The 133812-nt window shown below is 37.8% G+C and overlaps 25 protein-coding genes across 32 annotated transcripts in view; 14 read left to right on the top strand and 11 right to left on the bottom strand.

The window, feature by feature from the left end:
- The first annotated feature begins 1096 nt into the window (after positions 1-1096).
- Positions 1097-10068, top strand: LOC126798048 (uncharacterized). Its single transcript, XM_050524869.1, has 16 exons — positions 1097-1587; positions 1960-2651; positions 3541-4581; positions 4878-5504; positions 5598-5669; positions 5797-5877; positions 6005-6036; positions 6141-6228; positions 6311-6451; positions 7691-7882; positions 7963-8042; positions 8161-8233; positions 8301-8402; positions 8574-8679; positions 8790-8877; positions 9488-10068. Exons 1-16 carry the CDS (start codon positions 1209-1211, stop codon positions 9666-9668), a joined length of 3975 nt encoding a protein of 1324 aa, XP_050380826.1. The 5' UTR covers positions 1097-1208; the 3' UTR covers positions 9669-10068.
- Positions 10069-13377: 3309 nt separating this feature from the next.
- LOC126798147 (zinc finger protein CONSTANS-LIKE 9-like) lies at positions 13378-17436 on the top strand. Of its 3 annotated transcripts, none has more exons than XM_050524999.1 (6): positions 13378-13608; positions 14319-15059; positions 15404-15613; positions 16013-16320; positions 16640-16775; positions 16866-17436. In XM_050524999.1, exons 2-5 carry the CDS (start codon positions 14463-14465, stop codon positions 16773-16775), a joined length of 1251 nt encoding a protein of 416 aa, XP_050380956.1. In that variant the 5' UTR covers positions 13378-13608; positions 14319-14462; the 3' UTR covers positions 16866-17436. The 3 variants fall into 3 exon arrangements, with proteins under 3 accessions (XP_050380956.1, XP_050380958.1, XP_050380957.1); XM_050525001.1 differs by having other exon boundaries at positions 16871-17436; XM_050525000.1 differs by having other exon boundaries at positions 14326-15059.
- A 215-nt stretch (positions 17437-17651) lies between these two features.
- On the bottom strand, positions 17652-20478 carry LOC126798915 (uncharacterized). The gene is made up of 8 exons (XM_050526001.1): positions 19976-20478; positions 19372-19470; positions 19135-19216; positions 19011-19030; positions 18835-18895; positions 18214-18275; positions 17950-18057; positions 17652-17852 (listed from the first exon to the last, which is right to left on the bottom strand). Exons 1-8 carry the CDS (start codon positions 20384-20386, stop codon positions 17793-17795), a joined length of 903 nt encoding a protein of 300 aa, XP_050381958.1. The 5' UTR covers positions 20387-20478; the 3' UTR covers positions 17652-17792.
- A 5172-nt stretch (positions 20479-25650) lies between these two features.
- Positions 25651-27347, top strand: LOC126801246 (probable E3 ubiquitin-protein ligase XERICO). The gene is made up of 2 exons (XM_050528740.1): positions 25651-25765; positions 26508-27347. The coding sequence occupies exon 2, from the start codon at positions 26649-26651 to the stop codon at positions 27111-27113; it is 465 nt and encodes a 154-aa protein (XP_050384697.1). The 5' UTR covers positions 25651-25765; positions 26508-26648; the 3' UTR covers positions 27114-27347.
- Positions 27348-28444: 1097 nt separating this feature from the next.
- Positions 28445-36396, top strand: LOC126801244 (ribonuclease E/G-like protein, chloroplastic). 2 transcript variants are annotated; one of them, XM_050528737.1, is made up of 14 exons: positions 28445-28692; positions 29246-29349; positions 29977-30158; positions 30505-30748; positions 30835-31997; positions 32098-32415; positions 32556-32597; positions 32712-32836; positions 33489-33636; positions 34096-34168; positions 34774-34886; positions 35161-35280; positions 35531-35686; positions 36009-36396. In XM_050528737.1, the coding sequence occupies exons 1-14, from the start codon at positions 28592-28594 to the stop codon at positions 36189-36191; spliced, it is 3072 nt and encodes a 1023-aa protein (XP_050384694.1). In that variant the 5' UTR covers positions 28445-28591; the 3' UTR covers positions 36192-36396. The 2 variants fall into 2 exon arrangements, with proteins under 2 accessions (XP_050384694.1, XP_050384695.1); XM_050528738.1 differs by lacking the exons at positions 28445-28692; positions 29246-29349; positions 29977-30158 and having other exon boundaries at positions 30511-30748; positions 30824-31997.
- Positions 36397-37896: 1500 nt separating this feature from the next.
- LOC126801245 (uncharacterized) lies at positions 37897-40348 on the bottom strand. The gene has a single exon (XM_050528739.1). It carries the CDS (start codon positions 39902-39904, stop codon positions 38192-38194), a length of 1713 nt encoding a protein of 570 aa, XP_050384696.1. The 5' UTR covers positions 39905-40348; the 3' UTR covers positions 37897-38191.
- Positions 40349-40676: 328 nt separating this feature from the next.
- Positions 40677-43140, bottom strand: LOC126798789 (U-box domain-containing protein 3). Its single transcript, XM_050525845.1, has 2 exons — positions 42761-43140; positions 40677-41703 (listed from the first exon to the last, which is right to left on the bottom strand). The coding sequence occupies exons 1-2, from the start codon at positions 43120-43122 to the stop codon at positions 40881-40883; spliced, it is 1185 nt and encodes a 394-aa protein (XP_050381802.1). The 5' UTR covers positions 43123-43140; the 3' UTR covers positions 40677-40880.
- A 3583-nt stretch (positions 43141-46723) lies between these two features.
- On the bottom strand, positions 46724-54232 carry LOC126799040 (GBF-interacting protein 1-like). Of its 3 annotated transcripts, none has more exons than XM_050526152.1 (11): positions 53819-54232; positions 52674-52717; positions 52396-52501; positions 52066-52195; positions 51605-51954; positions 51273-51449; positions 50104-50503; positions 49534-49834; positions 49135-49293; positions 47910-48398; positions 46724-47715 (listed from the first exon to the last, which is right to left on the bottom strand). In XM_050526152.1, the coding sequence occupies exons 1-11, from the start codon at positions 53982-53984 to the stop codon at positions 47419-47421; spliced, it is 2619 nt and encodes an 872-aa protein (XP_050382109.1). In that variant the 5' UTR covers positions 53985-54232; the 3' UTR covers positions 46724-47418. The 3 variants fall into 3 exon arrangements, with proteins under 3 accessions (XP_050382109.1, XP_050382108.1, XP_050382106.1); XM_050526151.1 differs by having other exon boundaries at positions 50104-50500; positions 51273-51452; XM_050526149.1 differs by having other exon boundaries at positions 51273-51452.
- Positions 54233-57210: 2978 nt separating this feature from the next.
- On the top strand, positions 57211-60112 carry LOC126801181 (heterogeneous nuclear ribonucleoprotein 1-like). The gene is made up of 6 exons (XM_050528649.1): positions 57211-57324; positions 57417-57457; positions 57568-57731; positions 57830-57929; positions 58024-58193; positions 58461-60112. The coding sequence occupies exons 1-6, from the start codon at positions 57269-57271 to the stop codon at positions 58983-58985; spliced, it is 1056 nt and encodes a 351-aa protein (XP_050384606.1). The 5' UTR covers positions 57211-57268; the 3' UTR covers positions 58986-60112.
- Positions 60113-60470: 358 nt separating this feature from the next.
- On the top strand, positions 60471-64744 carry LOC126801179 (long chain acyl-CoA synthetase 8). Its single transcript, XM_050528648.1, has 12 exons — positions 60471-60635; positions 60819-61372; positions 61453-61533; positions 61692-61961; positions 62142-62273; positions 62350-62523; positions 62631-62860; positions 63086-63203; positions 63590-63721; positions 63795-63929; positions 64028-64234; positions 64329-64744. Exons 2-12 carry the CDS (start codon positions 60821-60823, stop codon positions 64491-64493), a joined length of 2196 nt encoding a protein of 731 aa, XP_050384605.1. The 5' UTR covers positions 60471-60635; positions 60819-60820; the 3' UTR covers positions 64494-64744.
- Positions 64745-65395: 651 nt separating this feature from the next.
- LOC126799783 (uncharacterized) lies at positions 65396-67933 on the bottom strand. Its single transcript, XM_050527048.1, has 6 exons — positions 67521-67933; positions 66820-66965; positions 66449-66617; positions 66100-66198; positions 65875-65957; positions 65396-65795 (listed from the first exon to the last, which is right to left on the bottom strand). The coding sequence occupies exons 1-6, from the start codon at positions 67893-67895 to the stop codon at positions 65669-65671; spliced, it is 999 nt and encodes a 332-aa protein (XP_050383005.1). The 5' UTR covers positions 67896-67933; the 3' UTR covers positions 65396-65668.
- A 187-nt stretch (positions 67934-68120) lies between these two features.
- Positions 68121-71810, top strand: LOC126799161 (ribulose-1,5 bisphosphate carboxylase/oxygenase large subunit N-methyltransferase, chloroplastic). The gene is made up of 12 exons (XM_050526293.1): positions 68121-68492; positions 68619-68782; positions 68872-68955; positions 69043-69100; positions 69437-69490; positions 69844-69915; positions 70017-70097; positions 70344-70516; positions 70787-70889; positions 70959-71090; positions 71214-71336; positions 71536-71810. The coding sequence occupies exons 1-12, from the start codon at positions 68121-68123 to the stop codon at positions 71620-71622; spliced, it is 1503 nt and encodes a 500-aa protein (XP_050382250.1). The 3' UTR covers positions 71623-71810.
- A 668-nt stretch (positions 71811-72478) lies between these two features.
- On the top strand, positions 72479-75013 carry LOC126798888 (indole-3-glycerol phosphate synthase, chloroplastic-like). The gene is made up of 8 exons (XM_050525968.1): positions 72479-72618; positions 72723-72962; positions 73148-73324; positions 73461-73535; positions 73627-73671; positions 73762-73926; positions 74237-74315; positions 74583-75013. The coding sequence occupies exons 1-8, from the start codon at positions 72493-72495 to the stop codon at positions 74816-74818; spliced, it is 1143 nt and encodes a 380-aa protein (XP_050381925.1). The 5' UTR covers positions 72479-72492; the 3' UTR covers positions 74819-75013.
- A 294-nt stretch (positions 75014-75307) lies between these two features.
- LOC126799909 (uncharacterized) lies at positions 75308-77352 on the top strand. Its single transcript, XM_050527170.1, has 4 exons — positions 75308-75419; positions 75871-76151; positions 76331-76409; positions 76983-77352. The coding sequence occupies exons 2-4, from the start codon at positions 75871-75873 to the stop codon at positions 77172-77174; spliced, it is 552 nt and encodes a 183-aa protein (XP_050383127.1). The 5' UTR covers positions 75308-75419; the 3' UTR covers positions 77175-77352.
- Positions 77353-78632: 1280 nt separating this feature from the next.
- On the top strand, positions 78633-82102 carry LOC126797269 (uncharacterized). Its single transcript, XM_050523922.1, has 7 exons — positions 78633-78941; positions 79029-79321; positions 79578-79662; positions 80617-80674; positions 80802-81087; positions 81318-81396; positions 81647-82102. The coding sequence occupies exons 1-7, from the start codon at positions 78636-78638 to the stop codon at positions 81824-81826; spliced, it is 1287 nt and encodes a 428-aa protein (XP_050379879.1). The 5' UTR covers positions 78633-78635; the 3' UTR covers positions 81827-82102.
- Positions 82103-82466: 364 nt separating this feature from the next.
- LOC126801168 (transmembrane emp24 domain-containing protein p24beta2-like) lies at positions 82467-84087 on the top strand. 2 transcript variants are annotated; one of them, XM_050528636.1, is made up of 5 exons: positions 82467-82590; positions 82702-82902; positions 83221-83407; positions 83494-83601; positions 83775-84087. In XM_050528636.1, the coding sequence occupies exons 2-5, from the start codon at positions 82702-82704 to the stop codon at positions 83906-83908; spliced, it is 630 nt and encodes a 209-aa protein (XP_050384593.1). In that variant the 5' UTR covers positions 82467-82590; the 3' UTR covers positions 83909-84087. The 2 variants fall into 2 exon arrangements, with proteins under 2 accessions (XP_050384593.1, XP_050384592.1); XM_050528635.1 differs by having other exon boundaries at positions 82469-82590; positions 82699-82902.
- A 1019-nt stretch (positions 84088-85106) lies between these two features.
- LOC126801170 (protein NOI4) lies at positions 85107-88245 on the bottom strand. Its single transcript, XM_050528637.1, has 3 exons — positions 88088-88245; positions 86212-86394; positions 85107-85449 (listed from the first exon to the last, which is right to left on the bottom strand). The coding sequence occupies exons 1-3, from the start codon at positions 88091-88093 to the stop codon at positions 85414-85416; spliced, it is 225 nt and encodes a 74-aa protein (XP_050384594.1). The 5' UTR covers positions 88094-88245; the 3' UTR covers positions 85107-85413.
- A 3255-nt stretch (positions 88246-91500) lies between these two features.
- LOC126801167 (acetyl-CoA acetyltransferase, cytosolic 1) lies at positions 91501-94822 on the bottom strand. Its single transcript, XM_050528634.1, has 10 exons — positions 94735-94822; positions 94127-94195; positions 93813-93911; positions 93550-93723; positions 93337-93442; positions 93115-93253; positions 92866-93009; positions 92531-92616; positions 92216-92315; positions 91501-92087 (listed from the first exon to the last, which is right to left on the bottom strand). Exons 2-10 carry the CDS (start codon positions 94173-94175, stop codon positions 91758-91760), a joined length of 1227 nt encoding a protein of 408 aa, XP_050384591.1. The 5' UTR covers positions 94176-94195; positions 94735-94822; the 3' UTR covers positions 91501-91757.
- Positions 94823-97303: 2481 nt separating this feature from the next.
- On the bottom strand, positions 97304-102571 carry LOC126798169 (protein ACTIVITY OF BC1 COMPLEX KINASE 7, chloroplastic). 2 transcript variants are annotated; one of them, XM_050525032.1, is made up of 18 exons: positions 102299-102571; positions 101266-101875; positions 100986-101129; positions 100689-100814; positions 100504-100591; positions 100254-100347; positions 99998-100091; positions 99826-99880; positions 99622-99713; positions 99318-99488; positions 99046-99102; positions 98868-98951; positions 98532-98616; positions 98313-98374; positions 98122-98196; positions 97911-98015; positions 97660-97801; positions 97304-97564 (listed from the first exon to the last, which is right to left on the bottom strand). In XM_050525032.1, the coding sequence occupies exons 2-18, from the start codon at positions 101857-101859 to the stop codon at positions 97491-97493; spliced, it is 2142 nt and encodes a 713-aa protein (XP_050380989.1). In that variant the 5' UTR covers positions 101860-101875; positions 102299-102571; the 3' UTR covers positions 97304-97490. The 2 variants fall into 2 exon arrangements, with proteins under 2 accessions (XP_050380989.1, XP_050380990.1); XM_050525033.1 differs by lacking the exon at positions 102299-102571 and adding an exon at positions 102042-102222.
- Positions 102572-106877: 4306 nt separating this feature from the next.
- Positions 106878-109912, top strand: LOC126798717 (nudix hydrolase 2-like). Its single transcript, XM_050525757.1, has 8 exons — positions 106878-107190; positions 107338-107403; positions 107702-107839; positions 108611-108688; positions 108762-108812; positions 108900-108934; positions 109107-109215; positions 109399-109912. Exons 1-8 carry the CDS (start codon positions 106927-106929, stop codon positions 109606-109608), a joined length of 951 nt encoding a protein of 316 aa, XP_050381714.1. The 5' UTR covers positions 106878-106926; the 3' UTR covers positions 109609-109912.
- Positions 109913-111269: 1357 nt separating this feature from the next.
- On the top strand, positions 111270-113534 carry LOC126798749 (nitrile-specifier protein 5). Its single transcript, XM_050525795.1, has 2 exons — positions 111270-111392; positions 112293-113534. Exons 1-2 carry the CDS (start codon positions 111363-111365, stop codon positions 113247-113249), a joined length of 987 nt encoding a protein of 328 aa, XP_050381752.1. The 5' UTR covers positions 111270-111362; the 3' UTR covers positions 113250-113534.
- A 3704-nt stretch (positions 113535-117238) lies between these two features.
- LOC126797890 (glucose-6-phosphate 1-dehydrogenase, chloroplastic-like) lies at positions 117239-120621 on the top strand. Its single transcript, XM_050524647.1, has 10 exons — positions 117239-117579; positions 117904-118097; positions 118199-118293; positions 118374-118488; positions 118699-118904; positions 119004-119153; positions 119250-119370; positions 119463-119692; positions 119787-119987; positions 120127-120621. Exons 1-10 carry the CDS (start codon positions 117390-117392, stop codon positions 120374-120376), a joined length of 1752 nt encoding a protein of 583 aa, XP_050380604.1. The 5' UTR covers positions 117239-117389; the 3' UTR covers positions 120377-120621.
- A 1420-nt stretch (positions 120622-122041) lies between these two features.
- LOC126797619 (fasciclin-like arabinogalactan protein 2) lies at positions 122042-124254 on the bottom strand. The gene is made up of 2 exons (XM_050524286.1): positions 123596-124254; positions 122042-122993 (listed from the first exon to the last, which is right to left on the bottom strand). The coding sequence occupies exons 1-2, from the start codon at positions 124118-124120 to the stop codon at positions 122292-122294; spliced, it is 1227 nt and encodes a 408-aa protein (XP_050380243.1). The 5' UTR covers positions 124121-124254; the 3' UTR covers positions 122042-122291.
- Positions 124255-129333: 5079 nt separating this feature from the next.
- Positions 129334-130251, bottom strand: LOC126798908 (nuclear transcription factor Y subunit B-3-like). The gene has a single exon (XM_050525993.1). The coding sequence runs from the start codon at positions 130176-130178 to the stop codon at positions 129549-129551; it is 630 nt and encodes a 209-aa protein (XP_050381950.1). The 5' UTR covers positions 130179-130251; the 3' UTR covers positions 129334-129548.
- Positions 130252-131728: 1477 nt separating this feature from the next.
- Positions 131729-133812, bottom strand: part of LOC126798907 (uncharacterized) — a 2238-nt gene continuing 154 nt past the window's right edge. The window contains exons 1-2 of the mRNA XM_050525992.1: positions 133496-133812; positions 131729-132694 (exon numbers count right to left, since the gene is read on the bottom strand). The exon at positions 133496-133812 is cut by the window's right edge and continues 154 nt beyond it. Of these exons, the coding sequence (XP_050381949.1) occupies positions 131974-132678 (705 nt within the window). The 5' untranslated portion in view covers positions 132679-132694; positions 133496-133812 and the 3' untranslated portion in view covers positions 131729-131973. The remainder of the gene's footprint in view (positions 132695-133495) is intronic.

The following is a 133812-nucleotide window of genomic DNA, read 5'->3' on the forward strand; positions in this document are numbered from 1 at the left end:
CTTTTTTTTCTCTCTCTTTTCCTCGATATATAAAATCAGCCTAAAACAATTAGAATCAATGGCTCAGATTGCACTGTAACAATTCATGATTTTCCAAGTATTTTTTTTATATTTATGAACTTTAGAAAATCATATAAAATAACTTGGGAACTCATAAAATTCCCAAATATTCTTAGACGTACTCATTGTAACGCATATGACTTTTAATTCACGAGAGTCACTTATCTGAAAAATATTCTCAAACATTTAATTTAATTAATCACTGAGATCGTAAAATAGTCACTAATGATCTTAAGTTAGCTCATTAATATTTCCGGAGGCTCACATTGAACCTCTTATATAATATTTAATTTTCTCTTTCTCTTTTACTATTTTACTATTTTAACCCTCCAATATATATTATTTTAATGAATCATTTTCTCAAATATAGATATTTTTTACAGATCCATTTTTTAGTGAAGTTGTGGACACTAAAAAAGACTTATAATTAGTAGTGGAGATTCCGATGAATATAAATACATACACTTGGAATTAAAGAAAAAACATGCAACAACCAACTTTATATTCAAGTGTTGTATCTCACTGGTCATCAGTGAAGATCTTCACGCAATATTGTGGAACTATGCGTAAGAATAAATTCACATCTTAAATCAATGTCAGGCGAACTTGTTTTTATCAAATTTAAATCTTATATACATCACTTGATTTTATCATTAGTGAATATCTTCACGCAAAATTGTGGAGCTAACATAAGAATAAACTCGCATCTTAGAGAGAAAACGATTATCAAATTTAAATCTCACGTATATCACTTGTTTTTACTTTTGCGTACTCATGAATGATATTTTTATGGATGCTTTGAATATTTCTAACCATGGTTTTTAAAGTATTAATCATTCGAATTAGCTATCAATCTGTCATGCACGATCCAACTATAGACCTCGAAATAGACCTCAAAATAGCGCCTAGGCGGGATAGGCGAGATTTTGAAAAACAATACAAAATTTAAACCTTAATAAGTCGCAGATAAATACGACATTTTGAAAAGAAAAAAAAGAAAATCAAAGAAAATTTCCCTCCACTCTCTGTCTCTCTGTCTCTCCTTCTCCTGCTCCAGTCTGACAGTCACTGCTTGGTGCTCAAATCCCAAATTGCAAACCCTAAATCGCCCAACCTCTCTCTCTCTCTCTCTCTCTCCCCCATTTCCGATGGCCTCCAAGATCCCCGACGAGCCTTGCACCTCCGAGACCGACCCGGAGACACTCGCGATGCGAATTAAGAGGAAGCGCTCCCGGCGCGTGAGCTTCGCCGACACCGAGATCACTTCCGTCCACATATTCAAACGCGACGACGACGAGGAGTCCGACAACGCTCCCGACTCCGAATCCCAGTCTAGCTCCATAACCGGCTCCGCTGAGCCGGAGAAGGGCGGCGCGGTAGGGTTTTTCAAGGACGTCGGCGGCGAAAGCGACGATTTCAAGTCCGATGAAGAGGACGACGACGACGGGAGTAAGTTGTCGTTTCTGAGACCGATTGGTTCGCCTTCTCCGATGAGTAGTGCTCCTGGCTCTGCTTCCTCCAACATTGGTAACGCTATTTTTTCTTGTTTTCTTTTTTAATTTAATAAGTTATTAGTTTATTGTGCATTGTGCTTCGGTTTGCTCTAATAAGGATATGCCTGTGAATTGAATTATTGATTGGCTTGTTGTTGATCAATGTGGGGATTTCATTGGCATATGTTGTTTAGGAGATGAAACTTCTGAAGTATGTTAGTTATGCTAACACATCTGATTTATATTCACAAAGTTCTATTGTAATATTGAGTTTTCAGTGATCAAAGGAAGGAAATTGTAGCATTTTGTTGTTTACAGGTGTTTGTATGGTTATATTGTTGTTAGCAGTGCTTAGTTTTTTTTGGTTATCTCAGTATCTGGTGTTGGTCGTGTGTTCTTTTTGCAGAAGATGATTTCTTTGGTCCTGTATCGTCGGATTTCATTAGACCTGGACTCTGTGATTCTGCCGCATCAGATGACTTTCATGAAACTACTATGGACACTACTGCATTTTCATTGCATTACCGTAGTATTGCAAGGTCAGAATCTGGAGCATTGAAGACTCCGACGTCTTTTCGCCTTCCCTTTGAAGAGCAGACACCGACCCAAAGTCCCAGTGATTCAGGAAGCCTTATGTCTCTAGAGAAACCAAAGAATCTAACTCCTCGATCTTTGGTATCTGTTGATAAGGCAAGAGGCGAGGAAGATTCAAATGATATGAGTATTATAGAAGAAAACCCACATAAGTATGATTATGGAAAATTATCTGCCACATTAGATGCAATTCTGGCAGAAGGTAGCAAGGATCTCCATGACTCTGTTCCGGCCTCTATTAGTATAATGCCATCTAAGGGTCCTGAGGTTGCTGTAGTGGAAAATAGTGGAATCGCCCACATGGATCTAAGAAATGGCAGGAGTACTGAAATGGGTAATATTAGCAGTCATGAAATGTCCACTGACCCAGAATCGACTTCTCATATTAAATTAGGTGAAACAAATGGTCTGATTGCTTCTGATGTCTCGTCTAACAGAAGTTATCATCCATCTGCTGCTGACTCCATTGACGACCAAATCCAGACTCCAAATCAGTTAATCAAGGTGAGAAGGTCTCTTTTTTATTAAGATATGATATGATGTTGTTATTTCTGATAGTATGATGTTATTTAACATGTCTACTTGCTGGAACTAGGATAGTGCTTGGTGTTGTTAGTGGAAAGAAAGTTTCATGCCTCAATGTTATTGGTTCTTGTGCATTTGGTTTATATACCTAAAGAATTGAGCTCTCCAAGTGGTTTAAACGGAATATGATTGTAGCTCATGTGAACTGTTTCCATTTTATTGTTGCTGTTCTTGTTTATTGAAAATGATTGACTGTTCTGTTGCTGTTATAAACATATGCTTAAAAATTTTGTGTATGGTTTATCTGGGACATGTTGGGGCTGTAATAATATCTGTTTATTATGCCAGAATGAATACATTGTTGTAGAGGTTGATGAAATTTGGCTGGTTTGATGGTAACATTACCCTTTTATAAATCAGAGTTATTTTTTTTGAAAGGATAAATCAGAGCTATGAAGGAAAGAATTCAACCAAATTCTGAAATTTTATACTTTCAGCTATAATTATGTTTGCCACATATTTTTCTATTAGTGTAGTATAATCACTATTTGATGTTTCACTATCAAAACAGTCTGCATCCCTTTATTTTTTCTTCATTTTCGGTTCTAAAAAATGTAAAGAATTTCTGGTTCTATAGTTACTATAAAATTCCTTTTTTTTTTTGCTTAAAATCAGAAAAAGATTTCCTTTTTATTGTACAGTACAAGACTTTTAAATCTCATGGATAGTTGAATATTCAGTCTATCACACTCACCTCTTCTACAAAAAAACCAATAAATACACTATGAAGTGCTGTAAGATATTCATGTTTCTTTATGGGTGACTGAGGCACATATTTGTGTGCATTTTCTACTGTTTTTATTTGTAGATCAGTAACGAACTCACTGAAGATAAATTTCAAAAGGGTGTCAAAAGTTTGGAGGTACCTGCTGTGAATGGCGACCTCCTTGCAAATCTCAATAGCACAGCAACTAAATCTCTTCAGTTTGATGCGTTTCTGCTGCATAATCCTGTTTCTCAACATTCAGACCCGGGATTGGGAAAAGAAAATTCTCCTATGGTCAGAAGATATGCTTCTGATATCGATCCTCATTCTGATAAGGAGGGGTCCATATTAATGTTATCTGCTAGAGAGCATCAGTCAATTATCAATACTCCCAAGTTAGCAAGACATTCAGGGACAAAGACTCCATCCTCAAAACATGAAGAGTGGTATCCATCAATTCAGAAAAGTATTTCCCGTTTTAGAATTCCAGACCCTTCTCCGCGTGCTTCTAGTCTCAAAGATAACATCGAGAAATTAAAATGTAGATTGTCAAGTTACCCATCCCCAAATGCTCCTTTAAGTACTGTTTTGGCTGGCATTAGCAAAGATCTCCAATGTGATTTTAACAAATCTCCTACTTTTTTGGAGAAGCAAGCAGGTGATCTGGAGAAGAGAGGACATATGAGCTTGGTTAACACAGGTACAAATGTCAATGGGAACCCAGTTAAAATTAATATGTTGGGGAAGGATGAAAACTCCTCCGACACTGCAAACAAAGCATCTGTGCGTGACTTGTTCACGGACACTCTTTTAAAGGATAAATTAGATAGACCAGTTGAAGAAGTGACTCCACTGTCTCAGTTGTCAGTATCTGGAAGTAAAAGGACTCAGCATCTCTTGATCTCAGATAATACCGTAAAAGGAACAAAGGTTTCTTCTGATACTGATTGCATTTTAGCAGATGAGCGAGAAGAGATTCTTCCCCATGTGCAACTTCAATCAGAAAATAACTTCCAGACTCCTTTAAGTGGTGCAGGCATGCTGAACATTCAATTGCAAAGTCCAGATAAAAGATTTCAACCTGGACCAGAACCCCAGACAAAACCTTATGTTCGCAGAAGTATGACTGGACTGTCCCTTCAGGTTAGTTGTTGTTTTTTGTTCTTCTATTTCCTATCTCAAACACATAGAGCTTGCACCTATATATGTGCCAAGAATCTGCTTGAGGCTGTCAATGGGCTGATCCAAATTAGTATTCTATACACATTCTGGCCTCTGTAGGCTGGGTGGTAGGTTGAAGTTTATTCTACTCTGACAGTGGCTTTTTACAGTTCTGCATGCATCATATAGCTGCTGTTACATGCAATGTTGCTTTTTCAATTGTTATTAAATTGGGACACCTCATAATGTGACATTCTGTTTGGTAATGATCAACTCAGAGTCCTAAAGACTTAGCTTTGAACAACTCCATGGAAGGGCCATCTCAGAGTCCACCCAGGAAAAAGCAAAGTTCAAGTCCTCCCTTGAGAAATACCCATCAGAGTCCCATCAGGAAAGAGTCAAGCCAGAGTCCCTACAAGAAAGACACAGCTACGAGTCCTTCCAGGAAAAAGCCTAGTGGGAGTCCTGGGAAAGAGCCAATTGGTGACAGTGTTAAAGAGCCAAATCATAGTCTCTTTTCGAAGGAGCTAACACTGAGCCCCTTCAGGCCATCTTATGCAGAACACTTTGATAGCAGGCGACCAGTTGAGAAAGACATGGTATCATCAGAGTTACATCTAATCAATCATCCTAATGAGGATTGTTATCAGGGACTTATTTCACAGAGTCCTCTTACCAAACAAGATGCAGAGAATTCTTTTGGACGTAAACGAAGAAACCTAGAAATAAACAGCGAGGCTGAAGCCTGTACAGATAAGGTCCCCAGCAGCCAGAGAAGTTTCAAAGTTCATAGAAGTGAGAACTATGATCCCCAGTTAATGTTGGGTAGTTCAACTGCACTTCACAATGACAGAGGGAAGTATCGTGGTGAATCGGGTGATATGATACGGCAGAGCTGGACTGATGTGTGTACCTTTTTTTTTTTGTACCATCAGTCTTCTTGAGTAGATACCATATATATATATATTTATATATATTTGACCTGATAGTTCTTGCAGATTCTAGTCAAATTCTCAGGAGATTCAGAACAATTGCTTTCTCCATTGACAAGCAACCTAAATTTAAAAGCGGTATGTTCCATTTTCTATTATATCCTCCCAATGAAAAATCAAACTGCGTTAGCTGATCATCATATACTCAAATTTATTGTCTCTATATTTTCTTGTACTTACATTACTGTTAATCTTTATCATGTAGATTGGGGTGCTGGAAGATATATTGATACATCTAGGGAAGGCTAAAAAGTATGAGATGCTTTATGCTGAAATCCAATCTCAGGTCTGCTTAAATTTATTGTTAATTGCATTTTTGAGGTTCTGTTATAAGCATGGAGCACAATTATATCTTATAACACGCGTAAAACAGCGACACTTCATTTGTCTCTAAGACTGGTGTTTGTGTACAGAAGGTCAACTGCATCAGTGCTGCGCATAAAAGGTGGTGTCTCTTATCCCTAATTGTTCCAAAATCTGTAACTTTGGCTTTAACCTATCCAGGAATCTGGGTTAATCATAAAAAGCAATGGCGATTAAACTTTGCAGGGTAGCTGAAGCAAGGTTGCTTCTTTATAAATTAGCTTATGAAAAGGCTAAGTTGCAGTTAATGCGGTTGAAGCGCCAGAAATTACAGGCAATTTTGTTTTCTGACCCTTCTGATTCTCTAATTATGCATGCAGTTTGTCACCATCCCTAATATTTCTGTTTGACTGCAGAGTACGGCACAGCTCTTACGCTCTGCAGTTCAGGACTCTAATATGCTGAAGTTGAACTTCACCCAGTGTCAGTCTGAAGCTGGTAAACAAGAGACTCTTGTTGACGAGAGACGGTCATGTTTAGTTAATCATGTTGGAGAGGTAACCATTACTCTTAAGATTGGGAGCTCTTTTTCATAAAAAATGGCCTAAATAGTTGTTCCAGACTTCATCTATGTAATCGTCACCTATTAACAGAAGGGGATTTAACCACTTAGAGGATAGGCTTAAGTGTTGCTAGGATCATAAAATATGAATAAAAGTTAGAATAACCTATTCTAACATGGTATATTATGGTCCATAAAAATGCATGAGCTAACAAATGCACTTCGCATAGGAGGCATTTTAAAAATTCTAAACCAACGGCGTGGCATGTTGGGGATACAGCAGACGAAATCTTAACATGTAGAACAGTGGTGCTGTGGCACAGGAGTAACTGATCATTTACTCCAAGACTATAGAAGCATGAACAATATATCCTAATATCAGGCATAATTTAGTAATATCTCCTGTTAGTCCAGGTGTCTTTTGCAAGAGAGTATGCTGTCTAGGATTTATGGTGCATAAACAAATTCCAAGTCTTTAAATAGAGTTTTAATAGTGGAGTTCCCTTCCTTCCCTCCCTTGCTTCCTTATGTTAAATGCCACAACATGGATAATAGAAGAAAGCTCTGATAATATATCCTGTAGCAGGCTCTTAAAACAACAAAATAATGATATGGCTTGATTAGCTTTTAATTTGTGCGTCATCAGAGTTTATTTGATCTATTGTGTCGTTAAGATGAGTAATCAATCTGTGTACCTTGATGATTTCTATCAGTATAGATATAGATGTTTGGAACTAATCATATGAAGATAGTCTTGTGTTCTTAAGTATCTATATATATACAGAATTTCTCAGGTGCGGAGGTCTGGACGGGTTTTCTGTCCGGATTTTCGCCGTTTCTCCACAATCCGGACGCCGGCAACGCCGTTTCTTCTCGTCGGAGTGACACCACACCTCCTAGATGCTGCTGCGAAGAAGAAGGCGAAAGAGATCGGGATCAGAGGTCCACCATGATCGGTGGTGAAGTTCTGAGTGAGGTTGCTGCATAGGTCAGACCCCGATCTCTGTAACCTTCTTCTTCGTCGCAGCATTATCTAGGAGGTGTGGTGTCACTCCGGTGAGAAGAAACGGTGTTGCCGGCGTCCGGATCGTGGAGAAATGGCGAAAATCCGGATGGAAAACCCATCCGGACCTCCGCAGCCGAGAAGCACTGTATATATATATATTTATATATGTTTGGAACTAATCAGATGAAGATATTCTTGTGTTCTTAAGTATCTATATTTATTTGTCAGGCTCCCCAGGATGATGTGAGCGCAATGAGACATGAGTCTAAAGCTTTAGATGGAGAAATAAAGAGTTTAAGCAATTTCTTTCACTCTCGTATGAAGTTGAAAGGGGAACCAAGTTATGGTGACACTTTATCACTAGTTCATGATCATCTGAAGACAAGGACATTCTGCAGGTTACTACGTCGGGAGTTGCAGGTGCATCTTCAGTAAGCCTCTGTGTTTCATGACTAATAAGTAAATGTTTTCTGTCACTGAGACTCTTGCGATTTCAACAGTTATGGGATGTTAGTGAATTTGAGATTAATAATGGTCATTACAACATTCTTCTCAGCTATCATGGTTACATCAGCCAAAGGTATATCATTTTCTATTTCTTTGGCTGTTCTTTTCTTTACTATTGCTGGTCATTTTCTGAACTTCCTTTCATCACAAAATTCAAGTATTATACATGTTTTCATTTTAATGATATTCAGGTTTAGTGTAAATGTGGGTCCAACGTTACGCGTAGTCATCTCAAAAAAGTTGGACAATGTGAAGATCATGAAGGTAATGAAGTCAAGCAGTTGTTTCCATTACTAATTCTTTCATTAATGGTTTAATTTTCTTGTTCCAGGCCTTCCCGAACATATATGCCCTAGTTGCGTTTGATTTTGTGCTAGATGCTGAGGCTACTAAGGAAATTTTCGGTGCAAGCTGTATGGCGCAAGAAACACAAGTATGTTTAAGTGAATGTGATTGTGGGTGGATTAATTATAAGAGATTGTGATTTTGTATTTTATTTAATTTAAAATTGAAAATAAATGAAATGATGGATGTCAAAATGGATATTTTCGACAGTCTCCCCATTATACAGCCCGGTTTCACTGTGGTCTATTTGATTATTCAGGTTACACGTTCACAGCTAAGTAATTTGCTGGACGTGGCTGAGGAAGTGCAGCTGGCTCGATTTGAGATTGTAAATTTGATCCAGACAAGCTTTCATACTGCATCTGGTGATATATATATTCTAACCTTACAGTAGTTGTCACTATTTCTGTCCTCCCTCAGTGTGCATAGTTTTTACCTGTAACATAAGTTCTGCTGTTGTGTTATATTGTTGCAGATGATCAGCTTGATCTGCAGCTTTGTTTCCTTAATTGTAAGAGCAGTAGAAAGATCGCACTGTCTCTCGATATGACATGTTTGAAGAGGTATAATCATGTACAATTCCATTTGTATTGATGATGAAATTTGTTATTGTATATAGTTTCAAAATTATGCCAGAGTTATATGCCTGCTTACTGCTATATAATGGAAAACTTTATCTTGCTGCTACTATAGATCTGCGAATTTGATGTTCCTCTAGGGAGTTGGGCCATTATTGTTTGTCACCTCGTGAATTTCATCACCATGTCCTTTTTTACTTGGCCCAACAAACACAATTGGTTTTTCTATACAACACAGGTGCTGGTTGTAGATGAGATTTTTCTCTGCGACTTTTTGAGTGCCTGATCATGACTAGTTAGAAATGCTACATGATATAGCAAATACAATGATGGACTGGAGTTCAGTCTATGTGTTAACTTTGCACCCTGAAGGTCTCCTGAATGCCTATCTGCGTTATAGGAAATCCATCTTATGTAGGACTGGTCACTGTAGAAACGGGACTGAACACATGATTAAAATGTTGTTAATTGCTTTTGCATTATTGTTTTACAACTGCCAAGTCTTTGTTATGAAACCTCTAAGTGTGCTTTATATGTCGACAGACGTTAGTGTTTTGAGTAACACAGTTACTTGCTTCTCCTTTTTGTTTGGCAGGGGGATTTATCCGTCAGATATTATTCCATATCAGGTACAGGCTTTTGAATCTGCAGCGCAAGTGTTACTTCCACAGTCACTCTTAACTGAAATAAGAGCTGCAGCTGAGGGTCTTGAATCTGGATACTCAAGAATTATGAGGCTCTGTAAATGTATTTCCGAGGTGGTACAATCTTCATAGTTCACACCCAGGATTTTTTCTGGTTTCTTTTTTGGCCAGTTTTGTCACCCATGATTTCCGTAGAGGGTGCCAAAGGTGGCACCAACAAGTCGTCGGACTTTTTTCAATCGCTTTCCCGGCCATCCTTTTCTCTTTCGGTTGTGAGGTGACCTACTTGCTCTCGTATATTTAGCTGAAGATATTTTTATAACCCGGTAGCTGAGTCCTGTCTGTAGTTAGTTCAATCGCCTAAGCTACGTATTAGAATTTCAACCTGGTTCACTCGATGCGAGATCTACCGAATTGTGATATTCCCCTCTTTGTTGTAAGTTGTCCAAATCATGAGTGGCTATTCAATATTTTTATTTATTTTTGTTCTTGTCTGCCATAAGGTTAATATTAACAGTGCAAATTATTATCATTTCCATCGTATTTGTATCAAGCTGATGATAGCAACAAAGAATGTCCAATTGTTTGATAGGTGCACATTACATCGCTTCACTTTCCCTGTAGATATTTGTAGAGATATTTGCCAGGATATTTTGTGAACCTTTTTCCAGTAGGAGATTTAGTTGGTTATTCGGGCGGCTGAGCCTACAATTAGGTTGGGGTCTAAATCCTGTTTCAAAAGGAAAAAAAATATCTTTGGTTATGTTGTTTACTAGAATATCGTCGACCAGATTTTTTGCTGGAAATTTAAATTTCAAAAATAACGACAGGCTTGAGCTGTCTGTATTTGGCTGCCTATCAGGAACTAATTTTTTTCGGCTTTGCCGCTACAAATATCTTCTCTCGGTTTTTGGGTCCATCTTATAAAAATCTTGGTTGAAAGTCAATGGTTTCTTCTAGTCACTTCTTGCTTAGCTTCTTAAAAGTTGCCTTGGTGGACTCATTTAGCCATTTAATTAGGAAATTAGGATTTCTGGGGGAAAGAACTGAAAAGTGTGTTATTGCTTCAAGGGTTGGGTGGAAATTTCCACATAAGCAATAGGCAAGTGTTTTTATTGGATAACTGTTAGACGTTTCGCATTGAGTTCATAATCTCATATACAACTCATTTCCATTTTTGGTCGGTTATAGATTATTCTTTTACACATTCTTTACTACATAGTGAAACCTAGTTGGTATTTTCAACTTTTCATATAAGACTCGACTATATTATCATTAAAATGATAGGATTGCTTTTTGAATAAATTTTAATATAATAGAGATGAACTGGTGATTGATAGATATTTGTAGAAGCCAATAGAGATGGCTCTTCTGGTATCACGTGGAACTCATTAGATGGTCAGCATATATCTTTTTGCTGGACTTCACACTCACGCCGGTGGTTGGTGTTTTCTCATTTATCAAATATGAATGCCCAGACTGGGGGGTAGTTCAGACTTCAGAGATGGATATGGACACGTGGTTTGTTGTGAGGAGGTTGATCATTATAGGGAGAGAAACCACAATTGGGGTAAAAACATATCTGAGTTAGTCCAAGAATAAAGAGTTGCACTTTAGTGAAAGTGGGGTTGGGAACTCACATGTCTTCTCCTTTTCATTGATCCAGTTGGCGTTCTTGATTGATTGCGTTCATGAGTTGAATGCCTCATCTGCTTTGTTCTCTACAAAATTACCATCTTTAGCTACTGCACTCACTCATTCCTCTCCCATATCTAGATCTTCTATATTATATTCTCCACTAGACTATCTGACTAGATAGATTGCCAATCTCATCCAGTTTATGGTGCTAAACTACACCCATTTCAAACAACAATTAACAATTGGAGTGCAAATTTGGGTTGATCTTTGATCTGACTTCTGTTAAATGAGGGCTCTCAATGTATTGGATGTGAATTTTGACCAATGTGGTGGAGTGTTTTACCAAGGGTGTGGTGCAATTCACCAATGAGGATGACTAGTTATGATGTCATATGCTATGCTAAGATATTTAGTTGGGGAATATCATATGCGATGAGGAATTAACTAATGTGCATAAGAAGCAGCTAAACGCTAGAGACATTTTGCATTTTGATACTATATTTAGTTATTTACAAAGCAGCGATGCACAGATTTGGAAATGAAAATAGTAGAAACTGAGGCTGCAGTAGATACTTGTACAATGATTGCCACTGTCCTTGATACTATTTCAACATCTGTGGGGATTTATCCACTCTGATATTTCGGGTTACTGAGAAGAGAGAAACTGTGAGGCACCCTTTTGCATTCGTCACATCATGAATTATGGGAGACTTTATTGCACTTAATCGAAAAGGCCTAAATGTAGTTAACAGCTAGTATTAACTTGTGTAATGGGGTGATAACAGGGAAATATAACTTGTATGCCCTAGGGAGACAGCGAGTTTCTTGATTTGTCAAATGGTCGTTGCCGTCTAGTGGCATGGTTAAGCTAAGTGTCGTCAGATTTATTTTCCAGCGGCAACATAGTGGGAAAAATGTGTTATTAAAAATTATACTTCGCAATAATCAAATTATATTTCTAGTATGTCATCGCTATTTTAAAGCAAATAGAGTAGCCGTTAGTGCACTATTGACCAGTTGGTGCCTAGTTGAGTACAACTTTATAGAGATAACTGATATTATTTCATGTCTTTATAATAAAGAGTTTAAGCTTAATATCCCTTCTTATATTTGTCAATTTCATTAATCAAAGTTCAATGCCACATGCCCTCTTTTCACAAAAAAAAAAAACTTGTGTTTGAGATGGAGTAATGACTTTTGTACAAGATCGATAATCATTGTTTTCTGCCTATAATTGTTGAATGCTTACTCCATAATAACATAGGGGACTTGCACTTTTTGAGTCTACAGTTGATTCCAGTATCTCATGGGCACACATGAGAGGTTTCTAGAGTTTCAAGGATTGGATTGGTAGGATTCACCATTGGAATCGTACGAAAGAATAGAACCTCCATGCATTGGATTGGATGGGCGCTCCAAGCATCAAAATCAAATGGAAAACCAACAAAATCGAAAGGAAGCAGAAATAAAGGATACACTTTTTACAATTCCTATCCAATATTGCAATATGTTGTTTGACTTTCTTGTAGATGGAAAAAAAATTAAGAATAATTGAAAAATATAAAAAATAATCGTAGTAATTGTTTTTTATATTTTTACATATTAGATTATATGATAACTCTTCAATATGCTATAACGTAAATTTGGACAATGATAAATAACTTCTCTCTTAAATTCTTTGTATTCATTCAAAAGTTATTGAATTTTCTTATTATCTATCTATGAAGAGTTGATTTATTTATTTTTAAATGAAACTCCTTTCATTTATAGAAATTAGCAAGTTTATGAAATGAGGTCAAGATAAACCAAGGTACCACCAAGGTCACAGAAAACAGGCCCAGGCACAGGCACACAGCAAAGACCCTGTGGAGCACTTTTTACCAACTTCACCTTTATTATATTTCCCAATACCATCAAAAAAAGGGAAAAGAAATGAGAAAGATGTGAGAGTTAAACAGGTAGCTATGCGGTATTAAAATAATAATAACACATACTGAAGGAGGGACCTAGAAAAGGGAAAGGCCTAACTTTTTCTTTCACTAGGAAAAGGACATGGACCCACACAAGTAATGCACTTTTTATCAACTTTGCTGAAGTCACCATCTTTGCCATCTGACACTGAAATTATGCTTATGTTCCTCACACCCACCTCAACCTCATCACTTCTTCTATCTCACCCAAAAAAAAAAAACCCCCCCCCCCTCTCTCTCTCTCTCAACCCCAACCCAACCCCCTTATCCAGTAGTCTTCCCCATCTCTCTCCTTTTTCCCACATCTAAAACTCTACCAAAGCTCCTTGTTAGGGTTCATTTGGGTTTTGTAAAGTTCCAATCTTTTTTGGTCTTCTCCCAAATTTTGAATTTTTAGTGAAACCCAAAATTCCAAAGCTGTCTGGGATCTTATCCTCCCTCTCCCTCTTTCTCTCTCTCATAAGGTAAATTTTCCTGAATGCTCTCTGTCTGGTTTTTTCTGTTACTGCTTTTCAGGCTTTTTTCTGATTTAAAGTTCCAAGCTTTTCTGGGTGTTTGTAATAGATTTTCTTGGATTTATCTGTTGAGTGCTTGGTCTGATGCTGTTAATGCCAGATATGCTGTTAATGCTAGAAATGGATATGTGTCTTTCAATTTACCCCACTTTTTTTACTGTTTGAAATATGAAGCTTATCTTTGTGATTTATTAGTCTCTGCAATTCTGTTAGCTGTTTTATGTTGTTTTTGATAGCTTGCTAATCTGTTCTTCAAGAAGCTTATCTCCTTTGTGTTTTGGGTGATTCAAAGTTCTTCAATTTAATATATTTTGTCACTTTCTGCTTTCTTTGTTTCTTCCTTGGCTTCTGTCATTTATTCTTCTTCTTGTTTTACAAAGTAAAAATACATCCTTGAAGCCTGGTTTGAGATTACGCTGTAAAGGATCACCCTTTTTTGTTATTTAATCACTAAAACAAAATCTTTCTCCCAGTTTTTTAAGTTACTACATGATTATATGGTGACTTGTGAAGCTGAAATGCATTTGAAGTTTCTATTTTCAATCTGTTTGTTAGAACTGACATGATAAGGTCCTTGTTTTTTGATTACCTTATCCACTAAAACTTCTTCTCCTAAATTTTATCTTATACTAAATCTTTGTTTATGATGTCGATTGAAGGTTGCAGTGAGATATACTCAGCAGAGTTGTGGTCTGTCTGAGAAGCTATTTTCAGTTGGATTCATATACAGATTTGCTGGAGGTTAGGTAATTGATAAGTTTAATTACAAGACAAGAAAAGAGAGATTGTTGAAACTTGAAAGCATGGGTTACATGTGCGATTTCTGTGGGGATCAAAGGTCCATGGTGTATTGCCGGTCTGATGCTGCTTGCTTATGTCTATCTTGTGATCGAAATGTGCACTCTGCTAATGCTTTGTCGAGACGTCACTCGAGAACACTGCTCTGTGAAAGATGCAATTTACAACCAGCATTAGTTAGATGTACAGAAGAGAGAGTGTCGCTTTGTCAGAATTGTGATTGGATGGGCCATGGTGCATCTACTTCAGCTGCATCACACAAGAGGCAAACACTCAATTGTTACTCTGGCTGCCCGTCAGCTTCCGAACTGTCGTCTATCTGGTCATTCGTGCTAGAGTTGCCTTCTGCCGCAGCCATGAGTGAATCTGCTTGCGAGCAGGAAATGGGATTAATGAGCATCGCCGAAAACAGCACTGGAAGTGCTTGGAGCCCCCAAGAAAATAACAACAGAGAGAATGCATCTGAGACATTGGAAGTCAATGACGTCAGTCCCATGGATAAGTCTGATAGTTTAGTTGGTTCCTCTGCAGTGCCTCCAATTAACGCAGCTCCTCCGGCTGTTGGTCAGATGACTGGATCTGCAAATTCAATATTGCCCAAGGTATATTCTGATTTTCAAAATTATTGCCTCGCGGTCTGTGATCGTCACTTGTTATGATTTGCCTTTGAACCTGTCATTGTTAAGGTTTCGTTGACATCCAAATCATGATCATTTGCTGTTACGTGTGCCATACTGTGTCCTGTTTAAGCATCACCATTGGGTTTGCATTCTCTGTCCAACGTCTGCTTACTCTATCAGTCTTTTGTGTAACTGAGTTTGAAAAAGATGTGGTGCCCTAGGATTGGCTACAATAATCTACGTACCTCCACAATGTTTGCATGGCTTTGTTTAGAGTTTCAGTTATTAGTCAATGACCTTTCCAATTTCATGTTGCTAATATGCAGTTAAACTGTCACGGAAGCCCTGGGCTCTGTGACGATGATGACCTTTATGGCGATTTTGATATGGATGAAATGGATCTGAATCTTGAAAATTATGACGAACTATTTGGTGTATCTCTGAATCACTCTGAAGAGCTTTTCAAAAATGGCGGGATTGACAGTTTGTTTGGAGGAAAGTACATGTCCAGGGCTCAAGAATTAATTGCCGCCGAGGTAATTGCATCTCCTTTGTCACTGTATAGCTGGACGCAGTTTGTCCATTTAAGGACCTCTTCTGTTCATAAACTTAATTCTAATCAGTGTTCTTGGAGAGTTGAATTATTTTGAATTATGACTGTTTAAAATGAAGTATGCCGAAACCTTGTATTCTCTGTATGAGAGTTTCAGACGCTCTTCCTTGTATCAAAGTACAGTAGGTTTTGCATTATATGATTAATGTGTATAGAAGCATGATTATTCTGAAGAAAGTCTTATGTCAGTTGCTCTCTTTTTCAATTATTTTAATTTTCATGCACATCTTCCTCTTGCATTCTGGCCATCCACTTCTTTTATTTCTCAATACATACAAGTACGGTATGGTTGGAACTGACATGTCACTGTTCGTTATTCCAGGGATCGTCAATTGGACGAGTAAATGCATTGCAGCAGCCAGCATGCAGTACCGCGGCATCTGCGGATTCTGTAATGAGTACAAAAACTGAACCAATTGTTTCTTTTGTGCCAAAGCAAGCACAATCAAACCTTTCATTTTCGGGTGTCACCGGAGAGAGTAGTCAGGGAGATTGTCAAGATTGTGGGGCTTCCTCGATGCTACTCATGGGAGAGCCTCCATGGTGTCCTCCAGGCCCTGAGAGCTCCTTCCAATCTGCTAACCGAAGTAATGCTGTTATGCGTTACAAAGAAAAGAAGAAAGCGCGCAAGTAAGTATACTATCAGAAATATATACTTTTCCCCACAAAATACTGTTCCTGATCTTTGTGGATTAACATATTTCATTTATTTATCAAGTCAGCAGCATATGTTTACAAGTTTATGACTTTCAACAGTAGTATTACGTCACATCCCTAAAATTTCTCCATCTGTCTTTTCATCTGTGCTTTCTTCTATATGAAGTAGTTAGAATGTTGCATATTCACAAGCAGTCAAACACTCTTATTCGGCCATCAAAGACGTGTGGATGCTCTATTGCTGCTATGGTCTTTCTGGATCTATATTCTTATTGTTGTTTTTTTTGTGTAGGTTTGAGAAAAGAGTGAGGTATGCTTCTCGCAAAGCAAGAGCAGATGTAAGAAAACGTGTGAAAGGGCGGTTTATTAAAGCTGGCGAAGCTTATGATTATGACCCTTTGAACCAGACCAGAACCAGAAGCTACTGAGTACAAATTCAACCATACTCTTATAAATGAATTAAAAAAAATTATTATTACATTAAAATGATGAAACTGATTCATCTTCTGATTGTGCAGACTAGCTATTTGATTGTGTGAAAGGAGCGTCAGCTCATTGGGAAAGAAGGGTGGTTACTAAAAGAACGAAGAAAACAGGTTCAGATGCTTCACCAATATATAAGTTGAGAAGCCTATTTCTGATTCTACATTGCCACCATAAAGGATGGACAGATGATGACATTGTATAGATTGCCCTTGCCTTGAAGCTATGAGATTCATTTCCTTTTATATTAATCTGGGGCAAAGTTCATCTGGCTAAATCATTCTCAGGAGGAAACATATTGGTCTTCCATCATATTACTGTTGATAAAATCCCAGTTGTTATATTTTTTTTGTCCTGCTCTGATGACCTCTTTAAAGTGGCTACCATAGCATTTTCGGTGGCGAACTTGTAGCCTGCTGGTGGGTAGAAAAGCCAGCAATTGTAGACTTTCTTTTTTGTTCATTTGACATGCACAGGATCGTATGTATGAAGTCGAGAGTTATGAGATCGGGCCTAAAAACAGTACTGTGTACTCTGAAGTTGTAAATTTCTCATATGTTCTGTTCATTTCACATAAGCACAATTTATAAATTGTACTTGGTTGTATGAGTGTTATCCTCATCTTCTGTTATCAGTGTTAGTACAACAGAACTTAGCGCTCCATAAAATTGTTTATTCTTCTGTTTGATTGAAGATGTTTGCCTCCGAGAGAATCGTTGCAGTTTGTACTCTCTAAGCTATATTTCCCTACATTTCCATCTTTATTCAAAATAAATTCGACAGCAAGCAATAAAATCTAACATAAGATTAACACCATGCGCCACATCTTCAACCACTCGTTTAAAACAAATAGCAAAATGTTGGGGACAAAATTTTCAGGTTGTAGTGATACTAGGATAACATTCGAGTAGACAAAGTATTTGCCCAACCAAGAATACATCTGTTTGAGAAGTTCCATACCACTAATCATCGGAACTACTATCTTCAGACATCCTTCCAATGTCATCTTTCCCAACTTGCTCCTGTAGGCATATTGCATTGTCAATGGAAGAGTTTAACATCACACTATAGCATAAATTTGGCATTATGTGTGTGAGGGAGGGAAAGAATCATCCTTACCGGCATCTTATCCCAATCCTTCAACTTGGAATTTGTTAGCATGAAATTATCTCGCAATGGAGCCCAGGCAGGCCCTTCATTCTCCACTGAGCCTTTAGATGTCTGAGCCTGCATGGCAATCAAAGAATTTGCAACAAGTTCAGCTACAAGCTTAATTAACGTCAACCTTTGTTATTCTATAGATAACCAAATGGCTGAAAGCCTGAAAGCCCTTCAAAAGCATCAGGTCACAGAAAAAAAGTAGGAGTATACAAGCCCACCCACCTTTGAAGAACTACTTTTCCCCAACTCTGAAAAGAAAGCTTCTTTCCTCCGCTTTCTTATCACTGAAAAGAATGCAAAAACAATGACCAGAATAAACTCATAAGAAAGGAATATAAATAAGTTTCACATTTTAAGCAACCAGTACCATTGGAAATCATTTGAGTGGAATGAAAAATGGAATGATCGAATAACGATCAAATTGTCTCAAAATTAGGCACATTGCCCGGCAAAAGAAATGGCATATCCTAAAAGTGACGATAGGCTAGATTCGTGTAAATCAAGTATCAATATAAAATGATCCAACACAAGAAAATGTCCTGTGCAACGATCATCCCTATAATCGGCATAATTTTTAGAGTCTTCTCATAGGTGCGGTGACTTAGATGATTGAGTGAGTAGCAGCCTTTATAGATGATGTGCCTAAATCTCTTCCAATGAAACAAATATGTTCGAGCATACATGTAACATTTATGGGAACGATAACAGCTCTGTATTGATGTGACCACATACTCAATTTCTGTTTTCAGAAATGTAACACCTTTTTCAAATACAAACTTTATAATCAACACATATCCTTGAATGATGTATGAAACATAAATAAGTAGATTGGGAAGAGCATACCTTTTGCATCTTTAAACCTGGAAGGATCCAGTCCTTTCTGAGCATTTTGTGCCTTGCTGACCTGCATTAAATACCACAAGGAAGTCATGATTACGTATGATGAACAATCTTTTATACAAATATATTTTACAGAGTTTGAAAGCAACTCTGATTAGAATTCTGTTACAGCAACTTACAGCATTGAACAATGTGACCACTGCAAATCCAGCATTCCCATATGCAAATTATACGGAGTCAGTATGAGAAAAAAAATTTGTTGAAGTTAGGACAATTTATACATCATCCAAGATAAAATCTTACCTCCTCTAGTAGCAAGACTGATTAGAAACTTTTCATGCGGGTCATATATGACAGGATTGAGAACATGCCCCTTTTCTATTACCTGTAACATAAAAAATCCATATTAAACCTTAAGCACATAACAATGAACACACCTGTATGTAATAACCAAAGTTGCTTCAAGAAAATGTTTTTTGGTGTGTAACTACGGTCATGGGTGATACTTAATAACCAAACGTAATAGAGAGCACGAATTACCAATTGTTTATCCTTAACGTCTCCCTTGACCTTACGCTCAGCATCCTCTTCAGCAAGCTTTTCTGCAATAAGCTTTTTGTTGCCTGATAATACTGGTCCCTGTGAAGAAATAAGAAACAAAAAGGAAAAGTTTAAAATCCAAATTTCTATACTAAACAATTACCTATGGATTCAATTGTGTTTCTCCCATGCATTTTCACGACTCCAACACATCTCTTAATTCAACAATCTGACATAAAAGTCCAGCTTTTATTGCTCACAAATGATACACCAGACCTTCAACACCGCCCAAAACTAAATTAAACTAGACACAAAAGAGTTCATTTCCATTGCTCAACCACGCATCATCACAACTTCAACACAGCTCTAAACTAAACTAAGGAATCAGACACTAAAGCTCGTTCCCATTTTTCACCAACCAAACATCAGTAATTCAACACAACCCAAAACTAAACAACAGACATAAGAATTCCAATGCTTCATCAGAGCTTCAACACAGCTCAAATCTAAAACAATCAAGCCATCTGCTCAACAATGCAACACTTTTCAAACAATAACACCAAATGTCCAATTTTTAAACACAAATATTCATCCCATTACTCACCAACACATCTTCAGCCACGCTCTTCTTGATAATGCTTTTGAAAGCCGACCTAAACGCATTGCATCCCTCCGAAAGCTTCGTAATTCCGGGCTGAACTTCACCTTCTTCCTCCTCATCCGAGAACTCCCTCATCTCCTTTGCTTCCCTCTCTTCTCCTCCTCCTTCCTCTTCAGACCCATCACTCTCCTTCTCCTCGTCTTCTTCCTCGTCAGAATCGTACTCTCTGGCTCGTTTTCGATAAAGCTTCTTCATTTTGGGGTCAATCTTCTTGGGCTTCATGGCCCTGCTTCCGTCTGAAGCGTGCGGCATCTTCTTCGCTTTCTTTCTGGCTTTGGAGGAGCCCTTGCTCTTCCCTATTCGCCTCTTGTTTGGTCGTCTCGCTGCTTCTGCTAACTGGGTCTCCTCCGCCATGGCTTCTCTGCTATGAAACCGATTCAAGGTCGGACCTTTTCTGCTGGAGCTTGATTGCTTGTGAGAATTGATTTCAGGGTTTAGAGATTGGGGATTCCTCTTGTCCAGGATTAGACTTGCTAGGGTTTTGGCTTGTTGGGAAAAATTGGGCTCACAACCTTAACTTAGCAAAGCCCAATGGTCTTTCTTCACAATGAAGCCCAATGGTAAACTTATGGTCACAATTTGATTAATTTCCCCTCATTCCTTCTAGGGTTTTAGTTGTTTGTTCTTTGTATTTCCCACTTGGATTAGGAGAAGGGATCTAGTAGCCTGAGAGAGTGGAGCCATTTGGTCTGTTTGGCAGGCAGTGAAGCTTTCTGGTCGTAATGTTTCTTTTTGTGGATTGATCACATTGAAGCTGCTAAGCAATCAAGAGAAATTAACGCAGCAATTAACATGGGGGCATGGGGGGCCATCAGTATGTTTCTTCACTAAACATTTTGCCACAAAAAAGTACTATGATTCTTGATTCAGTTTTGGAGGCGACAGTTAATACGTTGAACATATTAACAAGACAAGTCGTATTTCACATATTAACAAAATAACAAAATATTTTCCTTCTATATGTAAGACCATTAGTATTTATTATATCGTTTGTTTACCATCTAATGCCAAGGGTCGTACTAAACTACTAGTTCTTAACCAAATAGGTTGCCACACAAAACTACTCCGTTTCCTAACTCAGTTTTAGAACGAGTGCCAGTTTTTTTTTTTAATTAAAGGTCACTTCATTCACTTGAGAAGAAGTACAACGATTTTGGGACAAAATACAACATAAAAGATTAGTCTGCCAAATTTCAGAAATGAAATCTGTAGACATAATTAAGCTAACAATAACAACAAGAAAATGATAATACAGAGAAAATGACCGGGACACAAGAAAAGAAACATAAACGGACAACAACAATCACAATCATAACTAAGCCGAGTAACTATGCAGATTACATTCGAGCATGTCAGGTAAGCTAACAAAAACAACAAGAAAATGGTAGAACCAATGATCTTTTTGCGCATGAACCTCGGCCACCGCAATTGTCGAAACCAGCTCAGTCAAAAATCCCAAGAAAAACACAAACAACGACTTCCAGAAAAAATAAAGTGGCCCCACCAAGCCAACAAGGAAGCTGAGCACCCACCAAATCCAACCGCTGAAAGTTAACAAAGTAAATCGTGTTAATATTTCATAAAATTCAGACATCAGATCCGGTCCGAAAATTATATTTACTTAACCTAGTTGAACGAATAAACTCATCACCAACTTTACACACACCTTACGTCAGGACTCAGGATAAACATAGCTTCCTTCACACCCATTCCAATCTCACTGAGAACAAGAAATGATCAAAGCCATTTGCCAATAGGCATCGAGAAGCTGGGGTGAGATGAAACTGACATGAATGACATGAGACAGCAGGGAATGAAGCTCAGAATGCAACAAATACAAAACGTAGGGATTCTCCTCTCTGAACTAGTGATTTATATGCCACAAAACAAGACAAGGTAATCGACAAAATTATTAGGTCCCCGGAGAGGAGATGGAATACCACGTGATATTCACCTGAATAACCATATCATCGTCAAACAAGCCACGTGGTTTGAGTAATCACCCAACAATGCACCAATTATATATGTTTCTCTTATCCTCTATTTGTTTTCTTTCAGTTTTGGTGAATTGATGTAGATTTTCATAAATTTTGATAGTCGAAATTAATTATGTTGTTCTTAAAAAAAATTAATTATGATGATAATGAAAATTTGAGTAAAAGTTTATGTGGGATGAGTTTCCCAACTAAAATCAGGAGTAATTATTATGTGTACCCGGAACAACACATAGTAATGTCATGTGGTGTACACTGACAATCATATTATTTCATTATGTGGTAAACAAGCATGTATTGAAAAAGAAAAAAAATTATTTAAATATGAGTAACTAATCATAAACAAACACAGTAAAAATGTATCAATAACATTAAATAATACGTCACGTAAATTATGTACCAAATATATATAATACTTTGTTTTTTCTAAAATCAGTTGCCCAAAGAGTACGCAAACTATGTGATCCAGTTCTAAACCAATCATAATAAAGACAAGAAAATACATTGATATGTGGATTTTTAAAAGCTAAGAGAGTCGCGTTTTAGGATACCACTTAATCTCATTTTACATTGTATTTGGTTTAATATAAACACATAATATTATTTCATAAATCTTTTTGTAATCGATTGTGCTTTATACCGTGTTAGCTATCACATCGTAACATATCGCGATATAAATAATTCACTCCACACACTCGTTTTGGAAGAAGAAAAAATCAAACTTCCTCCTTCGTCTGTATTTCAAATTTTCAATAAGACACTAATCGGTGAACAATGCATGCATCTGGACATATATGTGGTATCAAGGCTTCTTGACTAAAAAAGGTCTTTATTTATTTAATTAGTGCATATTTCCATTTTTAAATTAATTTTCGGTCAAGTTTCTCATCTTCACTGTCTAGTATTTATATAATATTGTGTAGACAATCTCTGAAAATTTTAAGCCAATTTGGTGACAGCTAAGACCCTCAAAATTATATTTTTCTGTTAAAAATATGAACGGTTCATATTTGATAGAATTTAATCCGTTCATTTGTTTTTCAATTTTAAGGGTTTTAACGATCACTAAATTGGCTGAAATTTTGCAGAGATGATCTGCACAATATTATCTAAATACTAGACGGTGGAGATGAGAACATTCGACCGCAAAGTAGTTTGAAAATGAAAATCCGCACCAATTAAATAAATAATGACCAATCTATACGTGGTATATCTTGGAGCACAACATGAAATATTAAAAAAAAAATGATACACATGATACATCATCTGCAGAATATGTGGAAAGATTTCACTCACATGCAAGAGAATCGTTACCCTGCACACATATAGACCTAACTATTACAGCTGATCGATGATGTGCATGTGCATACGTGTGAAGCTCGTAAAAGAGGAGTCATCGATCTGACTAGCTGATTTATAAGATAGACATGGATGCATGTACAGAAGTAGAGAATATATAATCACAGTTTGTTTCTTGGAGGATCTCCGGCCTCCACTCCTTTTTTTTCGATGATATGGAGTCTAAGTTCATCGGTGATATTATCATCAGCAAATTCTCTCTCTCTCTCTCTCTCTCTCTCTCTCTCTCTCTCTCTCTCTCTCTCTCTTCACCGGCGCGGCAAGATTTGACGTATACATTCATTTTCACCGTTTGCGTCGCATAAGTTTCCAGATTTTATCACGATATGGAACACTGCAAAGAGTGCATGCAAGGGCATGTGATAGCCTATGTCCATTTCTGCAGCAGCAGCCAACACGCCATTACTTCTATAGTTCTATCTGTGTCACCCATCAATAGTTGGGAGAAGTTGTCTCTAGCTTTATCCTTGTACATTTAGTTCAAGTGTTCACCTTTTCGATCAAGTTCATCCATCACCCATCAAGGCTATTAGGGTGTCATTAGTTATTACAGTAGTGATTTACCCAGGAACGAGAATAATGGGTGCTGTATATTCCAGCTAGCTAGGGCTACATGCAGCCACAAAGCTCTTCAATAGCTTTTACTTCTTATCCACATCTTGATGTTGCAATGCGCGCAAAGTGATCTTTCACACTATTGATATATTCCATTCGAGGTCATATGGCAATGACAAGTTATCCTTGGTGCAATGATACAAATCAAGGACTGTTTGTCATTCTTGTACAGTTGTACGTAAGAGATTCCATCAAAGAACTATGCAACAATGTAAATGCGTGCAATACACCTTATCTTGCTCTCTTCATTTGTAACCAAAACAGGAAAAAAAGAACGAATCTATGAGATGTGAAAGAAGGTTCAAAGAAAAGGTTCAAAGGATTGTTCATCAATATTTCAGAACCTATAAATATTAGCCACAATTTCGAAACACTTGTTGTTTGCCATCTGTATAATAAGGGCTGATGATTGGGGCACCATTGGTCCACCGTCATGTCGTTTTGATGGTGATCTCTGCCTCTCTCTTATGTTAAACGACACGTAGGTAGAAGCTTAAGAGGGGGTTCACAAGCACACGGGTAAATGAAGACACATATATACTTATCTGTACAGTGACATTGCGTCAAATGAGGCATGTATTGATTGTATTCTGAAGTGACATTGGGGGGGCAAAGTGACATGTAATTGAAATTGGTGACACCTGTCCATAGAGTACATAACATATGTGTGTAGTACATGAGATGCTATGGAGGAGGTGTGTTACCAAATACCAACTACACTATAATTAAAAGAGGTTCACATGTAATCAACACTTAATTGATGTGACTAAATAATTTTAGGTTTTGTTTATATATACTTTTTTAGTTATTTGATTTCAATACATGAAAAAAATCTATTAAAAAAATTAGTGGGAGTTGAACTTTGATTAGATTTATCATATCAGTTATTAAACTTTAATTAGAAATGTGGATCAACTTTCACACATAGCTTGTCATGGTCCTGAACAACACAAGGCGCTTATATGAATGAACTCAAAGTTGTTTCAAACTCGTCTGCTTGATACAATTGAGATTAAACTTGCAATGATACAAAGCAAAAATGAATCTTCTCAGAAAGATTACTACCACTTGGGAAATTATTGTTCGGTGCTTCTAAGTGAAAATTTTGATGATCTAAGTGTTAGATTCAAATGAATCGATAATTATTTGAGAAATTGTACTGATTAAGTAAAACTTGAACTTCTTTATACTCTCAATTTCTCTCTTAGGTTGGTGTGCATAGGTATCATGAACATGTAGGACTACCTTACTTTTACCTCTCCGCGGATACATCATGCTGTGCTAGTATCTGCCATGCTTGGTAGGTAATTCAAATGTACACACAACAATCTTATATGTAATGACGTTAAGAGAAAAAGACATGTAGATTAAGAAGCTATGAAAATGGAAAAAGAAGGTCTAAAGAAGTTTACCAGACTTGAAACATCAAAAAAGACCGAGGAGCAAAACAGTTTACCAGAGAGCACAAATGGCCTCTTCTATTCAGATGAAAAAGAAGACGAGTGTGCTGATATAAAGTAACCATGGTTGATAAAAAAATAGTCCGGAAAAGACGGAAGTCTAACCATGGTTAGAAAACTTTGGTTTGAGACTTGATGCTTTATTCTCTCTATATATGGAAAGAAGTAGATGGTGCACAGAGCAGCCATTGTCAAAACAAACATATGTTTCTGTGCTTTGTGCTTCTGAACCAAACTACTGCCTAAATTGAGTAAATTTAATAATTTCTTCTCAGTTTCTCTCTGGATTCCAAACCTCACTTTGTGTAAGTCTCTCTTATTCCTCTACAGCTCAATCTATAGCCTTTGTGTTCTGCTTGTTTATTTTTGCTTTCTGGGTTCTTTCTTGAGTTCCAATGTTGGTTTCTGTAGTTGGTTAAGAAAAAAAAAGGTAATAGCTTTGCTTCAAGTTTTGATTTTGATGGATGATTTGAAGAATGCTAGATCTCAATTCACTTTGTTGGAGTTCAGGAAATGGGGTTTTGTATTGGAATCATGTTTTTTTTTTGGTCATGATATTGGAATCATGTTGATTGAGCATTTCTTGCTGTTTACTTCCCTTTCTATCTTCCAATTGTTATTGATCTTCTTTCTTTGACCTTGTTAGTTTGCATCAAGATTACAATTTTGGTAGATCTTGGTGATATGTAGAACTTTCTGAATGGTTTTTCTTTGCATCTTTCCAAATTTGGCATTGGTTTAGTTTCAAGATTTCAGAACTTGGATCCATTGTTATTTATCCATGACTCTTTTGTGCTTCTTTCAAACTTTTAAGGAATATAGGTTCTGCTTTTGGTGGTTTCTGCTTCAGATCGGTTTTCTTGTACTTCTCACCTGAATTCACAGACCCTTTCTTGCCTATTCGTGATCTTCCTGGCTATATAGTTTGTGTTTGATAGGGAGTATATGATACATTTCTAATATTCTTGTAGCCTAGATGTTTAATCTCTTCTTGTCAATTGTATTCTTTGTATGAAATTTTAATCTCTGCTCCTTATTGCATTGCAGCTCTGTTAGCAAGAAGAAATCGGACATTTTATCCTTATGTGACTCAATTTCTACTCATCAAATTAATATTGGACCTTCTAGTTTCCAAGATACATCTAACTTTACAAATTTGAGCCCCCTAGAACTTGTGAATCTGCTTAAATGGGTCTCTCAAGTCTCCCGGCTCCATCAGAAGGATTTATGTGTGTCATTTTGGTAAACACAGCTCTTTCGGTTTCAATCATCAAGGGCCTAGTAAGATCCATCCTCCAAGTAGTTGGCATACGCCTCTCATCATCATCCTCACCTTCACCTGCATCAGAAGAATACATTGAAGACCCCTCGGAAACATTCGAGCTGCATCTTTCTTCCTCTGGCAGTTACATTGAGGAGATCAGGAACCGCATTCCAGCCATTCGGTTTGATAGATTGTGTAGCCTCAAGACGGAGCATGACTGCTCTGTTTGCTTGAGTGAGTTCCAGCCAGAATCCGAGATAAACCACTTGACTTGCGGCCATGTTTTCCATCAAGATTGCTTGGAGAAGTGGTTGAACTACTGGAACATTACATGCCCTCTTTGTAGGACTCCATTAATGCCTGTGGAGGAGACCTCCTGCTTTTGGTGAACAATTATACGAGCATGCAAAGTCATTGAGGCCTCATGTTACTATTTAGTGTACAGGTTTTTTTTTTTTTTTTACAAGAACGCGTCAGCTGGCCGTAGTGTTTGTTATACCTGTGTTTATGTGGGAGCTAGGTAAAACTGTTAGTGTGTTGATGTATCTGTCTTTCGACCCAAAGTTTTACCGTTGTACATATTAAGAAGTTACCGATGTTTACCCATCCACTTTCTTCTTCGAGTTCATGGAACCTTTCGAGTTCTATTTTTATCATGTGGTCACAAAAATTGTATGCAGACTCGTATGTTATAAACAACCTAAGTAAAGCAAGCAGCGTGCAAGTTCAAGAAACCTCGCCATTTTCGCCCCGCCAACAAAAATCATCAAAGGTCTCAAGGACAATTTTCCTCATCGCTTGAGCAATGGCACAGGCATAAATAAATGCTGAAGCTGTTCAAATCTGATGCCAAAGTTAAGAGGTTTGTGTGGCCGAGATGCAAGAAGTACTGGTTTCAGCCTCATGAATTAGTCTGAATTCATGAGCAAATTTCTGCGTATCAAGTAGTAGTTCATGACAAAACATAAAACATAAAACTCAAGCTATTTGCTTTTCAAACTCACAAGTTCAATCCATGAGTTTACAACTCAAAATTGTGTATTAATCTTTACTTGGGTCAAATTTAGATGACGCGTAGAGTCCACATATGACATATATATTCACTAACAACCATGTTTGGGTAATCAACATATTCATTAACGCGTATTTCATATGAAAGTTGCAATCAGTTTGTTATCTAACCCTCCTTTTAGCATATGAACTGAGTATATAATTTGTCTTCTTTCCATTATTTTGTACAATCAAGACAAGATCGGTTCGTCAAAGCGTTGAATCGATCACACTCCACTAGACAATCTCCAAACCTAATAATCCAATCAAAGTATTAAGCCATGTAGCCCATAAAATCTTTGTGGTTTACTAGTATTATCTTTAAAATATATCAGGTATGTTTATAGCGAATTCACTATAATATCAATGAACTAAGACAACCACAGTTAATCACTTAATTAAGTATAATTTCACTGAAATATACACGAACCAAGACAACCACATTTAGTCACTTAATCGAGCATAACTACTCAATTTTCACTGGAATATGCACGAACCAAGACAACTAGGGTTGCAAAACACTCGACGGAACTTGTCAAAATTTTGAACGACAATTTTCTCAACAAAAAAGAAAAAAAGCCTCGCACGCTCACACAGCCCCACACACACTTGTGAGGTACAAGGCGCCAAGCCAGAAACATAAGCTGCAAACCAAACACATCACTCTATCTTCTTCTTCTCCTCCTCCTTAATTTTCGTTCTATGACTTCTATCCAGAATCCCCAGTCCCCAAAGTTGAAGCCTTTTTTCAAATGACGAAACTGTCCCTTTCTGCACTCCTAATTTACCAATCTTGTGCTTCACTGTTCTGAGAGCAATGGAGGCCGGGCGGCTCATGGACATTCCCGAACCTCATACTTATCCCCGGCGCCACCGCACCCTCTTCTCCTCTTCTCTCGGCGTCAGGTTTCTACCGCCGTAAGTGTCACAACCCATTTTCTTATTAAAGCTGTTGTTTCTTTCCGTCTGCTTCTGAATTGGTTTGAGTTTTATAGGTTTGCTCATGAGTTGAGATATGCACGCACCCAAAAGTTTGTCTTTATGAAGTCTTTGTGGTTTAGATATGTTTTATTAGCTACCCAAATCAGTATTTGGTGATTTATGTAGCTGCTGTTATCAAAGTCTGAGTTTTTAATGGAGTTAAGTTTGTGTCAACTTGAATATTGTGTTGTGTGTTGAAATTTAAACATACATAGGGTGAAAAATATAACTACAATGTTGAAAAATATAACTGCAATGTGGATTCTGCATTGTTGTAGATCAGTCGTTAGCAGCGTGTCCTTCATTGCATTGGGACCAATTTTGTGATGACAGTGTGCCTAAAAGGGTGTAATTTTTTTCTTTTTGATGTCGTTATTTCATAGATTATTGATGGGACTGTTGGTTTGCATTTGATGTAACTGTATGGAATCCTCAGATTATATTCTTGTAAGTAACCGAATAGCGTTAATAGATTGGTGTATCAACGCAGGTACATATACCATCACATACCTCTTGGCAACGTGTTCAGATTCTCTCTTTGCACAGCGAAGCAATGTTCTGGGCATAGAGCCCCTATAAATTCTTTGGAGAGAGGTAGCCACCAATCCTGTTTTGATTCTCTGGTGGGTCGATTTCATAGACGTATTGTGTGGCTGTATCATTAGCTTCATTACTGGAGATCAAAGTGTTAGCTTTTAGTGTTATTCACTTCAAGTCACTATCAGAGAGCAAACATTAAGCACAGTTAAATGTATCTTAAGAGTTAAGAGTGTTACATTATTCCTTTCATAGGCCTGAACCTTCTCCCCTCCTGAAAATGATATGCATTTTGTGAACAATTTAGATACTTATGGACATCAGAATCCTACCAATATGATCGGACAACATTTATATGTAAAGAAGAATGAATACTGAGAAGAATAATTTCGGTTAGCTTTCTTTATGCAATTTCTGGTTAAAGCTCTACCATTTCTGATCTAAATTGTTTTTCTTTTCCAATTTCTACCTCTTATGAGGTAAAGTTTGACTTCCCTCCCTGTATATATTATATAAAATTCACAGAATGAATCTCTGTAGCCTTTACTCAGGTAACTGTATTACCTATGTTTCTTATGATAAAATTTCTTTTAGTCATTAGACTCTCGCATCATCCTCTTAAATAATCTGTTTTCTCTACAGTTTAAATTGGCTGATGGATCTAGCATGCTCAAAATTTTTCAGGAAAGTCAAATACTTCTCTTAAAAGAACGTGCAATATAGTTTGGACAGTCGAGGCTGATCTGGAAGCTGGTCAATTTTTGTACGTCACTGGAGACCTGTCAGCTCTTGGCTCCTGGGAACCAGAGATTGCTGTACTTATGTCTCATACAGAACACACAAACTTATGGAAGGCTGAACTTGAGGTAAATTTGCCTGGTTGCACATGATTATGTTGGTGTGTGAAGCATGCATTTTTTAATAAAACATACCCTTATGAACTATATGCCAAGTTTCCATTATGGTGTCAAACTCAAAAACATTTTAGAAATTTCATTATAAATTTCTGGATATATTATCTGTATTAATTTCTAAACAACTAGATTAAACCGTACTGTTGCTGTGAATATATAACTTAAGTTGTTGAAAATTTACCTTACACCCCAAACTCAGTAAGTACATTTGTCCACGGAAAAGAAGAAAGAGAGATGGTATTGAATCATTTATTCCATTTACTGTGGGTTAAAGTCGTCACTAATTTTAGCTTTACAGATTGCTGGAGGTGTAAATTTCAAGTACAACTATTTCATAAAGACAGAAGTCTGGTCTTCTTGTGACATTATTTGGAGACCTGGACCTGAATTGTCTTTGTCAGTACCCCTACCTGTCAAGGGTGGAAAACTCGTGGTGAGGGACTCATGGATGAGGACTACAATGTCTCCTATTCATCCATGGGGCTCATTAATAGAAGAGACATATTTTCCATTACAACCTCTATTCTCAGCTCCAGCTATAGGTAAATTTTCATTTTGATGCCTAGTATATGCAATCTCCTTACTTGAAATGGTTCTGAACACTCAAATGCTTCCAGTTATTTGACAGATGAGGATGAGATTATGAGATATCTTAGAAGTGATATGTTAGAGTCAAAGCCCATCTTGAGTGTTCCCATGCAGAAGGGGAATTTTGACACTGATAGTGAACTTACAGCAAATTCTACACACAATGGATTTCTTTCTCATAGTGACATAATAGACCCATTGTTAAGTGAACTTAGGAAGGATAGTGCGTACTCCGATGGTGACCCCACAGTTAATCCTAGTCAGAGGGTTCCAGATTCTAATAGCTTCTTAACCGAAAGATATCAACTTGTTGAGGAGCCCTGGTTAGTTGAACCACGCTCTTTCTTTCTTGTGTCCGAGGATATGAGGGGGTTTGATTTTTCAGACAATGGCAATGAAGAAGCTGGCATTACAAATTTGGACAATGCAGGGAACTCTTTGACTGAAGAAAGCGATAGCCTGATTCCCAAGGAACCTGTCTCTACCATTATACTGATTAATTCTTCTATATGTACTATGCAAAGGATAGCTCTACTGGAACATGGGAAACTGGTTGAGCTACTATTGGAACCTGTTAAAAGTACTGTGCAGTGTGATAGCGTTTATCTAGGGGTGGTTACGAAACTTGTCCCCCATATGGGTGGTGCATTTGTAAATATAGGGAATTCTAGACCATCTCTAATGGACATCAAACACAACAGAGAGCCTTTCATATTCCCTCCATTCCGAAGGACAAAAAAGACAGAGGCCAACAGCCCTACTTTTGAAGAGCACATGACTTCTGATGAAAATGAACGCATGTCACTTGATTTCGAAGTGACTGATGACATCATGGAAATTAGCTCTCAGGATGATTTTGTAAAATCTATGCACAGTGACGATGAGGAGCATGAGATTGAGGATGCATTTGATCTTTCTTATGATAAGGAACACATGAACGGTAGTACACTTGATTACGGCAAAGGAGAAGCTGATTATCCTGAAGGTGAAACTAGTGATATTCCTGTTGCCATAAATGGTTCTAGCAATTCCCAAATGTCTCACCCCCAAAATAAGAAGAATGGTGCAAATACTGTCACTCATGAAAATAAGTGGGTCCAAGTTCAGAAGGGCACTAAAGTTGTTGTACAAGTTGTCAAAGAGGGGTTAGGCTCAAAAGGACCTACACTGACTGCTTATCCAAAACTAAAGAGCAGATTCTGGGTACGTTCTTATGCACCACCCTCTACTGTCTTAGTATCTGATAAATTCTTATTCTTTATCTTATTAGTTACTCAACATCTTTGAGTTGCCTGGCTTGCAGATATTGATAACTCGTTGTGATAGAATTGGAATCTCCAAGAAAATCAGTGGTGTTGAGCGTACGCGATTGAAAGTCATTGCAAAGACTCTGCAGCCTCCAGGTTTTGGTCTGACTGTAAGGACTGTTGCTGCTGGTCATTCTTTAGAGGAACTGCAAAAAGACCTGGAAGGTTTGGTTTCAACTTGGAAAAATATCATGGAGCATGCAAAATCCACTGCTCTTGCTGCAGATGAAGGTGTTGAAGGAGCTGTTCCTGTTATTCTGCATCGTGCAATGGGTCAGACACTCTCCGTTGTGCAGGATTATTTTAACGAGACGGTATCTATTTGTCATTTTATCAGTCATTATGCTGATTTCTTGTGTCATTTTCCATGTTCTATTTACATTGAACTTTTACAAGAACCTCTGGTATCCTTATGACTCTTATACTATAGCACTATTAATTATGGATATATCAGGTTGAAAAAATGGTAGTTGACTCTCCAAGGACATATCATGAGGTATGGTACTATCACTTGTAAGTTGTAACCTTGTTTGTCTCTGAAGATGTAAATTTTTTCATTATATAGCTATCAAATACTGAATTACTGATCAATGTTTGTTACTCTTTCCAGGTTACCAATTACCTTCAAGAGATTGCCCCTGATCTTTGTGATCGAGTTGAGCTATTTAGTAAAAGAATCCCTCTTTTTGATGAATTTAACATTGAAGAAGAGATCAACAATATGCTCAGTAAAAGGTGAGGGGAAGTGAGTATGCCCTATTTTAGCAGTTCTCTCATTTTCTAGCTCAGGATATAGATTATGCCACTCATTGACATTTGCTCCATGATCTCCATTCCATACTTGTCTATAAATAGCGTCATTCTGAAGGGGAGCCTGTGATTATTATCAAGATTCCACACAAGTTATCGTGATAATAGGTTACCATCATAGCTTGCAGCAATCTGTGTCTAGCCTGTTGCCACTGAACTTCATTGATGTTGTGGGATAGACGATAATTTTTTTTTAATTTAAATTTATTTCTAAATAGTTGACACTTTTAAGCAGTTTCCCGCAATTGTTTTTGTCAAGTTGGTGACGGCCTGATAATGTCATTACTACAAGACAGTCCAGGATATGATAAATCACAATATTAATGAAGGGGGAGCTCGATTAGTTATGAAATTGAAATATCAGATTCAGAGAGCCCAACTTGTCTGGTTTATTGTTCACTCAATTGTAAACCATTTGTGGACAAATTCATTTCGAGCTGGTTCTCTAACTACTGTTGCTACAAATAGATTGTTTTGCCACTTAGAAGTGGATTCTGCATATACTTTTTCTTTTTGGTCCAGAGACACATACTGGACTATTCTTGATATTTGCTACATCTGTTTTGTTTTGCTATAGGGTTCCACTTGCTAATGGAGGTTCTTTAGTGATTGAGCAAACTGAGGCATTAGTATCTGTTGATGTGAATGGGGGTCATGGAATGTTTGGTAAAGGAACCTCACAGGAGAAAGCTATTTTGGAAGTCAACCTTGCAGCTGCTAAACAGGTATGATTTATGCTGAACTCTTATTACCACATTTCGACTTTGATTGGCCTGCACAAATACATAAATTATAGATTTTGTGCCTGGGTGGTTCTGCTGAGTATTTATGTGACCAGTACCTTACCTGAAAGTCTGAAACATATTAAAATTAAATCATTCATTTATGTTTATTTTATTCATCTGGATAAACAGAATTTTAAAATAGAAACGATCATAGAACTGCTAGTTGTAAGTTTGGTACAAATATTACCTGTCTAAAGAAGCTTACCACGGTTTATTCTCCAATAAACTACATGCTTGCCTGTACTTAAACAGGTTGGGGTTGTTTCATATGATTTTGATACATGGTTTTCTTTCCTAAATTGCTATGCTCTTGTTTGAGAGGTTTAAGATAAAGTTTTATTTTCTTCCCCCTATTTGTTTAATTTACAGTAGTTGTTGATAGAGAATAATGTGTTTCAGATTGCAAGGGAGTTACGACTGAGAGATATTGGGGGCATAATCGTGGTCGATTTCATTGATATGGCTGATGAATGTAAGTTAAAGTCTCTTTCTTGCATGTACGGAAGTGCTTGATTCACATATGCACATTATTTGAACAGCCATGGGACCGATTTTGTACTTAGTTACTTGTTGGACTGGCCTGTTATCTTTCTTCTTGATTCTGCCCCAGTTTATGGTCGATATCATAATTCTTCTAATTCACTTGTAGTGTTGAGATTCTACATATTATAAACTCGTTTAGGCTTAAACTATATTCTTTTCTCTCTCTCTCTTTTTTTTTTCTAAAAAAAATAGATTTTGTTTTCTTTTAAGCAAAAAGAAACTACCGAGCAACAGTAATATGGTTGTACTTGTACCAGTAAGGTAATTGGAGGTTACAACGCAACATCCATTCTAGCATTTTTCGTGCAAGTAATAATAAATTTAATGTTTAAGGGTGGAAATTATCTTATATGAAAATTGTAAGGTTTTGTTATGTGGTCATAGGTTGCTTTGAAAAGTTTGATTAGAAATTCTGGAAACTTCATGTTTTAATGAGGGGACTTCTTAATTAACTATTCCAAACTTGCTCATCAATTTATGTTTAAACTTCAATACATATTTATAGACTTTTTGTTGGCACCATCTTATTTTCAGCAAATAAGAGATTGGTCTACGAAGAAGTTAGGAAGGCTGTTGAGAGAGACAGATCGATGGTTAAAGTCTCTGAACTGTCTAGGCATGGACTCATGGAAATAACAAGAAAGAGAGTATGATGCACTATATTGTGATTACTGATTTTCTCCTTAATATTAGAACAGTCGTGAGTTGTGACAGATTTGCAATGGACCATCCAAATCCCAAATGCTTGATAGTTGCTAGGAATATTTTGAAAGTAGACATGCTATCCTGAATTCCTGATCATCCAACATCCAGAAACTTATAGAACGTTCAACTTGAGATTATGCACTAGATTTATCTATTAACTATAGTTTGCTGGCACATTGCTTGAGCTCATTGAGATTTTGCCTCCATGTTTAACAGGTACGACCTAGTGTGACATTTATGATCAGTGAACCATGTTCTTGTTGTCATGCCACTGGAAGAGTAGAAGCCTTAGAGACCTCGTTCTCCAAAATTGAACAAGAAATTTCTCGATTGCTGGTAAGTGAAGGTTTAAGCTACTTTTGTATTTTACTCCTTCCACATACAAATCTGAAAGAGAAGCACCAATGCGTTTGGAAAAAACCAATACATGCAGTTCGGTACAACTTAAAACAAAAACCCTCAGAAGCTTCCAATTTAATGAACTCCATAGTAGTATTTTAATTCTGTAAGATAGTAGTTTCTTGTAACTTTACTGCCAACTTCCGATTACCTCATTAAAGAACCTACTTTATGGAATTATAATCAGGCAATGAGGGAACAGAAACCAGACCCGGAGAAGCCAAAATCTTGGCCAAAGTTCATTCTGAGAGTTGACCATCACATGTGTGATTACCTGACTTCTGGGAAAAGGACCAGGCTTGCATTGTTGAGTAGCTCCCTCAAAGCTTGGATTCTATTAAAGGTATGTATTACAAAAATTTAATTTCTGCGTTCATGATTCAGGAATAGTATGACTGATTCTGCTGATGCCATTGTCATTTACTCTGACCTTCTATCTGCTGACATAAATGAGTAATCATCAATCACTTACGTTCCTTTTGGTCAACAGTTGCTGAGTTGTTTTTTTGTCCATAGTAATGAACTGAGTTGAAGTTTAAGATGCCAAAGTTCTTTGCTTTGCTAATCCCAGTAGCAAACAGATACCACACTTCTTAGATAGTTCGCGGTAGGCTCATAGCAGATTCATACTGCTGATAAACTCACTTTCTGGTGTTATTCTTCAGGTTGCTAGAGGTTTCACTAGGGGTTCGTTTGAGGTGAAACCATTTACAGATGAAAAGGCACACAAAGATCTGCAGCAAGTCACCCTTTCAATGATTCGGCCTACAGAAGCCAGGAGAACTAACAATTCTGGGAAGCGGGTGACCTTAATTCCGGTGAAGAAATGGAAGAGTGGAGGGAAGTGATAGCTCCAGGTTGATCTGTTTTTGTTGTGAATACAGATAGACAAGAACGACATTTTTTTTAATGTTCTTTAAGATTATCATATCATAGGGAGGATGTAGAGAAAAAGGGAAGCCGTAATTTTGTTCAATTTAGTGCTATTGACCTGATATTGGGTCAATTGACTCAATTCATTCACCCAATTGCACCGTAGATCTACTTGGTCCATATTGTGTTAATGATACTCTGATAGGCAGAGTACCAAAATTTAACGACAATACAAACGAAACAGCCGGACTGGTTTGGAAAATTGTTCTTGTCCCCAACCAAGTTAAACTACTGCTAGGAGGGTCATAGTTTTTTTTTTTTTTAGTCTTCAACATTTTATTTATTTATTTTTATTCAATTCTCAAGTTAAATGACTTACAAGAATTTTTACAATGCAACCCCGAAAAATCGGGGTATTACAGATAAACTCTAACAAAGAGGATAAACAAAAGCTCGATCCGGCATGTGTACACTCACACATGCAGAATCATAGATATAAAAACCCCGAGCAAATAGCAAACCCTCAGCCAAGAAACCCTTAATTAAAGGACGGGATGAAGCTGGTAGCATTGGCAGACAGTTGTGAGATACCAAGAATAGAGACATATCATGATGCTTCTTGTAAGGATGAAAAGAATGCAGAGCAGACTGAACAATTCCAAAAGATGACGTTGGGCGTCCAACACATTAAAAATCTTACATTCGGGAACGCACCAGATTCCTAGTGATCCAAATAAACCAAATTAGATTACATGAGACTAGAAACCAAAGTTGACGTTTAGGTTTTGGGACGCTGAAACACCAACACCATTAAACACTTCATCAATGGTACCCTAAAGCGAGAATGAATGAGAAAATAGAAGGCAAAATCATTTCCATAAAGCCACAATTTCTATTCAATGCAAAAGAAGATGTGTACCCGATTTCGTATGACTTCCACAAAAGGAGCAACGGGATGGAAGTGAAAAACCTCGCCGTTATAAAACCTCATCAGTTAGTAAACGCCCATGAAGAGCCTTACAAACAACAAGAGTTTTGCGGGGTTGAATTGCTTTACTCCAAATCACTTTACCCCAATCTTTATGTTCACCATGATTTGAGAAGAAAACAAAAGCTTCTTTTGCTGTCAGAATTCTTGAGGAGGAGTGCGGCCATAAAAGAGAGTCAGATGTGTCTTAGCATGAAGTGGAATAGAGCCACTTACTCCAACACTAGTAGCAAGAGGCCCACCCAACTAATTATCTTGCCAAAAAGATATCCTCTTACCATCACCAACACTCTAATGCAAAAAAATTTCATAGTTTTCATACTAAGACATTTGTTTAGGACAGGAGGAATCTGTTAATGTTGGCAATGTGCGTAATCACTCAGATACTTCATGGGACGAATCATTTGTCGGCGAATCTATGTCCCTGTATTTATATCTATTACAGGTTGAAGAATTAGTTGTCGAAACAGTTTCTCTTATGAACATTTACATGTTATTGATCACAGATTTTAATGATGAGACCTTATTACTGTTTATCCATCTATCAGAGAAAGTCGTGAGTTGATACAAATTGTTATACGGAGGTTAAACAAACCGACTATTTCTTGTTGGCTCAGCATTAAAATTTGATCTAGATAAACAATCCTGAATGGCTGAAATGGTACAGAGGAAGAAAAAGGAAAACGAAACAATCATGAAATGCTTCTGGGAAGCCAAATCCACGTTAAAAGGGCAAGTACATGATTGAAGAGACTGACATCAAACAAACCAAAAGTCCACTTGAGGTTAAAAATTTGAAGGAAAGAAATATTGATAGTTTCTTTCTACAAGTACAAAACTCATGAAAATGTATACTTAATGCTAGAACTATAAATTAAAATTAAGGCGTACAATTTCTCAAATGAAAGGAAATAACTAAAGAGAAAGACCGTGGAGGCGTGGATATTTGCAATGCAGCAAATGACAGTTTCAGAACACGTATAGGGATTAGCTAGCGGCAGTGTTGCAAGTGTTGATACCATCCTTGCAATCATTCGTGAGATCATTGAAAGTTTCAATCTGCCTTTTCCCTCTCAAGAACACTTCTGTATCAACTGACACCCTCATGTAACCATCAAACTCAACTGGAACTTTATTGTTAAGCTTGGTGGTCTCAGAATACCACTCGCTTTTCTCATCCCAAAGATCCTTGTACTCATCAAGAAAATGAGTGGTATACTTGTCTTTCAGAGGATCAAAGAAAGATGTATCGGGTTCATTTGTTGCAATGTAGAGGTTCCTCCCATCTTCAACTTTGTTCCCCAGGGTAGAGAGAAGTGAATCAGGTGAAGTATCTTGAGCAAGGTTAGGCCAAAGCTCCTTATTCTGTGCCTTCTCTCCTCTCTCAATATGCACAGAGTCATAATCCCAGTTCAATCTTGACGCAATTGCAGACACTATATCCATCAACCTTTTCGACTTCCAAATCAAATGCCATGGTCGTTGAACGACAGATTCTGTCTCCCCTTCACACACCCTATACCAATAATTGTCTGGTTCCACAGAGCCAAACTTCCTCATAATCAAAGTATCCTTCACGTCATGAAGTTTCATAGGTGTGACCTGGAAATTTTCCACAACATGAAGACGCAACCCATCTTTCTTCTGCCATTTATCCCAATCGACCCAAAACTGTTTTTGGTCCAAGACCGATGCCGACTCACTTAAATGCTCAAAATCAAAGTAAAACCTGAAATCCTTCCCTTCCTCGTCTTGATTTGATGAAGTGTAAATCGACGAGAGACAAATACTCAAATCCATGACCAAAGTCCGGTTCAGGTACTGAGCCTCTCCCAAAGCACACAAAAAGCTCCACAAGAAATGGTTCATGCTCTTGCACCTGTCTCCACCACCCACATAAACCAAGTACTTACCACCGCGAAATGAACCCTCAGACTCAATCACCGGCAGCTTATCATTTACGGGTTCCCCATAAACCGGGAATACACTACCCTCATCTTGCTTCCCACCCGGCTTCTGAAACCCGGGTTTCCTCTTCTTCTTCCTAGCATTCACTCCCGTATGGTACTCCCCAATATCAGCCACACTCAGAGTACAATTAGTCCTCGAAATAGTAAACCTCCTATAGTCCTTGTAAAACGAAGCCGTCTTCCCTTCCTTAGGCCTATACCTCCAAGCCATATCACAAGTGGTATCACTCTCACCCCTCACTCCTTTCCCAAATCTATAAAAATGTATATCCTTAAACTTCTCTATCGCCGCAGTCATCATCAAATGGAACACCTCAGGGTCTCTGCAATCAATGGGACCCTCGCAAGCCGAAGCAGCAGCCCCCTCAGCCTCTACATTCTCTCCTTCCCCGGCCACAGCTACTTCAGACATCAACTTAACTACATCAGTGGCATTGATAAAGCTAGCAACCTCTGTCTGATTTGGAGCCAGGAAATTCTCCCCAGTCTTGGCTTCAGTGGTGTCAGATTTGAAAGTGGCATTGGATGTGGATGTGAGGAAATTACTGATCTTGGTTGAGGGGTGAAACAAAGGGTCCTCAGGTTCATAAGTGGCAGCAATTATGGTGAAGATTAGCACACAAAATACGAAAAACGCAAAGCCAAGGTTTCTGATCAAAGCTACGGCATTGGGGCCAAGATTCTCAGGCCGGAAATTTCCTGGTCTGGAAAATGTGGACCGACCCAACATTGTTTGGGACCTAAAGCTTAGACTACAGGCACTTAAATCTAATATACAGCAGAAAATAGAGACACCCAGATAGCCAAAACGATAAAGATTTGATTTTTATGATTTGGGGTTGTTTATTTTCAGATCCTGAAACTAATAAAAACTGGGTTTTGCAAGATCTAAGGATTGAAGATAAAAAGTTGAAGACTTTGAGAGGATTTACCTTGTCTAATTCACATAGCAAAACCAGGAACAAGGCGAAAGCTTCATCAGCATCACCACTGCATTTGAGTCTCTGAGTATGAGAGTGAGTGTAAGGCTGCTACTAGATTTGTCTAAAAAGTCCTTGAGATTTGGGTAAGTCAAAAGAGAGATTGATTGTGATGATTAAACTGAATCCTAGATTAAGGTCAAGGGGTGTACTGCGGCGTAGGGACTGCGATGTCTCCACGTGGAGGTGGAAGACAACGTGGAGGAAGATGGCAGCTGTTTGCCACACTCTCTGGTTTGGTTGTAGTTGGAGTGATGTGGTTAGGACAATGTAATAGGACAGAGTTTATGGTAAGGGGAGGTCACAACCAGAGACACACCGACAGTGGCAAAGATGTAATTAACAGACATCTCAAGCTTAGGGATTATGAGACTAAGAGACTATTAGGTGTAGTTGTATCACTTTTGTGTGATGTTGGCGATGGATGAGGTTTAGTTAGTGTGAAAATTGGGGGTTACTGTGTGAAAACAAGATCTGTAAAGAGAAGAAATCTGCAGTAAAAATAGCAGAGGGAAATTTATATACACATGATCAAAGTTGAGATATACAAAACACAATGCATCCACAATGCCACTAGTTAAGACCTACTCTAAACCAACATGTCAACTCCAGTGATTCCTAACTAGTTCTGGAGAGTGATTTAGCCGAGTTGAGAGTTTATCTGCACAAATACATAGAGAGATGCAGATTAAAACTCTATCGAAGTTTCTTTGTGAACTGAAAACATCATGTCGACCGAATATTAGGGGTACAAGATGCAGCTCTCTGCTGTATGCGGCTCATGCTGTGCTCCATGCTTCGTTTAACCATGTCTTCCAGTAATCTCTTTGCCGTTTCAGCAGCTTTATCAGCTCCATCCACCCTTGTGGCAATGTCGTATACGATTCTCTCAAGAACTGAGGACGCCAACTGCTTTTCCTGGGGAGAATCTCTAAGCAAACCCAGCAGTAGACGAGCTTTCTCCCGAGCTTCAGCTGTGCCATCTACAGTCAACCTCAGAAGGCCCGGGACTGCACCTTCTTTTAGAATGAGTTCCCGGTATTTATCTCGGCAGCTCTGACATAAAGTTAGCAAAGCTCCAACAGCATGTTCTGTGCTGACAAGGGATCCATCTTCAACAGTCTCTACTAAGGCTAGGATCCCACCCTCTACGTTTGAGATTGCAATGCGCCCTTCTCCTGAGTTGGATATGATCTCAAGAAGGGCAGTAGTTTTCTCAGCAAACTTGGAATACTTTTTGCATTCTTTGAGGAGGTTGATAAGAGGAGGAACAGCTGTAGCCTCAAGAATTGCAGTTGCATTGTCTTTGCAGGTAGAGAGGTTATGTAGGGCGGTTACAGCATCAACTTTCCCTTGAACACTTCCAGAGCTTAGGATCTGAACAAGGAGCGGTGCAGCTCCAGAAGCTGCAATAATTGGCTTGTTCAATGCAGCAGCGGAGAGTGTTAAGATTGCTGCAGTGGCTAAATCCCTCAGGTTACCATTCTGGAACTTGAGGAGCTCAACAAGAGGAGGAACAGCTCCAGCTGTCACAATGTTGACCTTGTTTCTGATAGCATCAAACATGGACCCAATGAGACATACTGACACCATTCAACTATTATACTACAAAAACCCATTACCTAATGTGGAAAAGAATTGCAGATATAATGAGCAGTTAAGATCCACATATAATAATGCAACCATACTATCACTCTGTGCACTCACATGATGCACAGATAAGGAAAACCCTCAAATTACAGGGACAAAAAGGACTGGGGGGATCAGTTTCAGATCAGAATGTCAATACACCGTTAAGAAAGGAACAAAGTAGCATGGCATTTAGCCATTTACCCAGTTTCAATAGCACAACGCAAATAATTCACACTTACATAAACAAGTAGTATTATTATGGATCATATAGATATTTAATTCTGTGGAATGCTTTTCACAAGAAATCCAAGAGAAAAATTTACAAACACTGTCAAGGCTGGGACTTTCCATCACATCTGTACCAAATATACCAAATATCCTACCAACTAAGATCCAGTTGGATCTTCCAATGAATCAATACCAGTACAAGAAAGTGGGTCAAGTATAAAACGGCTCTCTTCCTCAAGCATTTGGCAAATATTACAACCTCCTTCAAGCATTTTCAATGAGGCAGAATTTTCTCTATACTAAACCAAAAGACACTAACCCTTCCCTTTCAAGTAACAATAATTTTTAGTAGCAATTCTCTCCTCCACAGCCACATAGACGAACTCACTGCTTAAAATAAGATAATCGTTTCGATTTTAGAAACTTGATCACCAATCCGGAAAGCCACCTTACACTCCCCAATTGGAAGCATTATGTCTAAAACTCTTATCATATATTTTCCTAGTTTGATGATAAAAAATCCCCAACATCACTAATTTCCATCCTCAATTAACAAAAACACAAATAGCTAGAAGCAATTAACAAAAAGCTTCAATCTTTTTCTTACAGAAACAAAATCAGTACACAACCAACAAAACCCATCACCCAAATCAGCATAAACTAGTCTCAAACAGCTCCATTAGTAAACTAAACACATAAAAATCTCAAATTTGACTTAAAAACTAAAAAAGATGAAGAAGCTAAACCTATCATTGCGAACAGCTAGGTTGAGGAGGGCAAGAAGAGAAGCCTGGCGAGCATCTGGGTTAGGAGACACCAGCATAGTCACCAGAGGTGGAATCACACCTGAAGCTCCCAACTTCAATTGAGTCTTGGCCGAAGAAGAAGAGGAGGAGGAGGAAGACGAAGAAGAAGCAGACTTTCTGACCAAGTTTCTGATGTCTCTGGCGGCTTCAATTTTGGCGTCAAGATCACCATTGATGAGCTTGGATGAGATTTCTAGGATTAGGGTCTGCTTCCTTTGGCTCCATGGCTCTGAAATTTCATGCCTTTCTTCTTCACCTTCTTCTTCTTCCACAACCACTGTGCTCTGCTCCTCTTGCCCCATTTCTCTCTCTCTCTCTCTCTCTCTTGGTCTTGTTGTGCTTTTTATAAGAGTTTGTTTGTTTTTTTTGTTTTTCATTTTCTTTTTTGAATTGAGGTTTTGAGTTAATTTCTTACTTTCGTACAAAGTTTGGCTGTGTATTATGAAGTAAACCAGTCAAAGTCGTGGGGGAGTTAGAGATTGAACGTACTTGAGGTTTTATGTTAGGCCGCTCCACTAACTTTGACCACAAATGACATGGTAGTTGTTCTCATTTTATCTTTAAATTGTTTTCTTAACACAAGCAAATCGAGGATGTTGAGAACTTGAGATGTTCTACCGAAACTAGAAAGTTTCATGAATAATTTATGACAACATTATAGAATCTTGCAAGAGATATGTGTTGTCACATACTCAATTGTGTTGTGTAGGTGAGGCCGGTGAGAGCAATAGTTTCGGGAGATATTTGAGAACTTGGGAATCATCCATACATTCGTAATTAGTAAAGCATTCAATGAGTTTGCTTATACGACAGTGTACTTCAGTTGGAAGTAAAGAACTTATTTCTGGTAGAAAAGCAATTGATTTCACTTCCCTAGTGTACGCGATGCATAAAGCTATATCGTAAAATTGATCAATAGGATAATGAGAATAGGACATTAGGTGACAAGTAATGTAAGATTGTTTAAAGCTCCCATATTCAGTTTGTACATAATTTAAACATGTTATATGAAGTTTGTAATGCAGATCGACATTGAAGGGATTGTCTATGATGATTGGTGGATATATTAACAAATACAGTCAAGCTATCTTTGCCCCTATTTTCATTCTCTTCTAATAATCTAAATGATACCTCATTTTTCAGAAATCAATCTTTCTCAATATCCCTTTAAGGAATGCCTCGACACTCTTTTCAAATATTTCTCATCACAGTATGTATAAAAAGCATACGCCATACCATGTGCTCTTGATTGATTTTCTTTTCTTTAAGCTATACAACAATTACAAATATATTACTCATAAATATGTTGACTCAAATTCAGACTATTTATAAAATGTATTATTTCGGCCATCAAACCAAATATTATTAGACTAATCCATTCCCATTTTAGGTGATCAAAATTGAATGTATATACTCATAAAATATTTGAAGGAAGCAAATATATATACCACTGAAGAGATTGTTTGAGTGGCCATTTCATACATAAACAGAAAATCTTCATAATGCAAGATTCAAGTCCGTAGATCATAGTCATCATTCTTGAGTCCAACAATGTGACTTCTTTAAATTTCTTAATCTATTCTGGTGAGAAATTTCAAGCAAAACAAAACAAATAGGTCCCGGTCTGCAAAGTATTCCATGGTCGGAAGAATATAGAGGGGAAACAAACACCCAAGTCCGGACGACCACAAGACATCAAAATTGCATCATAAAGAAATACCTACAAATTCTTGTTCATTTTGGAAAACTAAAACAAAACAAACAAATCTCTTCTATCTACTAGTTCTTGTCAAAGCTTGGGACTATTTATTTTGTATAAACAAAATAATGCACACCAACCCTTTAAAGGTTTGCCATCACAGAAGCCTAATTTTTCTGTTTCTTCTGGGTCTCTTCTTTGATAACACCAGTGGTTGGCTTGTAAACCAATGCAGTCAAAACATCAGTTAATGCTACAAACAAGGATATCCATTGTGGACAAAGCATCATTTGAGCTTATACATTTGTGTTATACCAATTACCACATATACCATTACTAGATTCCCAAAAGATAATTAGAGAATTAGCATACTGGGATTCCAAGGAACATGTTCAAATTATCTTGGAAAGTGTCAGATAAATTGATAGACATACGTTGTCATATATATAGTCAGGGAGTTTTATGCTGTCAAATTATCATTCTGTAATAGGATCATCAGACAATTCTACTCTGTTTGTCATGAAAATATTCTCTTGTCTGCTAAGCCAACTGCAAATCATCCTTTATATACAATGTAACTTGCCTATTTTTTTCGGCAGTTGAATTCATCCACATTAGTTATCAGGTCTCAAGAACTCGACAGTGATTCTTCATTGTTGGATATGTCAGTGTTTCTTTTGATGTTTGAGTTCTCTGTATGAGGAATATATTCAGGTTTTCAGGGTCATTGATTGTCACAAATTCACTTACATAGACAAGAAACATCATCAACATTCTAAATAAACTTGCAAGTTGCAAATGGAAACACATATATGATATATTCACATCCTCCTAGATCAGCATTCACAAGGCACAATGTTTAACCTGTTTTTAAAACAATGAAAGAACATAATCAAGTAAATTTAAAAAGCGAAGAAAATTAGAGTTTAATTCATCACATCATTCCCATGAGTTTCTGTTATTGCTGCAAGACTCGGCTTCCATGTCACAATCCGTACCTTCCTTCTCCCTCCGAGAGATTTTAAGGAACTCGAAATTTCACTTGAATCACGCTCAGTTTTACTGGGAGTCTTCTCCGGTTTGTGCTTCTTCACATCAAGGCCAGCAAATGTCACATGTTTCTTGATGCCAAAAAAGGTCACATGCTTCTTGCCATCACCTTTGTTTCTGCTAATAGCTCTACAAATGGAAGCGTCTCTCTCACTTGCACCAGCAACTGCACTATCAACATGTCTCCTCTGTGAAATGATCTTAGTTGACACATCGATAGATGGTTGAGACATGAGAGAATTGGCAGAAAAATCCATCCCGGGTCTCCTTATCTTGCGACGTAGCTTCCTCAGAGTCCGGTGGGGAACAAGAAAAACTTTCTCTCCGGGCATGAGGATTGCATCCGGCTTCACTACTGAGTCCCATGGCCGTCTAAAGACTTCAGGCCTAGCAAGCAAGAAAGAAGGGTACTTCTCCAATATCTTAGCTGCATGAATAGCCATGTAGTAACTATCAACATTTCCACCCGCGTGAACAACCTTCAAAACAGAGTTACCATTCTCCTCTGACTGTGCCGGAGCTTGCTTAGGCGGCACCTGCACAAGCTTTGAGAACGGCCCCAGTTTATGGACATTGAGGAACTTGTTGAGCATGGCAACTTAGCTATACTTCTGCAGCGCTTGGACATCTACCATTGCAGTCTAGAGCAGAAACACCAGGCACCCTTTTATAACATTTTGCACATCGATGAATTCAAAGAGGCAAAAACGTGATACGTCTCTTCGGTCTAACATTAATTCATAGATGCTGATAACGGTTATATTACTAAAAGAATTAAATCTAGGCAAGCCAACAAAGGAGAGTCCGTGTTTGGATTTGTTGTAAGCACTCACCATATAGCTCCCTCCAGATCAAATCAGAGAAATTGGCCTGCAGTTTCATTTCAAACGCGTGTTCTGAAGACAAATATGTAGACTTCAACAGGTCAACAATCATCATCAAACTCATCGCATACCAAAACTGCTCATATAATATCAAGGCTTCTTTGCTTACCAAGCACAGTTCCATCCTACAAACAATGACAATGACACTGCTTGCAGGTAATCACATGCAATGGACTTCAACCTCATCAATCTTTTTCATAAGGGAGATAATAAGCATGTTCCGAAGAAATCTAAATTAGTTAGTGTTACTAGAGAACGGAGAAGGGTATATCACAAAAAGACTTCTGCACTAAGATATCAATCCATCTACATAATTCGTCAAAGGACAAGAATAAATGGCCCTAAAAACCCTGCAAACTTTGAGAAGCAATGACAGTGAACTAAAACAATTGGGATGTTTGCTTCTGTTATACCAACACAACATTTCAATACAGTTTTCCTTGCTATCAAAATTCACTTTACAGGTAAGACAGCAGAAGGAGAACAATGGAATTGGGAAAATTCTTCACCAGCCTATATCTTACCTTCCAAAACCTATAAAACCTCATATAAGAGTAAAAGAATGAAAGAGATTCTCACCACTCAACAGTAAATTCTAAGTTCAAGAACTTCCAAAGAAGTTTAGAAAGAAAAACAAAAGAGAGAAGAAAGCGGAAGAGACAAGAGGGCTTGAAACTGAGAGAAGGAGAAAATGGTAACACCATAAAGCAGCAAAAAGAGAAGACCTGCCATTTCTACCTTGACTAACTAAAACGGTCAATAACAGTTACAGGTGGATTGCACCTTTTATGTCCTCAACCCAAACAATCAGAAGAAACTATCAGCAACTTTTTTTTTCAGCCTCCTTTTACAGATTTACACTCAATCTCTGCCAAGTCGGTATCTTCTTGAAGTTTCTCTCCATCCAAAATAGTTTGAGTTGCCCAAAATAATTCTCAGTTGACTGGACTTGCAATTCTGCTATTTCAGTAGTTACTAGGCCAGTTCATTTGTTGTGCGTGCTGAGGCTGCTGATAAACATTCCCCCCAGGTCCCACCATGTCAACGGCCCCAGCCATGGGTTGGGACTGTTGCAGAAGTGGATGTACGGCTGCAGCTGATACTGCTTGTGCAGGGTGGTATAGACCAGCAAAAGTACCATGGCTGGCCTGCGTCGGAGTGAAAGTCACATGCTGACTCTGAGTGGGAAGGTTGTAAAATGAGCTTGTTAAGCTTGGCATTTCTCGGTTAGGTGCAGCAATCCATACGGACGAACCTTCACTCTGTAGAAAAGCACAATTTGTATATAACTATCAGTCTATCATCATGCAGTTCTAGAGAAATAGTAGAAGTTGATGTCCTCAGAAACAAGAAAAGGTCAAAGCAAAATCTACACTCCAACATTCTTAACTATTGGACTACCATTCCAAAGGCAAAAGGGGCAACAAAAGATCAATAGGTAACGATTAAAACCAACCTGCTGTCCAGTTATGTACACATTATTCTCCTTGAACTGAGATGTGCTAAGATCTTCATTAGTAGTAGTGTTTCCCGCAGTCGTAGCAGGACTGGGATTATAACCAGCCGGGGAAGAGCCGTAAGGGCCATATCCACTTGCCATTCCCATGTGATTTGAGTTTCCTGTATTAGTCCCTGCTTTGTATTGTGGCAAAGAGTATTTGACTCCTGTGGCAGCAGCTGTTGGTGGAGCTGGATACACACCACCTGCTTGAGGTTGTTGAGGAAACGCCCCATTACCCAAATATTGGTGGATGGGAGGTGGAACGTAGAATGGGTTGTAGTAATGACCGTAAGGAATATAGTTTGGATAATGAGATATGTGCATCCCAGCTGGTGATCGGAAGACAGGAACTGGCTGCTGCTGAGTAACAGCTATTGAGCTTTGCACAAGCCCTGAAGCCTGTGTCACCAATGGTGTTGGACCAGCTGCCGAAAGAACCCCACCCTGCAGATAGTATAATAGCATTAAAAGAAAGGGCAAAACTAACATTCCAGCACAAGATTCTTAGACTGAGATACCCTAAAACTTCTAAGTTAGAGAACAATAATTAGATCAAAACTTTAGCCACTGCTTCATAATATTCAAGAACATGTAAGGTAGCAAATCCTGACAACTAGATAGTCTACACTGATCCACGCTTTCATGAGAAGAGAACACAGGTGAATTTCAAGATCAGACATGAGGAGGTGCTTGACCAAATAATGTCTTTGCTCCAGGCAGGCAAGTGGACTGCTACTTGCTAGTGTGCATAGTGAAGGTGTTTAAACACAATTAATTTTCAAAATTAAAGAACTAATCAGGTATTATTGTTATTTACCCTACAAGATAAAATTATCCAGATAGCTTGTACTGCTTAGCAACAAACTTCTGCCGAGTAGCTTAATAAGTTTTCTGCCACACAATTCTGCGCAAATGTAGTACTGAAAAATAAAAAGGATAATGAAAATGAAGAGCACAAACACGAGCACGCACACACAAACAAAACACAACCACCATGGCACCACCAATATCAAAAATAAAGAATCAAGTAGGAGCTGCATTAACATGAGAAGTAATGAAGGAATATTAAGTTATGAAAACTCCACCAGTCTACATATGAGCTTGCATTGCACTCATGAAAAACTATTTTCCTCTCGACTGGAATGAAAAATGAACTATAAATGCAAACTAAGATGCAAACCTCTTGCGGAGACAGAGAACTTGGAGGCAATACTCCAACATTGCCATTATACTTTGTGGACACTCCAGGAGATGGAAAAGGAGAAAGATGGCCATCACTATCAGCACCTGAGCGGTAAAATTGGGCATAATAACTTGCTGGGTCAAAAGGTTGCTGTACCTGTGGATACACAGTTACAATGACTATCAATCCATTGCAAAATAAGAGAAACATCTAACATCCAAGTTCACAACTTGAATCAGTTGACAAATGTTTCAACATTAGTCAAAAAGTTCAAATTTAGAAGTTATTGCACATCTATGCTTGCACTCTGATTAGTTGGGATAAAGAGTTAGTTATAATGTAGGAGTTGCAAAATCAAAATATTCAGATGGCAACGGCTTAGGTTTGTGAACTTACAACAAAGCTTGGAAGCCGAGATATATCACGTGCTTGAGACTCGGAGTTTTCAAATGCCGCAAGCTGACTCCCTAAAATTGGAGGAACAATTCCAAAACTGTAATTCGGAGCAGTATTAGCCACCGGGAGCTGATGACCTCCGGACGCCAATACGGTGTCATGCTTATGTTCATTATGTCCTTGGGCTGCACTGGATGTGACATCGCCCTCACCAGATGATAGGTTTTCAAGTATTTGTGTCGGTGATTGCGGACAATCAGGAAAATCACTCTCATCAGCACTTGCCAACACATATTGATTGCTGGATCACATGTTAACAAAATCAGATCAGCATCTTTTAAGAGAAATGTCCCCACATGAAGGATAGAAATACAGGGATTTGAAGTAAATTTTTGTCAACTTATGAACAGTATGATAAATTCAAACAGAGGCTAACCAAAGTGATAAAAAAAAATCATAAATGTTTGAGGGAATGAGATCATACTCATTATTAGGGTTTAACAATATTCTTGTTTTCCCGCAAAATGCAATAAACACAAAGCTGTTTTAGTAGATAGTTATCACACAAACCTTGAGGACTGTTCCTCCGCAGATTCTTCAATAACCTGAGAAGTTTCAGATCGAGGTGTAGAGCTCTTCTCGCTCTCAGGACCACTGACATAGCTATTTGTTACGCCAAATGTTGCCCCAAAACTTCCAAAACTCAACTTGTTTCGCTCAGACTCAGGAACATGTATATGATTCGGAAGAATAACTAATTTGCGCTGTGGAAGCTGTAATTCATCTAGCTTCTTCTGCAGTTTTGAAGTTGCATCTTCCGAATCAAGGACACTTGAAACAGGCTGTGACTGTGAAGGAACCTCTACCAAATCAGCAGGCACCTCAGACGCAGCTATATTAGCTGTTGCCTGCCCTTGAACAACAGCAGGAACTATCGGCTTTGGTTTCCACTCCTTGTTGGTACCAACTGCTAAAGTAGGGATCATAAATTACATAAATTTTGGTTAAGACTATCATGAACATTTGAGCAAATAAAAGAACGTCATCAGCTGTATTTTTCCTTGAGAAAAATTATATACAAAACTTAGGCATAATGTATGCACCATAGCTTCTTTATTATTATTATTATAATTATTATTATTATTATTATAATTATTATTATTATAATTATTATTATTATTATTATTATTGTGTTGTTGTTTCTTAGTTCATCATAAAAATTATCATTGAGGCTATAATCAAGCACAATGCCATAGATAGAGAAAACTCTGATATTTCTTGATAAGAATATTTTAACCATAAAAGAGATAGAGAGAGAACTAAGCAAATGGAACCAGAGGAAAAAGACAGACTGTGATTTGTCAAGTAACAAAACAGACTTCTATTATAACCATTCTCCTTTTTAAAAATGTAAAAGACAGCAACACGCCAGAGGTGGTGAATCAATTTTAATAATTACTTGCAAATTAACCGATCATTTAGCATTCCGATCAATATGATTAGATGTTTCAAAATGATAAGTACAACCACGGTAATAAAAAAAATATAAAAAAACAAAAGCTCAACAATACAATAACAATCATTACAATTTCCTTGTATGTTTACTCTGTTGGGAAGCAGTCAAGGTAAAGCTTAAATTGTAATAGAATCCTACAGTTTCTCAGAGACCATGATATAAATAGACAGCATAATTATTTATTTAACAGCAGACAGACAGACAGACAAAACTAATTCATTACCTTTTTGGGTGCCAGTTAGTTGCTGCGACCGGCTACTATAATTAGATGATGGCCGACTAACCGAACCCCCATGAGTTGATGTAGATGAAGGATGTGAAATATCAGAGGCCTGATTTTTCCCAACTCCCAGTGTTTTGCTTGTTTTTCCATGTGCTAAAGAGCTGCCAACCTCAGAAGCTGCTATATTGTCACCCAGAAAAAGCAACTATTAGTTACACATAATTATTTTTCTCTTGTCTACTAGTTAGCAGTTTCTAGATACTCAAGGAGAGCAAATAAATAATCTTTGATCAAATAGAATTCTGCATAAATTCTAGTTGCAATTGGCTTACTCGCAACTTCACGTTTGATTGTGCCCACAGAACCTGGGAGCCGTGAATCATTAGATGGCACCAGTACAGGATCTGATGAGGAGAAGCATACTCCCAACGTAGACACTGGGTTTGGCAAAGCTGAGTTACTGCTGGAACTTGGAGCAGCCTGCTCATGCAAGTCCTCATTGCCAAATGCACTCCTGGGATCTTTTTTTGCATCCTCTGGGGAGGCCAAGCTACCCGGATTATCTCCAATCAATGATAAACTTATATCAGCACTAGTTCCAGAAGATGACTTCGAGGTAGGCCCCATAGTAGTAGTTCCAGAAACCACATTGGTAGGACCACCCACAATTGCAGGTACAGTTCTGTAAAAGATTTTAAACATAAATGTTCACATTGTATTTATAAAAATAAAATTCAGAAAAAAAGGGCCTTGAGAAACGTAAAAAATGCATCGCCATCTAAAGTATAGCCACCTTGTTGTGAGATTTCTCTCTTTAGTTTTTGTCTCCCGAGAGGTTGGCAAAGAGGGGGCAACACCTTTCTCTGTAACCTGAGCAGGTCCATTCTCAGTTCCAGGACCTGAGTTCCTGCCGCCACCAGCATCTTACAGGTAGACAATAAGAAATTTAGCTTGGTTGAATATTAATGGCATATACTTTAAAACTGTTATATAAATAACACAGCATGTTAACGAATATTCCCTCTAACGACGAAGGGCCAGAAATACCCAAAAAAAAACAGTTTAACACAGCTAAATGTTTGAATACTGAGCCTCATACAAATTCTATTTGAACTTCACTCACCATGTGATATATGACGAGCTGAAAAATTCCCCCGACCACCCCTAGCCCCCTTACCCTGCATTCCAGGTCTCCACCGCGGCTCTGCAGACTCCTTGTTGTTCAGATTCTGCAAGGTTTACAACAATCAGTTGAGACCCAAAATTAAAAGGAAATACCATCTGTATCAGAAGTAAATAATAAGTGCTTTCTGTTTTTCTTTTTTAATAAACAGTACAGTTGCTTCATGATAGAAGAAGTCCCACTACATGACCGACCAGCTGGGATATATAATATCTTACCTCTTTTCTCTTGTCACGCTTCCTTTTTACCTCATGAAAAGGATCTGTAGACCAGCATATATGTTATTATTTAAAACAAAGTAGAAATTAAAGGAAACAAGAAGAGCAGAATGATTAAGTAGATAGAATTGTTCAAATAGTATCAATGCACATGCAGGCATTAACTTTATTTTGTCTGTTAGCAGCTACCATGCAGGAAATGCACCACAACCACAGGCCAAGAATGAGAAGTGGCACCTATAATGAATTGCCTATGAGTAGATTCAAATGTCAACGTGTGTGCGGGAGAGGGAAGGGAAGAGATCTAAGAATGTTCAGTTGTCTAACAGCTTCCTACACTAGCAAAAGTCAACATATAAATCTTGCATTGGCACTGCAAGTTGAAAACAACCAATGGACACTCAGCAACATTGATGTCCACATCCTCACTCCTAAGATTACTCAATAATGTTTCGGCCACTAACACAATAAAACGATAAAGCACAAAGACATCTTTGATTTTCCGCTATTCGCTGTTACTAAAGGCTTTGCATTGTACTTAACCAGGTGCTAAAAAAATCCTGTTGGGAGTGCTAATCTTTGTGAAAGCCATACATCAAAACTGAACAATGTCAGATGCAACAATAACACTTACAGAACATAGCTCAAATACTTTGGACCCGAAGCTGATAACTAGGTTTTGTTTCCTTTTACACCTATGTTCATGACTACAAATGAACAACTATACCTACCAACAGTATCTCAACATCAACTAAGAGAACAGGATTTGTGAAAGCTATTAACTACTCCTGGTCCCCAAAAATGACCACAGGCTCAACACAAAATGAAATCCTAATCATAAATTTACACGCAAACCGACATAGTAGTAGAGCTTAATCCATAATTACAATATCACTATATCAGAACCAACCTAAACCTCATTAAAAGCACACAAACAGTGAAACCCCATCATAGCAAATCAAAAACCCAACTCAATTCACACTCCCACACAATCCAAAACCAAATCAAACCCGAATGAAACACCCCAAAACAAACCAAAACCCAGCACCAAAGACAACAACTTTACCACACAGATCACATCAAAGTAACCAAACCAAAATCGACCACCAATCAAAAGCCAAGGGCATCAAAATTGAAAAGGGTACCCTGAAGGAGAAGCTTCTGGACGGTCTCATTGGGATCCATGTTACATTCCTTGAGCATTGCATAGATTTCATCCTCGCTGTGATTGCCTGTGATCTCTTTGATGTCCTGGATCGTCTTCCTCACACTGGTTGGGCTTGAAACCCTAAACCCACCACCACTGGTCATCTTTGCAGACCCAGAAAAGCCTAAAGACCCAGACTTTATAGCTTCTGAGGGGGAATGTGAAATAGGGTAGAGACCAAAACGCACGCAGAGGGTGAAATTTGCAGGGTTGGGGATTTTGAAGAAGATGAGCACTATATCAACATGAACAAAACAAAGGAAAACAAAAAAAAAGTTGGGAAATAAAAATGAAAAAGATTGCAACTTTTTGATGGGTGATTTTGAATTGATCTAAAGACAAGTACGAGAGAAGAATGAGAAGGAGAACAAGAAGAGAGAAGGGGGAGGGAGAGAGAAGGGGGAGGGAGCTAAATGGAAGTGTTTTTGGAGTGTAGGGCTTTTTGGATTTTCTCTATTTTAATTGTTTTTTTTTTTGGGTAAATCTTTTATTTTTGGTGATCAATTTGATTCCCATTTTGCATCAGAGAAGAAAATTACCCCATTGGTTCTTTAAAATGTGTTTGATTTGGGGTTAGTCAGAAGACAGCAGACTGAGCATTTTCCCATTGATTTGATATGAATGAATAATTAATGGAACCAAGTGGAATCCTTGCTCCATTTTTTGCAGTAGAAAACCTTTCAGAGTGTGTTTGTTATCCTAGCTCAATCATACCACTGCCTTTACATGATGGAATTGTAGACCTTTGGTACTTGGTAGGTTAGTTTGGTCCTCCATTTTTCTTTTTCTTTTTTTCAATTAAAAGAGTTCTAGGTATATACAATAACTCAAGTCAAGCCAATCAAGGTGAGAACATTATTCAATTCTTAGGAAAACCCAAAATGCATATGAACACCATTGAAGGTAACATATATTTATTTTTCTTTGTAATGGTTTAAATGACGTAATGACATATTTGCATCTTTCGAGCATTTTCAGGTTAATTTAATGAAATTGAATTCGTTGTCATCCAACATATATATTCTTTGTAAGCCAATGTATAGATTGACTGTCATTTATCACATTATTCACGTAGATTCATTGTCATCTTATTGATGTGTTTATTGTAATTCCATGAGGTATTCCCGAAATGGAGACATGGTGCATGCATGACATTGCATTGGTATGAATCGATATTAGGGTATTCCAAATGGATTTAAAATGTATGCATGTCATTTTATTAGTTTGAGTATATATCTTGATTTATTGTATTCAACGAGGTCATTCAAATGACAACTTTGGTTGGTTCAAATATGTAACCATGGTCGCAATCATATATTATTCTAGTTTTGATTGCTTCTTAATTTTTACAAGTCACTTAGTTTATTGTATCAATTTTGTTAAATTATTTATTATTTTAAATTTTTCAAGTACTTTCGTTTAGTTCAAAATTCTATATAATTTTTTTTTATCTCTTATGATTTTTGGTTTAGTTGATTGTGTCATGGTCTTGGAGTTTCTACATCCCTCGCGTATGGTAGGCTGTATTTTTTTTTTTTTGCCCTTTGGTATGTATTACTTTCAAAAACAAGGACCGTATATGGTTATAAATTGTAGTTTTCACCATGATATATGATTATGCGAGTAAAGGTTTGTCCCTAAAATGTTAGTTAGAATACTTTCGTAGCTTGACAAGACATTCCCGAGGTTTATTGCGTCATCATTGGTGTATTATTATGAGCGTGTTTGTAAATCGCCTTTTTAATATGTGGTTTAGTATTGAGCCCTTTAGTATTCTTATGCTACAATGTGAAAGATTACGAGGATAAATTATGAATTTTCAGTCATATTTCATGTAATATTCAAAATTATAGTGATTAGAGATGAATTTTACTAGTCATGGCGTTTGTTCTTCTTCTCTATCAATTAAAGAACAGTCATGGATAGAGCTTGTCATCCCATAATGAAATAGAAAATCTATGCATGGTATAAATTATTATTGTGCTTAATTTGCGATGGAGTAGGTGAATATTGATGGAATTATCAGACCAGGCTGATCAGCGACGGTTCTTGCCGGTAGAATATACTTAAGTAGTTAAAAGGGATCGTAATTATGATGATAGTTGTTAGGAGTATAAGGAAACTGTGCTAACTAGCCAAGAGACTAGTTATTATAAAAAAATATTAGCTTTTAAACAAAATTTATGATAACTTTGATTTCAATCATTCTAGCTATTTATAAGTTAGAATTAAATTTAGCTAAAAACTCTAGCTAAATATAGCTAGAAAATAGAAAGAAAATAACTCTAGCTAAATTATATTGTGTGTTGAAATATAAATTAACTTAAAAAATAGTTAACATTGTTGTAGTACAACCCATTATGAGAGTAGCTAAATGTTGTTTTTAGCTATTTTTAACTATTAAAATCTATAACACTGTTGGAGATGCCCAAATGCAATCTATTAGCCACTAGTGTTACTACCAAAGAATGATTATCATTCACCAATTTTGGAATTAACTTTTCGTATTATTATATGCTGCACGATTAGTTGGGTGGATCTTGGGTTTGACTAATGACCAATCTACTTATTTAGGGTGTGCATACCCCTCTTTTTATAATTGTTTGGAGACTAATGTTCAAGTGCCAATGTAATCAATTAGTTTAAGGAAGATATCACTTTTTTAGTTCTAAATTGACTTTTGGTATAAACCTAGGAAAACATTTGATCAATATTGTTGTGTGACTTACGTACTGTCTTATCGAAGATATGAAGTATAACACAAATCTGGACAAGAGGCTCTAAGCCTCTGAGTGGATGATTTCAAATAAACTAATATTATGTGATGAGGATATGTCAATCAAAATTTATAATTATATGTAATTTATACCATATGAGCTGAAGACATCTAACTCAAGTACACTCCACTATCATATTTGAAGTATTCTATCCTTCTGATTTCAATCTCATCCAAGTTAAGACAAGTAATGAAACTCTTCCCTGTCATCTTTTGATATATAGTGTTTCTCTACTACTATTTTTCAGTATGTCCGATTTGATTGACTCAGAGTATGAGCGTCGCCTCTTTCTTCAAGCTCCGTTGTTCAGTTTGATCATGCTCTAGAGGTTTCGACTTGCAATTTCTTATTTGGACCAAATTCATCAGTAGGCCCAAAGGGAGTTGTTCCACCCCTCAAGGCCCAACACACAAAACCAACCCGGTTTAACTTTAACCCAATCTCTACGAGTTAACCCCGTTAAACCGACCCTGTAAAAAACGCACCGCCTCTGTAAATAACAGCATGGCGTCTATAAAAGCAGCTTCTAATTTTACTGGATTGCCTCCAAAACCTAAAAAATCGCTTCCACATCTCTCTCTCTCTGAAAATCCTTCACCACCAAATCGGACATGGCTTCCAAGAAAGGCGACTTCAACCCTCACTCCGGCGACGGCGCTAGCCCTGGGTCAGCTCCCCTTCCCTCTCTATCTCTCCGATGCCCTAATCATCCATATCTGAACATTAAGCTAATGAATTTTCCATTTTTTTTTGCTGCAGAAAAATCTTCATCGGAGGCTTGGCCAAAAACACCACCCTCGGTAAGATGATGAACATTAAGTTGATATTTTATGTATTCTGCTGAGTTCGATTAGGTATTTATATTTATTTTTATTGCGAATTGCTCATTATCTGATTGATGTGGCTGCAGAGACGTTCATTAAGCACTTTGAGAAGTACGGGGAGATTATAGACTCTGTGATCATGAAGGACCGCCAAACCGGGATCCCTCGGGGTTTCGGCTTCATTACATACTCCGATCCCTCTGTTGTTGATCAGGTTATCCAAGAGACTCACGTCATTAATGACAAGCAGGTAAGCTTCGGCTTATTTGTTTAGAAAATTCAATTTCGGCTAGTTAGGATAGGATAGAATAATTTGATTTTGATAGCTGGCACGCATTTTTTGACTAGGTTGAGATTAAGAGAACTATTCCGAAAGGTGCTGGGCAGGCTAACGATTTCAAGACTAAGAAAGTTTTTGTAGGCGGGATTCCGAGAACTGTTACGGAAGGTCTGTGTGTGTTATCTTCTTACATGGAGTGTTGTTTTTGGTGCTTTAAATTGTGTTGCACATCTGATTTGTTTTGTGTTTATTTGAACATCAGATGAACTGAAGGATTTCTTTTCTAAGTATGGTAATGTGGAGGAGCATCAGATCATACGCGAGCATGCCACTAACCGCTCTCGAGGGTTTGGATTTGTTGTTTTCGAGAGTGAAAAAGTTGTTGATAACTTGCTGGCCAATGGTAACAAAATTGATATGGATGGAACACAGGTGAGTTTTTGGCAACGGTCTTTGACGGTATTTGGTGTATGCTACGTATATGTTTTATATAAAGGAACAATAAGAGGTTTTATTTTAAAGTATCTTCCTAATTGTAAGCACGTGTGTATTTTTATCTCTCTCTCTCTCGAGTCTTATACAACTTTTACGTTCCCTTTTTCTACATAAGTGGGCTTGAATGCAGGGTGTTAGGTAGTCCAGGTCTCAGGAACGAATTTGTTAAGTAAGAGCTTAGGTTAACTTGCTTCTTTATTGTAGGTTGAGATCAAGAAGGCTGAACCGAAGAAGGCCTCAAACCCTGCTCATGTTCCTGCCTTCAGTAGAGACTCTAGGCCACAACCATACCCTGCTAGTTATGATTTAGCTGGTAACACATATAGTGGTTATGGCCTTCCTCCTTATGGCCCTCCTTCCTATAGGTCACATGGGGATTTTGGCAATAGGTTTGATAATTACAATGGTTATTCAGATGCTAATGACATTGGTGTTGGTTTCGAGGGTATCCGAGGTGGTCCTTTTCCTGGTTATCATGGAGATTCTTCATTTGGGTATCCTAGTAGATTTTCATCCTATCGTGGTGGGCTTGGTGAGGGATATGGTGGTAACGGGTTAGGTGCATATGGGCGTGAAGCTCGGGGCTATGGAAGTTATGCCGGTGCAGTCTCAGGTGATGGTTATGAATCAGGGCCTGGTGCTAGTTATGAAGGTCCACGAGGCTTGTATGGAGCTAGTAGGGGGGCAGGTTATGGTGGCAGTAGTCGTTACCACCCTTATGGAAGGTAGAATTGTGTCTAAGCTTTCGTAGAGAAGTTGCTTGCTGGTTCCATCGTACCTAGGCACTACCTCAAGAGGCACTAGCTAGAAGAGCAGAAGAACCACTAGTTTCACCCTGTTGCAAGTTTAGATCATCATCAATTTAGAAGACTTTGTTATGTTTAGTCATATGTTTTCTGTCCTTTTGATAGTTAGAAGCGGTTACAGTTATGTGGTGACGTTTATTAGAATCAACTTAGTGTAGTTTGTGTTCTGATATTCATTTGATTTTAAGCACTGTGTGCCAGTTTTTTGTTTTTTTGGTTGGCTATTATGCATTGTTGGGAGATGATTAGTGAATTAGCTAGTTCACTTATGTCCACACTGGTCATGAATGTAGACCAATTATCTTTATTTACCTAAGAGCGTGCATTGTTGTGAGATAATTAGTGAAGTAGTTTACATATGTCCACACAGGCTACAAATTTGGATTGATTGCAATTGTAGGTTCTTTAACAGCTATGGCCAGCAAGTAGAAAATATCTGTTACCATTGTTTTCTTCTGGTGGTAACTAGTACCATAAATTACTTGGTTTACAGTTTCAGATTGATAGTGGACAGGTTTTGCATTGTCTCAAGTCACATAATTACATAAGGATTGGACCGGCACGTCCCTTAGTTTCAGACTCATGCTTATGACTATTCTCAGTTAACATATATTATCATCAGGAATTGAAAATATCTGTTGTGTAGTTCTTAAAGGAGGTCCATGGGGCCTGAGCCAAAGATGAATCCAAGCTCAACATCCGCTTCTCGTGGATAAGCTTCTCTCAGACTCTGCATATGAGGGGCATGGAGGAAAGATGCACGCTCCCTGAAGATTTATGTCTGTCCATGGCCCTAAAATTAGCGGACTCCATTGATCTCTTTGTGATTGGAGCCTGCAATGTGAGAATGTGATTCACAATTGTCCTTCAAGAGACGTGCAAGGTGAGAACGTGCCTCCGTCTTCCAAGAGACAACCGCAGGTTACTGCAAGGGGTCGAGGTGCGAGATCATGAGCAATCTTTTAAATCGGTGCAAATGCCTTATAATTGGGATGTATATTTCTCGTACCAATTGGATTTGGAAAATAGAAGCTACCCTCTGTCCTTGAATGGTCGACTTTGGTACTTGATCAAAATTGAACCATAACATGAGAGAAACAAGTAACAAAATATGGAATTGCAGAAACATTCAAATCTCCGATGGTTCCTGTTTTGATTTTTTCTTTTCAAAGTTTCTTTGAGCTGGATTTTGTCATAGTAGCCGACTCTATTTTATAGGAGCATGCCCGAGAGAAGATAAGTGGTTTTTCCACGTGACTCACTTGTAAAGCCACACGTGTCAATAACATTTCTCACAATAAAATACCGGATACGGTTCAGTTGTCGTAACTCGAGGAAATGGAGAGTCAAAACTACCGAAACTAGCCCTGGGATACCAGTCGCAACGCCATACGCCCTTCCCAAGATCCTTACAGTCGTTTTGATAATCTCGTACCCCACAAGCCACAATGTTCTAATTACTTTCCTCTACAAAAGAAAGACCAAACAAGCTCACACACACGGCAACGAGCTCAATCCTCTTTTCTTTGAGAATAATCGGGACGATCCTAATTCTTGTTTTGAAGCAGCAGAGGTATCAAGCCCGGAGATCCTTTTGTGTTGTGATCTGATTTGATTTGCTTTTATTGATGATCTTGTTCGTTTCTGTTTTCGATGATGAATATCAATTTGTACATGTGTTGTGTGTGCCATTAGAGATTCAATCTGTGTCTATTGATCAACAATCGTTTTTATTGTATTAATCCAATGCATTCAGTGATGGAGGATACTGAAGGGAGCTTCATGAACTCGGTTCCGGAAAACACGGGTGGTCCTGTTGGTGTTGATCATTTGTCTTTTCTCAAAGACTATGGAATCTTTGGGATACTGGGGGCGGTTATTGTCGCGCTACTCGTACCCGTGTTGCTGTCAGCTGTGTTTATGGGGAAGAAGAGGAAGCAGCGTGGAGTTCCTGCTCAGGTTGGCGGCGAGGAAGGCTACACAATGCGGAACATTCGAGTTAATGAGTTGATTGAATCACCTGATGGGGAGGCAACCACTGTGCCGGCCTTGTTTGAGATGTCGTGTGAGAAGTATGGGCCTAATCAGTTTCTTGGAACCAGGAAGTTGATTGGGAGGGAGCTTGTCACGGCTAGTAGTGGCAAGAAGTTTGAGAAGCTTCACTTGGGGGAGTATGAGTGGCAGACTTACAGGCAGGTGTATGATCGTGCTTGTAGCTTTGCGTCGGGGCTTATTAAGTTGGGGCATAATGTGGATACTCGTGCCGCGATTTTTGCTGATACTTGTGCAGAGTGGTTTATAGCATTTCAGGTAGTCTTCAACTTGTTAATGTGCCTGCCTTTTGGTTTCTGATGTTGTGATTTAAGGAGTTGGTTTATTTTCTGTTTCAGGGGTGCTTCCGGCAGAATCTTACTGTTGTTACCATCTATTCTTCCCTAGGTGAAGATGCCTTGATCCACTCGCTTCATGAGGTCAGTTGCTGTTAATTACTTCATTCTAGAAACTTTATTAAACCTTTGATGTATGAATGATTTATGTTAAGCAAATGGTGCTCTATTGCTACAATGTAACAATATATAAAGGGTGGAGAAGTTGGAGTCCTCAATTTAAGCTCTATTGTTTTTGGCAGACTCAAGTATCAACATTGATCTGTGATTCAAAGCAGTTGAAAAGGCTGGCTGCCATAAGCTCAAGCCTATCCAGCATAAAAAATGTAATATATTTTGATAACGAGGCAAGTTCAGATGCTGAAGAATGTGAAAGTAATAGCAATTGGGCAGTCAGATCCATTTCTGAAGTTGAGAAACTTGGACAAGAAAGTTCTGTTCATCCACGTTTACCTTCTAAGAATGATGTTGCTGTTATTATGTATACGAGCGGCAGTACAGGTCTGCCAAAGGTTTGTTCCCATTATCTTCCATCCCCTAGTTGTATATCTTTTGTTGACTGCGGAAGCTAAACAGATTCAAACAGCATGTTTAAAATTTTGGCTGTTCGACTGTTAATTGAATAATTGATTACAGAAGTCCTAAAACTGAGTGTTGGCTTCCTTTAACATCATTGAGTGGCGTTGATGCAGGGAGTCATGATAACTCATGGCAATATTGTAGCCACTACAACAGCGGTTATGAGAGTGATTCCAAATCTGGGTAGCACTGATGCATACTTAGCATACTTGCCCTTAGCTCATGTTTTTGAATTGGCTGCAGAGGTAAGTTTCATTGGAAATTTGTTATACTAATTTATATTCAATATTCGATGAAATTATAATATTGTTGTTTGTCCAGTCTGTGATGATGGCTTCAGGTGTTAAAGTTGGTTATGGTTCCGCATTGACTTTAACTGACACTTCAAATAAAATTAAGAAAGGAACCAAGGGAGATGTTTCTGCGTTGAAGCCGACTCTCATGACTACGGTTCCTGCTATTATAGATCGCATTCGAGACGCTGTTTTTAAGAAGGTAAATAGTGGATCACCTTGCCTGCGATTTTATAGTAGCTTCTGTAATTTGTTCATAAAGTGTAGGTTGAGTTTTTTTCCTATACCAATAGCTATGATGTATTGTAGGTTGAGGAGAAAGGGGGGATATCAAAGAAACTTTTTGACATTGGATTTAATCGGCGGCTGCCTGCTGTAGAAGGAAGCTGGTTTGGTGCTTGGGGTCTGGAAAAATTGTTTTGGGATACCTTCGTCTTTAAAGTTATACGTCTGGGGCTGGGAGGCCGTGTACGTTTTATGCTCTGTGGTGGAGCTCCTTTATCTGCTGATTCACAACGATTCATCAATATCTGCATGGGGTAAATGTTTTCTTGGCTGTTATAACTATGATTTTGCATTTCTATGGTGTTAGCTGACTATAATACTAAAATCTTGATTTAAAAACTGAAAAAATGACGAGCATCCTTATGCATCTCATAGCCAGTCAATCAATTGCCATGCATTTATATTTGTTCATTCTTTCACACCGTTGATCCCAATCTGGCATACATTTAATTACATGCGCAAGCTGTTGTTTTAAACAGGGCTCCAATTGGGCAAGCATATGGCTTGACTGAAACATTTGCTGGAGCTACGTTTTCTGAGGCGGATGACACAACAGTGGGCCGTGTTGGCCCACCCTTGCCTTGTTGTTACGTCAAGGTATAGCATATTTTAGAAAAATTTAGGATATTCATGATCAGTACAATATATGTCTTTTAAGACTAATAGTCTATCAGTGGTGTTCACGTGGTTGCTGGTCGATTGCTGACCAAAGAAATGATGCTCAATCACCCTACAGTGGAAAAAAGTTAACTCAACTTATTAGTAATTCTCTATACCTTTGAATCTGAGGGTGGTTGAGCATTTCTTTCTTGGTCAGTGATTGATCAGGTGAATATTTCTCAATATTCTATATGCCAACTCCAATGAAACTTTGCAAGTTTTACTGACGAAGAGAAGATGGATATTGAATATGTGATATGGCACTCATAGTTATACATTATTGGAAGGGTTTCAATATAAATGGATATATCTTTTATATGCAGCTTGTTTCTTGGAAAGAAGGTGGATACTTGCCATCTGACAAGCCAATGCCCCGTGGGGAGATTGTAATTGGGGGACCCAGTGTAACTGCTGGGTACTTCAATAATCAAGAAAAGACGGACGAGGTCTACAAGGTGAGATTTCTAACTTTGGCTGTTAAATTATCTTTATTAGTCTGCGTCATTGACGATTTCTTGGATACTATAGGTTGACAAGAATGGCATGCGCTGGTTTTATACTGGTGACATTGGAAGGTTCCATCCTGATGGATGCCTTGAAATTATAGATAGGAAAAAGGATATTGTTAAACTTCAGCATGGAGAATACATTTCCCTCGGAAAGGTATTAATTCTAATGTGCCATTTCTAGTATGTTGATGGATAAAACAGGTTGCAGTTTCTTCTATGTTGTTAACGACATTGGTCATGGCTTTGGTGCAGGTTGAGGCGGCATTAATAAACAGCAATTATGTGGACAGTATCATGGTATTTGCAGACCCCTTCCACAACTACTGCGTAGCTATAGTTGTCCCTGCGCGTGGCGCCCTGGAGCAGTGGGCTCAGCAAGCTGGAATCAAGTACAATGATTTTTCGGAGCTGTGTGCAAAAGGAGAAGCAGTTAGTGAGGTCCAACAGTCGCTCTCCAAGGTCCATGAGTCTTTCTTTATCAACTAAATGATTTCCGATAGTTGAGAGTTTTCTCCTCCATCTATATTTCTCTTATTCGTCTATTGTCGTGCAGATAGCAAAAGAAGCAAAATTGGACAAATTTGAACTGCCTGGAAAGATTTATTTGGCGCCTGATCCATGGACACCCGAATCAGGATTGGTTACTGCTGCTCTCAAGATCAAGAGGGAGCAGATTAAGGCCAAGTTCAAAAGTGAGATTGAGAAGTTATATGCTTGATCAAGTTTCTGTTTTCCTAGTTTTCCCAAGTTGCATGGCCTCGAGTGTATAATCAATTAATGGTGTTCTGGTCCTTTAAGCACACCCAGGCAAGAATGCTCGCTGGGATACGAAATCTCAAATCATTTTTCGATGACAGATTCCACTGATATCTAATTGTACCCGTCTTCTTTTGTTCTAAAGATAATTCTCTTCCACTTGTAATATATTCTAAAGATGAATTTGAGATTTTCCTGTGTCATTTCTTGTTAGCTGAAGGTTTTCAATAGGCCTTTAGTAATCATGCAACTTCATAGAAACTTTGCATGCAGTATATATAATCTCTTTGGGGGCTGCTCAACAGGTTCACATTTCAAAATTATATCCGTTGTATTGAATCATTGTTTGAATGCTTGCGGCTCAAGCTGCTAACTACTAACGGAAACTGCAAGGTGTGCTGCAGTTTAGTAGCAACTCCTTAAAAAAGCAGCAGCAATTAGCACCGTGCAAAAATAATTCATGTATGATGTACCAACTTAGGCTCGATTAATTTTCATGCGCTAATTCAATTGTGCCCCTCCTAATTTGCTCAACCCTTATCTATTAGCATATGAGTTGCAAACTATCGCTTCTCTCCCCTCAAAAAAAAAAAAAAAAACTACTGACTGCTTCTTTCAAGCTCACAGTTAGACAGACCATCTTACTCCGAGCCGTGGCTTTGAAACAAGAGGTAATTTAACTATACATGGAGGGTTTTGAGGGGGCGGCTTCAACTCACTTGTTCAACATTGCTTTAGTACTAGTGATCTGTTTCACTAGTTAGCACTGTTGTGTACGGGGGTTGTGCCTGGCTTGCTGTCCAGTGTGTGTTGTTACTTGTTAGGAAAGAAAAGAGCAAGCATAATGACCCTTCACTATCAAAAACAAAATGCACATATGTTACAGAACCATCGCTGTTCAATAGTGAGTTGCAACATGAGCCTTGTAAAACTTTTGGTCTTCTTGGCTACATCAAGCTTTGAAAGGTTCCAAGTTGTATACGAAACTAATGACAGTGTGTATGTTGTCATTTAAGCATCTTGATAGAAAACTCAAGCATCTACTCAGATATGAAAATCTGTATGATGATTTACCATTCATTCCCTATCTGTACTGTAATATTTATGCAGATGATACTGACAGAAGGATCTCACTTCCTATTCTGGCTCAGCAGGGCTCAGTGAGTTAGGTTCAGTTGAGAGTGATGGCCTTGAGATGAGGTATAGAGCAGGGCCTAGAAATGGCACCAACGACAAAGGCAGAAGCCACGAGCCTTTGTCAAACCTGGTGAAATATAGTGTTAGAATATTTAAGGATTTAGACCTTTGATTTCAACACATACATGTAGCAACACCAAGATTACCATTTTCGTGAAGTCATATCGTTGTAAACCCAAAATGGAGCAAATGCAGATAGTAGAGTGAAATCAAGGCTCATGACATGGATCTGCATCATTAGGGTTCATTGTTCAAAATGTGGTACGTTTAGAGAATTTCCTCAACTCCAAACTATGAACTATAGCCAAACTTCTAAAAAATTTGGGAAATTATGACAATATATTATAAGTGTAATTGGTCGAGTGACTTACAAATTTACTTTCATTGAAGTACTGGTAGTATTCCTTCCAGTCAGCCCCACTTGCTAGACCTGCATAGATGACTATTCCCAGCCCTGCAGCAAGTGTAATCTGATGCGTAATGGAGTTACTTGCATTTTCCAAAACATATAAAAAGATGCTACATATTTACAATCACTGATACAGATGTTGATCAAGGACATTATGCTAATGAATTTCAGTTTCATAAAGAGTTTATTCCAGATCAAATGTAAGAATGGCTGACGACAGCATTTGAGAGCTATAGTTTGCCTTCGTATAGTAACTCTACAGTTTTCCACGTTTTAACAAACAATGACTTAAAAGCTGCAGCGATTCTTACCCTTGCAGTTAATTTAGATTCAAGAAAGTTGAAAGGCCATCTTCCGAGCTCACTTTCAGCAACAGTAGGTGATGGTGGTTTCCAAAGTACAAAATATGGAAGAAGGGCATATGCTCCACCGAAGAATGAAAGTACTAAGAAAGGCCAGACTGGAATGCTGCCTTTTGAGCTGCACATACAAGAATATATACTCAGATCTTAACTGTGAAACACCGATGAACAAGTTCAGTTCCTAGCAAAGATAACATCGTATATTAAGGGTGAGAAATTCTGTGATTCATCTAAAATATACTACACATGGAATCCCAACACACAGCGTAAGATGATCAAGTGCAAAGTAATCTACTAATCTTCAATGAAAATTACGCTACCTTCTCCCTGTTGGAAGCAGCAACATGCTATATACCAAAGGCCACAAACCCATGATGTACCAGACAGACACAAGCACTTGATTCATTCTAAAACCATCATCTCCCTTCAAATTCAAGAGTTTCTTCAAGAAATACATGTCCCTTGACTGAAAAGGTGAAAAGGCCATATGTTAATAGCATGCAAAGTGGAACGATTAAAAAACATACTTTGTCCCCAATGCAAAGATTAACTCAACAACAAGGAATTTACATGCCAGTTGACTAGCTCTCATTGTCGCTCATGCTGCACAGCAATTTACTTGTTTAACAAATAGGCGCCTCTATGATTCAGTTTACGTATGCAAGTCAACCAAGAAATCCTCTAATATTTTCAGCCAGGAATCATTTTTCCGAATTCAAAGTAACAACATTCAAACATTTTCACTAGTTTCTGCTAATACTGCCTTTGGCAAAAGTATTCATTTCAGTTTAAAACGTTTTCTAAACCTCCCAACAAGATAGCAATCTAAACCTTCCAAAGGCATATAACCCAACATACTAAGAGTAAAAGAATAACTGTAGCATACATACATGTCTTCACTCATACTCTGATAGTGAGCACTACTACAACTAGTTCAACAAAACAAACATTAGATTCTGCCTCATCATATTAAACAATAACACTTAGATATCTTAACTTAACGATATTGATTCCACATTACCGGGGTCTGATTTGGAGAAAGATTGAAAACATAGAACATGAGTGCCCCCCACAACAGAAACAGCAAGATTGAGGTTGTCCAGTTCTTTTCATCACCAACATTTTCACCCTTCAAGGATTCACTGTCATTCAGAACTGGGTCTTCTGGTTTCTGGTTGTTCAAGGTACCGTGACAAATATGAAGCTGGCACTTGCGGAATGTAAAGACTGAAGCTTTACCACTCTGGGGTCCAAGAAAGGTTGAAGCTTTAGAGGCTGTTTTGGACAGTAGAATTCTGGGCTTGATGTTTTGGGTTTGGAGTGAAGTTTTGGGAGGAAGGGATGATGGGAAGGTTGAGAAGTTGCAGGAGATGAGGTTGGCATTAGCCAACAACATGTTGGAGTTGAGTTTGGGATTTTGGATATTCCTGTTCCAGCTCTCGATGTCTTTAACAGTGTGCTGAGTTGAGTTATACGCTGCCGTTTCAAAGCGGGACATTTTCTTCACACTAGACGACGAAAGAAGTTTACAACCGCGCGTTCCATAATAACTGCAGAAATGACTATAACCCAAACCATATAAAGGTCTCAGATAAGGTTCCTGCTTCTTTTACTTGATGCCATGGCTGAAGTTTCAAGAATCTTGCAAAGCAGCCTCATGCCCAGTTTCCATTCACGCCCAAAAAGCCATACATTTCAGTCACACCCACCACTAAGTTTCAGACGACTCCCAGTTCAGTGCTCAATCTCCACAACTGAAAGCGCCACCAAAGCTACAAAGTCGACCCAGAACATCCCTTGGGGTTGTGACATTGATTCCTTGGAAAACGCTTCAGCTCTGCAGAAATGGCTGACAGACTCAGGCCTCCCACCTCAGAAAATGGGAATTCAAAAAGTTGATGTGGGGGAGAGAGGCCTTGTTGCTTTGAAGAATATAAGAAAAGGAGAGAAGCTGCTCTTTGTGCCTCCCTCTCTGTTCATCACTGCAGACTCTGTAATATTTTCTGCAATCTAAACTCCGCCAAAGCTTATATGTTTAACATCATTCTGAACTGGTAGAGATGTTTGCATGATGTTTTTTTTTTTTTTTTTTTGTGTTTGTGGTTATTTGGAATGGTAGGAATGGACATGTGAGGAAGCTGGTAAGGTGTTGAAGAAATATTCTGTACCAGATTGGCCACTACTGGCAACTTATCTGATTAGCGAAGCTAGTTACTTGAAATCTTCGAGATGGAGCAACTATATATCTGCCTTGCCAAGGCAGCCTTATTCACTTCTGTATTGGTAAGTTGACATTTTCTGGTGTTTGTGCAAGTGGTGGAGCTTTGATGAGTCTACTCTCAGATTTCTACAGCCTGTGTATGTCATTTCAGGACTCGCGAGGAACTTGATCGATACTTAGAGGCATCACAGATTAGGCAAAGGGCAATTGAAAGAGTTACTAATGTTGTTGGAACGTATGGTGTTTGCATTTGCTACCTAAATCTTTAATCTATGCTTTTTGTAATTATTGCATTGACTGTTTAGTCCTATCTCTTGTGCAGATACAATGATCTAAGGCTTAGGATATTCTCAAAGCACCCTGATTTATTTCCAGAAGAGGTATTGAACTTGTATTACAATAATTGAGGCATTTTTTTGTATGTATGTAAGGTCTCATTTTCCTTTGTTACTGTCGAAAAGCTGTGTGACGTTGCTATTTTCAAAGAACAATGTCAATTGTTAATCAACGATCTGAATACTTGTTACAAATCCCTACGTGTAGTCATCCTTTTATATCGATCTCCAAGACACACAGAACATGAATCCGAAACTGTCCTCATCTTTAATGCATGTGTTTTTGCGCTCAAGATACAATTTGATGCATGTGTTTTTACGCTCAAGATACAATCATTTGTTTGATTATGATCTGTGTTTCATTGTCCTTGTATATTACAGGTATTCAACATAGAAACCTTCAAATGGTCATTTGGAATTCTTTTCTCACGCTTGGTAAGTAAACTACTTTATTAATAATTTCTAGTAAATTTGCATAGGCTTCTGCGAAATTGGCGTGAAATTGCCCCAGGAGTCTGTGTTGACATCCATGTAAGAATATTTAGTAATAAAGAGCACAGCTTTGAGATGTAATAAGATGTCATCATCAATATCAAGTCCAGAAAGGAAGTAATAACCTGAAAATCCTCTGTGCATTGTTTCTCTATCTCATCGATCTCTGCTCGTGCATGTACTCTGGTCCTTGAAAAGTTACTTAAGAACTATATTTTGGCTAAAAAATTGAAGGATTGAAAAACATTATTCCTTTTAGCAACTTTTGACATAAAAGTCAATTTTTTTTCTTATAGGTTCGATTACCCTCAATGAATGGGAAGGTTGCCTTGGTTCCTTGGGCAGATATGCTGAATCATAGTTGTGAGGTTTGTGGATGATACTTTTAATTATACAAATGATCAAAAGTATGATCTGTATTATCTGCATCACTTTACTGACTATATGCATCTTAATTTGACTGGTGTAGGTGGATACGTTTTTGGATTATGATATATCATCCCAGGGAGTTGTTTTTGAAACAGCGGGGCCATATCAGCCAGGTGAGCAGGTAATTATTGGATCTTGTCCATAGCTGGAGAAGTAGATTTTCATTGACAAAACTGTAAAAAAGAAGAAAAAAAAGAAAAAGAAGAAGAAGACAACTGAGAAGCATAAAATTAAAAGTTTCCTCACATGCTTATGTTGGCTAACCATTATCTGCTAATCTTAGATATTTCAACACATTTTGATTTTAAATAAGGGATTTGTGCTACGCAAATCAGTACTTCTATTGATTGCTTCTCATGACTTGCAGGTCTTTATTTCCTATGGGAAGAAATCAAATGGAGAGCTTTTGCTGTCATATGGGTTTGTCCCAAGCAAGGGTACCAACCCTAGTGATTCTGTTGAGTTGTCAGTGTCACTTTCGAAATCCGACAAATGTTACAAGGAGAAGGTGGAAGCTCTGAGAAAATACGGACTATCAGCGTGAGTGCCTCAAAGCTCAATCTTTAGCTTCTATTTAATATTTTTAAAGCCTTTTAGCAGCTAAGAATGGCAGCAGAAATTGCCAAGTTTTGGGTAACTATCTGAATGTATAGTCAGAAGTCCTTTTCAGCCTCATGTTGACTCAGAAGAAGATATCAACAAGCTATCTTCAATTGACTCCTTGCAGTTGATTTCAGAAGTTACTCTTTCCTCCTTTATGTTGTACTTTTCTTTCTAATCTGGGTACCAAATTGTCATTCTTTCAAGCAGAAAGGAGTGTTTTCCTGTACGAATTACTGGCTGGCCATCAGAGCTAATGGCATTTGCTTATTTAGCTGTCAGTCCTCCAAGTATGAGCAAACAATTTGAAGAGGTGTGATAGCTTTCGCACCCTTGTTGATCAATGTATAGTAGAACCTATCTGAAATATCTTTGTTTTCAGATGGCTGCTGCAGCATCAAATAAATCTACCGCCCCGAAGGATTTGAGATATCCTGAAATAGAGGAAGATGTACTACAGTTCATATTGGATAGTTGTGAAGATAGCATATCAAAGTATAATAAATTCTTACAGGTTAGGCCACACTTTGTACAATAACTCTCACATCTGTCAATAACAACATAATGCTATCACCTCCAGATAAGATGGAGGAAAGAGTTCCAAACAGTTCGATTCACAGTTGATTTGTGTTGACAGGCAAGTGGTTCAATGGATTTGGATGTGACCTCTCCAAAGCAGCTAAACCGAAGGTTGTTTCTGAAACAGCTAGCAGTGGACTTGTCTACCAGCGAGCAAAGAATCCTATTCCGTGCTCAATATGTAAGAACAATACTTCTTTTGCATCAACAAGATTCACATTCTAACTAGTGTGAAATCAGAAAAATGTGGAGAATTCGACTTCATGATACTATAAAATTAAGAGCAAAATCTTTAAATGCATTACAAATGTGTCATGCATTGCTATCATGTTTCTGAAAGTACATGCCTTATTCATTTTGCTGACACTGCATGGTTTCAGATACTGAGAAGACAGCTGAGGGACTTACGAAAGGGCGAACTAAGAGCTCTCACGATCTTTAATGGGTTCAGAAAGTTTTTTAAGTGAGAAGAGTCTCACAATTCATTCAACATTCACATTCTTGTAATGTTCAATGAGTTTTGTGTAGCAGTGACTAGGTTTATCCAAGATGGTACACGTACAATTGAGGGATTTTACATTCGTCCAAATGCCCATTAAGTTTACAAGATATCGTCAATGAAGTAAGCCAGACAAACTATGTAAGTTTAAGGGGCAATTGACTACATGAGTTTACAAGATGCATGTGTTATCCATTTGTACAGGTTATTGGTGAATAAGGAAAATCACATAAATTTATCAATACATTTATTACTTACTATAATGTGTTTTTTTATGTGATTCTATTTAATACGAATGATATGTTTGGCAAACCACATTTTGATTCGAATGTTGGCTTTATTTACAACAGAGATGAGATAGATTCAGACAATCAAACTACTCACAATCGGTTTAATAATTCAGTAAAAACAAAAGTACCTACCTACTCATCGGACTAAAAATCCAGTAGAAAACCGTACATTCAGAAAAAGAACAAAATTGTTGGAGATGAGAGATCCCACAAAATGTCATAATAACCGAATTTTACCAAACGATAAAAATACCTACATAACGTTAGTAAATTATATAGAAGTAAATCACAAATAATATCCAAAATCGGATTTAGAAATTGAAAAATTGAGGAAGAATATCCAAATTCCTTATTTTCTTCCAATTTTTCAACAAATCTAATGAACTAGAATGGTGATGAAACGAATATGGCCAAAAGAACATTCTTACTTGGGTGGAAAACGCTGGACCAGAAAACCACAGTAACCGTCGACTGCCAGCCAACAGCACCAAAGCGCCAAAACTACATAGCCACCCTCCCCTCCTCTCAAAAATCTCAAATCCTTTCCAATGGAGGGTTTAGCTTCCTTCAACTCCCTCTCTTCTTTCACCTGCCGACCCAAACGCGTCTCCGTCTCCGCCACCGGACCCACCTCCCTCTCTCTTCCTTCCTCCTCCTCCTCCTCCGCCCACCTGGTCTTTTTTTATTTTTAAATTCTCTATTCTCTTAATGGATTTGATCCTTTTTTTTTCTCAGCTTCGAATGAGTGACATTGGTTTGATGATGATGATGATAATAGGTTACAATGTCGGGCGAATCGGAGCCGGTGAAGGATGAGCTGAAAACCAAGGAGTGGGAGGTGGGCATGTTCCACAACGAAGTGGCTGCGGCGCAGGGTATCAAAATCAGGAGGCGGCCGCCGACTGGGCCGCCCAAGCACTATGTTGGGCCTTTCGAGTTTCGATTGGAGAATGAGGGCAACACTCCCAGGAATATCTTGGAGGAGATCATATGGCACAAGGACCAGGAAGTCTATAGGGTATACATCCATCTGCAACTTTTTCACTTGTTTGTTTTTTTTTGTCGAGTTTTGTTTGTGTTGTGATTTTGGCTGCTGATTTTCGAAATGTGGTTCGAAAGATGTTTGATTTGATCATATGTTGTTTAGTTCTTCGAGTTCATGATGTTGGTGGTTATGAGTTTATGACGCTGGTTATTTTTCAGTGGAGAGAGAAGAAGCCGTTGCATAGGTTATTGAAAGACCTGGAGAAGGCTCCTCCTGTTAGGGATTTCGTTGGAGCGCTTAGGGCGGCCAATGAAAGAACCGGACTGCCTGGGTTGATAGCTGAAGTGAAGAAGGCTTCTCCCAGTAGAGGAGTTTTGAGAGAGCATTTTGATCCGGTAAAAGTCTGCATTTTCTTTTTGTCGCAATTCTTCAGCTTTTTAGACTTAAAAACCACACGTGTATGTTATAAAAACTTCTGACCTTCTTATTTGTTACAATTGGTCTTATTGTTTTGAACTTTATTACGATTAGGTTGAAATTGCCAAAGCTTATGAAAGTGGAGGAGCTGCTTGTCTCAGCGTTTTGGCAGATGAAAAATACTTTCAGGTGATCAATTTAGTTTGATAATTTGTTGATATGCCAAGAAAGCTGCAATCGATGAGCTTTACCTGACGCTCTTTTGGCTTAATCAATATAGGGAAGTTTTGAAAACATGGTAGCAATAAGAAAAGCTGGAGTCCAGGTTCGTTCGATAAATCAATGTTGTCTTTAGACATGCATGCTAGTATGTAGTATTTGTATAAGTTTGTGCTTTAACAGAGAATACATGCAGTGTCCGCTGTTGTGCAAAGAATTTATCGTTGATGCTTGGCAACTCTATTACGCTCGATCCAAAGGTGCAGATGCTATTCTTCTGATTGCTGCTGTTTTGCCCGACCTCGATATTGGTTACATGATAAAGATATGCAAGAAGCTTAAGATGGCTACCCTTGTTGAGGTTTGACTTCAACTTAATTCTTCTCCATAAACTGTACTTTATATTTGTAATTGGAGTTACATGATGTGAGGTTTAACTATATAGAAACATATTGATATTGAGTTCAATGAGTTGCATGTGGGTCTCTACTGTTAAATGTCTGGCATTATTCTGAGCTGCTTATATGCAGAGTTATGAGATTCCTTTTCATTTCTTCCATATGTGTTGGATGTGGATATTTATTAGTTCTCTTAAATGTTGTCTGTTTGATCAAATTGGAGTGGCTCAAGGTATTTCTTTAATTTGGAGTTTCTTGTGATACATTCTGCAGGTGCATGACGAGAAAGAAATGGACCGTGTTCTTGGAATCGAGGGAGTTGAATTTATTGGCATTAACAACCGAAACCTTGGTAAAATTTTCATTGTATTGTGACTTAGCTTATGCTTCCAGTTCATCACTTTCATGTTACCATAATGTATCATTGTTTGGTAATAACATCATTGTTTATGTATTGTGGTGGATGATCAACGTCAATAGTATAATAATATAACTCTTAGTATGAATTGCACATTTCGCTTAAAAGATTGTTGTGTTTCATATATTGGCTTTGTATGCAAGGGGATTGAGCCATAAAATCTTTTTGTCATATATTAAGCTTACTATTGTTTGCCTGCAGAAACATTTGAGGTTGATACTTCTAACACAAAGAAGCTTCTGGAAGGAAAACGTGGTGAAATGATCCGTGAGAGAGATATAATTGTGGTGGGAGAATCTGGACTATTCACTCCTGATGACATTGCCTATGTGCAAGAAGCTGGTGTTAAAGCAGTCTTGGTTGGAGAGTCCATTGTCAAACAGAGTGACCCCAAGAAAGGAATAGCTCAACTCTATGGTAGAGATATTTCTGTATGAGATATGAGTGAGTCAGTTCAGGGAGATACACAGCCTTCTTACTTCTTAAAAGACTTCAAAGCCTCTATGACTAAAGTTTGACCTGCAAACTAGTTAAACTGCAGAATGCTCGTGTAACTTTGTCTTGTCCTCAATGAAGAGATAATTGGATAATTTGTTTTCGTATAATGGCTATGAGTTGCAACACTTGTTACTGAGATTACTCCTTTTTTTAAAACCTTTTTCATTTACCATCTCTTTTCGATCTCATTTTTGCTAAGATCATAGTCACTGGTCAACTATTTACTTTAAGAATTTGATATACAAATTAGAAATTAAGGGACATCGAATAAAATCACTTAGTACTGGCAAGACTTTCAAGAGCAATTCCTTGGGTATTAGCCAAAGTAAAAATTCTAATGTCGGGTAAAATTCAAGGACCAAAAGGTAATTACCATTTTATATGCTCACAAAACGATCTGTGAAGACAAGAAGTCAAGACGTGATTCACCAAACCGAAGCAGCAGCCAGCTTTAGAGTTCGGACTTCGGACTGCTGAGTGGCCACGAGAAGAAGAAGAAACAGAAAACCAAGAACTCCCACATAACCTTACTTAATCCAGGTGAGTTTTCATCTTCTTCTTCCTTGTCTATTGCTCTCTGGGTTATTAAACATGGGAGATTTTGAAGACATACGCTTTTGATTTTAGACAAAGGCTTGCCCAGCAATGTGGTATGAGACCCTTAACAGATCACTCATGTAAGAGAGCTGCCGACTCGAAAATTGATTAGTAATACAACTGCAATCGATAAAGATACAATCTTTTTGATACTATAGAAAGACTATCATTACGATTATGAAATCAAGTGGCTGCTAAACTTCAGCTTGGTTTTTATATTATCATCAATTGCGGTTCATCTTTGAAAGAGAACCTAATAGTAATTTGGGTGTGTTTGAAGTTTGGAAGTTTCTGTATTTGTTGTCTTTCAAGGGTTTCCATGCTTTTCCTTAAAGCTTTTCTTATATGCATTAGATTCTGAATGTTGTGCTTTTTATTGTTGTCTGATGCACAGATGTGTACTGGATCTGCTGAAAGGGATCGACACGATGTCGATATTGGAGGGGTTCCCTATGTGGTAATGGTGGAGAACCTTGAGAAGGGGATATCACCATTTACAATTATGGAATTTATCCATCAGCAAGTTTCAATCTCGTGTCAAGTACTTGTTTCTCCAAGTTTGTCGCGCGAGGCATATACAAGAGCAACAATCACTGTGAGCAGCAAAAAAAATCAGGAAAAGTTATGTGAGTTTTTGGAGAATCCAAATCACAGCATCATTTCCTCAAAGGGAAGGTAGTTGTCTTTCATTTGTCTGTTTGATTGTCTCTGATGACAAGATACTTGAGCTGAAATATATAAGCCCTTGTGTTGCTTAAACATTCAACAGGAACGTAGATGTGATTTTTGGGCTTCTAAAATTGTTAGGTTAATTCTTTGAGTCATTATAATTGTTCTTTTGTAATTCTCTGCAGGCCTTGGGTACTTACTGAGAAATGGGCAGCACATGATATTCCATTGGCTTCACTTCAAGTCCTTATGGCTAACTTTCAGGTTAGTTTCGTGTCCTACTTTCTTGTGGCTGTGGTTATTAAGAAATGGAATGCAGTTCTGTGTTAGAAAATATCCTACAATGTACTAAATACTACTCCTTCGGCCACAATCAACTTGGTCATAGTGGTGGACGCTGCTCATATAATGATTTGTTTAAGTCTAACCAGTAATCAACAACTTCTTTTATTATATAAACTTGTGGTTTGATGGTCCATCTCTATTCTGTAGATTATATATGTGTATGTGGCTTTAAGTACCTAGTGGCTTTTGTGTTAAATTTGTTCCTGCATTGCCATGTGAGGATTAGGCTTTGAATGACTTGTAAAATTATAGGAAAGAAACTAATGAAAGGGATCGAGAACATGATACAGTCAGGAATTCATTGTTTGGAAATAATTCATTTTATATACAGTTCACTGGAATGAATTTTGCGATTGATAAATGCATAAAGTTCGTAAAACAGTCACTCTCTAGAAGCATACCAAAACTGGACAGAATATGAAATAGATAGCATAGTGGCATAAAACGTCAAGACTCCACTAAAACTACCATTTTTTTTTCTTCATTGCGCAGACTATGCTACAGAGAAGAACTAAACATAGCGAGGAATTGAAGGTTGTTCTCTCTGGAACTGAAGAATACAACACAGCTAAGCTGCTGAAGGAGCTATTCTGCGAATTTATTAATCATCAAGCTCGACTTCACCAGAGGTTACTTGCTGAAGAGGCAAAGATTACTCAGCTATTTGATGCACAAGAGATGTGAAGTTCTTAAAGCCTACTTCCTAGGGTAATTGTTACTGTTGCATCTGACGGTTATGATGACCGATAACTACTCCGACCACTTTATGAATAGCTAGTTATATTTTGAGTCGGTATTTCAAACTGGCTGTATTCCCCCAATCATCCCATTTCAGAATTGTGACAGCCTCATCTTCTGTTGGTATTTGAACTGCACAAATTTGTTTGATCACTACAGTCTCTAAGATTAATTGATATAACAACAAATCATCAAGTAAAACGGCTTCTGAGCTTGAGAAAAACACAATAAAACAAGCAAAATTCCCAACCAATTTTTTTTCTAAAATCATTATTTGTTATGATGTCTCTCCGATATTAATCTTAGATAAACTCATGACACGTTTACTAACGTGGAATGTAATTAAAAATAGAGGAATTGATTACGGGATAAGAGAATTCTGTCGTTTATTAATACATAAGAGAATTTGAATGAATGTGGGTCTCACCTTCTCATCAGGAATCAATTCCTCTCAAAACCCCTAACTTGATATCCAAGGGGGGAGGTGGGTATCAGAATCAATTCCTCCATCAGTTTGGGTATCAATTTTTGTTACCTCAACTATCTTAATTTAATTGAGAATATTTCTAAATTGTCCAACCCAAATTGAGAATATATATATATAATATTATTAAAACCCACAAATAACACAACCACATATATTACGCGGGAGTACTTAAGGTCAATTCGTCTATTTTTCTAATAATATTTTCTAATTTTTTTATTTACATAATTTATGATCGATAAGTGAAATTTAATTAGAATTGATTTGCCTTATTGGGTGTTAAAGGAAAAGGAAATTAGTAGAGTGACATTTGTATGTCATTCTGATTAAAAAATTAGTGTAGCATAATAACACTATTGATTGGTAGAAGAAATAAACGACTTCATAAATATATAGGGGTATTTTAGTAATCAAATTAATTTTAATTTTGATTCTGATGGTAAGTAAACAATATCAATCGTAATTACTATTATTTATGTTCTAATTCTATGTTGAAAGTAAATAATTCAATAGAATTAAAATCTCCATATTCAAATCCATTCCGTCTCTCATTCCTAATTAAATATATTCATAATGAGTTTCATTATAAGTCAGTAAGCGTGTCATCACTCTCTTTCATTATTATTCGAAGGAGAATCAAACCTCTAAATGTAGTTTCATTTTACTCCCTTTGAAATGTATTCACAATGGGATTACTCATCCTCATTTCTATCTCCCTCTTTTCACCATTTCATTCCTGGGACAAAAAGGTGGGTAAAGAAATCCAGTAACTGTAACTCCGACATGTACATTTTACAGTCTGCATTTGCAAAGAAATGTCTTTTCACCAACCCATCAATAAATCGACACGTCTTCAGTGACACACTTCCCAAAGACACTGCTATAAGTAGCGCAGCAGTGTGCTTCGTTTAATCCCGAGAGCAATGGCGTTGGAGTTCAAGTCCTACAAAGACGACGCGTGGTACGACGCTCGAGTCGTGGCGGAGGGCCGCCGTTACCCTCGCCTCAGAATCAAGTTCTGCAACTTCGACGACGACGAAGACGAGTGTGTCTACGCCAAGGACTTGAAGAGCCTCCAAGACGTCGGCGCACTGAGGTCCCGCTTCCGAAAAATCTCTGGTCAGTTTCAGGACTCGGACTGTTCCCGGGTCGAACCGGGCCTGCCCGTCTGCGCTTCCCGCCGCGTCGGCGCCGATGAACTGAAATTCTACGACGCCGTTTTGACTGGGGTACGGCTTTTTTCTTTGCCTCTGTTTTAGTGAATTTCGGGCTGCATAGTGTTCGTGAAACTACCAATGCGGATTTTGATAAATTAGGTGGTGAAGAAGGAGCACCGGGTTTCGAAAGGAGGAGAGTTGGTCTGCACATGCACCTTCAACGTAGATTGGATTGATAGTGGTCAACCTGGTTCATGCCGTGTTGAGAAGATTTGCAGGGTGGAGGATACTACCGACGAGGAACTGGACCCGGCTCTAATTCTATTTCTTCACAAGGCAAGGGAGAGAATCAGCCGTGAACTGTGTACTCCGTGTAGGATTTCCGGTGGAGGTGCTTATGATCTGAGACCTCAGCACAAGGCAAGCTTTTCTCCAACTGTGAAATCAATTTGGTTAGTAGAATATCACTCATATTTATGTTTCGAGGCTGTTATGTTTCATTAATAATTACTACAGTTCAGTATTTTTCATATTTTATAATAAATGAGGTTCTGTTTGGAATTGTGTTTCTCACTATGCTACTGATATCAATTGATACCGTCTTGGAGATCTTATTTGAGTTTAATCCCAGAAATACTTAACTAGTTTAGTTATTATTTTGACAGTTTTACTTTGATACTCTTCTCACAAAGGTTTGCCTATTTTTAGTACACAAGGAATGGGTACTGATTCTGATATTAATCCACTGAGGAATTCTTATGAAGTTGGTAGTGATCACAAGAGGCGCAACAAGGCAAGCTTCTTTGTATCCCTTAGTCTTTGAATCATAATTGAATAGATGTACTGATATTTGATTGTCTCAAGTTTATATATGGACAACACTTAATGATTTAGTTGTTACTTTACATGCAAATTGTAATAGTCATCTCGAATTGCCTTTTGATGTAGATACTTGTGCAAGTCAATTAGCTTTTGTTTTTTTTTTGTTGGAAAGAAATCGAAAAGGAAAATAAGAATGTTAGACAACTGGGCTATAAGCGGGCGTGTGGACAGTGTGGTTTTTTTTTTCTTTTTTCGAATTAAAGCATAGCCAATATATTAAACTCAAGCCAGAAAAGTTCATTACATATCCTCCCTCTAAGTCTTTTGCGACTAAGTGTAGATAAAATCTTTGTGGGACAAACCACAATGATTTACCAGCTTGCAAAGCGTAAGGCGCTGTCGTCCATTCTCACCTAGGTTTAGAAATATGAGAGAGCTCCAAGAAGCATGGAGTCACTCTCTTATTGCATATGATTGAATTGTACCTTGTCTATAATTTGATCAATCATAATCTATTCTTATCTAATCCATAATAATATCATGGAAAGCTTATGCAGCGAGTCTATTAAACTACTTTAAATGATGTGTCAACTAAGAATCACAATTAGTGTTTCGATGCTATAACAATCCCAAGTAGACTCGTCGCATCAACTATTCACAAAAGAAATTGAGAATTTAGTTAAGTGATGGGCATGGTTGATTAAATCTAAGCATATAAGGTCGTATGTGATTAGATTAAATCTCTAGGAAAAAATGATTTTAGGTGTAAAGTTGAGAGAGGTGTAACGAGTTAAAAAGAAAAAATTTGGTTAAATTTTCTTTTTCATTTTAACTTCATTACATTGAATAGTTCATAATATATGTGGCTTAGTTGCAGAAGCAATCCCAGAAAAGCCTATTTTGATTATAGTTTGTCTATTTGTAGGATACAAGTCATACAACTACTCTCAGGAAACCTTTAGCTCTGAGCTACTATGTTGAAGGTTTGTTCGTACTTTCGTTAAGCCATTCCCAGATGCCTTAGTCTCTTAATCTTTTTTCTTTTCCATTTTTTTTTCGGTCAAAAGATGCATAAGTTTCGTGATCCAAATATATATATTTATACATCAGGAATGAGTGGTAATGCTTCTGATATGGATGGACGAGATGGCGTGGATGTAGGAGGGGCTCTCTATATGGTATTAATTGAGAATCTGGAGAATGAAATATCACCATTTACAATTCTGGAATTTATACAGCAACATGTTTCAATCACATGTCAAGCTTCTGTTTCACCAAGTAAGTCAATGGAATTGTATACACGTGCAATTATCCTGTTGAACAGCAAAGAAAATCTTGAGAAGTTATCCAATTTTCTGGAGAGTCCAGATCATGTTATCATTTCCTCCACCGGAAGGTATTTCTTTCATCATATTTATTTAATTACGAAGTATGTGGATGTGCATCTGTAATGTGCAAAATTTACTAAGTTGGTCGTTTAAATGTCTGCCGGTCTGCGCATATGTTTTTATTACTTGTATATATATATTGAAGAAGCTGTGGAATATGGTTGTGATTTTTATGATTCAGTACCTTTAGCTTTATTAATTGAATTATTAATATCCATAGTTTTGTAATTCTCTGCAGGCCTTGGCTTATGACTGAGAAAAGACAATTTCCTGAGACACTACGGGCATCAATTCAATCCTTCATTATTTTTTCTCAGGTTATCTTCCTATAACTTCGTAAGATGAAACTCAGTTGAGTCTTGTTGACTAATTATTGCTTGGAATATCTCATTTTTGTTAAAACTTGCAATGGGTTTTCCATGATACTTGGATAGCAGAATATCTTTCTCATCTTCCTCCGAAATAGGGAGAAAGGGAGAAAGCACTGCAAACTCATATAGCTAATAACCAATTATATAGCATAAATTCAGCACTAAAGTAAGACTTCTATCGATTTTCGATTTTCAGACATCATTGGAGAGAAGAACTCTAGGTAGCAATGAGTTGAAAGTTGTCCTTTCTGGGAATCAGGGGTACATGGAAGCCAAGGAGCGACAGAAAGTGGTTAAAGAGTTCACTGAACACCAATGTGGACTTCACCGGAGATTAGGACTTGAAGAGGGAAAGATCTCACTCAAGTACAGGTGAATGGCTGAAGTTTTGTAACTTGTTCAGTCACTTTGCTATCTTAGACGCATGGTCTGCGTCAAAATCCAACTGTGACGAACAGATGCAGCCACTTTTAGTGTTCTATACTTGTGTAAAGGGGAAGAGGTCAAGGCACATTTCTTACATTTTATTGTGTAAGTAGCAAGTATATGCGACTTATATAGGGGTTTGATGTATGCCCAGATAAATATGTTCCTGCTGCCTCAGTTGGTGCAGAATTCCATATATATGAATATCAGAAAGTAGTAGTTTCGTTTCGGTACTAGTTAGTAGTTGTTCTTGATGCTCTGGCAACAACTTTCACCACGTTTGACCTGTTTTCACCATGAAAGTGAAACAAGGAAGATCAATGGTTTCCTGAAAATTTACCTCAAGTTGAAGACCTGTTGAAATTACGGACTGGAGATGAAAAGTAAGAAAAAAATCACCATTTTATGCTCTATCCTATCTGGCAAGCACCCTCCAACGTGCAACTGTCTGATTGGTTACTGGATCAAGTAATTGAATCATACCTGCCACGCTGGATTAATTGAATTAGACATCAAAAACGGCGTCGTATGAGGTCCCAGCTGGTCCAATAAGAACCAGCGCGGTGGTCCGACAGCTATTATTAGCTTCCGACTGCTCATTTTGGTCGGTAAATCTAGAGTCCACACCAAACTCAAACTCAGTCAAACCCTCAAACCCATTATCAAATCTTCCATACCCATTTCTTCTTCTCTCTCGAAAGATTGGATTCACAGGTAAAGTTTGCATCTTTAATGTTCTTGATCTATGGATTTACATGTGTGTGTAGATAATTACTGAGGTGATTCTTATGATAATTGTTGGGTTGGTGATTAATGGCACAGAAGATGGGGCTGCTGGGATTGTTAATGATGGGGTTTGTGGTGTTGTGTCAAATGAAAGGCTCGTTTGGGTTGAGGTTCGTGATTGATAGAGAAGAGTGCTTCTCTCATGATGCAAAGTATGAGGGTGACACTGTTCATGTCTCTTTTGTTGTTATCAAAATCGATTCAAGTTGGCATCACGGTGAAGAAGGAGTTGATCTTGTGGTATGTTACTATGTTTCATTTGTCTTTTTTTTTTTTAAATTCTTTTGGCGTTGTATGCTTTGTTAATTTCAGTAGAATTTCTCTGAATGAATTTTGAGGTGTTCACGATTTGATAAAATGGTAACTGTTAGTATAAGGGAGCCTTTGCTAATTGCTTTTCATAATTTGTCAATAACTGAATTAAGCAAATGGTGTTATATAATTTCGAGAAGTTGGGGGGAATTGATGCTATGGGCCTATGGCGTGGATGATAACAATGGAGATGATGTTCGTTTGGAATTCTAGGATTAATGTTGGGACTTTGTTGACCTTATTTAGGTGAAGGGGCCTTCTGGTGAACAACTTCATGACATACGTGAAAAGACGAGTGATAAGTTTGAATTTGTGGTTCAGAAGCCTGGTGTTCATCGCTTCTGCTTCACTAACAAGTCTCCTTACCATGAAACCATTGATTTTGATGTACATTCTGCGCACTTCACATACATTGAGGAGCATGCTAAAGATGGTGAGAGTCCATTTCTTCTCATTACTGTTTTTGAAGTAATTATTGTGAAAGATTGATTGAATGCTGATTATTCTGATTGTCTGTAGAGCATTTTAAACCCTTGTTTGAGCAGATTCAAAAGTTGGAGGAAGCCATTTTCAACATCCAATTTGAACAACACTGGCTAGAGGCTGAGACTGACCGCCAAGCAATATGTAATTGCTTCTCAATTCTCTGTCAAATTTTGAGGCCCTGTTTCAATTCATGGTTGCGTGTTTTTGCCACTATTGTACATACAGATATACCACACACTAGGCCAATGTAATTATGCTTTGTCAGAGTAAAATGCTTTAATATTTAAACTTATGCTCATTTAACTGTGCTGCAGTGAATGAAGGAATGAGTCGGAGAGCAACTCACAAGGCAATGTTTGAATCAGCCGCACTAATTGGAACCAGCTTCCTCCAAGTTTTTCTTTTGAAACGTTTGTTCGAGCGCAAGCTTGGATCATCTAGAGTCTAGATCATTCAGTAGCTAATTATCAAATGTAACATTACACAGTGGAAATTATTTTACATGGTGAAATATTTCAGAACAGAAACTGTAGCATTACATGGAAACAATAGTTTCAAGATGGTTTTGTTGCTTAGTTGTATTGTTCAGTTTGAACTACATAATGCCATAATGGTACTTTCTTGGAACATCATTAATTGGAGTTTGTTAACATTGTCGTTATCTCGTGTATTTTGTCTTTGGTACTTAAATTGGGATTCTTAGATTTGCAGGACAATGGCTTCCTTTGCAATCCCCTTCTCAAGCACAAAAACTCTTAAACTGCTCTAAAAGTGGATTCTATTATCTTCATACTCCGGGAGGAAAGGAACATCATTGCCAGACAAGTCGATAAATGCTTCAGAGAGAGGTGGAACCTCCTAAATGTGAGCCACTTCATCATCGGAGTCAAAGTCAGGGAATTCCGGCAATTTAGGTTCAGCAGCCTCATGGATATGTGCTAATTCTGGCTAATACCTTCCATGTATAGTATATAATTCCTTTGGCTTGATGATATCAGGAGGACAAGAACCACCACTTAGGACTTGGGAGAGGAGAAGAAGTCGCAGTTTCTGGTTCTTCCAATGAGGCTGCGCTTGAGTTTGTAGAGATACTTTCTTAAACCTTTAAACACTTCAGCAAATGTTTTTGTGGGATAAGTGGCAATGTCTTGTTCCTCCGCACTGGTGCCCTGTTCCCTGAAACGGGCACGATACATCAAACGATCTTCTTCACAGTTCAAATGCGCCTAGCTTCCTCTTTCTTCGACATGATTCGATTAACAAAACCATTGTCCGCGGAATGAAGCCTCCCTTTGCAATCCCTTTAAACTCAGATGCTATATATAACTAAAATCATGAGGTGCCAACTTATGTTTTATTTCCTTTTTGTATGCAACAAATGTTAGGATTGCGGCTCAAAAACGGAAAAACCTTTGCATTTTCCAGCAGAAAGAACAAACCTGTAAATGTTAAGAAATAGGCACTTGCTGAAGCTTTTGCTACAAGATAAGGTCTCCATCAAGCTATTTTATTTACCGTGGTTATAACTCAGGCATGAAGAGTTTGTTGATGCCCTGAATTCATTATTGAAAATCGACAGGGATGCCTCATAGTACAAACTAAAAAAAAAAAAAAAAAACGAAAGGCTGTGCTCTGGACAATATGCATCAAAGAAACTCCAATCCATTTCACAAACAAACGAAAACATGAGCGCAGAGTTGATATCAAGAACTAAGAAGAAAAAAGTTGACAAAATATTAGTCTACCAGTACACGAACAGAATACAGTACTGTTTTTCAATCATTTGTCTCCCAAATAAGCCCACAATTCTACCAAATGTTCAAAAAGACAGTACCATTTCCAGCAGGACCAATCATGGCTTTTGAACATAGCTCCAGTCTTCTGGAATATATCACGGCATGGGGACATACATACGTAATAGCATTTCCTACGATTCAGCACGTGGGAGCTTCTTCACGATTCAGCACGCAAGCAGCAAAACCATTTTTTCTACACAGAAACACTTGAAAACATCAGAAACCAATATTTAGCACCAGTTTTGAAGCTTACAATTAAGATGTTATTTATTCTGTGCAGCTTAAAAGTTAAAACTGATGGCATTCTTTTTCTTTTCCCTCTTTTGTCCGCTCTTTGGTGTGCCAAGTTACTTGGACATCATATATTTAGTGCATAAATTCTTCGCCAAAATGAAGAAGTGAACATTGCCAATGAAAATAGTTATAGTATGTTATGTAAAACAAGTGCATGTGTGGATTAAGATGTTCATTTAGTTAACATAGAAAGTCAAAAGTTAATTCATACATAGTATATGCAGTTCACACATAGGCTAATTTGAAATTCATAGTTCTCAAAAATAAAATAAAATACAAATTTGAGATGTAACAGAAGGGCCGAGCAAAATTTTAAGCCAAACCAACAGACTGGAAATACAGCACCACTTTCTTGGAGAATTTTGTTTTATAAATTAGAAGATAATTTGACTAGTAATATAATTTGGCCAACAGATTTATGGGGAAAACTTGGTCTCATGATTGATATGCCTACGTACAGGATACAAAACATAGTAGGTTCTGTCATGAAAACTACCCACTATAATTCAACTCAATATTCTGACTCGGGGCGGCACAGTCATCCTCCACTTTGGACATTGAAGCAAAAGATACAGAAGGCATTAACATAGAGCTATTGAGCAAACGAGAGTAACTGTAAGATACATGGATGCTCCAGCAATAGTAAGCAAGTACAACTTACAGTAGGAGGCTTTCCGAGAACTGCTCCATGCTTATATGTGCAGTCATCCTTAGCTGGTGACTCAGGTCTGCCACCTGTCTTTTTCTCAGTCCTAGCCTTGTTGAAGATTACTGTGAATCCCTCAGCGGATGCTGGATCATTGACGTCCCATTCACCGAACTTTGGCAGTGGTACACCCTTATCCTGTGGACCGAAAATTTCATATGGGAGTCAGCTGGTAATGTCGACAAATAAATGTAAAATCTTATTATGAATCAAATTTCATGCTTCAGATGCTTATAGAGAAAGAGAACGGATATGTTTTATTCAAATAAGTTATAAGCTAACTTGGAAGGTGATTGATGTCTCCATACAGTGAAAGTCTATAACATAACATCTCATTAAATTCTACTGTATTTTGGTCCTAATGCATGACAACTGAAGATCAAGACACAGAAAGTCATATATATTCAACAATTTGTTTAAATGGAACTCTGAAAGTAGATGCAAAAGAAAAAAGAAAACCTCAACGATGGAATATGTCCTAACCCAAGGAGGAAAGTAAAATTTACAACATATAACTTGGCAAGTGCATAATGGATACTTGGCTAGTGACTGTTTTCCAGAATTGAATCAAGCAGATACTATCAACGGAAGCAGTATAACTCTTCTAATTAAATCCTGCAGTAGTGTATGTTAAAGTACCATATACTTGAACACCAAATGCTAAGCAATAATCTACTGTAATGGACTATACACAGTACCAATGTGGAGGTTTGAGAAGGTTTGGCTGCATACAACCTAGCACCAGAAATCAGAGAGCTTGACTTAGACTGCGGTGATGGATGACACCATGCACGAACCAAAATTGATTCCAACAAAAAAAAACAAATAAATTCAACTAAAGTTTCAATTTTTAAGGCTTAAAATAGAACCACTGCACATAGAGTCGTATCTATTCATAGCTTATCATTCGACTTATATTTCAATGGTAAGGCATACATATAGATGAACTGCCTATAGACTATATAGATATGTATTCACTGATTTATCATTTAATGCCTCTAATTACACTTCAACAACAGGAAGGTATCGTGAAAGTATATCATGGAAAGTTTACGAAATTGTTAGTTTGTAAAAAGCAATTTCTTGAAAAACCTCTCATTAAATATACTATTACATCAAGACACGCCCGAGAATATGCCTAAAATTACAAAATCTTTAGTCAATTCTGACCCTCTAACTCTTAAAAACCTAAGCCAACACATCTCAATCCACTAAAGTTGGAACTTCCATAGTTCGTTCATTTGAGCATAACACACACAAACAAGTGAAACAACAACAACAATCACCTCTGCCCACGTAGAAACACCAAATGCAAAACATCAGAATCAATGAAAACATAGATACACAAGACGTAAGAATCCGTTATGTTAACCAATCCCTGGCACTTGGTCCTCACACCCACATCAAATATTCTCTTAGCTTCCTCCACATTTCAATCATTCTTTACTAACGAAACCGATTACACTCCTCTGTCCCATTCATACACACTAGACAGATAAACAGAAAACCTAACAGTCAGATACTCAGCTATGTTCACTTGCCTCAACACTAGTGCACATGTACACAAAAATCCACCATACATGAATACATACAAACACTACATAACAATAAATTAGATACTTTTATACTCAGTTAGGAGTAAAAATCCAAACTTTAGCCAACAACTGAAAGAAAGCACCGGAGAGGAAGGGCAATACAGTCATTTCCAAACAACCAAAGCAATGAGAAGCCATACACAAACACAGAGAGTCGTCGACTCAGATCAAAAACACAGGCACAAATCGAGAAAATGAATCTCTCAAAAATAGAAAGCAGCTTCTGGGTAGCTTACCGCCATGGATTTTGAGTTAGTGTTGATGAGAAAGGCGCCTGCTTTGGTTTCTGATGAGTGATGAGGATGATGATGATGATGATTACTTCAGGTTTTGCATTGCTCTCTAAGAGAGAGAGAGGATAGAGAGATGGGTGGGCCATGGGAATTTGATGTAAAGCGGAATGGGGGATAATGGGCTTTGCTGGGGGCCCACTAACAGGACCACGTGAAAGGTGATGGGTGCTTCCAGCGGTGCGCCATTCTGTTTTGCCTGTTTTCCGTATTTTTGATATGCTCTCCGAATATGCCACTCTTTCTACTCCGAGGCATTTCGTTTACCCGAAGTTGGCTAGTCATGCACTCGTGCAACTCCATTTGTTTCACGATAAATAAACTAGATAGGCAGTTGTCAACTTGTCATAGACTAAAATGCTTTGAAGTAATCTCTACCATCATCTAAAATCCGACTTAGTCATACATGAATGCATCACAATTTTATTTCACGATAGATAAATTAGATATGTTAAGTTGTTATAAATTAAAATGTTTTGAAATAATCTTTACAATCATCTAAAATCCGACTTTATCGTTAACTTTGCGGTGATATATATTTTCAGCCCTTTTTTTAGGGGAATAAAATGAATTAATTGATCAATAATCATTACACTTGGCTGTTATAATACTCTCCACACCCGGAGAGTTACCGTGGAAAAATCCAAAGATTGCCTACTATGAGTAGCTAAACTATCTAAACTATGCACAACACTATTCTCCAAATGGAGTATAAAAAGTAATCTACTACTAGATAATGAAGTCATATATCTCAAATAAAAAATAGAAAATCCATACTCCGAGAATCTAGCGTCTCATGAAAGACCGCATCAACAACAACTTGACAATATGACTCAACAATAAGAGGGGTTAAAGAATGCGTGTGAGCAAACTTCAACCCTTCCATGAGAGCAAGAAATTCAGCATGTAATGGGAACAGAGAGGTAGTGTGATTAAGAGAGAACACACCTAAATATGAGCCGGTATGATCGCTGAAAATCCCACCCAAACCAGTAGCATGATCATCAGGACGAAAAGTTGCATCCACATTTAGCTTTAGGTAAACCCGTGGGAGGTTTCTCCCAACGAACAAGAGCTTGTACTCTAGGATTAGGCAGAGGCTTCCTAGCTTGAACAAACTTAGTCCACCAGCCCATAATAGTAGGCATAAGAACCCTTGCCTCCTTAACCTCATCATTCCACACCTTGGAATTCCTGTTACCCCACACTGCGCAGATACACATAAGAAGAATGGGAAAAGACTAGGATTGGAGTTTTGGCAAGAAACTAATCAATCATGCACCATGTTCTCCTGATGAGTCTGAGGTAATACCAACCCTTCCCTAAAGCATGAGGAAGCATGAACACAGTCGTGGGCATTGGGTATGGGGGGGGGGGGGGAGAATTAAGTGCACTTTGTATATAGAGCTATACTGTAATACCAAAATGACCCCGATTCAATTGTAACATATGACAATGAAGTATTTTTCAGCTTTTCTTTAGTTAAATGCCTAATTCTATCCCTTTACTTTCGTGTTCTAATGTTTGCTACATTCATTTCTGGTTTATTTCAGTTACTATCGAAGAAATATAATAAAATCAATTCATTAAGGTAATATTGAAAGTTTACATAAGCATTTTACAAATCGAAGTAGTTAGGTTGTAAACTTGTAATAACCGTATATATTTGATCATAAATGGAATTTCTAGCTACGCCACTGCCTAGATCCACCGATTATTATGTCATCGTGCCGAAATAGGCAAAGCAGTAATTTGTGCCACAATTGCCGGAGGAAATAGCTTAGATAACACAACTAAATTCAACTTACCCGGACTAGTAAACAACTCAGAAACCCATTTGACACGCGAAGAATGGTAATCAGAAAGATCTAACCCAGGTAACCGTGGATCATCCCAAACATCAGTAGTAGAACCATCTCCAATCTAACGCCGAATGCCATGTCTCAAAATATCTCGACCTACAATAATACTCCTCCAAGCACAGGAGGGAGCATTCCCAAGTTCAACTTCCTAAAAGTTACAATAGGGAAGTAAATAGCATTCAGCAGCTTACTTGGCAGTGAATCACGTTTCTGTAATATCCTTCAGCCTGTTTAGCTAACATTGCTAGATTGAAAGCAAACAGATGTCAAAAGCTCATACCTCTTTCCGACTTGGGTTTACACAAAGCATCCCAGGCCCTCCAATGCATACCCTTCTTCTCATCAGTACCAACCCACCAAAACTGAGCACACAGCTGATGAAGTTCCTGAATCAAATTCTGAGGCAACAAATAGTTATTCATAGTGTACAAAGGCATAGCTTGAGCTACAACCTTAATCAAAACCTCACGCCCCGCCGCAGCACTAAGGAACTTTGTCCTCCAGCCCATATCCGCCAACCCACAATCAGTGAGTGCTTCCCTGAAAGCCGTCATCTGTCCCACTGAACGAAACCGCCCTCCAGACTCTTCATTCAACGACAAGATTTCGTTGAAATCTCCAGCCACAACCCATTTCTTCCCTGCTCTACCACGCAGACGACAGAGCATCCCCCACGAACGAAAACGCTGCCCCGTATCCGGATGACCATAGAAGCCCGTAAACCTCCACTTCACATCATCGGGACCATAAACATCAACATCAATAAAATACCTCTGCACATCCCTAATACCAACGCGAATTGAATCGTTCTAGAGGAGAGCAAGGCCACCTGCATGACCTCCATTAGTTTCCACACGGTTGAAGTAGACTATGTGCTCCATCCCTATAGCACGACGGAGAGACTCATGGCTGCGCGCATCACACTTTGTCTCTGTCAAAAAAGACCATAGTTGCACGGTGCTTCTGCACCATCGATTTCAGGGCATGGCGGGTCTGAGTGTTGACGATACCTTGACAGTTCCACAGCAAAACCTCCATGACTGACACAGACTCGCCGGAAAGGAGGCAAGAATCTGAAAACCAGAAGAAAAAACCTAGGCGGCGCTCGGTTTCGTCGTTCGCTAAGAAAACTCGGCTCCAAGAAAGTCGGAGCGTATTTTTTCAGCCCTTCAGCTAACCAAACCATAAGAAAATTCAGTGAAAACTGTACGTCCGCTAGTTTAGAGGACATACATGTTTTGTCAAAGTATACACGATTCTTTCGAGCTCCAACTTCAGGTTTGTATTGACATAATGCAATGATACAGTTGGTATTTCAGAAGTTGAACGGCTTTTCTTATTGCAATCTTTGCTTAACAGGATGTTCTTGGACATCTTTAATATTGCTATTGTGATGTATAGCCGAAACATTCCAGATTCGTACAACGAAACTGATAGTCGAATTCTAGCCCAGGAGTCTGCAATGGGAGACAATACATGGTCGAGGTAAAACAGTCATGATAGAACCTAGTTATATTTGTAGCTTCCCAGGAAATTGGCGTTCAATTAGTGACCAGTTCATTACATTCTTATAGAACGGACAGGGAGGTGTTGAAAATATATTTCTCTTCAAATAGCTAAATACACTTTGTATTTTATTTTGGAAACGAGGCAACAGAATGAAAAAAAATTAGAGTGAATTGCACAACAAGGAACTTCCCTAGTGACAGTTCCAGACTCTCATCTCACCATAGAATGCATGACTTGAAAGTTGCTTACAAAAGCTCAAGGACAAGAGCAGATGCGCCACCTCCACCGTTGCAAATACCCCCAACACCGTATTTTGCACTCTTCTGTTTCAGTACCCCTAAAAGGGTGACCAGGATACGAGCTCCACTGCAACCAAGAGGATGTCCCAATGCTACAGCTCCACCATGCACATTAACTTTTGTTGGGTCAAGTCCAAGAAGTTTCTGGTTTGCAAGAGCCACAACAGCAAAGGCTTCATTGATTTCATAGTAGTCGATTTGAGATGCTTCTAAGCCGGCATTTGAAATGGCTTTTGGAATTGCAAGGGAAGGAGCTGTTGTAAATAATTCTGGTGCCTGTACAATTAATCTCGTATAAGCATCAAATGGTATAAGCTATGACATGAAGTAAATGCACAATAAGTTTCCAACTTTCAGTATCTTCAATAGAGTTGGTATCCGAAATGCAAGAACTTGTGGTTTACCTGAGCAGCATCAGCGAATCCACTAATCTTTGCTATCACTTGTAGCCCGAGCTTTAGTACCTTCTCTCCACTCACTAGAACTAATGCAGCAGCTCCATCACTGTATATAAAAGGAAGTTCACGTTTTAGAAAAGACTATGGCTTGTACATTATTAAGAGTTACAAAGGCAATCTCATTCCGTTTGCTTCCATGAATAGAACATAAAACCAGCAATTGACATGTAACATTTTATGCATACCCAGTGAAATGTACAGGCATTACAACAAACAAATTGAATAAGTCAACTAATCAGCAAAATATACAAATTAACAAACCTTATGCTAGAAGCATTGCCAGCGGTAACAGAACCTCCGGACTCCTTAAAACTAGGTCGGAGCTTCCTTAATTTAGCCGCGTCAAACTGGCAACACAAGAAAGCAACATATGAGTATTTTTCAATGGAATTCAAGGAATTGATTCGCACGTACCCAAGACTTCTTGTATATGAGATATTGACAAAGAGTTATTGCAAATTTGCACCGCATGATTAAATTGTTAGAATGACTCAAGGAAAAAGGATTTTAAACCGTATATAGAATAGGAGTGTTGATTATTCACAGGAAAAAAAAATGGTATGGTGTCAACTGACATAAGAATGAGGTGTTAGTACCTTTCCTAGACCTTCATCCTTGTCAACAATTGTTGATGGTCTTCCTCTTCCTCCAGAAACCTCAACTGGAACAATTTCCCATGAAAAGGCACCAGCGTCTTTGGCAGCAATACCACGCTCAAAGCTCTGACAAGCATAGTCATCCTGTAGGGATCACAACCGCATGTATAAGTGAACAGTGAACATATATAACGGTAATCTGGAGTAAATGTTATACATTATCAAATGCATAAAAGGTCTAAATATTACCTGTTGCTCCCTAGTCACTGAATGCTGATCAGCACATAATTCAGCACAGACTCCCATGCCATAATCATTATAGACATCCCACAAACCATCCTTCAACATTCCATCAACAAGTGAATCATGTCCAAGTCTAGAACCCTTCCTGCATTTTTTAAATCAAATTAGTGTCAATTGAATTAACACATTTAATTCTAAGAGGTCCATAAATCAGTACAAAATATCAACCTTGCTTCTGCAAGATACTTGGGCACATTAGACATGCTCTCCATTCCACCAGCTACAACAACATCATTGACACCCAACTGGATGCTTTGTGCTGCAAGCATTGTAGCTGCAACAAAAAAAAACAAGCGTGTTATCTTAATACCACTTTTGTATCAAAGATGAGGACCTCTAGCTTCAAATGAACTGCAATTTCCATAGTGATAGTGTACGCACCTTTTAATCCTGAAGCACAAACTTTGTTAACAGTGGTACAAACCACCGAATGAGATAGTCCTGCACCTATAGCTGCTTGTCTAGCAGGTGCCTGCCCCAAATTGGCACTAAGAACGTTGCCAAAGAAAACTTCTTCAACTAGGGCTGGATCAACATTTGCTCTTTTAAGGGCAGCTGCAAATCGAGATAAAAGAATGTTTAAGATCAAAAGAGGCATCTTAAGATTACCCCATTAATGAAGCAGGAATGCATGGTGTACTTACCCTCAATAGCAATAGATCCAAGCTTGGTGGCAGGTATAGATGAAAGTGCACCGAGAAATGCACCCATGGGTGTTCGTGCAACACCAACAATGTAAACACCTGCGGTAATAAACATACAGAACTTTTGAGACTAAAGGGAATTGGTTCTAATCTATGCAAAGTGTATATGAAATGTGCTTTTTCTTATTGCAAGTAAAGCAGACACGTATCTAGTACATACAAAGGGAAACATAAGGCAGTGACTATGATTTGAAAAACTATCTGATAACCAAAGTTACTATAAATTCCAGAAGGCCACAGAGAAAAGTGCAAACCTCTAGGACTAATCGAATCAGCACATGCTTCTGCTGTGGCTGGTGCCATGGATACAAGCTAATGGAGATCTGCAACAATTACACGAATTTCACTTAGTGAAACATAAAAACCAGATAGAAGCACTAAGTCATTCAAAACAGAACGACGGGGCTTGAAATCATTAAATTTTCAAACTTACAAAAGGATCAGGAGACAAGAGGCATATCAATGTAAGCCTAATAGATTTCCACTATAACCACTAAACCCTTCCCAACAAGTCATAATACCTACTCCACCCTCCATTTAGCTAATCAGTCAAACTTCATCTCAAGTTTCCAACAGTACATAAAACTGATCCATTATCTGATTACTCTTCTCGCATATAAAACAAAATTTGACTAGTTTGGCCACTTGGGTCTTTCAGCATCCAAACATAAAAGACAGTATTTTTCTTCGAACAAATCATAGATAGATCTAACATCATCACCAACTACCATAACAATTCAAAAAGGCTATGAATTTATCGACTAGTGACGGATCTTAGTTCGATCCGAATAGGGAAACCAAAGACATGCAGTGTTGAGATTTGAGATGAGAGTAAAGAGAGAAACAGAGAGCAAGGCATTACCTTTGGGGGGTGGTTGGTAGAGCTGAAATGTGCAGTAGAGGAAGACAGTGATCAAGTCTTGGAATTGGAGATGGTCAGCTACATATCCAACCATTGTCTGTTTATATAGAGGGGAGGAGCTCGGCCATGGCCACGCACGTGAGCCCTCAATTTTCCTTAATTGCCCCTAGTGCCACTTTCATTTTTATTTTTTATTGAATCATTTTAAAAGATGAATTAAGCAAATAAAATTGATTGGAAGAGTCTTTTTGGGGCAAATTCCGTTTGTTTTTTGTGAGGTTATCATGGATATTTGGAGGCGCCAACCAAAGAAATATGATATAAATTGGAGTGGTAACTTTTCCAAAGGGGTGCCTAGGCGTCAAGTTTGACAAAGAACATAGATGAGACCATGCATAGTATTGAAACGCTTGAGGACTTGTGTAAGGTATGATGCAAATGATCTGGTTTCTTAAAATATATGATCTTATTTTGTTTGGTTTTGGTCAACTAAGGAGAGCTCCCATATACTTGTTTTGCGGCAAATGTAGGAAGCCAACCACACGTTGCATCTCAGCTTTGTATTTTCAGTTAGTAAGAACTAAGAAGATAGATTCACTAATCTGGCTTAATGTAATTGTCTCCCACCTAGCTCCCAGATGATCTGTGATTAGGGTGTGCTATATAATTATATAAGGCTCATAACAGCCTAGCCAGATGATGATTACAAAGCAAATTTGGATTAGTTATATTGGTTGGAGGCAAATAATGGAATATTATTTTGTTTGGGTACAGGACAGAGCATCATATGGGTCGATTCGGGAGGAACTTCTTGTTATGTGCTGATATAGTGCTTTGATTTCGAAAGCATACTTAGTAGAAGTGCAGACTGCAGGAGGGGGAAGTGAATTCCAAATGAGTTGGTAAATTATAGAGTTGCTGCAAGTATATATGCAGCTGCTAAACTTTTACCAAATCCTGATGCAGGGACCAATCATTTACGCTACGTTGCTGAACAGTCATTGTCAACTCAAATTGGACTTAAACAATCTAAGACAGCAAGAGCTAGTAGGAGAAAAATTTAGTTTTAATTCTCAGTGTGAATGAACAGAAATTCTATGTGATTGAGTCAACCATGGTTAAGTGTCTGCACTATGATGATCTTTTTTTTTTTGAATACGTACACTACTATGATGATCTTTGTGTTGTAACGAAACCGAAGTATATCAATGCACTATTGATTGGCTAATGATAATTTAGGAGGCTCAATCGTAAGCACATACTATTATTAGAGTACAAAACATACACAAGAAGGAATGCAAATCCAATTCTAAAAACCAGAATAACAAATGGTCGATATACTTATACTTTGCTAGAGTTTTAGTACCTTTTTTCTTTCAACCAAAGAGTGATTAAAATGAAGATCAAGTACCTTTCCTGTGTGAACCACTATAATAGTTAGTGGATTCATTATGAAAGTCAAATTTCACCAACCACCAATTATTACATAATTAATAGAAGCCTTTTGTTGACTTCAGTTGTAGTTCGTTACTTTCTGCATCCTCAACAAGTCCACCGATCACTGCTGTCACTTCTATTTTTTTTTTCTGTCAATTAAAATATGGCTGCTAAATAAGCCCAAAAAATAAATATTGTTTGCAAGTTAAACATGTTTGATTTGAAAAAGCATACGATGATGATATAAGTTTTGTTTTGAACTTCAACAAAAACAAAATCACATACACAGTTACACTTACACAGTCATGAAATGATATTTAGAGTTCATGAAGTGTTTGTAACCAAGGGGTTAAGGTTCAATCACCAAATATGAAGAAGATAATTCTTGATTGATTGTGTGATCAAGATTATCATTTTGAGAAACAAGCACCCTCTAATTAGGGCTCTCAATGGATTGAGTTGTTGAGTTGGGTTCGTGTTAACTGTGTTTTGCATGTCATAAAATATAAACTCAAACTCAATCTATTTAATAATTGTATCAAAAATTTAAACCAAATCTAACCTCTTATTAAATGGGTTACTCATTCCTTATTTTCAACCCGTTTAACCCATTTAATATATATATATATATATTGTGCAATTTTACATAAAATAAGCAATTAAAACAAAGATTTAAACAGAATAGCAAAATAATTTATCTAATTACCTATATTTTAATTCAAAATGAGTAAAGACTTATTTAAAATGTATTCTAGATTATGCTACTTTCTTAATTTGGTCGTGTATATGTTATTTTATATATAATTTTTTTTGATTTTATATTAATCGTGTGTATATGTTTATTTTATATATAATTTTGTTGTATTTTATATTAATAGCGGGTTGACCCATGATTGACTCAATTATTAAATGGGTCATAGTGAGTTAACCCGCCGCTAACCTATTTTCTAATCGTGCGGATTCAACCCATTTTATTTCGTACGGATTTCAAGTCGTGTTATCCGGTCGTATCAGAATTGACATGCCCACTTCTAATTGAAGTATTTTGCTTGAAAAAAAAAATGGAGGCCATGAACCTCTTGTTACTTTCCCAAACCAAAATGATTTCTCCTTTGCATCCATAATCATAGCATTATATATCTTCTTTGAACAATCAATGTATATATACAAGGTTCAATTTTCTGTGTATACAAGGCATGTCATGCAACTCTTGTTTGCATGCAAAAAATTAGACTAAGTGGCTAAAACTCCATATTATGTAGGCAAGAATATTGGCTATAACTAGTAAGCTTCTGTTCTGGCATTTCCAGGTTGAGGAACTATATCATCTTCTCAAACTTATCAAGATTCTTCACCCTTTGCATACACCTAGCAAACAGTGCGAAAAGCACACCTGCACAATTACAAGAAAAGAATTGTGATTAACGGAATCTTTCAGTTGAGAAATGCACTCGTAATGTTAAAATTTTTGGAGCAACATGTGATCACCTGCACCGACGTATGATCCATTTGCAAAAGCCAGATTGCCTTGACTGCCTAAAGTGACCCCAAGGTTGAGCAGAGTACTCCCTAAGACTGTATACATTGTCGCCATTTGGAGAATATTTGCTTTCTTAGCAGCTCTTTCCGACTGTTGAATGTAGTTTTTCGTCATATAGAGGACTTGTGTATGTATATGCTATATATGCCAAGTGAAACATGTATCCACTTGAATTAGAAATTAATGATCAGTGGAATACCTCAAGCACCCGAACTCGGAGTTTCAGATCCCCTGACTCAAGTTCTTTCACAAACTCCTCTATTCTCTGAACTCTGTATGGCATGGACATTGTGTAGCTTCTGGCCTAATATTGCATACAGAAAATTATTAACTTTTGCTTAAACCTGTGCTTCATGAAAACGTACAAGAACTTGGAACTAAGTGAAGAAAAGTCAGTTAAGTTTCAGTACATCATCAGCTTGTTTCCTGATTTCGTTTACAAGTTGTGTTCCAGAACGGCGCTTCTGTCTTAAATCTAAGAGTTCCTGCATATTGCAGAAGAATATCAGTTAATATGCTTCCAAACCGTTACCAAGGATATAAGGAAAAAGTTGTTATTCACTTAGTGGTAGATTATAATTCTTAGGAAATTTTATGGAACCTGAGCATAAGGTGCAGCAATCTTCACGAAGGAGAAATCTGGATTTAGAATATAGCCTATACCTGAAAGCAAAAAATATCTAGTAAGAATAGAGCAGGAGTGTAAAGGTAATATGCACAAGAGGTCTCATCTAGGAGAACATAATATGAAAATAACAGTCTTTTCATCTAGGAGAACATAATATGAAAGAACATATTATTTCACAGTATGAGAAAGCACCTTCCAGGGTTGAGAATGCCCTGAGAACAAATGTAAATGTGGATGGGAATCGAAAAGGCTGATCTTGTGCTATTGAAAACAAATCCTGCAATTGAGACATTTTACCTACTTTAGCTCATCAAGGGATTATAGAATAAAAAGGGACAATGATTCAAAATTGATCTTCATCAATGCAGCAACTCAGGTAGCCAAAATACAAAATTGATAACTGGTTTACAGTCAAAATCCTACAAGCTGATGAAAATTGTGTGTTTTTTTTTAATCATGTGGCCATTTCAGGGAAGCTATTTTCCAGTATGTATCACTTAAACTCGTTTCGAGTGACAATAAGTATACCTCCCCAATTGCAGAAAAAGTAGTCTCCTGATCTGGTGTCTGGCTGAGCAAGTTGTCCAAAAAGAATTGAACGGATCTCCTTACCTAAATATAAGGGGAGAAAATAAATGAAAATCAATACCACATGCTACAAAAAATCAAACTTGAGACATTATATGAATTCTGGCAAGATGCATACGGAAGACAAATCTCCTGTGGGCTGAAGTGCTCCAAGATCTATGAGGCATTGCATAACCTGCAACTTATTTTTATCAGACTAAGCCTTTGAAGCGAGGCAAGAGAAGTTAAAATATATTTACTTGTTCTTTATATGCATGCTTTTGAGTCATGCAAATGCTTAGAGGATCAAAATGTAACAGATGACTAATGCTTATAGTTATATTAATGTGAGGGATTTCAAATTCAGAAAATTCAAGTACAAAAGCAAGCAGGACAGAATTAAAGACGGACCTTTTTAGCATCTTTCTCATATATGGAATAGAAAAGTTCAAGTAGTCTCTCTCGGGTGAAAGATTTAATATCTCCCATCATGCCAAAATCATAGTAGATCAGAGTTTCATCCACATCAATAGCGAGATTTCCTGGATGAGGATCAGCATGGAAGAATCCGGTTCTGAGTATCTGCAAGCACAGAGAATAAAACCTATTTAATTGTTTGCTTATAGAAGAGAGGTTTTGTTAGTTATGGTAATAAAAAAAGTGGCAAGATGAATTGATCACTGGCATTGGAGTTGAGAAGAACATAGGTCCTGACCTGGATCAAGTATGCTTCAATAGCATGCGATGAAATACGAGCACGATCAAATCCCTGCGCATCTAGCTTATCTAGCTGATTTATCTTGATACCTGGTAACGGAATAAAGACAACTTATCAACCACATAAAGTTGATGCTGACCAACAGCACAAGGCAAATAAAAGTTTAAAAAGAAAAGAAGATGCATCAGTATAGAGCAAAACCTGGAACATACTCCAATGTCAACACTTTTGTGGCAGTATAATCCCAAAAGACCATCTACAAATGGTAAGAATGCTGTTAAGATATGAATCAGCAATACTGTACAAGAAGTGGAAGTTTTTTTAATTCCGACAAAATTAATTATTAAGGCTCATCGTGTAGCAAGAAACATACAGGAACTCGAACCCACTTAACATTCCTAAAGTCCCTGCGAAATCTGTCAGCATTCTTCCCTTCATTTATGTAATCAATTTCTTGATACAAGATCCTGCAATCAGTGAAATGAAAGGTATTATTCAGAGCATCAGCACATTATGTTCATAAAAACGATACAGATTTCACTAGAATCTTTCAGGCAAGCAAAAATTGACATGCTGACACTTATAGTCCAAGAAATTTAACAAGAAACTATGAAAAAATTGGTACATACGTGGCGCATTCTTCATATACGCCAGTCCAATCCGTCGATGGACCACCAAAGCTTTCACTTTTTTGGAAATACTCTGCAATTAGCTTCAAATTTTCTACAAGGAAAGAGCAGAAGATTAGACAGCCAACTAAAACTTTTAGAATTTCAAACTAATGATGTACTCCACTAAGAAATACGAGAAGCACATCAGCTACCTAGATATCCAAAATCACAGAACACCATATTTACATATATAATGTTATGCACTCACTTAAGTCAATGTCAAAAAGCTTCTTCAGACCAGGTCTTTGAACTTTCACAACTACTTTCTCTCCATTGTGCAGGATAGCACGATGAACCTATAGACATGACTCATGGAAATTCAAATTAGCTAAAGAGAACAATCAACAATCTATACAGACAACAGCTATTGACACATAATGATGAGCTGAGTACCTGACCAAGACTAGCAGCAGCAATTGGCTGATCCTCGAACTCTTTAAACAATATATTGATTGGAGCTCCTAGTTCAGTCTCAATAAAACTTCTCGCTTTGGCTGGTGAGAAGGCAGGGACCCTATCCTGAATTATACAACAAGAGAATCACCATAATTACAAGGAAATATCAGCCTTCAAATTATAAAAACATTACTACACTGCACAAATGCTTGAGAGGCAATCATAAACTAATATAAGGTTACAAAAGATCTGAGACCCTAACAAAAAATTACTGTAACCAAAAACATAAAGTACCTGTAACTTGGCAAGCTCATTCACAAACTCCTGCGGAAACAGGTCTGATCTTGTCGAAGATAGTTGTCCGAGTTTGATAAACGTTGGGCCAAGCTGCAGTACACGTTCTCGCAGCCATGAGGCAGTCTCTCGCCTTCTGATTTTCTGAATGAAAGATTTGTTTACAAAGACTTGAGCAGAACAGAAGAGCAAGAGTCCATAAAACCAACAACTGAAGGGAGACTTGGCCAGGTATGACATAAAGCAAAATAGACTTCAGTCCAGAAAACCACAAACCCACCTGCTTATCTTCTGTGAAACCTCCTATATATGCCCATTTTGCATTGTCCAACAGAACACGAACACGCAGTGAGAGAACAAAAGACCATACATCTGCAGATCGTTGCCATGAATTATAGTTTTCATTGGCCCAACTAAAGGTTTCATCTGAGGGCAAAACTCTTAGCTCCTCCAAAGGAGGAAGTTCTGTAGTGGTTTTAGATTTCTTTCTTTTAACCAAGGTTGCAGCTGGAGCAGAATCTCTTCTAACTAAAGTTGCTCCATTAACAATCGGCTTCGAACCATTCACTCCATTCACTATGTCCGGCTTATTAGTAGATGGCGTTTGTCTTTTCATTACCTCACTAGCTGGCACCATTTTCACTGACCTTCCATTGACACCAAGACTTGAAGATGATGACTCCGCCTGTCGCATTTCCACTTGAAACGGAAGACATTGATTGGTGTGAGCTGGATAAGTAGTTGGTCTCCCAGAGTTGGGGAATTTAGAAACCGAAATTGAGCTTGAGAAACTAAGACTATTTACTGATTTCCCTCGATTTATCAACTCTACATTGTGGCCATAGCATCTATTTGTAGCCAGTACTGCAGCCATCTATGATTACAGACACCTACAGCACACAACAATGACAGAAATTATAATCAACAATCATAATTTAAAAAATAAAAAATCCCAAATTCCCGAATTCAGCTATAAATCACAGAAACATATAGAGCTTTCTAAATAACATGCTCTATAATACTGAATCAGAAAACGGAAAAAGACCAAAACTTTACTGTTCATAGTAAACTGGGAATCCTCAAGTAACTATATAACGATCATATGAGCCTCAATATGCATATGAAGAAAACTGACTCAACCAACACTCATATAGATAATCAAACACATTCCAAACTAAAAAAGCATTGAAATTGGACATAGATTATAAGCATAAAACTCGTTTCTATTGGTAAATCAACTGAAAGCATAAAACTTTGATATAATCCTATGAAATCAAGACAACCCAGACGAAAGAAAGAACAAGCAAACTTACTGGGGTCAGAAGAACTGAAGGAATCAGAACCAAAGCTCCAATCTTTCACCAACTGTTGGAGTCTTGGACAAAGGTGGACTTTTGGAGTAATATTTTATTGGGTTTCTCAACAATATATATACAAGTAACCAGTAAGCAGTCCTCTAATGGAAAGAATAATAATAATAATGAGGAAGTGAGAGAAGTTAGAGAGGCTTGTATAACAAGAAGAGGAACGTGTACAACACGAGAGCTGTGTCCAAGCCTCCAAGGTTTCAAAGAGAGTGTTTCGTTCAAGGCAGAGTTTGGTTTCGGGAGCAATCTGCGTTGAAGACAAAAAAAAACTGAAAGGGGTACATTAAACTGGCGCCATTCATACCAGTTCATGTCACGTGGCAAGTCTCAGGTCTGGTAAATCTATTGGCTATGCCCTCATAGTCTATGGTGTCACTCTCCTCATAAAGAAATGTCGTATCAAAAAAATACGTATAACTGAAGGTTATTGCCATAGGTCAATTATCACCGAGAATTGACATCAAAATGGCAAAAACAGAGGTTAGTTCATGAGAAGGTATTTGCTTTGTGGTCGCACACCTAAAATGGCAAGATTAGTTATACGATTAGTAAATAGACAAGCTTAGCAAAGTTTCAATCAACGAATGAGTCTTTTGTGAGTTTACTGGCATGGCTAAAGAGGCTATCTATTTTGAAAATATTTGGTAATTAACAAAATTATGTTAACTTAGCTTATACCTCCACCGGACTAGCTAATGTGGCTATTTTGTGTAAGACTTTGTCCTAATTCATTGTTTCATACATGAACAATCTATGATGGTTATAATAAAATTTCAATCGATTGTAAGATTCGAATATTTTTTTTTTAAGGTTTAGTGTGAAATCCGAACATCTCAAATTAAACAATCTCTATAGAGTGAAAACTATCAAAGTGGTTTGTTCTTTTCCAAAAACAAGGTGAAGGCAATATGTGTGAAAATAACCCTTTTCTTTAAGTCATCTGTGAAAAGAACGTTAACAATCATGTTTGTGATGTAACGATTGAAGTCAGAGAACTAAGTTCATACAAGTTTAAAAGAGGTGTAGCTTTAGTATTAGTATAATACAAATTGGGCAAACAATCTAAATCCTCCATCATAGTCCTTCTACATATTGGAAATGTTATGTTGTTCTGGTGGTGGAGAACCAAACGTACGGAACTGCACTTTGGCCTTGTGATGAAGTAGTGCTACTAAGAGTTAAACTATCAATTTTCTGTTTTGGAGTACACAATTAATATACACAATAGTGCAGTACTAGTTTACTACAGTGATTTATGACATGTGAGAGTGAGTGTGACCTGTGGATCTCTTCCATGTTCTTCAAACCTAACCAGACCAAACACTGTGGCCCTGCCTGCTTGCTCGACCTAAATAGCAGCATGTGTATGGAGTTTGTGGACTTTTGAGTTGAAGCTGAGAACACAACAAAAATGTGGAGAAGAAAACTAGGAGAAACTCCCTTTTGGTGGGAGGTGATCGATGCCCCACTCCCTTGCAAGCGGGGAAATCGTAAGGTTGTTGCATGAAAAATTAAATGCATGAGAGATTGAAAGATGCCCTTTGATAGATCAAGTGTGACAATTGTGAGACGTAAATATATATATTCTCAAAATTATTACATAGCCATAAGTCTTATGCACATGTAATGCTTCATGGGCATATGGCCAGCCATTAGGACATATCTTAATAGGCCAACGCACACATGGAATACAAGGAAAGTTAACTTAGTGCTTGCATGAAAACTTCTCAGCAGATTGTGAGGCTTATTTTAATCGTGCTTTCTTTATTTGATCTTGTAGAAAATTGATGAAAGCGGTAGCCCTTCAAACAATTTCTTCATGCGATGTCAAACTTGTTGGTAAAAGTCTCAAGGATTGACTTGTTAAACATGTTGCATCCGTATATACGTTAATTGCTTGGTATAATCATGTGTCAATATTCCATGTTGTCTCTAGTTTACTTGTTGCAGCTGGGAAGTACAATAAGGTTTAGTCCGAAAATAATTTGTCACTAAATCGCTCAATACTCAGTTTCAACTTTCAAATGTTAAAGTTGAACTTAGAAATCTCTCACTAATCAAAATGAGACTGGTGCTTCTCATTTTAACTTGCTCTTCAGAAAGTGAATCTAGACAGTATACAGACTTTATTTGAAATTCATCCGTTTATTTGATGCCTAAATATATGCTTCTAGCCTTTCATGTAACTTATAACAGACGATGACTCGTGTCATCAAGAAACCATATGGAAGATGCATGCAAAGTGCCAAGTGTTTTTGGATCAAACTTGTTGTTTTTGTGCCCTCGAGTTTTGACTCGTTACAAATATTACATGTTTTCTCATGGAAATTTGAACAAGAATAGCGTGCCAAGGTACGCAAGGACTTGCTCGTTCAAAGGTCTCACAAACCCTTACACCAAGGATCAAAGCTAAACAGAAAGTTCTAGTGTTCTTCCCAATCAGAAAAGGTATAAATTCCCATCCCAAATGACAAGTGTTATCAATATCAATACCTCTCTTTAACTTCAAAGTCACAAGCTTCAGATCAGAATCCCCCCATAAAACACTTCAAATTTATATTCATGCAGAGGTTCAGAGCCGCCACCAAGTTTTTGCCACTCCTTTCAGGGAAGAAGATTTCTCCACATTATTCTTGTAATGTGGCGCTTGCGAAAAGGCCTGGTCTTGGAATTACTGTTTCATCTTCCTCCCGGCTTGGGTTCCCCAAAGGTATATATGCTTCAATCTAACTTGATTCTTCGTTTTTGAAACTGAAATGTTATACCTCTAAGGGTTTGGTTTGTGTTTGGTCATCTTTATTGCATTGGTGGGGTTTATCTGTATTTGACACTGATGTATTTTATCTCTAAATAGCTTTGGTAGCCATTTTACCAAATCGATTGGGTTGAATCAATTATTTTCTTGCTATTGATGGGTTTATCTCTAAAAACTGCTAGGTTGGTCTGGTAGCCATAAGGGCTTTGGTCCTATACCATTCATGGTTTCATGTCTAATTGGCTGTAGTGGTGTACTAGCCATTATACAAACTGCAAGGGTTTTGAGGATCCTATCTTTTCATCTCATTGATGAATTATCACAAATTTCACAATGCAAGAGTATATGTAGAGATTGCATGGTTTGAGTTCAAAGTCAAGATAATGAAACTGATGAGCTTAAAACACTGTTCGGGGTTTCGAGTCTGTGGGCTGTGTGATTCTGGAAATACCACATTGCAATCTATTATGATTGAATGATTGATCTGTTAGTGTCAAGTATTTCTGGTTGGCTGTCACCTTTTATGACAAAAAGGCATGAGAATGGAGTCATGTAGCCTTAATCATGTGGACACTTGATGATGCAGAATCATCAGTGATATTTGAGATGCTTCTAGGAATGTCTTATGTTCAAGATTGGTTGGTTTAGGAATTATTATTTTCTAGAGTTATCAGGTTACGTGGTAATATTAGGTAGGGGTGGGCACCGAACGGGATGAAGCTAATTTCATGTTTTATCCCACTTATTAAGTTCGGGACGAGATCAGACGAGATTTGTGTTTTTAAAAGTTCGTTCCACCCATGATCAATCCCGTCAAGATCGAGATGGGACCGGGCCTATCCCACATTCTCGGACTTTAAATAATAAATATTTAATTTATTATTAATAAAATGTTAGTACCAATTATTGTAATAGAATAAACATATAAATTGTTCCAAATATCATTCATCATCTACTTCGATACCATGAGTTTATTAATCATTCAAATTATAGTGTTATAGATATTGTACATAAAAATTCTAGTGTTATCATACAAGAGAAACATATATAATTATATATTGTATATAAAATTATATAGGTTTTGATTGCTATGTTCATAGAAATTTGCAATATACAAATCGTCTTTATTTATATCATATAACTCAAACCATATATTAATGAGAAAATTAACCGGAACTTGTTTATCTTTAGGAAATTAACCAAGGTCCAAGATTCATTTTTTGAAATTAGTCATTTTCTTATCAAATGCATCTAAGATGTTCTCATAAATTATAAATGTATGATGATGATGAAATATTTGATGGTTAAAATTCAAATAGAATTTAAAGCGGGACGAGACGAAACATGATATAAATCATTCGTCCCACGTCACGTCCCACTATTATGAAACGGGACGGGATCGGGAATTGACAAACATTTTTAGACTTCTGCCCCGTCCCATGACTCCCATCCCTATGAATTTCGGGACGGGATCGGAATTCGGCTTTTTATGCCCACCATAATATTAGGAGTTGTCTTTCCTACCTATTTTAGAATTATAACTAGATCTTATATAAGGAGCGTTGAGTTAACTTGAGATTATTGATTTCTTAAACCTCTTGTTCTCTATCATCTTCCCTATTCTTTCCTTCCGAAAGGTCGGTATTACCTGCTCCTGCATCACTTGAAGAGTAGGTTTATAGTATGGCATTCTGTTTATAGCATTTGGAATTTATACCTTAGCTTTTGAGTTTCACTTGTGGAATCTAGTTGGTTACAGGAATACGTTTATCATGACCCAGAACATACATGTTTGATTTTGGAATTACGTTTTATATAAATGCTTATTGCTCATTCTTTACTAGTTTCTCCCGACCCAAAAGACACAGGCCCGTTCTTCATTCAAGTCACGTCAGTTTCGATGAGTTCATGCGCTGTTGCAAAGCCCGGGTTGATGCCCGAAGGTGGAGTTGAGCAGATTGAATTGCTCAGGGCACTTGATGATATACATGGGGGAGTCGTTATAGACATGAATGACCAGCATATGGATCCTGAGGTTTTCGCTTCTTTACTGCAGGCCTCACTGTCAGAATGGAGGCGAAAGGTATTTTTGGTTTTCATCATGTTTATTTCTCAATGGTGATTAAATAGTCTTGGTTTGATGGTTCACTTGATGTAAAGGTGCTGCCACCTCTGAGGGTCTGAGTATTTCTCTGAGGATCTGACTATTTTATTTACTTCAATTTCGTAGGGAAAAAAGGGCGTTTGGATCAAAATACCAATTGAACTCTCAGATCTAGTTCATGCTGCAGTCAAGGTATATGATTTTTATCGAAAAAACTAGCTCTTATATGTGAAAATCAAAGATTGAATCTTTTATCATTAGATAGTTTCTATGTTATTTCAGTATAACATGAAGTGTTGAACTGATTAATTTATTAACCAAATAGAAAAACAACTCTCTTTGTTGGACAAGGGAATAACAAATTTATTCTATACAATTAATTCCAAACAAGTAGCTTAATATACACTGTAACCTTTGACTGAAACGTTTCAATAAATAAAAAATTGAGATACAATTTTCAATAGTAGTGTTTCCCTTTTAACTTGTGCAGGAAGGATTTACTTATCACCATGCTGAATCAGATTACCTAATGCTTAAACAATGGCTGCCTGAAACTGTTGATACTCTTCCTGCAAATGCTTCTCATCGAGTGGGCATTGGTGCTTTCATCATGAACAATAAGAGAGAGGTAAGTCTTCTGCATTTCGATCTAAGTTTCCTATTGTTCATGACAACTAGAATGAAAGGTCACTCGTTTTTACATTTACACTAGTATCATTCTTGGCATTCGGAATCACAATGCCCTCTTATATGTGATGGGCATTTTCTAACTCAAAATTGATATTTCAATTAATTCACTTGGGAATGTTTTTAGCAAATATCAGATAATAATTGCCACATGTTTCCAGTTCAGAAAGGCATTGCGTGTTTCTAAGCGATCCACTCAGGGTCTTTGACTCGACAACTTTACTCAAAAAACATGGAAACACTAGAACAGCCTACTTAAAATGAAGTGGTAAAAACAGAGGCAGTATTCAACTCCTCATTTCATACAACAGAATTTCTTATAAAGTGGCTTTTTTTGAAGTGTTCAGAAAGGAAAGCTAAGGTTCTGCAAGAAAGTGAAACAGCGTTTCGCTTAGCAACAATAAGATTAAATGACATAGGGACCGACGAAGGCTGACGAAGGAAATGAAATAGAAGTTATTGAAGATATAATCATCAATTGAATAATATGGCTAGCATGCCCTGTTTCAGAAATTAAAATCCCCCAGCATTTCTTTCTTTCTAATTGCTACATTGAAAACATGAATATCCAATACAAGCAAACGCTATACAATTTGTTATCATTCTACGTATGTATTTCTGTAAGTTTTTTATGTTGATATCTGTTTTTGAGTTCATCATGTTTCAATGCTGTATACCATATCTTTTCCCCTAATAATTGCTTGTTTGTCAGATGCTTGTTGTTCAGGAGATCAATGGCAGATTCAAAGATACAGGTATCTGGAAGATGCCAACTGGGACTGTTAATGAAGTGAGTATATTGTATCCAGAGCAACATAATTCACAATATTCATCTCCTTATGAATTTTTTTTTTCATCCACAGGGTGAGGATATCTGTTCAGCCGCAGTTAGAGAAGTCAAAGAAGAGACAGGAGTAAGTGATTACTGATTGACTACGTACAAATAACCGAGTGAAATTTGCATGTAAATTTAATATGATCTCATTCTTGTTTTGGTTCAGATTGAGACAGAGTTTGTGGAAATCTTAGCGTTCAGGTAAGAAACTAGCCTTCACTCGCATTTTAGATACTTCTGTTTACTTGGTTTATAGCACTTAACTCCTCAGGTTATCATATACAACTATCTAACATCAAATCAGATATGCAAAATGTTTGCTGTTCTTTTGTTATTTAAGTATACCGTCTTAATTATCTCACTCTCTTTACAGGCAGAGCCACAAGTCATTCTTTCGAAAATCAGATTTATTTTTTGTTTGCATGTTAAAGCCACAAACATTTGACATCCAGGAGCAGAATCAAGAGATTGCAGCAGCCCAGGTTATAATCTACTTGACAAAAATATAAATAAATTATTAGAATATAGAAACTAGTTTGCTAATTGAACCACTTTAGCTGAAAAGACTTGTTATATTGTTAACAAGAATTCAATTTTATGTAAAATTAACAAAACGCATGATGGCACATTAACCTGATGAGCTATTTTCTGGGAATTTTCTTCAGTGGATGCCATTTGAGGACTATGCAGCTCAAGCCTTTGTCAAACAGAACAAACTCTTTGACCATGTAGCAGAAATATGCTTGGCAAAAACAGATAAGCAGTATACTGGTTTTACCCCTCTAGCAAAGACGACATCTTCTGGAAAAGCAAGCTACTTGTATTTTAACAAGCGAGATATGGACGACCTACTCACTTCTGATAAACAACAATAGAAAACTCGATGCAACTTCATAACATCAATGCAAGTGCAAATTCTGTGAATAACCATTGTTGTTAAATCCCTTCTAGTGTTACTAGTAGTGTCAGATCTAGCGTTCAGTTTAGCGATTAACCTTGTGCATGTGTACATTGATGTCTTAATCGTCAAAGTAGTGTCAATAACGGTTCCTGTAGATTATGTGTCATGTATATTTCTGTACACTGAAATATGCTAATTGGTTTGATACTTTGATGTAGTTTTCCAACTGTAATGTGTCATTTGCTGTGGCTCTTTAGTACAATCAACCGAAGCTGTTTATCTGTGATGTGTATTTCTGTACACTTAATATGCTAATTGGTTTTATATAATTTTCCAACTGTAATGTGTCATTTTTAGGGCTGTCAATTTCGACACGACTCGAAACCGCACGAAATAAAGCGGGTTGAACCCGCACGATTAAAAAGCGGGTCAGCGGCGAGTCAACCCGCAATGACCCATTTAATAAACGAGTCAACGACGGGTTAACCCGCTAACACGAAATGAACCCGCATGACACGTTTAATAAAAGAGTCGAACTAAATTCTATATAAAATACGCGTACACAAGCTATTTAAAATGGTAATATTATATGTATATAAAGGTTTAGTAAGTTTTTCTCATTTTGAACTAGAATTTTGGGTAATACAATGGATTTTTTTATTTGATTATTGTTTTAGTTAGTTATCTTATCTAAAACGATAAATATATTTATTAAATGGGTTAAACGGGTTGGAAACGGGTAACCCGTTTAATAAATAGGTTGGGTTTGAGTTTAAATTTTTGACACAATTATTAAATGGGTTGGGTTTGGGTTTACATTTTATAACATGCGAGACACCTTGACCGACACGACCCATTGACAACCCTAGTCATTTTCTCTTGATCTTTACCTTTTAGTACAATTAATCAAAGTTGTTTTCTGTATCACTTTTGCCATTGTTCAGTGTCTGCATCTTCATGCAAATATGGCTTTCATCTAATGTAATTGATGATCGAGACCTCAGAGGTCCATATATTGAATAGTAAGCTATGAGTTCAAAACTTCAAAAGTTTGGGGTAGGATGTCAATTGTCAAATATGATAAAACAAAAGCTAGTTTTTCTTTACAGTACAAATGCTTCTGTGAATTCTTATCTCTATGTCTCCATAAAATGCAAACATCTTCTGATAGGGACTGACACCTGCCCGATGCCTTTAGAACATAGTGCTCATGCATTCACATCATCCTCCACTGTTCTAAGTTAAAATGAATAATTCTAGGATAAAGTCACCAAATAATATAAGACCTGAATGAAACTATGGGCGGCACTATGAAAGTATATTTTAGGTCAGAGAATTCCACCTTCATTTTTTTTATGAGCAAGGCAAAGCATATTCATGCCTTGCCAGAAAAACAAAAGGCACATCCCATGCCTCTCTAATCAATAACTCAATTTTTCTATTCCAATAACTATGATTATTTAATCAATTGACTTAACAAAACAAAATTAGTGGCCTTAATAATGCACATAATGACAGATTATGACAAACTTTTAGGTGGTGTGTGGTGGTAGTATAGTAATTTCCAAACTCATGAAACCTGCCCAGGTTAATATTAAAAACCAGGATAGTACATCGTCCTTCATATATAAGTTACCAAGTACCAGGTCTTTGACAAGGACGCCCAATTCTACAGAGTGAAGAGGAGTTCACAGTCCATTTTTGAAAAGGCTTCTTCAATCTTCAGCCATGGCTCTCAGGCAAGGCAAGTGGATCAAGGTATGTTTCCTATTTACTTTTGAACTTTAAAGCCAGATTGTTATCACCATCGATCATCTTGTTACTCTTTAGATATAACAAATGCCCAAAATATTCAATTGTGGATTTCTTGTTTTCTGGGTTCTCTGCAATCAACTAAATCTTCAATCTTCTCTGTTATCAAGCTCATCTGGGTATTGAATTTCCATATTCCTCATAATCACTTAAACTGTTACCAAAATATTTTTGTTATCTTTCATGAGTTGTAGGGGTGTATTGTACATATTGAATTAGACTGTATAATTTTCACTTAATGCGACTGCAAATAATTATATATGATCAAAGTAGTGTGATAATAATAATTTGTCACATGTGACTGATGCTAGCATGACTGTCATTTGGTCACTACTGAACAACTTACCACTTGTATATGACTTGTACAAAATAGTACTGCTTGCAACTTGCAGAGATATATGTTTACCCCTATTATGGGCACTGAAAGTTTCTTCTGTGATTGTGAATTATCAGGAAAATGATGTTAATAACAGTACATTGGGGGTCTATTGACACTCCAATATATTCTATTGTGTTATATAGCATGTCATGCTGCAATCTGCATGATAAAAGTACTTGATCTTGGATTCTTGGTTATCAATCTAGTCCTTTGTTGGTGACTTTGGTTACCAAGATGATGGATTGTGCTTATCAAATCCATGAATTTGGTTGATTTATATTTTCTTTCAGCATGTGATATACAACATCGGTCATAGCAGAAAAGTCTTGAAACTCGGATTTTGATCAACAAAAAACTTTAGATGTTAGTAGCTATATACTAGAAGTCCTACAATTGTGTATTGCAAAGTAGGCTAATCTCGACATAAATTACTTATCTGCATTGGTAAATCAATGTTCTTGTGTCAGCTTGAACAAACTGGAACTGGACCTGGAGCCAGAAGTTCACATGCCATCACCCAAGTTGGACAAAAGGCTTATGCCTTTGGTGGTGAATTCCAGCCACGTGTCCCGGTGGACAACATGATCCATGTTTTCGACCTCAAGGAACTAACCTGGTCTGCAATATCCGGCACCGGCGATGTCCCACCGCCACGTGTTGGTGTGACAATGGCAGCTATTGGAAAAACCATTTATGTATTTGGTGGCAGGGACAATGAGCATAAGGAGCTTAATGAGCTTTACTCCTTTGACACATCTACAAACAAGTGGACCCTAATTTCCAGTGGGGATGCTGGCCCCCCTCACCGGAGCTACCACTCAGTGACTACCGACGACCGCCATGTCTATATTTTCGGTGGCTGTGGAGTGGCCGGCCGCCTCAATGATCTATGGGCTTACGATGTTGTGGATCAAAAGTGGATTCAATACCCAACACCAGGTGACAATTTGAAAGGAAGAGGTGGCCCTGGACTCCTAGTTGCCCAAGGAAAGATATGGGTTGTGTATGGCTTTGCTGGAGAAGAAGCAGATGATGTACACACATTTGATCTAACTCACAAAAAGTGGACACAAGTTGAGACAAATGGGGAGAAACCAACTGCCCGAAGTGTATTTTCTACTGTTGCAATTGGGAAATACATAATTGTATACGGTGGAGAAGTTGACCCCAGTGACTTAGGTCACTTGGGTGCCGGAAAGTTTACTGCTCAATGTTATGCATTGGATACAGAGACATTGCTGTGGAAGCAATTGGATGATGGCTTGAACTCGAGCCATCATCCTGGACCTCGTGGGTGGTGCGCATTTACCGGTGGGGAACAAGATGGCCGAGTAGGACTTCTGGTCTATGGTGGGAATTCACCTAGTAATGATCGGCTTGATGACATTTTCTTCTTCACCCCTCATTTCGAAGATGTAAAGTAACCAGCTTATAGTATCATATGAAGTGAGTGAAGATGTTTGTGTCCAGAGTACGTCTCAGAAACACTAGAGACTATGGGTTATGCATGTGTGTAATTAAATAAGGCCTAGAAATGACTCTGCTTGATGTCAGGAACGAGGTTGTGTTCATAATTAGTAAATTATGGATGTTGAAAACTATTGTGTTTATAGGGTAGTTTGATCATCTGATCTTTTGTTTATCTGTTGTGTCCAAATCTATCAAAGAGTTGCTTGCTGCTTTGGATTTTCATTTGACAAAAACAGTTCTAAGCGTTTTGTAAGCTACCAACATCCTCCAGTCGTTCTCCAATTCTAGCTTTTCAAGTGCCTTTTCCAATAGTGTTTTTTTATTGTTCACAAAAGATTGATGTGTTTCCAACCAAATCGCTTCCAGACTTATGTTCTGTTATGTCCTTAATGTGGTGGATATTGGCGGTCACCTAATTCTGGTCGTCACCATTAGCATCACTCCATTCACTCCCAGCATTGTGATATATATATATATATATATATATATATATCATTTTTCAATTATGTCATAATCTTCTCTCAGTCTATATTAGAAACATCTTCACCAGTTCTTTTCTATTATAAAAAACAACGATTTAGTGGTATTCGTTTCAAAAATAAAACTATTTCAGTCAAACATCAGATTCCTAGGATTTAATATCCACCATTTACAGATCCAACCCATTAACCGAGTTATCCAATTTGCAGACAAATTTCCAGATGTCATACTAGACAAGACCCAATTACAAAGATTTCTTGGATCATTAAATTACATAGTGAATTTTTATCAAAACCTCCGAAAGAAATGCAAACCCTTATTTGACAGATTAAATAAAAATCTTCCTCCATGGACTCTTACTCATACATCTATAGTTAGAGAAATCAAGAGTCATGTTAAAACATTACCTTGTTTAGGAATTCTTCTTCCAGATGTTTTTAAAATAGTTGAAACTGACGCTTCAGACATAGGTTACGGTGGTATACTTAAACAACGAATTTCTCCTAGCCATCCCGAACAATTGTCTGTTTTCATTCTGGAGCTTGGAACCCTGCCCAGTCTAATTACAATACAATCAAAAAAGAAAATTTATCTATTGTCTTATGTATCAGTAAATTTCAAGATGATTTATTGAATCAAAAATTCTTAGTCAGAGTTGATTGCAAAAGCGCGAAAGATATGTTAGAAAAAGATGTTCAAAATATTGCTAGTAAACAGATTTTTGCCAGATGGCAAGAAATTTTAAGTATTTTTGATTTTGAGATTGCATTCATCAAAGGGAGTGATAATCATATCCCAGACTTTCTAACCCGAGAATTTGCAGGGTTCATCATGCGACGGTCCAACTCTCCCAGCTTCCACAAGGCCGGAAAAAAAATAATAAACCTTGAGTCACCATCACCACAAAAGATTCCCCAGTAAAAAAATGAAATAAAAGATAAAAACCCTAAGTCATCCTCATCTCTTAGTCTTGTTCCTCATGCATGTCATACTCTCCTGCCAGTCACAAATAGATACAGTCCACTAGGAACTACTCTCATCAACGTAGGCCCAATTACCAGTCAACATTAGTCAATGAATATGATCCTTTCAAATTCCAGACAACTCCACCTCCCCCTGCGTTTGTCCATCATCCAAAATCATCACCTTATCAGTTTAGGGCTAAAGAATTTTGTTTCTTTGATGAGTCGTCCCTAATACAGTTAAAATCACCAATTGCTATGGCAAAACTTTTCTATGGCCCAATCAACCATTATCCTCCTGGTAAACCATTATCTTTCTATCACAATGGTCTCACTGCTTCTGAGTCAATCTCAATTAAAACCATCTATGAAAATCAAGATCCAACAAAGAAAATTTTGTATCATTCCCTTTATATTAAAAAAGTTATCCCATTATCTGATTTGGGTTTTGATGCTTTTTCCAAACACCCAATCTTCGAATGTACCTATCATGATTATATTGATGCCTGGAATAAAATTTTCCTCCATCAAAAACAAGATTTCAGTCATTCCTGGTTTATCCATTTTGACAGTAAATTCATCCACAAGTTCCCTTTATGGTTCGGAGAATGGTGGGAGTACCATGATGCTTCTTATGATATTCTTCCTCCTGCCCTTCAATCAACACTAAAAACAATTTGAAGTTTCAGTTCTCCATACTACTTACGAAGACAATTTTGAGCCAACACTCATGTTCATATCCAAATACAAAATTCCTTGGATCTTAAAATGAAATTACGACTTTCATAATGAAATTTGTATTTTTAGAAACTATCTAGTTAAATGGTGGGACAAGTTCAACACCGACAGAATTCTCACCCAATTTGAAAAAGAATTCGCAAACAATCCTCTAAGTCAAGTTACAGTTAAGACAACTCCAGTCAATCTCCAGTCAACACATGGTCAGGTCACAATCAAGTCATCCCTTGCATAAGTCATTTTGGCCCACCAGCCGTTTGCAATAAGCCCAGTCCAGCCCAACACAGCCCAAGCACCATCCTCCTCCAGTCAGAAAAATAAGTCAAAAATGTCTACATCTTCAAAGTCAACCTCCACCATAGCATCAGAGCTACAAAAAATGGCTGACAAACTCATTCAACAGGCAGTCACTCTATCACAACATGCTGCTAATCTTTCAGAAAATAATGAAGCCGAAGATAATGAAGATAATTGTTCCTCATCATCAAAAGCCCACAGTGAAGCAGCTCAAAGTCAACCAACCAGATGGGCTGACTATCAAGACAGTCAAGATCCATATGAACTATAGACAATACAGTATGTCTCAAACTCAGTCAAAGACTCAAGCCCAATCAAAATCAAGACCAGTGATTAACTTTCCACCGAAGCTAAAGTCACCCGGCAAAACACTATTCACTCACATGCTAAACAGTCCACTATTCAGCAAAAGTCAACAGTAAAAGCATATTCGTTTTCTTATATAAGGAGGCCCTCTCCCTCATTAGAACAACCCCGGAATTTTCCAATTCCTCTCTTCTCTCCCTCTCTAGACAATCCGAGAGCTTCTTCATTGTAATAATTCATTCTTTGTAATTCATACATAAGTTCATAGTCAAATAAAGGTATATCGGATCTAAGTATGAGTTGTCCATGGACGGCGTTCCCCCATTGCACAATCAGTTCCTCTGCTCCAGTACATTTAAGATTTATATATATATATATATGTATATATATATATATATATGTTAGGGCCCTTCCACTAAGGAATCCTTTTTTGGGGTCTAAAAAATGGATATGTCACTTGATCAACTTTTCAATCAAATTTCAGCATCTCCACTGTTCAACATTTAGAGTATAATGTGTAGAATCACATCCGTAAAATTTTAGCTAAAATGGAGGTTTTAAGGCATTCAAAACAGTGATTTATACTTATAAGCATGAACGGTTCATGTTTGACAGATTTGGGGCGTCCATTGTTTTCGCCAAGTTTGATATCTTAACAATCATCATTTTGGCTGAAATTTTACATGGGTGATCTATACATTAGACCATAAAAATTGAACGGTTGAGATGTTGAAATGTAGTCGAAAAGTTGGTTAATGAGCTATCCCTTTAAAATACCAAAAAAATGGATCTCTTAGTGGAAGGGCCATATACATATATCATAATTGGTACTTTGTTTCTCATCTGATTCATGAAAATTTCTAATTTGGCCATTTGTTTATGAAGCACAGATTTTATTAAATGAATATAGGATTACACACCTAAATAATGATGACCAATTTTTTGGCGGCTATATATGTACGAAACTAACTATGACCATCTAAAAGTCAGAGCTATGAGCCCTGTAGAAAAACTGGTCAGGTAGTACTTTTTACATACCAGTCTACCAGCAAGTCAGAGTGAGTTTCAGAGCTAATATTGGTACTGAACATGAAAAAAGAGTAGATTACATTGTTTAACTTGCTTCCAGGTTCAACATTTCCTAGGTGGCTACAGACTTACAGTTGTTTGTAAGCAAGGTGGTTATATAAGACCAAGATTTTTATGGAGTTTCTTGGATCAAGATCCAAGATTGATGCTTGCATTTCCCAGAGATAAAGTACAAAACTTCTAAGCAGCTTTGTTGTTTTTTGCCTACACGATCAATCCGGCATGGCTTTACGCTTGGGACATTGTTCTTCTTTTCTTGAACACAAGTCTTTTAAGCGCGAGTCTTCGACAACAAAGAGGTTCTTGAGCAGTTGGGGCTTTCAGAAAAGTTCAGTTGTTCAACAGAAGCGTTTCAAGATCAGAGCTTCGGCTTCCAATGTGCAACCGCTCAATGCTGCTTCATTGCAGGCCGGTGAGTTCATTGCTTTGCTTTCCATATTTAACAGTTACCTAACAAAAATGATGTTACTCCTTTAGCAGATAAACAGTTTCTTTGTGAACTCATCTTTGCCTACTTATACCAGGGAAAGCATATTTCTTTTGAAACGTCAATGTGCTTGATTATTCATGGGTCCTTTTCTGTTCAATGTTGTTTTGTCCAAAATAATCATTTGCTCTCTCTTTGATGACTTTACTGCAAAATATAATGTTATGTATGCCCTTGGACATTGTCTAAATTCTAATAGCTGAATCTTGAATGTCAATTGCTTAACCCTTTGTATGCTTGATGGCTCAGCTCCAATAGCAAAAGTTTTGGATGCTGAACTTGTCGATACTCCAGCTAATGAGGGATTCAATCCGTTTTTGGATAAAGATGATAAGGACAAGTCTACACTCAGCATTGTAGTTGTAGGAGCTTCTGGGATTCTTGCTAGAAAGAAGATCTTCCCAGCTCTTTTTGCTCTTTACTACGACGATCATCTACCTCAGGTCCCACGCTATTTTCACATTTTAACTTCTATGTCCAATCATACTAGTGGTGCTGAATTATACTTTGGACTGACTTAAATCCTTTTTTCTCTTATACTCAGAATTTTACAATCTATGGCTATGCTCGAAGTGTGATGACTGATGTGGAGCTTAGGAATGTAATTAGCAGAACCTTGACATGCAGAATAGATAAAAGGTAGTCCACTTTTTGTTTCTGTGACTATCATTTGTGTGTTCTATCTTGTATTTTGGTGCTTATTAACATAATTTCAATAGGGAAAATTGTGAGGAAAAGATGAATCAGTTCTTGAAGAGATGTTTTTACCACTCGGGTCAGTATAGCTCAGAGGAGCACTTTTTAGAGTTGGATAGCAATCTGAGGGAGAAAGAGGTACGGAGAACTCCTGCAACTTACATTAAATGACAATATAAGTAGACCATAGAGACTGCTGTATGGAAAATAATACTACAAATTCAAGTCATTATCTCAAATTTAACTAAACAAAGTACCCCTAATGTCGGTATCTGATTACTGATATTACAGAAATGCGTAAGTTCATTTTCCTTTTATGGTTGAGCCTTGATAAATAGCTTCTTTCAGGCTGGAAGACAATCAAATAGGCTGTTTTACTTGGCAATACCCCCACATGTGTTTGTGGATGCAACTAGATGTGCTAAACATCGTGCTTCTTCAAAAAATGGATGGACTCGCGTCATCGTTGAAAAGCCATTTGGTCGTGATACAGAATCATCAAGAGAGCTGACCAGAACTTTAAAACAATATCTAACTGAGGATCAGATATTCAGGTACATTTTTCTGCATTTCAGTTCTATGACAGAACTCATAACATGAGCTCACTACTGAAAGTCTGGAGCATGTTGACATTGATTTTATTATGTGGATAGAATTGACCATCAGTTAGGTGAGGAACTGGTAGAAAATCTCTTGGTACTTCGTTTCTCAAACCTGGTGTTCGAGCCTTTATGGTCCAGGAACTACATCCGCAGTGTACAACTGATTTTTTCTGAAGACTTTGGAGTAGAAGGGAGAGGCAGGTTAGTTAATTTAGATACTCCCAACTGTTGGTAGTCTTCTCGAACATGCCATTGTTTCATTAAGAAGGTTGCTTAACTGTGCTAAAATTCATCTAGATACTTTGAAAACTATGGTATCATCCGGGATATAATGCAGAACCATCTCCTCCAAATATTGTCACTGTTTGCAATGGACACACCTGTCAGCTTAGATGCTGAAGATATTAGGAATGAAAAGGTATATGTCATGCATCATTTCTTTCGTACTCCTCTCCAAATTGTAGTACCCTATGTCATATGGTTGTAACTGTTGTTTTCATTGGCTATCAGGTGAAGGTTTTACGTTCCATTAAACCTGTTGAGCTCAAAGATGTGGTTGTGGGTCAATATAAGCGCCATTGCGAGGGGAATGTTTGCCATCCTGGTTATACTGATGATCCAACTGTTTCAAATGACAGCCTCACACCAACTTTTGCAGCCGCTACTATGTTTATCGATAATTCACGATGGGATGGAGTTCCAATCATGCTGATAGCTGGCAAGGCCCTCCAGTCGAAGAGGTTGGTGTACTTTCTTAGCCATTGTGCCTTTTCTGTTGGAACTGAAGAACAAACTGACCAACATATGACTTTGTTTGAATGAAAATTAATGCAGAGCGGAAATCAGAGTTCAATTCAGACATGTCCCCGGAAACTTGTATAATCGTAACTCTGGAGCCGACTTAGATCAGGCTACAAATGAGCTTGTGCTTTGTATACAACCTGAAGAAGCAGTCTATTTAAAGGTTAACAACAAGGTTCCTGGACTTGGAATGAGGCTGGACCGCTCTGACCTTAATTTGCTGTATAAATCAAGGTAAGAAGATGATCATACACATATGGTACCCTGCATTTTGTTCTCATATATCATTGAGACTGCAGATTTTAATCTTGAAGCTTGAAACAACTCCGTCGCCAATAATTAATAGACTAACTTGATTGGGGTGTTTTTGAAGGTATCCAAGAGAGTTTCCAGATGCATATGAGAGGCTGCTATTAGATGCCATGAAGGGAGAGCGGCGATCATTTATTAGAAGCGATGAGCTTGAAGCAGCTTGGGCGGTATTCACTCCATTGTTGAAGGAACTAGAAGAGAAGAAGGTTGTGCCGGAGCTGTACAGTTATGGCAGTAGTGGACCTGTCGGAGTGCATTATCTTGCTGCAGAGCATAATGTACGATTAGGAGATTTCGGTTATGAAGATTGAACGAATGAAGAGTACTTGATATATTGTGTGCTAGGGATTTAATTGACATGGCGTGAGTAGCTAATCCATTGTCAGCTGTGAGGTATTAATTGGTTTCTTTCTTCTTTTATTTACATCTCATTCTAAGTCTGTTCTCCATGTATTCTTTTCCACAACATATGTACAAGGGTGTTGAGTCAAATACTGATGTACAAAAACAAATTCAGATGCTAGCTTGTAACTATTGATGCTACACACAATTGTCAATGTACGGCTGCATATTCCATCTGTAAATGGTTAAGGTATATTCGTCGAGTACTCCAGCCTCCACGTTATTGTATTATTTGTATAGCTCATAGCTCAATCCACACTTTTCACGCCATGAGAACACGTAAAAAATCCAATCTAATCACAGCATGTTAATTGGTTGTGGTTAGTGCAAACAATTTGGTTCGGCTACCACTAGCGACTTAGTTCTTGTTTAGTTGGGTGCATGTGCTCTCCAATTTAGGTTCAAACTTGAAGCTGTTGAATCGGTAACGATGGTAAGCGCTTTGTGTCTGTGCTATAATGCACAATTGGAGTCGCGCGCCCTTAGGGCATCTGCACCGACGAGCAAGAGAAAGAGAGTTGCTTGAGCAGGAGGTGGGACCGCCAGGGTTTGATCTAGCAAATCCAGTTTGGAGCTCGCACCGGTAGCAATGACGGTTGGATTTGCTTGCCCAATCAACCTTCCGGTTTCGCTCCATCTGTCGCTCGATCAAATGGCGGAGCCCACAACGTTCTAATTATATTTTTCTGTCAGAAACTCCTCCAATCCTCTTCAAACGGTCACATATTGATCGTCGGAAAGGTGAAGGACGCCGGTGGGGATACCGTGGTGACATAACAAGAAGAGAAGTTCAAGTCAGACTTCAATTTATTGATTTCTGTTGGAATTGAACCAGAAATTAAGAATAAGGATTGGGTTTACCTAGTGAAGGTTGACGAGATCGCCGGAGTCTCAAATCATGGCCGGGATCCTCCAAAGCTCCAAGTCTGTATCTTCTCCGATTTGGGTGAGAAAGGGCTTGTACGAATAATCAATGACCATGATCTGATAGAGGGAGGGGAGGCGAACAAGATAGAGCGGTTGCATGTGTGAATCATGGCCGGATGGCGGCGGCACGGCCTGAGGAAGGTGCGCCTGTTTTTTGGGTTTGTTGGGAGAGTGGAGACGCGAGCAGAAGAAGGTAAGAAGAAAGAAGAAAAGGAGATGGGTCTTGGGCCGGACTCGGGGCTTGGGCCGGACTCGGGTCTTGGACTCTAAATAAAGACAAAATTGAATTACTTAAGCAAATTGTGAATGAGTGTGTAAAAATCGATTTTGCTCGAGCAAATATAAATTGATTTGCTTATAACAAAATTTGCTTCTGACCCTACTATTTGCTTGAGCAAATCCAATTTATGAGTGTGGATGCTCTTAGTAATTAGTCGAAACACGCCATTAAGAGCCTACACAATTAAGTGTCGACACCAAATCATTACGTATGTCGTTTCATTTTTATTTTCTTATATATGACTTTAGCCAACCGAGGATTTACCATACAATGTTTTATATTACAACATTTTTGGCGACTTCCGTTATCCCATGGAGGTTCAAATCATTGGTAAAATGCAATCTTACATTTACATCACACAAATAACTAGTACACTCCAGTCTCTCTTTTTCTTTCTTTGGAACTTTGGTACAATACAATTTTTCTTTTGTTTCCGATAACTTAGTACATCAACACTATACAAAATTACAAATCATGAAGAGCCCCAAAAACTATAAAAAGATATTTAATTTGAACAAAACACTCACCTTTTCAATTTTCCAATATTATTCACTGCACCAAATGAAAAAGAATTCAAATCTCCACCAGAAATTCATCAACCTCTCTCAATCTAGTAATCACATAAGCAAAACCCCAACACACAAACTCAAACCAACCAAAACCAATCTCCCGCCCTTCATCAACCCACTCACTCCATTGTCATCAGCCGTGGCATCCTCCGAACTATCCTCTGACGGCGCGTCAGCAACTTCCTCCGACGGCGCGTCCGCGTCGTCATCTGACGGAGCGTCGGCCTTGGGAGAGGGAGCAGCCTTAGCCTTCTTAGTCTTCACCACCTTATACAGTTCCTTAGGCTGCAACACTTTGTTCACCTTGTAGATCACTAAAGGATCCTGGTCCAGCACAGTTCCGGTGATCTTCGCCGTCACGACCTCGGTTTCCACGGTCACCTCCTCGCCGTCGTTTTGCACCTTGAAGTCGTACTTGTTGCCCTTGTCTGTGGCAAGAGTGTTGATGAGGCCGTTGTTGTCTTTTAGCATCTGAAGGGACTGGTATACCGGAATACCGTGGTACAAAACCAACGCCAGCTTTTGTGGAGCAGTTAGGTTCTTGAACTTGGGAGCGAAGGCGCTGACCACGGCGTCGGTGGGGCAGAAGACGGTTAGTCCTCCGTCGACGTTTGTCTGGAAAGTGGCGTCGGCACCGGTTGAGATCAACAAGTCAGAGAAGGCTTTGCAGCCTTGCTTGGCTAGGATGGAGGTTAGGTTCACGTCGCTTGGACCGGCAGTTGGCGCCTCTGCTTCGGCTGAAGTTAGGACCTGATAGAAGAAGGTATATGTAATTATGTATAATTGTATCACTGTAAACTTACGTATATGTACTTCCGATGGATTAAGGAATCAAATGAAATTGAGTCATTGAACTAATTCTAATAACAAGTAATTAGTGATATCAAAAGCATGGTTTACCATTGCACGCATGAAGTTAATTGATGTTTCTATTTGGCTTGTTTAACACTGTAAATGTAAATTTTTTTATGAGAATGGTAAATGTGAATTATAACGGTATAAAAGTTGAAAAAGGTTCTAGTATAATCTAGTGTCGGTGGACCTAATTTATTAACACCTAAATCACAGTAAAGAATCTACCATGCTCAATGATTTTTTGGTAGACTTTAATCATTTAAGTGAATAAAAATTATTGTATTCATCAATTAGCTGTACTTTTGTCTAGTGGCCAAATTAGATGTAATGCATTTAGATTTCTATATTTCTTGAGATCAAACACGAATCAAATTGTCAGATTTATAACAAGAAACCTAAATTCAATAAAAAAACCCAGTTAATTAATTTTATGATAAGGTTCTAATTAACTTGGTGATTCTAATTAGAAATGATGCCCTAATTGTGTGTATATTTACCTGACTGATTTGGAGGACGGAGATATTGTATGGGATCTCCTGCACAGATTTCTCGTAAAAGGAGTTGAGCTTCCCGTCGTTGTCTTCAGTACCAAACCCAACTTTACCGCCCTTGAGGTTAGTGATGTTCACGTAGCCGGAGGTCCCGTCGGCCGTGCCTGTGGACTGGAACATACTGGCAGTCAAGGTGGAGCCGCCGGTGAGCTGGTGGAGCTTCTTGGCGCCGAAGTAATCCACCAGGACGTGGAGGGAAAGCACATTCTTGAGGGTAGGAATGGAGAAGTGCTTGGCGAGGATGGCGTCCATGGCGGCATTGTCAATAGCGAGAACGGTGATTGTCTGGCGGCGGTTGATCTCGGCGGCGAGGTGGGTGAGTGTGAGGTAGTGGTTGAAGGTGGAGAGGGAGGGGTGCTTGGCGAGAATGCGGGTGATGTTGTGTGCTTGGGAGGTGGAGGAGAGTAGGAGGAGGAGGACGGCGGAGAGGGAGAGGGCTAGGGTGGAGGTGAGGGGCGGTGGTGGTGCCATATTTGGAAATCTAGGGGGTTATGGTAAGGTGGGAGGGAGTAGAAAGAGGAAGGAGATGTGGGGGGTTTTATCACTTTTATGTGATGAGTGATGAGTGGTAGTGGTACTTCACAAGTATATGTTCCCTCAAAGTATATGACAGGTTGGTTTAGGTAGAGATGAGGCAATGATGGTATATAATATAGTGATGGGGTCTTGGGGTAATGGAGAGATACAGTAGTGAATTTAGGGAGTATCTTTGTGCACCACATTTTATTCTTAATTACTTTGGCAAAGATCAAAAGCTAGCTAGTCATGTGCTAAACATCTTATTTACTTGGGATAATTGGAATGTGAATGTGGGTGATATTGATTGATTGGTCTTCTTCACTAATTTTCATGAATCAAAGTTTTTTTTCACTTTATTTTTAACTAAAGTTTTTATTGTTACAATTAACAGTAAATAGACTACACCAAACAAGAATAAATATGCGGTGTTACTATTAAAATGTGAGGTTTAAGCATCCTTACGATGAACAAAATTCTATCGGTTCAACTTCAAAACAGCTACAAGGAAAATTTAGAGGAAGAGTATTACAGATCTTGTTATTTGTTAAGTAACATTTTTTCTCAACCAAATGGCATTACTACAAGTTTCTCTCATCGATTAGATTACAAAGCTTTTCAACAATGAATTACTGATTTTGAGACAAGACTTACTTGTTTTCGAATTTTATATGTGTTGATAGATGTTAGAGGTATAATTAATGTTGATAATTTTAGATATATATGAGGGAAATATTGACAGAAATAAAGATAGATGACTGTAATATAACGGTACCTTAAATCGATTGAGTTGTAAACACCAAGTGGTCCACAAGACTTGTCACCAATATCACCTATAGAATGTGCACTCTTTTATTGTGTCAAATATATGTTTGCTCCTAAGAGGAGCAATGATTGAGTTTCGAAGCTGTAAATGATGCATAATAGCTTAAATATTCAATGAGAGATAGGGACACATGATCTAGCAAAACCCTTCATAAAAGAAAATGAAAAAAAAATAAACAAGCAAGATACATAGACTATTTCGCCAACACATCCTTTATTGCCTCAAAAGGACAAGCTAATTTGGGTTAGTTGATACTTTCCTAAGGATCAATTATCTTCGAGATTTAGGAGACTCCTGCTAGCTCGCAATGGATGACAGAAGATCAAATGGGATGTCATAATCCTAGAGGCACATCAACTTATAATTAAAACACAAATGTAAGAACGAACTTCTTCATGGAGTCAGATGAAATAGCAACATCGATCATTATTCTTCATTCTCATGCATGAGTGGATTAAATTAAGCTACAGGAACGACCCAGATTAGCAAAAGAACAAAAATGAGCTGAGAGGGGTTTGGTATATGACATAAACATGTGTCGGCAGCAGTGCTCCTCCAGAAAGCCAGACTGGTTTGAACTTTGAACAAACTGATTATGCTTATTAAGGCCTACATGGACAGCGATGGATGGTGATCCCCCTTAAGAAAATTACAAATATAAAACATTTTCAATCAAAATATGATGGTTGGAATTTTGTTTTCAAACTTTCTCTCCATTTATTTAAGTCCAGGATAAGTTTCGAGCTGTTAACTATTGAATTCAAACATGCACGTTAAATCCGATTTAGTTTTCTTCACATATATATTCTTCGAGCTACTGTGTATATGTTTCAGTGTCGGTTTCTCTTTTGGTGATCCTCGTGATTAACTTGATCATCACTGTGCTGCTTTATAATTCATCGAATATAGGAGTAACATGTGGGTGAATGAAGTTCTCACTGGCTAGTGAAAGTTGTCAGCTGCAGATTTTGTGTGTATGAAGTTTTTAGAGCAACTAGGAAAAGAGTGGTGGCTTTGCTTGTATAGAAGGGTAAGTATTAAGTTATACGTATGTAGGACCTGTTAGTACGTACTACTAATTAGTGATGGAATAATTAATTAACTAGTGCATGCAGTCGATCTTCTTCACTATCGATATCGATCGTTTTCGTTGTTTGAAATGTTCTCTGAAATATTTTCGGTCGTGCACAGCAGGTAGCAGCATATATTCAAAATAAGTAAAAAGAAAAAAACATTTTGCGAAACATACCCGCGATTGAGACACAAATATTTGTTGATTTCCTTCATAAGCCACGGTCACTACAAACCAAAAGGAAAAAGGGATAGCCTCTCCTTTTCTTTATCTTGTCCAATCCATTAGGCCATTAGGGCAAAACAACATAACTCAACCATCAACTATTCTTTTTGCGAATCAAATCATTAATCAGAGCAGCGAAGGAGATATTGTAAATTAACTACCAAATAGGCAAATATATATCATAGTTAAGTTTTGGGTGCTGGCACCCGGCCCTACAAACTGCTATTACTCTTCATATAGTTTTGTAATTTCAAATCGGGACCATTCACCTCATTTTCAGGCTCCCAGTTAGTGTTTCTCGACTCCATTAATAATGTTGTATAATATATAATTGATCGAGGAATAAAAGTTATAATAAAATACTGGTCGATTCTCACAGTTTTATAAACTCGACAATTTATTCTTTCAAATTTCAATTTTAACTGATCACTCTTTATACTTTTCAAATTCGAGCAATTTGGTCATTTCGTCATATTTCCATCCAATTTGGGTGTTAAGTTCATCCAATTTGTGTTTGCCTAAAAAACAACTTAACACTCAAATTGGATGGAAAGATGATGGAACGATCAGATTGCTCGAATTTGAAAAGTATAAAGAGTTAACAGTCGAAATTGAAACTTAAAGGAATAAACTATCGAGTTTGTAATAGTTTAAGGAGTGACTAGTATTTTGTTCTAAAAGTTATTATATAACATGTTAATGAGAACCATTGAAAATGCTGAATGTCAAATAAGAACTATTAGGGTTTGATGATGAATGAAAAGATCAATGATGAAGTTTTACATATTTAATTTGTACTTTGTAGGATGTATGAAGGAAAATATTGTAATTTTTCTTGTAAGACTATCATTGATTGAAATTTAATTTGTTTTGGCATGCTGGTGAGGGAAAATAGTTCCTAGGACGATAAGGCTCGTTCCGGAGTCTTACTCTTATTTGTGCAAAATAACGACCCCGACAAGTGATCGATCTTACTCTGAAATGTAAGAAAATGCATATTGGATATAAAGCCACCCAAAACCCTAGAGAAGACGGACCTATATACCTCGGCCACCGGCTTGCTAGCTGTCTGGTTCCAAAAGCCAGTCAGGGCAACTGATCCCTATACCGTGGATAATGGACCAACGAGCCTCTTTATTTAGGGCGTCTGTCCACAATGGATCGATGGATTACAAAGATAACTTGGTCTCTAAGAATGAGCCAATTAGAGTTTCATGACTCCAAAGACTCCGTTCAATTCCAACAAGCAATTGCATGATTCTTTCCAATCTCCATTTTGGGCGGGAAAACTTCAGTACAACTCTTTGGACCTGCCCTAGCCTCTTATTATATAGGAAAAATATATAAGTATATAAGCTTCCATCGCAACAGAGACTAGTTCTTCATTTGGAAGCCGTATAACAGAAGATGTCAAGTGAGTCGAGTCTAAATTTGATTTGCTTACAGCTATATCTTTTTATTCAGATGATTACTGGTGAACTGGCGATCGATTTTGCATTCAGGCTGAATCCAAACCAGGCATTTTCACCATGTATTTCTGAAAACTCAGATTACTTAATTTGTTTGCCAACAGAAACTAATTCCTATTATCATCTTCTTATTATATATGCATTCTTGTCAAATAAAACAGGAATGTATCATCTACGATCTTGTGATGGAGCTGATGCCATCAAGTTTACAGTTACTACTGCCAGTCTCAACTCTCAAAGTAAAGAGTCAATTTTCTTTTTCTATTATCCTACAAGTGATTTAAGCCGACTTCATTAATATCACTCGGGTCCTGAGAACTGCAGGAAAAGCCACATCTGTTAGTAATGGAAGATGATGGCGATACCCAATTAAATGGGATGCTCTTTGACAAACCGTGAAGACTGCATAGCTAGCTTGTGGAAGTTAGATCGAGTATGCATGTTGAATGAAGCTTCTTCTGGACATTTCTTAATTTTCAAATTAGATGAGATGCTCGATCGGGAGAAAAAAAAAACTCAAAAAAGGATACATAGTCATAGACTACATAGTCACAGTAGAGAAGAAAAAAAAAACAAGAAATACTTGGTTCTTGACTTGTATGGTTTTAAAAAAATTAAGGTCAATTAGTGCCCATTCTGGGTTTAAGGTAGGGATATCAATATTACCCATCGGTTAAGATATTAGAAGGTATTTGACCATAATGAGGCTGTGAAATAGATAAAAACGGGCAACGGGTATGAGAATCTTCTATATTCGAAGTATGGAATCGGGTAATGAGCGGAGATGATATCTGATCATCATTCCCACCCAATAAGAATAAAATATATATTATATATGTTTTAATATTAATTAATAAATAAATATTAATGTAAATAAAAATATTTCTTACGGTTATTATTCTATTTTAAACTAGACTTCTATTTGTTTAAGTTGAATTAATGTAAAAAAGTAATTTTATTATGATATTTTATTTTCATTTTAAATTTTACATTTTTTTATACTTCATTTGAATTTTCATATAATAAAAAATATATATTATTGACGGGTATTGAGGAGAGTATAGAAAATTGATCCCCAATAAGATTAAGATGAGTACGGGAAATATCCATTACTTTATAACGGGAACTAGAATAGGTACGAGGACGTAATTAAAAATGGGTATGGATATGGTATTTCGATCCCCTCATGGCCTCACCGTCGATGCCCATTGTAATCCCTAGGTTAAGGAGCCACACTAAAACCTTCAGACCTAAGGTCCCAACAAGCCATCGATATCAAACCTCCATTAATATCATCAAGGCATCAAAGCTGCTGTCTTTCACCACAAACCTCAATCTTGGACTTCAATAAATTATGGTACACCCAAAATTACAGTGTGGAAACAAATGCAATGTCTAATTCAGGTCACTGCAGATGCGTTTGGATCCTCGGACATTTCTCTATTTGGCTACACAGTAAAACTGATAGAGCAGCCAAGATGCTTGGTCATTGTTAAAGTACTACTCTTTCCTCCAAATAACATAAGTACATTTCCCATTGAATCATTGATGAAAACAACTAATGAAGAAGAAATAAGAGCTCTACTACCGTATGAAAAATGAAAATCCAATATGATAAAAAAACAGACAAAAATAAGAAGTTTCTCAGTTTCTGTATCTTAATCTCTCACTCAATTAGCTACATTGTACTATGCACTATAGTACACAACTATATCCTCTTCCCTTTCCTCCTTACAATCACACATTAAATTACCACAAGAATTCACCATCTTTTGAGCAAGTAAAAATCACCTACCTTGACTTCACCGACGCTCCGCCGCCAGAACCACCGCGCTTCTCGCCTCCAACTCCCATTTGATGTTGATACCCGCCTGACCCGTACACGTGTCCCTGATGATGACCCATCATCCCCATCCCGCCATAACCCCCATTAAACGCGCCTCCTCCTCCTCCTCCGCCGCTAGTCCCGGAGCTCAACCCGCCCCCGCTTCCCCCTCCTCCAGCGGCCGAGCCTCCGCCGCCGGAGTTACCGCCGTCCTTGTCGCGTCCGGTGGGGCCGACGGCGCCTTTCTCGCCCTCCATCTCGCGGTACTTCTGGAGATAGATCTTGAGGGGCTCGACGTACTCCTCGAACCCTAGAGTGGTCATGGCCCACAGGAGATCGTCGCCGTTGATGGTCTTGCGCTTCTCGCGCTGGCACTTGTCAGAGGCCTCGCCGGTGACGAAGCTGATGAACTCAGAGACGCACTCCTGCACGGTCTCCTTCGCGTCCTTGGAGATCTTGGCGTTCGCCGGCAATGCTTTCTTCATGATGCGGCTCACGTTCGCGATCGGGAGGAACCGGTCCTGCTCACGCGCCGACAGCTCCCCGCCATGCGAGTGGCCGTTGTGCCCGCCGGAGTCGTTGTCCGAGTCGGCCATCGGAGAGTGGTGGTTGTTCCGGGTTATTCGGAGGAGCTGCTGCGTTGAAGATGGAGGAGACTTTTGTTGGGGTCCGTTTGATCCGATGGGTATTAATGCCAAGGCGGGACACGTGGCGGAGAGTGATCCGTTTGTATGACGATAAGTGTTGGCTGACGTGGCGTTTTGGGCGGTGTTGGATGAGGTGTGGGGTAGGAGATATGGACGGTTGAGGAATTGACACGTGATGTATTGTCTGTTTGGAATCTTTTGGCGGCAGCTAAGGCTGAAGCCGAGCTGACTACGTTAGACTATACAGTTAAATTTTGTTTGGCACCAGCTGAATATTTTGTTCATGGAGAAGAAAAATTAAGATTTCTCACACATGTTTATTCACAATTGTAATGCTCTAAAATATCTACTAATAACATCACATTATAGGGCCGCTAATGATTTTTTTTTACCAATAGGGCCTCTAATGATAATGATATATGATTTAGAGGTGCTTTGCCATTTTTAAAATTCGACATAATAGTATCTTCTATTTGACACTAAAAAAAATACGAGGACTCCTCTCAAAAGAAAAATCACGAGTATTAAAAAGTAAAAACTTGAATTTAAAGACCATCCTTCTCATGCTTCATGCTTGCAAGGTTATTTAGTTAGGACTGCATTGCTACTTGCTAGAGTTAGGAAGTCCATAATTAGATGAGTTAGTTAGATCTTCTAGTTAGTTCTCTTCTTCTGGCCTATTAGGCTCCCCATAACGATGATTAATATATCATCTACTTACTTCCAAACCTATTTTGAATTGATGAATGATTACATACATAACTGACTATAGCAGGTTGGCAAGGAATTAAGAAGGAAAACTTCATTCAACAACCAAGAAAAAAATTAAGAGTTGCTAGGCATGCTAGCATTCTTCACAAGTCTAATCTCCATTCCTTGAGGGAGGCAATATCTGCCAATATGGATAAGCTGCAATATGGGCTGCAAGAATCTATTTTAGGCATTTACTATGGGCCCAAAAGTCTAATGGCAAAATTTATTGCTAGCTCCTGTCATCATCTCAGAGATTTCCAGCTATCCAACTTAATTGTGTAAAACCTATGAGTGACAGACAAAGAAATAAGATCTCTGCAAACTGAAACGCCAGCAGCTATGATTCTCCATTGACAAAGAAAGAAGTTACAGTCTCAAGGGAGTTGTTGGGTAAGTCATTGTTTGCGGTGTGTCTCATGTGGTAAACTAAATTGACTCTAGGCTGCTTAGGATACAATACTAGTTGCAAATTGCAGGATTGGTTAGCACAGAAATGAACCAAACTGATCTCGCTGAAAAGATGAAATCTTGAGAGGCTATGATGTGAATTAGTTCGTTGTGTATGATCAAGGAGTCAAGGATCAGTATATGGTTGATTTGATGTAGTAAAAGGTGTAATCTTGAAGCCTGAATTGTCTTCCAGAATCCACATAAGTGAGGAAACAGATCCAAATAGCTAGAGAGCAAAAAGATGTTGAACAGAAAAACCAAAACCAAAACCAAAACCAAAAGTGAAAATTCCATCAAAAATCAAATATATGTTTATTGACTTTCAAGCTTTTGATACTTAAATTAATGTGCATTATGAGAAAAGAGAAAGGGAGCAAATAGTACAAGTGCTTTAGTAGGTATCCAAAGTTAGTCATAAGCACAAAGTAACAAATAAGAACAGAAGCATGTACTACTACTCTATAACATCAGCAACCAAATCCAGGAGGATCAAAAACTCAAAATATGGTGAACTGTGAAAGGGGGCTAGCTAACTCGTTGATTAAGCTTCAATCTCAAATCTTGAACACTTAATTGAGCCCATGGATATGTCAATTTCAATCATATTTTCTTCCTCATTGATCTCAGCTAAGAACTCAAATAGAGTATGCTGTTGGAAAATGGCCTTCTGTGACAAACCTGACATTTTTTGTGGCAGACTAAAGATGGACTCTTCTTCCTTGTCATGGCCAACATAATATCCACCGGGGAGGGATATTTCGATAAGGCTTTCCTCGTCGGATATTGAACCGTCTGAGCAATCCGGACTCCGATCCACATTGTCTTCAAATGGCCAGTCTAGTACTTCAGAATCCTCACTAGATGATAACTCATCAAGGCATGCACTTTCTGCTACCAAATCTGGTGTTGAACTTTGTGGTGCCATCAAGTATCTGGGAGCCTCATTATTCGTACTTGCTTTTAGAACATCCTTCTCTTGTGCAGCAGCACTTTCATTATCAGATTTAGAAGTAATTCTTTCTTCAACTAATTTCTCAAGCAGAACAGGTTTTTGCTCGGAACATGTGAAAAAAAGAGAAGACAGTATCACTGCTATAGATGTTAGGAAAATGGAGTAGAACCCAAACCCCAATATCAAAGCCACCAATATAAACAATGGAACAAGAACCACAATCAATGGTGGTGGGAATCTGAAGAACCACAGAGGAGTAGCCATTTGATCTTCAAATATGTTTTTCAACTCCATGAAGAACCACTAAAGCCTAATTAGCAAGAAGGAAAAACAATTCAGCTAAATTTGAGAGAGCAAAGTTTTCCCTATATGATTGAACAAAAAAATATAATGCAGAAAGCTGACAGATTGGCCTTTTAAACACCACCAAAATAAGCAAAATGAAGGATCTAAGATTAGAGACTTTTTCAGAAACAAGGTCTATGAGTATATAGGAATTCAAAACCAGAAAGCATAGAGCACATTAAGCTCTATGAAAAAGGGTATGAAGTAGTAGAGGAAGGAAACCAGTATGAATCTAAGCTGTAGTGTGCTTTGAGATTTGAGGAGCAGGTCTTACCTAATTAACTAGTCTGCAAAGAGGAAGCCAAGCGAGCAGAAGAATATATATTCTATATTTTCTTACTAGTATATATAAACTGAAGAGCTGGTACTGAAAGGGTTGGTTCTCTCTTCAGAGAGACTCACAGTTCCCAAATGCCCATTAATCCTAAACAACTGGGTTTCTATTTTCTAATATCAACAAATACAAATCAGGTTGGTCTTACTCTGCAACTGATTCTCTTGAAAAACCCAAAACCCTCCACCCTAGTTCCCCTGTATTTGTTGGTTATAGTTTGAAAAGCTTGGAAATTAGGGAAACCCATGTGCCACCCATCTGAACTCACACATGGCACTTCTCATCCAACTTCAATGCAACATGAAAAACAAAGAGAGGAATAAAAATTTCAAAGCAATTGGACCATGAACAGTGAAATTGACTATAATATTTTTGTTTTCCCATTACTTGTCTTCAACTCCAACAAGGGTTTTTTTTTTTCAGAAAATGTACCTGAAGCTTCATCAAAGATGGATAGTCCCCCTTTAGCTCATTTCTCATCACAGAAGCTTGCTTTTCTTCATGGATCATCCAAGGAAACTCAATTCCAAAAGACCAAGTTTTCTGCAGGAACCAACTTGCTTTGACACTTGTCTTAGACTACCTGGCCTTGCAGACCAATCAACCAAAATCATTTCTTTTGCAGCAATTTATAGGAAGAGCGGTAGTCAAAGAAGACCTAATTCAGTAGTAATTTTTCAAACTTCAAACATGCATCCAATATGGTATCTTCAGCCACAAATCAAAGATCAGCTAACATGCATTCTGCA

This window comes from Argentina anserina, chromosome 6 (genome assembly GCF_933775445.1).
Source record: "Argentina anserina chromosome 6, drPotAnse1.1, whole genome shotgun sequence".
In the NCBI taxonomy this organism is placed as follows: domain Eukaryota; kingdom Viridiplantae; phylum Streptophyta; class Magnoliopsida; order Rosales; family Rosaceae; genus Argentina; species Argentina anserina.

What these genes read in the sequence shown, in the direction of transcription:
- LOC126798048 (XM_050524869.1), top strand. Translation starts at nt 1,209, where the DNA reads ATGGCCTCCAAGATCCCCGACGAGCCTTGCACCTCCGAGACCGACCCG. An exon ending in CTCTGCTTCCTCCAACATTG is followed by an intron (nt 1,588 to 1,959) that starts GTAACGCTATTT and finishes TTCTTTTTGCAG; the next exon opens with AAGATGATTTCTTTGGTCCT. An exon ending in AAGCTTTCATACTGCATCTG is followed by an intron (nt 8,680 to 8,789) that starts GTGATATATATA and finishes ATATTGTTGCAG; the next exon opens with ATGATCAGCTTGATCTGCAG.
- LOC126798147 (XM_050524999.1), top strand. Translation starts at nt 14,463, where the DNA reads ATGGGTTACATGTGCGATTTCTGTGGGGATCAAAGGTCCATGGTGTAT. An exon ending in CAAATTCAATATTGCCCAAG is followed by an intron (nt 15,060 to 15,403) that starts GTATATTCTGAT and finishes GCTAATATGCAG; the next exon opens with TTAAACTGTCACGGAAGCCC. An exon ending in GAAAAGAAGAAAGCGCGCAA is followed by an intron (nt 16,321 to 16,639) that starts GTAAGTATACTA and finishes TTTTTTGTGTAG; the next exon opens with GTTTGAGAAAAGAGTGAGGT.
- LOC126798915 (XM_050526001.1), bottom strand. Translation starts at nt 20,386, where the DNA reads ATGGCGGAGGAGACCCAGTTAGCAGAAGCAGCGAGACGACCAAACAAG. An exon ending in ACGTTAAGGATAAACAATTG is followed by an intron (nt 19,217 to 19,371) that starts GTAATTCGTGCT and finishes TTTATGTTACAG; the next exon opens with GTAATAGAAAAGGGGCATGT. An exon ending in AGGATTGGGATAAGATGCCG is followed by an intron (nt 17,853 to 17,949) that starts GTAAGGATGATT and finishes ATATGCCTACAG; the next exon opens with GAGCAAGTTGGGAAAGATGA.
- LOC126801246 (XM_050528740.1), top strand. Translation starts at nt 26,649, where the DNA reads ATGGGTCTCTCAAGTCTCCCGGCTCCATCAGAAGGATTTATGTGTGTC.
- LOC126801244 (XM_050528737.1), top strand. Translation starts at nt 28,592, where the DNA reads ATGGAGGCCGGGCGGCTCATGGACATTCCCGAACCTCATACTTATCCC. An exon ending in CATTGATATGGCTGATGAAT is followed by an intron (nt 34,169 to 34,773) that starts GTAAGTTAAAGT and finishes TCTTATTTTCAG; the next exon opens with CAAATAAGAGATTGGTCTAC. An exon ending in TGGAAATAACAAGAAAGAGA is followed by an intron (nt 34,887 to 35,160) that starts GTATGATGCACT and finishes CATGTTTAACAG; the next exon opens with GTACGACCTAGTGTGACATT.
- LOC126801245 (XM_050528739.1), bottom strand. Translation starts at nt 39,904, where the DNA reads ATGTTGGGTCGGTCCACATTTTCCAGACCAGGAAATTTCCGGCCTGAG.
- LOC126798789 (XM_050525845.1), bottom strand. Translation starts at nt 43,122, where the DNA reads ATGGGGCAAGAGGAGCAGAGCACAGTGGTTGTGGAAGAAGAAGAAGGT. An exon ending in CTAGCTGTTCGCAATGATAG is followed by an intron (nt 41,704 to 42,760) that starts GTTTAGCTTCTT and finishes TGATGCTATCAG; the next exon opens with AAACAAGGTCAACATTGTGA.
- LOC126799040 (XM_050526149.1), bottom strand. Translation starts at nt 53,984, where the DNA reads ATGACCAGTGGTGGTGGGTTTAGGGTTTCAAGCCCAACCAGTGTGAGG. An exon ending in GAGAGAAATCTCACAACAAG is followed by an intron (nt 51,955 to 52,065) that starts GTGGCTATACTT and finishes AATCTTTTACAG; the next exon opens with AACTGTACCTGCAATTGTGG. An exon ending in TGTACATAACTGGACAGCAG is followed by an intron (nt 47,716 to 47,909) that starts GTTGGTTTTAAT and finishes GCTTTTCTACAG; the next exon opens with AGTGAAGGTTCGTCCGTATG.
- LOC126801181 (XM_050528649.1), top strand. Translation starts at nt 57,269, where the DNA reads ATGGCTTCCAAGAAAGGCGACTTCAACCCTCACTCCGGCGACGGCGCT. An exon ending in GGCGACGGCGCTAGCCCTGG is followed by an intron (nt 57,325 to 57,416) that starts GTCAGCTCCCCT and finishes TTTTTGCTGCAG; the next exon opens with AAAAATCTTCATCGGAGGCT. An exon ending in TTGATATGGATGGAACACAG is followed by an intron (nt 58,194 to 58,460) that starts GTGAGTTTTTGG and finishes TCTTTATTGTAG; the next exon opens with GTTGAGATCAAGAAGGCTGA.
- LOC126801179 (XM_050528648.1), top strand. Translation starts at nt 60,821, where the DNA reads ATGGAGGATACTGAAGGGAGCTTCATGAACTCGGTTCCGGAAAACACG. An exon ending in TTTTTGAATTGGCTGCAGAG is followed by an intron (nt 62,274 to 62,349) that starts GTAAGTTTCATT and finishes TTGTTTGTCCAG; the next exon opens with TCTGTGATGATGGCTTCAGG. An exon ending in AATACATTTCCCTCGGAAAG is followed by an intron (nt 63,930 to 64,027) that starts GTATTAATTCTA and finishes GCTTTGGTGCAG; the next exon opens with GTTGAGGCGGCATTAATAAA.
- LOC126799783 (XM_050527048.1), bottom strand. Translation starts at nt 67,895, where the DNA reads ATGTTGTTGGCTAATGCCAACCTCATCTCCTGCAACTTCTCAACCTTC. An exon ending in TTTCTCCAAATCAGACCCCG is followed by an intron (nt 66,966 to 67,520) that starts GTAATGTGGAAT and finishes TCACCTTTTCAG; the next exon opens with TCAAGGGACATGTATTTCTT. An exon ending in CTGCTTCCAACAGGGAGAAG is followed by an intron (nt 66,618 to 66,819) that starts GTAGCGTAATTT and finishes TTGTATGTGCAG; the next exon opens with CTCAAAAGGCAGCATTCCAG.
- LOC126799161 (XM_050526293.1), top strand. Translation starts at nt 68,121, where the DNA reads ATGGCTGAAGTTTCAAGAATCTTGCAAAGCAGCCTCATGCCCAGTTTC. An exon ending in TGTTCATCACTGCAGACTCT is followed by an intron (nt 68,493 to 68,618) that starts GTAATATTTTCT and finishes TTGGAATGGTAG; the next exon opens with GAATGGACATGTGAGGAAGC. An exon ending in AGAAAATACGGACTATCAGC is followed by an intron (nt 70,517 to 70,786) that starts GTGAGTGCCTCA and finishes TCTTTCAAGCAG; the next exon opens with AAAGGAGTGTTTTCCTGTAC.
- LOC126798888 (XM_050525968.1), top strand. Translation starts at nt 72,493, where the DNA reads ATGGAGGGTTTAGCTTCCTTCAACTCCCTCTCTTCTTTCACCTGCCGA. An exon ending in AGGACCAGGAAGTCTATAGG is followed by an intron (nt 72,963 to 73,147) that starts GTATACATCCAT and finishes GTTATTTTTCAG; the next exon opens with TGGAGAGAGAAGAAGCCGTT. An exon ending in CAGATGAAAAATACTTTCAG is followed by an intron (nt 73,536 to 73,626) that starts GTGATCAATTTA and finishes TAATCAATATAG; the next exon opens with GGAAGTTTTGAAAACATGGT.
- LOC126799909 (XM_050527170.1), top strand. Translation starts at nt 75,871, where the DNA reads ATGTGTACTGGATCTGCTGAAAGGGATCGACACGATGTCGATATTGGA. An exon ending in ATCATTTCCTCAAAGGGAAG is followed by an intron (nt 76,152 to 76,330) that starts GTAGTTGTCTTT and finishes AATTCTCTGCAG; the next exon opens with GCCTTGGGTACTTACTGAGA. An exon ending in TCCTTATGGCTAACTTTCAG is followed by an intron (nt 76,410 to 76,982) that starts GTTAGTTTCGTG and finishes TTCATTGCGCAG; the next exon opens with ACTATGCTACAGAGAAGAAC.
- LOC126797269 (XM_050523922.1), top strand. Translation starts at nt 78,636, where the DNA reads ATGGCGTTGGAGTTCAAGTCCTACAAAGACGACGCGTGGTACGACGCT. An exon ending in ACGACGCCGTTTTGACTGGG is followed by an intron (nt 78,942 to 79,028) that starts GTACGGCTTTTT and finishes TTGATAAATTAG; the next exon opens with GTGGTGAAGAAGGAGCACCG. An exon ending in ATCACAAGAGGCGCAACAAG is followed by an intron (nt 79,663 to 80,616) that starts GCAAGCTTCTTT and finishes GTCTATTTGTAG; the next exon opens with GATACAAGTCATACAACTAC.
- LOC126801168 (XM_050528636.1), top strand. Translation starts at nt 82,702, where the DNA reads ATGGGGCTGCTGGGATTGTTAATGATGGGGTTTGTGGTGTTGTGTCAA. An exon ending in TGAGGAGCATGCTAAAGATG is followed by an intron (nt 83,408 to 83,493) that starts GTGAGAGTCCAT and finishes GATTGTCTGTAG; the next exon opens with AGCATTTTAAACCCTTGTTT. An exon ending in GACTGACCGCCAAGCAATAT is followed by an intron (nt 83,602 to 83,774) that starts GTAATTGCTTCT and finishes ACTGTGCTGCAG; the next exon opens with TGAATGAAGGAATGAGTCGG.
- LOC126801170 (XM_050528637.1), bottom strand. An exon ending in TTCTCGGAAAGCCTCCTACT is followed by an intron (nt 85,450 to 86,211) that starts GTAAGTTGTACT and finishes GTTTCTGTGTAG; the next exon opens with AAAAAATGGTTTTGCTGCTT.
- LOC126801167 (XM_050528634.1), bottom strand. Translation starts at nt 94,175, where the DNA reads ATGGCACCAGCCACAGCAGAAGCATGTGCTGATTCGATTAGTCCTAGA. An exon ending in GGCAATGCTTCTAGCATAAG is followed by an intron (nt 92,316 to 92,530) that starts GTTTGTTAATTT and finishes TTTTATATACAG; the next exon opens with TGATGGAGCTGCTGCATTAG. An exon ending in GATTCGCTGATGCTGCTCAG is followed by an intron (nt 92,088 to 92,215) that starts GTAAACCACAAG and finishes TTAATTGTACAG; the next exon opens with GCACCAGAATTATTTACAAC.
- LOC126798169 (XM_050525032.1), bottom strand. Translation starts at nt 101,859, where the DNA reads ATGGCTGCAGTACTGGCTACAAATAGATGCTATGGCCACAATGTAGAG. An exon ending in ATGAGCTTGCCAAGTTACAG is followed by an intron (nt 100,815 to 100,985) that starts GTACTTTATGTT and finishes TGTATAATTCAG; the next exon opens with GATAGGGTCCCTGCCTTCTC. An exon ending in GACATTGGAGTATGTTCCAG is followed by an intron (nt 99,714 to 99,825) that starts GTTTTGCTCTAT and finishes TTCCGTTACCAG; the next exon opens with GTATCAAGATAAATCAGCTA.
- LOC126798717 (XM_050525757.1), top strand. Translation starts at nt 106,927, where the DNA reads ATGCTTATTGCTCATTCTTTACTAGTTTCTCCCGACCCAAAAGACACA. An exon ending in TCATGAACAATAAGAGAGAG is followed by an intron (nt 107,840 to 108,610) that starts GTAAGTCTTCTG and finishes CTTGTTTGTCAG; the next exon opens with ATGCTTGTTGTTCAGGAGAT. An exon ending in AAGAGATTGCAGCAGCCCAG is followed by an intron (nt 109,216 to 109,398) that starts GTTATAATCTAC and finishes AATTTTCTTCAG; the next exon opens with TGGATGCCATTTGAGGACTA.
- LOC126798749 (XM_050525795.1), top strand. Translation starts at nt 111,363, where the DNA reads ATGGCTCTCAGGCAAGGCAAGTGGATCAAG. An exon ending in GGCAAGGCAAGTGGATCAAG is followed by an intron (nt 111,393 to 112,292) that starts GTATGTTTCCTA and finishes TTCTTGTGTCAG; the next exon opens with CTTGAACAAACTGGAACTGG.
- LOC126797890 (XM_050524647.1), top strand. Translation starts at nt 117,390, where the DNA reads ATGGCTTTACGCTTGGGACATTGTTCTTCTTTTCTTGAACACAAGTCT. An exon ending in ACGACGATCATCTACCTCAG is followed by an intron (nt 118,098 to 118,198) that starts GTCCCACGCTAT and finishes TCTTATACTCAG; the next exon opens with AATTTTACAATCTATGGCTA. An exon ending in AATTTGCTGTATAAATCAAG is followed by an intron (nt 119,988 to 120,126) that starts GTAAGAAGATGA and finishes GTGTTTTTGAAG; the next exon opens with GTATCCAAGAGAGTTTCCAG.
- LOC126797619 (XM_050524286.1), bottom strand. Translation starts at nt 124,120, where the DNA reads ATGGCACCACCACCGCCCCTCACCTCCACCCTAGCCCTCTCCCTCTCC. An exon ending in CCGTCCTCCAAATCAGTCAG is followed by an intron (nt 122,994 to 123,595) that starts GTAAATATACAC and finishes TTCTTCTATCAG; the next exon opens with GTCCTAACTTCAGCCGAAGC.
- LOC126798908 (XM_050525993.1), bottom strand. Translation starts at nt 130,178, where the DNA reads ATGGCCGACTCGGACAACGACTCCGGCGGGCACAACGGCCACTCGCAT.